Source organism: Microchirus variegatus (assembly GCF_963457635.1).
Source record: "Microchirus variegatus genome assembly, chromosome: 4".
Taxonomy (NCBI): Eukaryota; Metazoa; Chordata; class Actinopteri; order Pleuronectiformes; family Soleidae; genus Microchirus; species Microchirus variegatus.
The window spans coordinates 2,556,061-2,700,239 of record NC_139805.1 but is presented as its reverse complement, the minus strand read 5'-3'; the positions used below and the strand labels follow the sequence as shown (position 1 = coordinate 2,700,239).

The following is a 144,179-nucleotide window of genomic DNA, read 5'->3' as shown; positions in this document are numbered from 1 at the left end:
CACTATAAGACGTCTAGAGCACGGAGGAATTATTATCACTTTTTGGCTCCTAACAAAGCTCTCCACATAAAGAGCAAACACAGGGGAAGCAAATGAGACGACGGGGTAACAATTAAGGCCACATTATACTTCTCCGACTGCGTAATGCGTTATCCGTCTGCGTCACCACGTAGACCACTCGAGCCTTTATACTTCTGCGTCGTGGTGACGGATAGGCGCTGCAATTTATCCCGCCCGATCAGTAGGGGTCACTGCGCAAGGTTGTTGTGCTTTTGGCTACAGTGAGCAATGGCGTCCGAGGGAGAAAGACTGTTGTTGTTGAAACAGCGGCCGTTTGTCACTTTTCTGTGTCCCGGAACGCAGTTTTAAGATCATTTGAGGCGAGAAATTGGCCATTTAGAGTCTAAACATGTGCTGTGTGTGTTAAGATATGACGTATTTATAGTTCGGCAGCGACGTTATCGGCGGGGATCAGCTCCGCGTCTGTGGACGCTCGGTGCTCACTGTGAGCCGGCACAGAGCAGATTCGCTCGGCCTGTCCTGAGGACCAATCGCAGCTCTTGCCGTCTCCGTTGTCCCTTGACGGAGTGACGGACACTTAAAAAATATTCCGTGCAGCCGGAGACGACGCAGAGACTCTACAACAGGTTCTGCATCGACGCAGAGGACTATGCGTAACCTACGCAGAGCATTTTACGCAGGAGTATAAATTGGGCTTAACTATGATCCCACGCTGCTAATCAAAGGAATGGCGCTTTTCTATCATACGGTTCTAGCACTATTCGGCAACGACTTGACTTGATTGTATTTGTTTTTTTGTTTTTAGTACCTGGTACCTGGTGCCTTTCTTAAGTTCCTGCTCTGGTGAAGTTCCAAGCGAGCTGAGCTTATACTAAAAGGTAACGTCAACAGACTGCCAGCCACTGAGTGGCAGAGAGTGTAATATCTAAAAGAGTCTGGTGTATTTAGCGACAGCACCGCCGAAAAAAACCGCTGAGCCAAATCACAACCCATTCAGCCATATTTCAGTTCAGTGACTGTGTCAGACGGGGTCTTTGAACAAATCTTTTTTAATTTGATCGCAATCTTTGTCTGTTTGTGTAGCCGCGCTGTGACAATCTGCCCACGTTGAGGAGGTGCGAGTGGAAAAGGTGGGGTCAGAGGAAAGGGAGTATAGTTAATGATATCCGCCCTCCCTCCCCTGTCGAGACAGAAGTGGCGGCTGGTCTAAGTAGGCACTGCCACAATGTCCCAGACTCGTAAATGCTGGAAGAGCATAAATCTCTATCTTTATCAAAACCCCACAGAGACACCGGTGGCCACGCCCCCCCGTCACAGCTGCCTGTACACAGCAAATCTGCATCTGATAAACCCTCAGCTCTTGACGCCACTGCACCACATCAGATGCAGCTAACAATGCCACGCAAATACCTGGTTAGAGAGAGTAACACCGGCACCACAATCCAAATGTGGTGCAGTTTTTTACTGGTAATTAGTCTGGCTGCTTTTTACAGATACATGTACAGTATATGGAGAGAGAAAATTGTAAAAGTAAGACACTTTTCAATGCTCCAAGTCTGAAAAGTTGCATTTCATGGAACTGTGACAAAATGTAAAACAATCTTTTTCGTTGTTCTTTTGGCAATTCCCAAATTTTGGCATTGTTTCAGGAAATGTCTTCGTGAAACAACAAAGTGCTACCTAGTGCTAATACAAAATGTGAAAATTTGACACCACGATTCCTGCAAAATTCTTTTCACCCTCAAACTCACTCTTGCAAGACTAAGGGCCAATTCCAATTCCTATCTTAACCCTCAAGCTCAACCCTTATCTTAACTGGTCCTCAAAACCAAGTGTTGAGGGTTATTTTGTCACTTAGAAATGGGACACCCCTTAAATGCAGATACGTCTTCAGACTGTGGGGGGCAGAATAACGCGAAAGCTGCGTCCAGTCTGTCAACTCCAAAAAAGAAGAACGATTATTTATTACGATCCGTTTGTCAGTCAAGTTATTAGGTTGTCAGTTAGTTATAAGATGATACTCGTACAAATATTCAGCTGACAGTTACCACACACCACGACTTATTTAAAAGTAAACCATAGCAAACGATCGCTTGTCCGCACCGGCCGACTATTGACAAAAGATGGTAAAATAAAAATAAATGTTACGCAACAATGACGTCAGTAATCCATAATATGGGCCTAAACTAAGATAATACAATGGTTTTCATCATTTTTATATCTCTATTAACAAAGAAAATACTTCATTTGTATCGCACTCGCTTCGCTGCTTTCGACGCCATCTTTCTTATGTGAAAACACGCAATGCATTCTGGGTAGCCCTTGCTCCCAAGGGTGGTGTCGGAAAATCTCCATATTGAGGGCGATACAGCCCTTTAACACGCCCCTCAACTTAATTTTTCTGAGAATCGGGATTAAGATTGAGGATTAAGCAAGGAATTGGAATTCACCCTAAATCCATCCAGGATGACAACATGTGAACACACTTACTTGCACCACCTACTGACAACAGGAAGTGCGCCTTCAGTGACAGACATCGTTTTATTCACATAAAGCTATAACGGTATATGGTCTACATTTGGTAAACTCTAACAAAACAAATTCTAGGTGGCCTCTTGCTCCGCACCCCCCGACATGCGTGTGGTGTGGGGTCAACTAAGGGAATAAAATAATAGTTAATGAAAAGCAAATAGACGAAACGCACCAAAGTAACACTGAAAAAGGGGAAGCAGAGCATCCTGTTGCTCGAGGCTGCAGCGTATCTGTCTTTGTCTCTCCCTCGGGCTGAGACCACCCCCCCCAAAGGACACAGTAAATGGTCCATTTTATCTCTTTTCTGTCAACCATGACTGCAAGAGCACCAGATAGTAATCTGCAAGAGAAAGACTAAAAACAACTTAAGTGCCCTCACAATTTTTTTTTAGCTACAGTCATCCAAAAACCCTTTTCAAAGCAAACTATGATTGGGATGAAATTGTAGAGCCTCTTCCGCAGGAAGGAAAAGCTGACTAATGGCCTCGTCGTTAATGTTGAAGCTCGTCGGGGCTCCTTTCCGCCTGCTGGCATTGCCCACACGGCGACGACGCCGACGACTGCTGCCGCCGCTGCCGCTGCTGCTTGTGTCAGAGCGAGGCCAACGGATTATTTACTGCAAAGCAAACACGGCTCACACGGAGAATATTTGCTTTGTGCTGTTCAAATATTTGGAGCATCCTGACGCAGATGCTGCCATCCACTGCTGGCAAGGCAGAGACCGCCTGTAATTGATTTAATTACCAGTAATTACCCGACTGTGTGTGTGGGTGTGTATACCCTGTAGTCATGGGTCCAGGAAGAGAACAGTTGTAATGAGGTGTTTTCATCATAATTAATACTGTGGTCCAGTCTGGTAAAAAACACAGCCAAACAGACACAGATCGACACTGAGGGTGGCAGTCTGACATGAGCTGAAAGCAGAATTCATGTGCTGAGTTGTGTATTCTGTACGTGTGTGTGCGCGTGTGTGTGTGTGTGTTTGATGAAGTGACGGTGTAAAAATGACATGCTGTGGTTCTACGTATAGGGTTTCCTGCTGGATTATCTTTTGTCAACTCGTGAAGATCACGCTTGATTTGATTAAAAACAAATAATGGCAATAAATTCTGAGCTGTGTTCGTCTTCTTTCGTGTTATTAGTAATTAGTTGCATTGCTGCCTCTTCCAGTTTCCTCCCAATGAGAATTAAATCATAAATATATATTCAATAACATTAGGCAAAGATTTATGTGATCAGTTGTAATAGTAGATCATTTGGGATTATATATATATATATGTATATATAAATATTTATAAACATATAAATAAAAAACTATATGGAAAAGCATTTAAAAACAAATATGTAACTCTTAACAGAACATATTCTCCTGTAGAGACCCATCAACATTCGATTGTGTCTGGATATGATAGAGAAAAGACAGCATACTGTTGCTATAATCAGGGCCTTTTTCCAAGCTATTAAGTGGAACTAATTAATTATGGCATGCGTTAAAATGTCTCTCTCCCACTGGAGACAACATCCATTTTCAGAATGGAAAAGCCTGAAATGTAATTAGTAATCACGGCGAAAAAATAAGGTTGACTTGATTCAAACCACATTGTGCACACTGCGTGTTCCCAATTTCCCATTCCTCAAAGAAGCCGTAATACAGTATTTTGTTTTCAAAAGATATTTACCCTCCTCTCTGGCCATCTGATTTTTCAAATTCATGCACACAAAGCTCATGAACCTAAAACTGACAATGGGGAAAGTGTGCTTTCAGCATACATTTATTTTATTTATTTATTTATTTTTTTACCAGGAACTCAATCGACAACTGTCCGGGGACGGTAGAAATCCGTTTCAACTCTGTGTCCATGAAACCACGCGACTCCACTCTAATTGGACGACACAATGTCTGGGAGTTTGTGAGGCTGGACAGAACTCACGGCAAATTACCGCTCACTTCCTGTTCAATCTGAGTAGGCACTTGCGCCGTCGAGGGAGCTGTTGGACTTTGAAAAGTGTTTGCTTAGCTTGGCATCTCCGGTAACCCGGTGACCCGGTTGTAATGAAAAATAATTTAAGCCATTTTGGAAAGTTCATTTTCGTGCAACGCCTTATTTACAAACGGCAACATCCCAGCGGTGCATGGAACTGTGCTGTAAACGTGTAAATTGAAATGGCACATTAGAGATTTAGTGAAGGGAAATGATCTTTTTGATTTGGACAGGAGAGGAGAAAAATGTCTGAGAAAGTGAAATGGTTCTTGATTTACATAAAAGTAACTGCACTTTTATGCACAATGAAGAAGTAAATCTTATAAAACATATATTCACAGATTGTCTGTGAAGGTTCTCTGTCAACCAGGTCATTTTTTAGCCTCAAAAGTGTAGATAAAGGCTGCTGGACTTGCTTGATTTTTCTTAAATCTCAAAAGACTTTTCAACAGATACAAAAAAATAATAATGCAACACATATTAATTATGGTTACTGTTCATTTGCAGCCTCCATTTGGCTTTTAAACACGTTGAAAAAATACAAAAACAAACGAATAAAACAAATACAGGTTTGAAAAAACAAACCAAACAATGTGCACGTGCACGTCCTTGTGTTTACGTGTGTGTGCATCGTGCATGACTGTGTACGCTTAGACCAGGGGTCTGCAACCTGCGGCTCTAGAGCCTCATGTGGCTCTTCAGCCTCTCTGTAGCGCCTCCTTCTAGCGTTGAAGAAAAAAGTATTCATGTTTTTCACACTTTTTTTGTCAAGATAAAGGAGTAAATAGAAATGTTTTGATGTTTTATTTGTCACATCCAGTTGAAAAACCTCCCCCAAAAGCTAATAAAATACGATAAAAAAACTGTTTTATATGTCGTTTTTTCTATACTTTAAAGGTTGGGTATCAACTTGCGACAAACTGTGGTTCTTTAAATAGAGTATTTATATGTGTAAAAATAGGTTTTGCGGCTCCAGATTAACTTTATTTGGGTGAAAATGGGACAAAAATGGCTCTTAGACGAAGAGGCTGAAAAGTGTGTTTACCGGTGCGCACTGGGCTTAAGTATGGCTTTTTTTTTTATTGTGAAATAACATGCATTATATATTAGAAAAGTAACACACGTGTATAAAATGTGCAGGGTCGTTTAGCCACTGCAACCGTGTCACCAGGTTTGGCTCCAGCAGGCTTCGCGTCTCCGTGGCTGCTGCTGCTGCCTGGTGAAAGCAGCGTCCAGTGGAAGAGGATTGTTAGTGACATCTGGCAGTTTGATAAAGTGGATTTGGTTTCTAAGGGGCCATTCCTGGCTACTCTCCCCAGGCGCCAGGGCTACTCTGCTTAGTATATGACTTACATGTGTCGGATGCTGAGAAGGAGGAGCAGTATGTGTGTGTGTGTGTGTGTGTGAGTATGTACAGTGTAACAGTGTATTTAAGCAGGTAGTGTATGTGTGCATTGCGTTTGGTGCACCGAGTGGAGGGGAAGCGGTTAGTTCAAATGGAAAACAGCAGTCGCTCCACCGTGTACGTTAATGCAAGCCTTTCATCACTAGCTCCCCTAAAGCATGGCCTCTCTCCTTCTAATTTACTATAAACACACACATTAGTCTCATCAATAAACGCTAATGGCTCTTTATGAACCAGAGGCCCTATTTCCCATTTTTTTTTATAACGAAGGCCGTATTTCCCCGCAAGAGCCTCCGAGTCTGTTCTGATCCATCGCTGAGATCTGCCCTTCCATAACATTCTCTGCAACCACCACAAAATGAAGACAACAAACACACCACGCATGCAGGCCAGTTCTCCGCTTCACACCATGAGTTCAGCTATTCATTTGTCAACTTACATAAAATACAAACAACAAAAAAAAAAGCCTCTTTTCCCTCCCGGGGAAGTGACGTTTTTGCATTCCATATTTTCCATCGCAATAATCCTCCGGTTAAAATTTGACACGCGAACAAAACACCAAATGACCTCATATCTGCTGACATGTCACCGCTTTGTTGGTTTGTGTAACTGCATTTGTTTTAAGTGGATAAAAGGGCTTTTGTAACGATGCCAGCGGAGCACAATAGATAACTTGGAGAGGTGAACACACTCACGAAAATGATATTGAAATGCATAATTCAACAAAACAATATTTACAAAGAGGAACCTCTGGGCAGAGAGAAGACCAACTACTGGCACCAGAGTAACAGTTTATAGCACAAACTGATTTCATTTGCAAAATCAAATCTTTGCTTTTCCCATATTTTGTTATTTCTGCGGCTTAAACACTGAGTGGATATTGCCGTGTCTGTCCCGAGCCACTGATTTATGAGCATGTTGCGGGTTCTGAGGTTTGTGTTAGGATTGAGCCACATGAAAGCCGAGGTGAAGGCCAATAGCACAGGCCCAGTGAACAAGAGGCTGTTTTCTTGCCAGGGCTCACGAGAAAACACGTTCGGTTCAAGGACAGACCTTTGTTCTGCAGAGCTGCCGTCAAAAGCTCACTCAAAAATGGAAATAGGATTTTGTCAGCGAAGAATTTCACGTTAAAGCAGAAATACAACATATTTCTTACAAAAAAAAAATCAAGTTCATTGTTTTTATATGTTTATTGTAAATTATTGTAAATTACTGGAATAGTAACCCTGAAGGATTAATATTTATTCTTAGAACTTGTTCTAAAATGTACATACACACAGCAAATCATTTCCCATACCAAAAGTTGAAATCACTTGAAATATTTAAATACATAATACATTATGTTAAGATTGTACTGATAGAGTATTTTTTTTACTTACATTAATTTGCAGATCACATAAAAAACTAAATAATAAACACATTTTTAGTTTTGGGGAAAACAAATTGAAATCATATTCTTAGGCAGTGATTCCCACTTTAAATAATTTAAGTATTAACTAAATATTTAAGAAAGATGTTGCCTGATAATTGAGGGTTTTTTTTTTGCTTAACATACAATAAAATTAGGGCTGTCAAAATTATTTTAATCAGATTAATCACAGGGTAGCTGTGGATTAATCACGATTAATTACCATTCGTAAATATGCCAGAAAAATTCTAATGTTCTCTTTATATTGTTGTAGGAACGGAGAGATAAATAAAGTATGTGAAAATATAAATGTCAAGAACAATAAAATACTGTAAATAACTTTTAAAAAAACCTATAGAAAACTTAGTAAAAAATAAACATTACATTGTAAAGAACCCACATTATAAGACAATATAAATATATAGAAAAAATAAAATACTGTAAATAACTTAAAAAAATAAATTTTTTACAAAATTATACATTGCACTGTAAATAACTCACATTATGAACAAAATATAAAGTATAGAAGTTAAATTGTTTTCTTGGAGGAACTAAACCCACAGCAGGAAATTCCTCATCAGCACCTTTGAAACACTGCTTCTACTAGTTAGCGTTAGCGTCAGCTAGCATTCTGACGCTAATGTTAGCTGCTGTTCAAGTCTGTGTCCCCGTTAACAGTAACAGCAGTCATTTACTGTTAATGTTATGATTATATCATTATCTGCGACAACTGTGTGTCTTTCTTTCTATTCTTTTCTTCCTCTTCTAACTTCCTGATTGATAACTCCTCTTCATTTTCCTTCAGCTTCATTTACAACTTGCAGAGCGATAACTTCACACAGGTTAACGTGAGGAGACGTGGGGCCCCTTTAGGGAGGTTTCCTACTGAGATGTCAATGCAAATCAACCATTGTTGTTTAAAGGGGACGGGGATGCAGCCTGGTCACTGATGCATTTAGGCTCCGAGTGTCGGGGGCCCCCCTCTATCGACTCGGGGGCCCCATGCAGTTGCCTGTCTTGCCTGTTCATAAACTGCCCGTCTACCCGTAGCGCGATGAAAGTGAGAAAGTGCGTCAAAAAAAAATTAATGCGATAATAATTAATTTTGACAGCCCTAAATAAAATACATAGATTAAAGATAGAACGTAAATTATTATATTTTACACCATTCTTATTTAACCCTTAATTAAACATATTGTCTAACTTATTTGTCTCGTTTTGTTATCTACAAAACTGAGTTATTTTATGTGCACTCATCCTTTGCCAATAAAACAGATTCTGATTCACTCAAGATGACGGTGACTTTCTTCCTCTTTTGCAAAATCCAACATTAGATTTTATGTGTAAAACATTGCATTTCTCTCCACTTTAACTGCATCTACTTCACTTCCTCAGCCACCCTCTCCCTCTTACCTCTCCGTCTCTCTCTCGCTTCAGTGTAAAGGGCCTTTTTTCAGGCCCTCCAGTTGGGCCTTACCTCACCCGTGGCATTGGAGGGGGAATTACAGAGCTTAGTTCTCTCAACTTGACCCCGCTCCTAATTACTTGTCGGATAAGTCTTTTGGCTCCTAGCGGAGTGTTTTCCTAACCTCCACTTGTCTGCTCTGTGTCCAAACATGGAGAAAGGAAAACATGTTCCAGTGAAACTGAGGGTTTAGCCTCCACACAACGTTCTCACAGAGCCCGACGCTCCACCACAGGCTCCCAGAGACCGACACGGGGGTTTGACTGAGGACTATGGATGAGTGAGCTGTGGGAAAGTGACAGTAACAAACTGCACTGTTCTGAAGTGAGAGGGTGTGTTTTGTGACTCTTTTTTCTTCATAATGTATTTAACTAACCAGGGGATTGTTCTGTTGTTTCAGCAGTTTTGTCAATAAAGTACTGCATTTTTTTTTTGTACTGTTTGTTGACATTTATTTAAAGCAACAACAGCAAAAGTGGAACATAGGCAACATTAGACAAGACTAAATAAAGTCCTTGAATCTTTTGAGTACTTTTTGTTATTTTGAAGAGTGAACATTTAAAGTGCAGTGCATTCCACTAAGTTACTATGGCATGAAATAGGAACATCAAATTGTATTTAATAATGTGCTGCGAAACATCATCAAGCTTGTTTGAATTTGTTTGCAGCGAGTGAGTCTGTGAGTGAACGAATGCTGATTTGAGTGTGGAGACATTAAGGATTTACTGAAGTTGCCTTCTTCTTTTTGACCATCTTCCCGCTCTGCATCATCTCATGTCTTACCTTTGTGCCCCTCTTAGGATTAATGTCAAAGCAGGCTCTGCAAACCAATGTACAACAACAACAGGTATCGATTTCTGAATGAGATATATCAAGCAGATGCCTGTTCAGTACAAAGTAGTGTTTATGTATGTGACACGTCATATACCTTGTAATTCAAAAGTGCCTAAACTACTGACACAGGCACCTGTGATTAACACAAGATTATTATAATATTATGATTATTATTTTATTATATTATACACTTATAATTACTGTGATATCAAGGGTCGTTTTGAGGTGCAATATGTCCAAAAACTTTATAATGAATTCCAGTGAGCAAACAGCATCATGTTGATATTGATTCAAATTGTGAAAGGAGGACATCAGCACAGTTAGCCCAAACACAAAGGACGTTCCATTGGACCTAAAAAACATTACAGATGAGACATTTACCAATTTATTGAAATGTAATGTAAAACATTGTAAACATTCTAAAATGAATGAATGAATGAATCAATCAATCATATTGAAAAATGGTTGACAATGTCTATTATTTTCTTCCCTGCACTTTTCTTTCACCTTCCTACGCTGCTTAGCTTTTTACAGCAGCGTTTACAAGCACAACCCAATCCAACCGAGGACAGTTAGCATGTGTTTAGATGGTGTGTCGCTGAGCAACATTCCAACACTGCACACAGCAAGTGATACGTTTCATGTTAAGACAGAAGGAGACGACAACAATAACATGTTATTGAAGTGATACAGATTAAGACGGGTCGTATAGTTTGAGTGAAAACACAACAAAAAGCACGGCTGCTGTATACAGACAGTACTCGATACGCGTGGAGGCAAAATATTAAAAAATTGACCCCATTGGACCTTGGACCCCACTATCAAACACAAGTGCTCTCTGCATTCTAAAAAGTTGAGATATTTTCATTTCAATACGGCCCAGAAAAACAGAACCATTGTGTTTTTCTTACCCATGGCTCCACAGAAAGTAATGTGGCTTTGATAGTCCTCTGTTGACTCAACATATATTCATCGTGTTGGCACTTATTCAACTGATAAGTGACGCACAATTATCTAATTGCCCAGTAAGTTATAACCCTAACCCTATACAAAAGTATACCTGTCAAATACAACACAACCATCAATTAACTACTTCTCTATAGATTGTGTTTTAGTTGTGTATTAAAGAAGTGGCCTTTATTTCAGCTGGGATTGGCTCCAGTGTCACATGACCCTCATGTGGAGGTGACAAGGGAAGATTGTAGGGACGGGTAGATGAATAAAAGAGACAAATGCCCTCATATGGATAAAGGCCACATTATACTTCTCCGACTGCGTAATGCGTTATCCGTCTGCGTCACCACGTAGACCACTCGAGCCTTTATACTTCTGCGTCGTGGTGACGGACAGGCGCTGCAATTTCCCGCCCGATCAGTAGGGGTCGCTGCGCAAGGTTGTTGTGCTTTTGGCTACAGTGAGCAATGGCGTCCGAGGGAGAAAGACTGTTGTTGTTGAAACAGTGGCCGTTTCTCACTTTTCTGTGTCCCGGAACGCAGTTTTAAGATAATTTGAGGCGAGAAATTGGCCATTTAGAGTCTAAACATGTGCTGTGTGTGTTAAGATATGACGTATTTATAGTTCGGCAGCGACGAAGTCGGCGGTGATCAGCTCCTCCCTCTGTGGACGCTTGGTGCTCACTGTGAGCCGGCACAGAGCAGCTTAGCTCGGCCTGTCCTGAGGACCAATCGCAGCTCTTGCCGTCTCCGTTGTCCCTTGACGGAGTGACGGACACTTAAAAAATATTCCGTGCAGCTGGACCATACAACAGGCTCTGCGTCGACGCACTTTACGCAGGAGTATAAATTGGGCTTAAGCCGACAATCCAGTGTAAAGAATATAAAGTGTATGATTAATAGTGACTTCTGGCTGAATATCACCTGCCTCTTACAGAACAAGTAATTCAACTTAGGTGCAACATTTAGAGCTGTTCAGGGAAAGAAAGTTGTTTCCGCAGCATAATTAAAACAGATAATGCTTGTATTCACAAAGACCGCAAAGAAGGTAGAATAGTATCAACAACAACAGTTCGAAAAAAACATGCATGGAATGGATGTATGAATGATTGTGTCCGTCTGCTCCAGAGCAGAAAAAGCACTCTAGAAATGTAATGAATAATAATAATAATAATAATAATAATAACAACAAAATAAAAAAGCTTTCTCTGAATAAAATGAATAAGAGTTGTGACAGGTAAACTTGCAACAGATGCACTATGAAGCCCCATTCTACATTCTAAAAATCCAGTGACAGGCTCCATTGAGTGGACTCAACCTGTGGCGAATTTGTCTTCATCAGACCATATTGTCTCAGACGTTTCAAAACCTTTCCAGGCAACATCCCCTGTAATTATGGCTGCTTCAAAGACGATGATCTGTGCAACGACTTATAGTGTGTAATAGACCCTAATGACGGATAATAATGCCAGTTTTATGGCGAGCGGGAGACTCGTCATAATCATGTCTTTTAAGCATGTGTGATGTGACTTTACACTCAGCGGGGATGTGTGTGTGTTTTTTTTTTCTTTCCCATTTTTTCGTAATTTCTAACAGTCAGTGCTGACTTTAAATGTCCTTTAATGTCTTTTAAATCTCCACAGCATTATTATTAAAACACAAACTACAGTGAATATGGTTCCGTGAAAGCAAGAGACAGGTAAACATGCTCCCCAGAAGAAGAAAAAAATAAAAAGTTAATGTCCACCATCCTCATACTTTAGTCACTGATCATATCTTTTCAACTTATCCCTCACCCCCACTCTGCTCTAATGCTGGGAAAGTGGTCTCTGAGATTTGCCAAAAATTCAAATCATAACTCAAAACAGGGATTATAAAACTGTGAGATTACCTCTGGCTGAAAGCAAAGTGATAAGGAATTGCAGTGGAAATAAGACAGGTCCTCCAGGGACCTGTATGCAGAAAGTCAAAGGAGGGGAGTTTATTCCATTATTGTCTAATAGCTTCCATAACCATCACCCTTTACCCCCAATAAAGTCTCATTGGCCTGAGGATTGAGTCTGGATTACATGGTAGCTCTGCTAATAATGTCAAACACATGAAGAGACCTGACCCTGAAACTCACCCATCACCACAGCAGGTTACTTTTTTTACCTGAATGTATTATGTCTATGAGTGTCCACACAAAGTATGTAGTTCCAGCATTTGTGTGTGTGTGTGTGTGCGCGTGTGTGTGTGTGTGTATCTGTGTGTGTGTGTGTGCATACCTCTGTTTGCAGGCTGCAGCACTGTACTGCTCCCCCAGGGCTGCACTGAGATGCTGGTGCCAGAGAGTCTCACCTAGTCAGGTTAGCCTGGGAACGTGCTTCAACTACAGACTTTCCCTCCACTTCCACAAACACACACACACACACACACCCACACACACACACACACGCATACGCATACATATGCCGCTCACACACGCAGAAAAGAGGCACACACACAATGCAACCCCATATATTGAGCTAATGAGCCATTATATCGTCATTAGTGTTATAATTTGCTGAGCGTTCTGTCACAATGTTCACATGGTGATGACTCACAAACTCAGGTTCACACGCCCTGTTTGTGTGTGTGTGTGTATGTGTGTGTGTGTGTGTGTGTGTGTGTGTGTGTGTGTGTTTGTGATGTGTTTGAAGTTCTGTCTTTGTCCGTCTGCTTTTGAATTTTCTTAGACAAAAATCTGAACACAGTGTCCAGACCAGAGGTTATCGAGACCAAGACAAGACCCTTGATGTCTGGACCCATCACTGCACAGCGCTCGCCACACGTGTTCAGCGGTGGTGTCCCTAAATACACCAGACTCCTCTGTTAAATATTGAGATTTAAGACATTTCCCCTAGAAATTGTGTCGAACGTCTATTTCTGTGACGTGTATGCAAGACCACCTAAACCAAGACCAAGGGTGAATTCCAATTCCTTGCTTAATCCTCAATCTTAACCCTCAATCTGAAAAATGTGCGCTCCCTCTAGTGCAAGTGCTGTCCCGATTCTCAGAAAAATTAAGTTGAGGGCCAAGTTTAAGGGCTGTATCGCCCTCAATATTGAGATTTTCCGACACCACCCTTGGGAGCGAGGGCTACCCAGAATGCATTGCGTGTTTTCACATAAGAAAGATGGCGTCGAAAGCAGCGAAGCGAGTGCGATACAAATGAAGTATTTTCTTTGTTAATAGAGATATAAAAATGATGAAAACCATTGTATTATCTTAGTTTAGGCCCATATTATGGATTACTGACGTCATTGTTGCGTAATATTTATTTTTATTTTTTTACGATCTTTTGTCAATAGTCGGCCGGTTGCGGACAAGCGATCGTTTGCTATGGTTTACTTTTCAATAAGTCGTGGTGTGTGGTAACTGTCAGCTGAATATTTGTATGAGTATCATCTTATAACTAACTGACAACCTAATAACTTGACTGATATAAAATAATAAATAAATAATCGTGACGTAAATGTGTTCTTCTTCTTCTTCTTTTTTGGAGTTGACAGACTGGAACGCAGCTTTCGCGTTATTCTGCCCCCTACAGTCTGAAGACGTATCTGCACTTCAGGGGTGTCCCATTTCTAAGTGACAAAATAACCCTCAACACTTGGTTTTGAGGGACAGTTAAGATTAAGGGTTGAGCTTGAGGGTTAAGATTGAGGGTTAAAGACAATACTAAGACCAGAGGGTATCGAGACCAAGACCAGTCTCAAGACAACTCATGAGACAGCTCATGATTATGATGACGATGATGATGATGATGATGATGATGATGCCCGCAGGGTCTCACAAACCCTACATGATTTAAGCAGACTTGATGTTTTGTCTGGGGAGCATCTACTGTATAAAGCGTTTGTTTATGTACACGGCGCGTCATTATCTTTGCATCTTGATCACATTTTGCAGCCTCTCTCATGTTTGTTCACCTAAATAAGAGAGAGGATGATGCCAAGGACCACCCAAACAGAGCAATCACACGTGTAAAATAAGAAAAGGGGATGCTCGTTATGTGGCAGACAGTTTGATGCACTTTGTTTCAGACGATACTTCTAAAGAGTGATTGCATATAATATAGTAAAGGAGTAAAAGGTTAGAGCGAGGCATCAGATTTGTCTCGTGATGTGGGGAAAGTCGATTTTTTTTTTCTTCCTTTCAGTTACTAGAGTTCACATTCGATAAATGTTTTGAACATCTTTGTCACTGTGTTCATTTCTGACGACGGTATCTGATGGTGTTTCCAAAAACGATCCCACACTTTTAAGGTGTGCGTTTGTAAGTTAATACCTTTGTCAAAACAAACACAATTGAACCACAGTGTGGATCAGAGTAATTGCTGTTGTGCCTAAGAGGGAGAGTGCAGATAGGCCAGGTTCACAATGTGCAGAGGGGGGCTCTCCCCAATGTTCACTCGCAGAACTGCAGGCGACGCCGCAGACTCAGATGCACATTCAGCAGCGTTGAGCTTTTCCTCGGTCACAGCACACACTTTTAGCTGTTTAATGAGAGCAACCACGCCTGTAAATAATAGTTCACATGAATCATTTCAATAGCTGGCAAACATTGTCGCAACTAACGGAGAAGATGTGAAGCAACGCAGCTCGTAAAAACTACAATTAGTTTGATTTCTTTACACTGAGGTGTAAAAAAAAAAGAAGAAGAAGATGCAAGATAGGTAATAGTAATAGGATAACTTGTCAAGTCAAATTTGATTTATAGAAAATAACATAACATAAAACAACACAGTGTGTAATAGCAGCAAACAGTAGGGACACTATATGATATCGCACCACTTGCTTTACACAACAGGAGTCTATAGCTCAAGCTGAATTAAAGCCCAAGGAGACAAAGATGATTTTTAAAGAATCTCGAGAGTATAAGAAACATCCCATGTACCAGGGTTAGGCTTTTCTAAAGCCAAGTATTAACCCAAATAAATAAACATTTGCTTTTAACTACTGGCACGGTTTCAATCATGCAAAGATGTTGTTCATGCATTTAATTACACGACACAGTCAGGAAGTGACTCAGCATGAAAGAAATCAATCTTTCACCAGGTCACTTTCTCAGCTTGTTACATTAAAGCCTGATTTTCACCTTATTTAAAATACTTTGTGATAATGCTAAGGTAATAATTATAAGGAAAAACACAGTGGTTTTGGTGTGTGATGGTTGAGTTTAGTCTTTAATAACATTTGAGTAATTGGTCTCATTAAAAAAACATGATGATGCTGTTAAGAAGAAATAATTAAAAGGCATTTCTAATGACTACAAAGCTCAATATACCTAAGGACAATAGCTAGATTCTGGTTGTGCAGCATATTCCAGGAAGCATTTATTTAACAGCATATATTTAGCTCCATTCAGAAGTGGCCCAGCTCTCATAACCTGCACCCTTTGTGAGTCACAGTTTCAACATTACCTGCAGAAAACTTGGCACAGCTACTGAGCAGGCGATGGAAACTTTAAAAAAGCTCAGCTAGTGCCTATGGGTTAGAAACAATTATGGGTTTGTGTTCATTACAATGGTGTACAAAGGGAATGAAAATTCCTCAGCCAAGTGTTTTACCATCAAAATGCCAAGAGAAAATGAATGTAATTAAACCCACAAATACCTCCAGCGTTTGTAACAAAGCGCTTCTACTGCCTTAAACAGCATGTGAGCACTTACTTAGTTGTCAGAGTTGGAGCTTTGGCGGGGGAATGGCTCTGAACATTATTCATGTACAGTTCAACATGTCAATGTGTCATTTGTTGTGCAATATTGCTAATTTGGCGACCATAATGAATTGAAGTCTCTGTAACTGAACGATTTTGTGGTTGTGGAGTTTTTCTTATACACTGCAGACTGTTGTCGCCTTGTCTGTGAACACAATATTAGGGATTGTTTTAAATACCTCTCATAAACCTCTCATAAATAATAAAGGCACAGTGTGTAACATTTAGCAGCATTTATCGGTGGATTGGTTATTGGTGTGGCCTGTTGCAGATTGATGAATATCCCTCACCTCAGGTAACATAAACAACAACATAAACAACAACAAAAAAAAGGTTTTGTTTGTCCATTTTGGCCTATTGTAAATACATGGCAGCGTCCATAGACCTTTTTTTTATCACTCAATTAGGTGGTAATAAAAAATAAAAAATTTCACTCAATTACGTGGTAATGAAAAATAAAATATATTATTTTATTTTCAAGTCACTGGACTCTGTAAAGTCATTGCTAATAGTTTTATAATATCTGAAATTGTACATTTTGATTTGTGATCTTTTATTTGTTGCTGGGTATATATATATATATATATATATATGTGTGTGTGTGTGTGTGTGTGTGTTCTTGTACTTGCGACATACTGAGGACCAGTGAGGGTTTTTAACCAACAAAGTGAGGTCATTTTTACAGAGTGAGGACATTTTTGCCGGTCCTCACTTTGTTTTCACTGAAATCACTTCCTTAGGTTGTTATAACATGCTATACTCAATTTGTCAAAAAAAAAAAAAAATCGGACGACAGTATAATATGACGTTTTTGTCAAATTTTGAACCAAAAGTTTTGGGTCAAATTTTTTTTTTTATTATTTGGACGACATAGTATAATATGACGTATAATATGACGTACCAAAAAATGTTGGTCCAAAATTTGACCAAAATTTTTTGGTCAAAATGTATTTTTTTATTTCTGGACAACATAGTATAGTATGACTTTTTGTCAAATTTTGGGCCAAAAATTTTTTGTAAAAAATTTTTTTTGCAAATTTTGGACGACATAGTATAGTATGACGATTTGACAAATTTTGGACCAGAAATTTCACACACACAAAAAAAAAAAACATTGAAAAAGTTTTCAACCCCTTTTTGCTCTGGGTCTCCACCTGCAGACATTTTATGGTACTGCACCCAGTAGTTCTCTGTGGATGTCATTCATGAAGTAGATATTTGTAATTGTGTTGATTTATGAAGTGGAAATGCTGGTCCTCACTTTGTCAGCAACCCAGTCCTCAGTATGCAGCAAGTACAAGAATGTGTGTGTGTTATATATATAAATATATATATGTATGTACATATGTACATATGTATGTATGTAAATATACTTCACTGTTAATCAAGATGCTCTCAGGGAAAATACAGTTATAAAAATATGCTGGCAGGCGTAATGAAAATTTTACTGTAGTAAAGGAGACATATATATATATATGTATATATATATATATATACATATACATATATATACATATATATATATACACACACACACACACATATGAGACACAACATGGCAGCTATAAATGAATAAGCTGTTATCGGCGAATCGACAAACTTCCTGAACTTACAGTGCAGTTCAAACACAGTATGTTATGTTTGGCAGATATCAGGTGGTGAAAACAAGGTGCTACTGCACCTTTCACATCAGCCTCAGGACATTCAGACAGGGATTGAGCTGCTGTTTAGGTTTCGGCACCCGTGTGAAAACAGCAACGCAATTGAATTTTCAAATGTGTGTCTTTTGTTAGGCGTGTGCGTCCGTGTCTGTTGGTGAACATCACTGTTCATTCCGCATTTGTCTGACACGGAGTGTTAATAAGCAGTTGTCAGAGCCGTTTACAGTGAGTATAAACCACTTGTGAGTAAAGCTATAAGTCTATTAGACACAGCATGTTTCATGTGGACTTTGTTATCCTATCAAATCCACACTCGAGCATGCCCCTTATATCTGAGCTCTACATTTCTCTCAATTGAAAACATCTTCATCGGGAAGAAACATAAACAGATTTAAAAGTTCTATCTAGTTCTACATTCGGCTCCGGCCTAAGATCTGATTTTCCTCTCTTTGATCTTACGTTCATATTCCGCCTCCTCCCCCGGCAACATGTGTCCCTCGTTACGTCGCATCACATCATGCCAACGGACAATCAGATTGTCAAACAACACAACTCGGACCTGGGGAGAGTGTCTGATAAAGGCTTGTGAGGGTGAACACAGTGGAAGATTATTAAAACGGTAACACATCGCTGATAGCGCTTAGCATCGCATGGCCAGCAGCTCTCGAGCGCCTTCTCCTTGATGTTAGCACGGGGGCGCCCCCTGGGACCAGATTGGGGTGGCTGGCTGAGTGACAGATTCAATAAGGCTAATTACAGTGGGCTGCAGGGCCAAGTTATGCTGTCTGGCGACTCCACCCATTGTGGAGCCAGAGCGACTGTGCTAACTATGGTGTTAGACCAAAAGGTAAGAATCACAGCCACTGCTGGACCTCAGAGCTGTAAACACACATGCACAAATATCCAGTTTTGCAAAGCTATTCTTCATGGAACACTACATTAACTCCTACAATTCACCTGGACAGCCTAACCTTAACCATGTCCAGTTAATCCCAAAGATTAACCCAATCTCAATTCAAATCTTCGCCCCAAACGTAACTCAGAAATGTGATTTTGCCTCATTAGGTTTCCATAACTCCTGACAAGATCACTGTTTATGCAAAAAAATGTCCTAAAAAGGTGACAAATACAGGTTCAATCACACACACACATACACAGAGATCCTAACCCTAGCCCCACATGAACCCAAACATTACAATAAAATGGCTTATCCCAACTGTAACCCTGACATAAAATGCCTAAAATCCTAAAGCTAGGTCTTAAAGCGGAACTAGACCGGAAGTTCCTATTATTGCTGTTTTTTTTGGTGTGTATCTGCGTCATTACCTTGTTTATGAAGCCCTGACGGTTCGAAACAAACAGTTCAGCCATTGCTGAGAATGTTGTGTTTTATTGTAATCTCTGGGCTCAACGAGATCTCTGAAAATCCCGTAATAGTTACGTAAGCAGCGGTTCTCCTGAACAACCGATCGTCCTGCTCCGGGCACTAGTCCGTGCACATCCGGTTACGTATATTGAACCGCAGAAGAAGAATAACGTCCGTTGTGGAGGTGTTTCACGAGCAACAGTGTCTTCTGACTCTGGGTCTGACTCCGGGTCAAAGTCAGGGGAGTCGTGAAGAAGCTATTTTTAAACACTGTTAAAACAATGTTTTGATAATGAGGAGCAGTGCATCCACCGTTCCAGAGGGGGGCGCTGCGCTTCTGAGAACGGATGTGCTGGATAGTACTGGCCAATCACAAGACTCTGTCTTCTGGGGGTGAAAGTTCACTCTGAAACATCGCGGCTGAAAAACACTGTCAGAAAAGAGGATTTCTATCGGCTAGTTTAGAGCAACTAGGAGGTTTTTGAACATAAAAACAAGTTAATTTATGTAAGTAGACCTCCATAACTAACATTTATGTGCAACAGGACCACTCTATGTGCCCTTTAACCCATAACTGCCCTTTGAATGTGTGACCGTGTAATGAACCACTTACTGTTTTGTGTGATATCACTCGCTTTTCAACTCAATTTGGGACTTTGTTTGAAAGATGAAAAGACACATGTCAGAGGCTCAGGTCAGATGTTGTATGCCTTAAACAAGCATGACACAAAGACAAATATAACACACTATAAAAAAGTAAAACACAATATCCAGTCAATATACAATAAAAAAAAATAATAAGACACTGTATTAACAACAATCACAAAGAAAGAACGTGTATATTGTAAATAGTACACCCCTGCTATATCTGATGATCCAAACACCATACTTCACCATACACCAACATACTTTTCCGTCGTGGTGACGGAAACGCACACTGCAATTTCCCGCCCGATCGGTAGGGGTCGCTACTCAAGGTTGTTGTGCTTTTGGCTACAGTGACCAATGGTGTCTGAGAGAGAAAGACTTTCTGTGTCCCGGAACGCAGTTTTAAGATAATTAGAGGCGACAAATTAACCATTTAGAGTCTAAACATGTGCTGTGTGTGTTATGATATGACGTATTTATAGTTTGGCAGCGACGTTGTCGGCGGTGATCAGCTCCGCATCTGTGGACGTAGAGATACGTGTGGACCTGACCTGAATAAACAGTGTGTCATTTGTCAAATGACACAAAGTTTGAATGTAACACTATCTAAACTGTCCAGCATTGCTTTTTTAAACCACTATCTTCACAGTGTTTATTATTGTTACAGCACATGTGCTGGTACACCAGCTCCCTATGAGTTTAATCAAAGGTTGGGGTTAACGGTGTGTTCCATTTGAATTCGGACTTAGGTCATGGTGCATTCCTTGAGGATTCCAAGATGACTGCCACTGTACAAACACTGCTTCTTTTAATGGTAATAGGATTTATTTTGTATTAATTTCATATTAAAGTAGGTGTAAAAATAAAAACTCCACTTCTTTTTTCAATAGTTAGACATCCTGTTTTAGAAAAACAAAAGATGTAAGGAATTACGGACAAACCACGACCAATCACAAGAGCCACGACTGCTTCTTCTAAACAAATGCTTCAATAATAATAATACTGGATCTACAATGGATTGAATTGGTAAGTGAAGTACAAATAACACGACCATAATAAAACAGTATAATTAAAGGGCCATTTCCTGCATCATACTGTGGAAATTATAGATGTTTTTACTAATATTTACACTTGTTAGTCAGTGACATTTGAAAACACAGTATTGTTGACTAAACTGTCTTGTGTTTTGTTGCATGTGGTTATTAATGAATTCCTCAAAATTGATTTGCTGGTCTGAGTGTTAAAATATATCAAATGAAACCTTTGCAGGCCAGAAAAAGCTCCCACTGCGTTTCCAGGCTGCAGCCTGATTATAATCCTCTTAAATAACTGTCATTGAGGCCTGCAGCAATTACCATTATGGTTTAATTACTGGTTGCTCATCACAAGTCTGAGAAGTCACATACACAGCTTGTCCATATAGGACGTTACCGTTTGGTGTTTTTCTCTCCATCAGTCACATGACTGAATGCTGAAGATGCTGAAGATGCCGGGGCAGACAAACCTGGCAATATTTGACAAAGACGGTGATGTTTGGAAAGTGGGAATGTCCGTGTGGGAGGCTCATTCCACAGTGGAGCCAGGACTGTTTAAATGCCTGTTGTGTCTGGAGTCTCTCAGGTCACTTTAATATCAGCCCAAGGCCTTGAATCAGGCCCCATGCTGCTCCGGCAATTACAGGAGAATCCACCCGTTCCCTCTCCCTATACCCTCCCTCTGGTCCTCCACATGCTGCTGCCCATGCTGTCTGCGGCCTCTCGCATTCCTCTACTTTCATTTTCCCCGTCACATTTTGCTTCAAAATAAAGTGTAAGTGACACGAAACACAAAGAATGAGATAATATTCCTCGCCAAATCCTATTCACTATATTATATTCCAAACAGTGTGTCTTTGTAGCTCCACGGGAGATTTGAGCTAGAACCGTTAACCCCGAGTCCGTCGTCGGACTCTTAAGTCACTGTTTACTCCATCATTGATCTGCCAGTGAACCAAACGTATGTGTGTGTTTGTGTCTAAGCATACACAAGTCATTCCTGTGAGCTTGCGTGCATATAATAAGTCTTTTTAGGGGATCGTGCCCTAGCTGCGTTGGGCCTTTTAACTTCAGCGCCGCATCCTGATATCCTGGTGTGACTGGTTTGAGGGGGTAATTCACTCCACCAGAAACACAGGCTTTTAGAGGTTCCACATGTGCCTTGGCACCAGACAGAAGAGAGGCCGGTAGGTTTCATTAATTGTGGCAACATTCCTGCAGCATTGTCAAGCGGTTTTATTAGTATTAGCTTTGCCTTTAGGCTGTAATTATGCCTCATTTAGAGCCCGAACCCTCTCCCACGGCCGTCAGGTCAGAATTGTTTGAGAATATTATTGTTAACCACTAACAACCTAGTCATCAAGTCAATAAAGCCGGTTTAGAATAGAATCAACCGTACTTGTAACTAAACAATTAAAAAGACATATTAAACTCTCAGGTAATGGTTTTAAACTTCAGTGCACATGGGAAACAGAAGACCAGGGTTTAAAGTGTTCTTTTTCAACACTCAGCATTCAATGTTATATTTCTTTATTTTATTTTTATTTTTTTTAAATGATCGCTTGCTGTTGAGTTCGAAGCATTGTGTTGTTGTTGTTTTCTTCTCCCGCCCAACATTTAATAAACAAATATCAGGCATACCTGCTAATTTTGGTGTGACAGGGTCTCACATTCTGAACAATAACAAGGAAGGATTTATAACCCGTCTTATATTCTCTGAAGATCTTTTACAGATATTGAATCGCAAAAATCTTTTCATGTCAGGTTTTCATGTCAAACTTCCCAGAAAAAAAAAATATCAAATGGCTCTTTAATCCTATAGCAGCTCACTGGGCAGATTCATTGAGGCAATCATCCTAATAACAGTAAATCCATGATAATTGACATGTCAAAAAACTTTTTTTTCCCCCCCCTGCCTTTTAAACAGGCTCAGATGATCCAGCAGGTTGAAAATGAGAAGCAGATTGATTTGCTCCAGCAGGTATTAACCCCGTCCTCTGCTTAGACCTCCTCAGGTCAGGACCGGGCTACTGAAAACGGTTCACGCGCCTGACTTCAGTTTGATCCCAGACCTGTTGACAAGGTCAGCTGTAACCGGGGGGGGAGGTTACCATGACTGACTGCAAAGCACTCGTGACTCATCTCTGCAATCATTTGTCAGCATGTCATGTTCCTCAGAGTGAAAGAAAAAATCATTATCAGTTCACTGTAAATGTTTCAGAATGGCAAAGAGAGCATTTGCTTCTCCCTAACCCAGCAAATAGAAACACTGGCAGACATTCCATGTGTGCTATAATTATGAATAATAAAAACTAAAAACATGTTTTACTTTGACTGAAACAAACATTTCATATGGATCTGGCATTTGCATTTGTGTTTTTAACACTACGTGAGCTTATTGGGGCAGTCTGTGCATAATTTGTTTGCACTAATAAAAGTGTGCAGTAATTGTTTGTTTTAATGACCATGTTATACCCCTGTGGATGCATGAAATTTTATGTCTTTTTTCCATTGAGACATCCAAAATCACCTCAAGGTGAGATACTGAAAGTGAATTGCACTCTATTAGAAGTACATTTTGCTGTTTCACCGTTAAATCACAGGTAAATGTTTAACTTTGATCAACGCAGGAGCTATTTGTGTGTTTGTTTGTGTAGGATTTTCAGTCCTTATGAAAAGAAAAGCATGATATCATTAAGAGTTGGTCGAAAACTACAGCAAACAGCGTGTTCACAGTGGCTGCTCTTTGACATCCACCCTCTGTGTGTGTGTGTGTGTGTGTGTGTGTGTGTGTGTGTGTGTGTGTGTTCTTGTACTTGCGGCATACTGAGGACCAGTGAGGGTTTTTAACCAACAAAGTGAGGTCATTTTTACGGAGTGAGGACATTTTGGCCGGTCCTCACTTCAAATCACTTCCTTAGGTTGCTATAACATGCTATACTCAATTTTTAAAAAATTTGGACAAAATAGTATAGTATGACTTTTTTGTCAAAATTTGGACCAAAGATTTTGGGTAAAATTTTGTTTTCAAATTTTGGACGATATAGTATAGTATGATGTTTTTGTCAAATTTTGGACCCAAAATTTTGGGTAATTTTTTTTTTTCAAATTTTGGGTAACAAAAAATGTATTCAAATTTTGGACGATATAGTATAATGTGATGTTTTTGTCAAATTTTGGACCAAAAATTTTGGGTACATTTTTTTTCAAATTTTGGACGATATGATAAAGTATGACGTTTTTGTCAAACTTTGGGTAATTTTTTTTTCTTCAAATTTTGGACGATATAGTATAATGTGATGTTTTTGTCAAATTTTGGACCAAAAATTTTGGGTAAATTTTTTTTCTTCAAATTTTGGACGATATAGTATAGTGTGATGTTTTTGTCAAATTTTGGACCAAATATTTTGGGTACATTTTTTTTTCAAATTTTGGACGATATAATATAGTATGACTTTTTTGTCAAATTTTGGACCAAAGATTTGGGGTAAAATAAATTTTTTCAAATCTTGGACGATATAGTATAGTTTGATGTTTTTGTCAAACTTTGGACCAAAAATTTTGGGTAATTTTTTTTTTCAAATTTTGGACGACATAGTATAGTGTGATGTTTTTGTCAAATTTTGGACCAAAAATTTTGGGTACATTTTTTTTTCAAATTTTGGACGATATAATATAGTATGACGTTTTTGTCAAACTTTGGGTCAATATTTTTTTTCAAATTTTGGACGACATAGTATAGGGTGATGTTTTTGTCAAATTTTGGACCAAAAATCAAAAAAAAAATCAAAAAAGTTTTCCAGTCCTTTTTGCTCTGGGGCTCCACCTGCAGACATGTTATGGTACTGCAACCAGTAGTTCTTTGTAGATGTCATTCATTAAGTAGATATTTGTAATTGTGTTGATTTATAAAGTGGAAATGCTGGTCCTCAGTATGCAGCAAGTACACGAATGTGTGTGTGTGTGTGTGTGTGTGTGTGTGTGTGTGTGTGTGTGTGTGCTTCTCGAGTAATGTTCTGTCACTCTGCATGGAGCTGAGATGTGAGGAGTGAATGGGGATCCCTGCTGCCGTCCGACTGCACATAAAATGCATGTCAGGTGGCAGCGAGGACGACAAACAGTCAAAACAGAACCTGATCTCGGGGGCAATTACCAGTGTTTTTTGCTTAATCTGTGAAATGTGCTGTCGAAAATCAGGGTCAGTGACACTGCTCCCCTCTCCCTATGAAACTGGCGCGATAACAGAGATTATTCTTCATTATAGGAGGGTGGAGGAGTGGCTCAGTGGGGTTGTGTGTTAAATGTATATGTATGAAGGACACACACACAATATGGTACATAAGCTACAGTGTGTGTATTGGATTTAACTACATCTATTGTTGAACTTTAATGTTACAGCTGAATATCTCTCCCCTCTTCCTTCTTTTCCAACCATGTAGGAGAAGATATAGCTTCAGTTATTATTTAACTAAGGTTCTCAGTTTGTCCATTAAAGACACAGTTGGTTTATTCTGTGGTAATGAAAACAACAATTCATAGATTCAGGTTCATTTCTGCTGCATTCCATTTGTAGTCGGACCTCGGACTGAGTTAGGATGGCTGCCCCATACAAAACATTGCTTATTAACCATTAATAACACTCCAGTCACATTTCCTTGATACATCATACTCATAGTATTGTTTTTGTGTTGTTTTTTATCCGTGTGCAATACCATGTAGAGCTGGCATGGCCAAAGTCTTGCAAATCACGGCCCTTGTTCAGATTTTCTATGGCCCACAGCTTCGGTTTTTTAGTGTATTATTTATGGCCAAGGACAGAAAGTTATCCTCGGTTGTGTGTATTTATGAAGCACTTTTCTAGTGTTACGGCCACCAGCCGTTCGTTTTTGAGTTTTAGACCCGAGTGAGTGCTCCTGTTTGCCACTGCACCATCTTTGCGTATTTCACAGGTACCCGCCTCCCGCCGCCTGTCCATTGGTCCTCTGCAGCTGCAGCTGATGAGCCTGATGAGCTGTCAAGGAGCTCCAGTTCTTAAAAAGTTGTACTCTTCAGACAACAGTGGGAGGGCTGTCACTGTGCAGGGTGATGTGCCTCCTCGCTCGGTCGAAATGTTTGATCTGTGTATTGAGTGAACTCCGTCTTAACCAACTTAGAAATCGTGTTTCTCTCTGTTAGCCTGCGTAGTACTGTTCACTAGAAATAATTAATTGGGATAACACTGTTGTTTTGTGATATTTATTTTTGTTAGGAAGCAGTAAGGGTGTAACTGCCATTTGTTTTGATTCCCCTTTTTTTTCCTCCTGTTTCTGTTAGTTCACAAAGTTAGGTTTAGTTTCTGTAATTGTTTTTCTTCTTTATTTTCTCCCCCAGGGCAAGTGAGTTTTGTTTGAGAAGGTAGTTTCTTTTGTTTATTATTTTGGCCTTGGTTCAACCCGAAGAGATGCTTCACTTATTTTTCTGTTTTATTTGGTTGTGACTGTGCCTGTGCCTATCTGATGCATTGCACTCGGCACTGTGAACAATAAATATTATAATTTTATACTGCAAAAAGTCATTCTCTGCCTCGTTTATGTTGTGCCCCTGTTCCCCTAGACTGGGGCGTAACATCTAGTCTTGAGGACGACTCAAAGCTGCTTTTCACTACAGTTTTGCCATTCACCCATTCACTCACACTTTCATACAGTGCATCTAAGTGCAGCAGTTAGAGATTCTCTGCCCGACCCGATATTTCGTATCATGTGAAGGCTCTGAACGCATGATTTAAAAACCAGGAAGCGCATCGTCATTTGCAACATATGCGTTCATGGAAGGGGATCTCAGCAGCTCTGTTATTGTTGTGGATTAGACTGTGGCAGCAGGTGCAACGAGCTCCCGCCGTGGCGAGGACGTGGACGTACGTGTACATTCACGGCTCGCGTATTAGAAAAATTAATGTCGGGTTTAAATCGGGCTCGTAATTGCAGTTAATGTGTCTATCGCTTGTCTTTCATATCCATTCACAGACTGCTGGCCCAGCCTTCAGGAGCAATGTGGGGGTTAAAGGGACAATGTGTAGTATTTATGAGTTTATATAACCCAAAATCCACTTTTTTATACATATGATGTGCTCCTACCAGTGAGCTACCATTTGCTCAGCTGGTACAGAGTTGTGCTTTGAAACCTGCCCAACCCAGCCATGACAGACAGATACATGCATTTGCCTCATATCATGTTATCTGACTCAGCTATGAAAGGAAGACATACTTTTTTTCACTCTTGCATGGCTAGAGCCCAATTTACACTCCTGCGTAAAGTGCTCTGCGTAGGTTACGCAGAGTCCTCTGCGTCGACGCAGAACCTGTCGAAGAGCCTCTACGTCGTCTCCGGGTGCACGGAATATTTTTTAAGTGTCCGTCACTCCGTCAAGGGACAACGGAGACGGCAAGAGCTGCGATTGGTCCTCAGGACAGGCCGAGCTAAGCTGCTCTGTGCCGGCTCACAGTGAGCACCGAGCGTCCACAGAGGGCGGAGTTGAACACCGCCGACTTCGTCGCTGCCGAACTATAAATACGTCATATCTTAACACACACAGCACATGTTTAGACTCTAAATGGCCAATTTCTCGCCTCAAATTATCTTAAAACTGCGTTCCGGGACACAGAAAAGTGACAAACGGCCGCTGTTTCAACAACAACAGTCTTTCTTTCTCACACACCATTGCTCACTGTAGCCAAAAGCACAACAACCTTGCGCAGCGACCCCTACTGATCGGGCGGGAAATTGCAGCGCGTATCCGTCACCGCGACGCAGAAGTAAAAAGGCTCGAGTGGTCTACGTGGTGACGCAGACGGATAACGCATTACGCAGTCGGAGAAGTATAATGTGGCCTTTAGATTTGGTTACATTGCCATTTAAAAAATTATAATTGTGACAATGAAAATAAAATTATTACAAAACAGCGCATTTGTATGTAACTTTTACTGGTAAAGAAAAAAAAGGTCTGACGGGTCTTTTGGGACCCCGGGAATCTTCACATTATCAAATCTGGCCTTCATTAAAAAAAAAAACAGAGATTGTTATCACTCCGATTATTCTTATTCCATTTCTGCTACAAGACCTTTAAAATTAGTGATAACAGAAAAAAACACATTATACTTCTCCGACTGCCCCTGAGTATAAATTGGTGGTTTAATCTTGTTAAGTTGCTAAAGTTTACTTGCACTACGGTTGTCTGCATGTCTGTTGGTGTTGAACATATTTTGCTGTTTGCAGGACGAGTAATTACAGGACTGTAATACCCGTCTTGCTATTTATGCATGTTTATTGTTTTTTTTATTGATTTATATATATATATTAACTTATTAGGTGGTGTGGGAGGACCGGGCCGGACAGGGAGGTGGGGGTGAGGGTGGGTAGACAGACAAGGGAGGTGTAAGAGAGAGAGAGAGACACTGGATAGAAGTCAGTAGCATAACACAATAAGGCAATAATGATAACATTATAACATTAACATCACTGAGTCCCACACTGTGCATGGAAAGGTACTGACTCTTTCACCATTTGTCTCCGTTAACCCTCGGGCAGTGCACTATCCCAACGATTCTGTTACCTGTTTGTTACCTCAACATCAATTAAAAACGATTTGAAACCTAATCCAGCCACAGGCTAAAGGACACCAGGGTATTAAAGGTGGCGTGAGACCCTGTTCTGCGTCATACTAATTCCGAAACCACATAATATTGAGTGCCCTTGAGGTTTGTGTGAATGGCTTTATTGGATAGCTGAGGATTAATCATTACCTGAAAGAGTAATTGTCACTAATTCCACCACAGCCCACAGAATTCCTGAGTTACTTATTTAGTTGAAAGCAGAAGTGTCTCTCGGTGCCTGTAAAATGATAAACTACTGTAATAATGTCTTTTTGTTTGTTTGTTTGCTTTATCACACATTACACTCGTTTTCTCTTCTAAACTATTTTGACTAAAGGCCACATTATACTTCTCCGACTGCGTAATGCGTTATCCGTCTGCGTCACCACGGAGACGCCTCGAGCCTTTATACTTCTGCGTCGTGGTGACGGACACGCGCTGCAATTTCCCGCCCGATCAGTAGGGGTCGCTGCGCAAGGTTGTTGTGCTTCTGGCTACAGTGAGCAATGGCGTCCGAGAGAGAAAGAGGGAGAAAGACTGTTGTTGTTGAAACAGTGGCCGTTTCTCACTTTTCTGTGTGACGGAACGCAGTTTTAAGATCATTTGAGGCCAGAAATTGGCCATTTAGAGTCTAAACATGTGCTGTGTGTGTTAAGATATGACGTATTTATAGTTTGGCAGCGACTTTATCGGCGGGGATCAGCTCCGCGTCTGTGGACGCTCGGTGCTCACTGTGAGCCGGCACAGAGCAGCTTCGCTCGGCCTGTCCTGAGGACCAATCACAGCTCTTGCCGTCTCCGACACTTAAAAAATATTTTGTGCAGTTGGAGACGACGCAGAGGCTCTTCGACAGGCTCTGCGTCGACGCAGAGCACTTTACGCAGAAGTATAAATTGGGCTTAACCTGGGACTTTGTTTACAGGTTGTCTGATTGTTTGAGTGCTTGTGTTTCTGTCTCTGTATGTTATATTTCCAGACGTCAATAATTCAATCAATTTCCCCAATGGCATATCTTGACCAAAACATCCAAAATCCTTATATCACATCCCTGCCAGCTGCTCTAGTGCATTTTCCTGAAAGATCTCATGAAAAACAACTACAAATCTTCCTAATACAAGTTGAATTTATTTCCCTGTATCCATGATCTCAAATCTATTGTGTAAAGATGCTTTTGTTATAGTTAACCATCATTGTAATCATCATTGGTCTGGTTCTGGTGTATATTTTCCCCCTGTAGGTCTTCATTGTGCTGAATTTTTATTTTTACTCAGTAACGGATAGGATTTATAAAGTAACTAAGTACAATACTTGAGTCAATACGTACTCAAGTAAAATACAAAATCCTGATTTTAAATTGTCCTTAAAAAATACAAAATACACAAAAAGGTATTCAGTACAGTAACTTGAGTAAATGTATTTTGTTGCTTTCCACCTCTGGATGTGAGATTCTATGGTGTTGATCTGTTCGTTGTTAAGTGTTGGCAGATTTATAGAGTTTAAAAATGTGTTTACTAGATGAGGTATTATTGGATGAGTATAGGTTTTTGTCGAAGTCTCTAAAGATGTATTTATTTCCTCTGGTGTTTGGTTTAAATTCTCGTCAGGGTCTTTTATGGAATGGATAGTTGTTTTTTCTTTATTTAGTTTAAGTTGGTTAGCTAAACATCTACTGGATTTATTTCTATGTGTTTTCCTTTCAAATATTTTATTTAATTCAAGTTTTAATTGTCGTATATTGTTCAAAAGGTGTTCGTCTTGTGAGGCGGTGTAATCAGTTTCAATTCTATTTCAAATAAATTGTCTTTTTTCTTTTTAAATGAGGAGAAGGAGATTATTCTAGCCCTCATTACTGCTTTAGCCGTCTCTCCCAGAGTACACTTTGCTAAGTTCCTGGTAGGTTATTGAACCCCCAGAAGAGTTACCCACTCATCCTCGATGTATTTGATGAAGTTTGGGTCATTTAGCAATGATGTATTAAATCTCCAGTTTCTGGTTGGTGGGGTAACTGCCTTTATAGTTATGTTTAGTGAGACTGGTGCATGGTCACTGATAGTGATAGGGTGGATATAAGTGTCTGTGATATTTGCTAGAATTGAGATACTGGTCAGGAAGAAGTCAAGTCGTGAGTGGGAGTTGTGTACCAAGAATCTGAGAATATCAAGATTGTATTGTAACAGCAACTGAAACTGTGTGTGTGTGTGTGTGTGTGTGTGTGTGTGTGTGCGTGCGTGTGCGTGTTAAAGAGAGGGAGTGCACTTGCTTATTTCGTTTGAAGATGAAGTCCATGCGCCGTTCCGTCACAAAGTTGTCGATGACAGAGTTATAAAAGTCTCCTGACTTCAGTTTACAGAATCGACAGAGTTTCCGGTTGCTCTGTCCGTTTTCTTATACCACTCCTTTTGAAAAGTATTGCATCCTTTTCTGTCCCTTCCTTTGGAGAAGGTCCAGTAGATCAGTCGTGGGTCTCCCTCTGATAAAAGTTGCAGTTTTTCGTCAAATGCCAGCCGTAAGAAATGTTTAAGCCTCTCTTGTAGAGCCATCATTACACCTCCCTCCCGCTAAATTGCTGGACGTAAAACGGCAAGAGGGCGTGAAGGTGTATTGACAATTCACGAAAGCAATGTGAACGTAAATGCAGCACAAACATAGTACAGTAACGTCAATAGGCAGCGTAGCATTGTGCTTTTTTAACATGGAGGCTTTGGCCCCCATGGTGGTCAGAAGGGCAGGAGGCGCAATGAGGCTGATAGATGAGCCAGATCTGAGTGTCCGGGAAGGGGTGTTGATGTGAAGGAGGTCAGAGAGGTATGGGGGAGAGAGGTTATGGATGGCCTTGAAGGTGAGAAGTAAAAAAATAAAATAAAATTTGACGACATTTTTGGACCAAAAATTTTTTGTCAAAGATTTTTTTCAAACTTGGACCAAAAATTTTGGGTCAAATTTTTTTTTTTTTAATTTTGGACGACATAGTATCGTATGACGTTTTTGTCAAATTTTGGACCAAACATTTCGGGTCAAATTTTTTTTTTTAATTTTGGACCAAAAATTATTTGGTACATTTTTTTTTTTTCAAATTTTGGACGACATAGTATCGTATGACGTTTTTGTCAAATTTTGGACGCCTTAGTATCGTATGACGTTTTTGTCAAATTTTGGACCAAAAATTTTGGGTCAAATTTTTTTTTTTAATTTTGGACCAAAAATTCTTTGTCAAAATGTTTTTTCAAATTTTGGATCAAAAATTTTTGGGTACATTTTTTTTTTTCAAATTTTGGACGACATAGTATCGTATGACGTTTTTGTCAAATTTTGGACGACATAGTATCGTATGACGTTTTTGTCAAATTTTGGACGACATAGTATAGTATGACGTTTTCGTCAAATTTTGGACCAAAAATAATAATAAAAAAATAAAAAAAATAAAAGTTTTCCAGCCTGTTTTGCTCTGGGGCTCCACCTGCAGGTCATTCATGAAGTAGATATTTGTAATTGTGTTGGTCCTCACTCTGTCAGCAACCCAGTCCTCAGTATGCAGCAAGTGTATGTTTAGACTCTAAATGGCCAATTTCTCGCCTCAAATCATCTTAAAACTGCGTTCCGTGACACAGAAAAGTGAGAAACGGCCACTGTTTCAACAACAACAGTCTTTCTCTCTCGGACGCCATTGCTCACTGTAGCCAAAAGCGGAACAACCTTGCATAGCGACCTCTACTGATCGGGCGGGAAATTGCAGCGCGTGTCCGTCACCACGACGCAGAAGTATGAAAGCTCGAGGTGTCTCCGTGGTGACGCAGTCAGATAACGCAGTGGGAGAAGTATAATGTGGCCTTAACACGGGGAATAAGCAGAGGTCTCATGCTGACAGGATGTCAGTGCTCAGTGGGAGACAGCTCACTAGTGGGAGCATCAAAGATTTGGCTTCCACCACAGCATAGTCACCGCATTCCTCCAAGGTGCAGATATGAAAGGGGATATGATCTTTGTAAATCCTAATTGCAAAGAATTATATAAAAGGATTTCATATTCTGCATTATTCCAGTTTTATTCCCAAAATGTCCACCTCAAACTCTCTCATTGTCTTTACCCCTCGACAGATTTTCTAAAAGCATACATGTAGCTCCGTCTAACCACGATGTGTGTACGAGTACAGCTGTCTTCACTTTGTACTTTACTATTGGCTCTTTTCATGACTTTGGCAGCGGCAACACAGTTAACCGCCGTCCTCATATACCACTCAGCACACACACTAAGAGGCAATGTGTGCAAACTTCCAGTGGTGCGGTGGTAAAACTTGTTGCAGAGAGGAAAAGGAACATAATGAGACATTTATTTGGTGACAGCTTCACTCACGGTGCCTGTTTAACGCTCGTATGAAGAAATGCCATAAATGACAAAATGGAAGTTGTGAACACAGACAATACTTTAATTGTAGAGGCAATAATTCTGTAGGGCGGACATGCTTAAAGGCACAGTGTAAAATTTAGCAAAATGTACTAGTGAAGTTGCATGTTGCAGCTGAATATCCCTCACCTCGCCCCCTCCCTCATCTTGGATAACCCGTATAGATTTCAGTTAGCATCAGAGGTCAAAAGGTGTTTTCTTTGTCCTTTGTAACTGATCTGTGATTTATACAGTGCTTTGTATTGTCTTGATGACCATTCAAAGCTGTTTTACACTACAGTCTTGCCATTCACACCCATCACACTCTCTCAGTGCATCTGTGCAGCACTTTTTCTATCGCAAATCTTTTTAACTCTCTTGCCCAGGGACACATCGACGTGGAGGAATTGAACCCTCAACCTTCCAGTTGGAAGATTACACAGTCTACAACTCATCCACCATCACCCCCATTGTGGGCTTTTGATTTTTTTGGGGGGATTTTTTTTTTAAATCAGAAAAAAACAACAATTCATTCAAAAAGTGATTTCACACTTAAAGGTCAAGTAAGTAGTTTATAGTGCCATCTAGAGGAGAGGCTGAAATTTCCTCTGCTCACCCCCTCCCTTCCCTGAGCGCTACGGTATCCTCAGCCGGTCAAATGTCGTCCTCGTCGTCTTTCTCCGTGTCAGCAGATGAGGTTCGTGAGGCGAGGGAGAGGGCGGAGCTACCGCGGCCGTAGCAGACGAAGCGGAGAGAGTGGAGGCGGGACTTCAGCTACAAGTAAAGAGACGCTTGATTTGTTCTCTCGCGTTTGTCCTTACAGGCTCCGGTAGAAACATGGCGTCGTGGCAATGCAGTAGCGGCCCGCGACCGTGTTATTTTACATGACTTTTTGAAACACTACGAAAATGAAACAAAAACTATTATACAGCGACTAGACAATGCAGGAGCACATGATATGTATAAAAAAGTGGATTTGGGGTTATATAAACCCATAAATACTACATAGTGTCCCTTTAATAAACAATTAAATTCAATAATTTTATCTTCAATTCCTCTAAAATGCATACACCACACCTTTAAGGACACTATGTGGTAAGTTGTTTATCACAACACTCCCTTTCATCTTTGACAGAAACAAACAGTAGGTCAGTAAACACTGACTTTATTAAATCCAAAGTGTGTTTTTTCCCCTTTGCCTCTCTATTGTGTCCTCTCCATTCTCATTCATTCCAAACTCCCATCGCTACACAAACCTTGTCACTCCAAAGCACCTCCCTCCACCATGAGACTGCCACCTCAACCCAGGCTCTCCCCTGCCAAGCCCATCACACACCAAAACAGGACCTGCTTTGACTGCCACTTAATTACACATCGTTTTACTCCACAGTTTACCAGTCAAAAGGAGGGGGTGAGGGGCTGGGCTGGAGGTTCGGGGGGGCCCCCAGTATCCTCTCCATCAATGTCGGCAGCCCCAACAAAGGGCGGGCAGTTATAATGCCGCGGCCGTGCCTGCTGCTCAAAGTCACCCCATTCCTAATTGCCCTCAGACATGGCAGATAAGCCATGGAGGAGCTTTGAAGTGAAAATGGCCCCTAATGAGCGAGAGAGAGAGGGAAAGAGAAAGCCAAGGGAGAGTGGGGGTTATTTAGGATGTGTGTGTGTGTGTGTGGGGGGGTGTGTGTGTGTGTGTGTGTGTGTGTTCTTGTACTTGTGGCATACTGAGGACCAGTGAGGGTTTTTAACCAACAAAGTGAGGTCATTTTTACGGAGTGAGGACATTTTGGCCGGTCCTCACTTTGTTTTCATTGAAATCATTTTCTTAGGCTGATATAACATGCTATACTCAATTTGTCAAAAATTTGGACCAAAAACTTTGGGTCAAATTTTGGACCAAACAGTTTGGGTCAAATTTTTTTTTCAAATTTTGTACTTCAGTATAGCTTGACGTTTTTGTCAAATTTTGGGCCAACATTTTTGGGTAAATTTTTTTTTTCAAATTTTGGGTAAAAAAAATGTTTTACATTTTGGATGACGTAGTATAGTATGACGTTTTTGTCAAATTTTGGACCCAAAATGTTGGGTAAATTTTTTTTTGTCAAATTTTGGGTAAATTTTTTTCAAATTTTGGGTCAAATTTTTCTTTCAAATTTTGCGTCAAATTTTTTTTTCAAATTTTGGATGACGTAGTATAGTATGACGTTTTTGTCAAATTTTGGACCAAAAACTTTGGGTCAAATTTTGGACCAAAAACTTTGGGTCAAACTTCGGACCAAAAACTTTGGGTCAAATTTTGGTCCGAACATTTTGGGTCAAATTTTTTTTTCTAATTTTGGACGTCAGTATAGTTTGACATTTTTGTCAAATTTTTGGCCAACATTTTTGGGTAAATTATTTTTTTCAAATTTTGGGTAAAACAATTTTTTCAAATTTTGGGTAAAAAAAATTTTTTTAAATTTTGGGTAAAAAATTTTTTTTTTAATTTTGGGTAAAAATGTTTTTTTCAAATTTTGGGTAAAAAATTTTTTTTCAAATTTTGGGTAAAAAATTTGTTTTCACATTTTGGACTACATAGTATAAGTATGATGTTTTTGCAAAATTTTGGACCAAAAATAAAATTAAAAATTAAAAAGTTTTCCAGCCCTTTTTGCTCCGGGGCTCCACCTGCAGACATTTTATGGTACTGCAACCAGTAGTTCTATATAGATGAAAATGCTGTTTGCCGGTACACACATCCACACATTGACAAAACTACCCAGATGTAGCAGAGCTGGCTGGCGGCTGTTTGCCGGGTGCTTCGAGAACGTTTGTCCGTCATGCAGCTCTGCGTGGCGGGCGTGCTCTCTCGAGGCGCTCGGCGGGTAGCCGCTCGCTAGCTAGTTAGCTAGCTGCTTTCATAAATCGTCACTTATTTTCTGACATTAGTGTTCAAAGCTCAACGGTCCTTTGGATGTGTATCAAACCAATATATTCCAACACAACTGCGACATCGTAACGTGCTTATTTGAGAAAATATATTACAACGAAAATGTTCCTCGGTAGATGTGGCCGCCAACTTTGTTGAAAAATATCAGCCGGCTCGCTGAATTCGCAAAGCATCATGGGTAATTCCATCTTCCACTTCTTTTTAAGCCCGCGTCAGAGCTCACTACATTTTGAGGGTTGATTATAAGGGCAAAAAATCACATTTCCCCCTTGGTCCCAGCTACACGCGAATGCACAAAATGTAGGGTTAGGGCAAAAATGTAGGGTTAGGGGAGGTATTGGGACACGGCCGAAGTGTATTGTGGAGTTACTGTCATCTTCTTTCTCACACACTGTGCTCAGAGGAACAAAGATGAGTCCGAGACTGGAGCCTGAGACGGACACTCAGCAGGGGGTCTGCTTCATCCATCTTCTGTCCTCTCCCACTCTACCTCCAGCTTTAACCTACACACAGGCACATGTCTGTTGGCTACTCTCCCACAACAGTTGGCTACTCTCTCCGTCTTCCCTCACCTTATTCTCTTTCCTTTCGTTCCTTTTTCACAATCTACCCATTCTCCCTCCTTTTGTTCCCACCTGTCTCTGTAAGTTTGTATCTCTGATGGACACATGGTCAGCAGCACCACTGTCTGGTGTCAGGGGCCTTCACTATAATGAGCAACATGCCAGGGATTCTTTGCATTGTCGCATACTTTATCATGCCGCCATGGAGACTCAAATTATTTGCATACAAAGCTCTTTCCTTTTACTGCATGCTCCTTTTGTCATGAATGTTGGTACTTTCTCTTACCTTTTCTTTGTTATTGTAATGGCGAGCTTTCATCCTTTACCTATGACCTAATCAGCAGGCTATAAACTCTGGAGGCCCCATAGACCACCAGAATATGCCCAGACAAAGACAGTTGGGCAAATAATTACCACACGACCACCACGATCATTCATACATACATTCATCCGTTGCATTGTTTTTTCGAACTGTGGGAAGAAGCCAGAGAACCCGGAGAAAACCCACGCACACACGTGGAGAACATGCAAACTCCTTGCAGAAAGGCCCTTGTTCCAACCGGGGAATAAATTGTTCCAATATATCACCTACTGTTGGCCCTCAGTTCATCACATAATTGGATTTAACTTTAAATTACATTATGTGCACATTTAAAAAGAAAAAAAAACCGCAGACAGTGGTTAATGTGTGGTATTTTCAGATTAAAAAAATATCCTGTCTATTCTGAGAAAGAACAACATTGTTTTTTTAAATAATTTGATCACATTGCACTTCATCTTGATCCACAGAGTTAGTTTACATTATTGTTTTTATTAACAATAATAATAATCATCATAATATAACGTTTTGATGAAATAAAAAGACAGGTAATTCTCCAAGAAAACCACCACACTTGACAAACAAATTGATATTTAAAATGTTACAACTTTATTTTGACAAATAATTACATATTATTCATTTGTATGTTATAGTTTTTTTTATTGTAGTATTTAACATTGTTGGATTTAAGGTCACCAAATATACATTTGTAGAAAATGCAGAAAAATTAATCAGAAAATAGGCTCTGTGAAGCAAAACTATCAGACCTGGCCTGAGGGAGTGTTTGTATATATACAACAGCAGTCTCACCAAACTCCTGAACAAGCAACCGAATTGACTTCTGAAACATTTCCTGTGTGATTCTTTGTGTTGTTTTCAGTCAAACTTGTTTGCAGTCGTCTTGCAATGTTGTTGTTGTTATTGTTGACTCCATCTGTCTGACACAAAATGAATCACTTCCTACGGGAGGAAGTGACGCGCAGGAATTTTGCCAGGCAACACGAGATCTAATCACTATTATTGTGTGAAACACTACATGCAGGTCCTCAAAGAGAGTTGTATGTAGGATCTGTGATAGGCTTAGTTAGCATTGTGTGAACTAATTTGACAATCTATCTGATTGTCAATCTCAGGGACATTTATTCATATTTAAAATGCATGTGATACAGGTTTAAATACACCATCTCAAAGTCTTTGAGAAAGGTCAAAATCTTCTCTTTGAACTCATTGGCACCAGGGAGTTCCCGCAGTGTTTGATGTGACTCAAAACACAACCTGTCTGACTGAAGACGCTGCCAAATCACTGTAATCTGCCTTTATCAGGCTCCATCAGCCGTTGTGATGCTCCATTCGGCTTTTGTCTGCCTCTTCACCAAGTCGTGTTTGGATTGAGGCCTGCCATTTCAAAGGAAGCCGGCCCTTCTTCCCTTGACAAAGACCAGATCCAGCAGGGCCCTTCTGTCTGAATGACAATGCCTTGAGGAATCACTTGGTATTTACTGCCGAAGAGTTGGAGTGTATTAAACACGGAGACTGATTGTTGTTGTGTTTGCCTTTACTAATTGGCTAGAAGGCAGTAAGCTGCCCGTTACAATTCAGAGGGAAAACAGTGATCAGAGGGGGGAGTAGACGGGGGGGTTGTCAAATTTTGGGCCAACATTTTTGGGTAAATTTTTTTTTTCAAATTTTGGGTAAAAAAAATGTTTTACATTTTGGATGACGTAGTATAGTATGACGTTTTTGTCAAATTTTGGACCCAAAATGTTGGGTCAATTTTTTTTTTTCAAATTTTGGGTACATTTTTTTTCAAATTTTGGGTACATTTTTTTTTCAAATTTTGGGTCAAATTTTTCTTTCAAATTTTGAGTCGAATTTTTTTTTCAAATTTTGGATGACGTAGTATAGTATGACGTTTTTGTCAAATTTTGGACCAAAAACTTTGGGTCAAATTTTGGACCAAAAACTTTGGGTCAAATTTTGGACCAAAAACTTTGGGTCAAATTTTGGACCAAAAACTTTGGGTCAAATTTTGGACCAAAAACTTTGGGTCAAACTTCGGACCAAAAACTTTGGGTCAAATTTTGGACCGAACATTTTGGGTCAAATTTTTTTTTCTAATTTTGGACGTCAGTTTAGTTTGACATTTTTGTCAAATTTTGGGCGAACATTTTTGGGTAAATTATTTTTTTCAAATTTTGGGTAAAAAAATTTTTTTCAAATTTTGGGTAAAAAAATTTTTTTCAAATTTTGGGTAAAAAATTTTTTTTCAAATTTTGGGTAAAAAATTTTTTTTCAAATTTTGGGTAAAAATTTTTTTTTCAAATTTTGGGTAAAATTTTTTTTTTCAAATTTTGGGTAAAATTTTTTTTTTCAAATTTTGGGTAAACATTTTTTTTCACATTTTGGACTACATAGTATAAGTATGATGTTTTTGCAAAAAAAACAGTGATCAGAGGGGGGAGTAGACGGGGGTGGGGGTTGGGCTTTAGTGGAAACTGCAGATACAAAAGAAAAAAAGAAAAACACGGTTGGTTGAGGTTCTGAGGATGGATGAGAAAATTAAGATTACAAGGACATGCCAGACAGTGACATGTGGTTGAACTTGTTTATTCAAAACTAAATTGTACTGTGTTGTATTCCCATACACTCAAACGAGGTCATGACCCACTTTATCAATTGTGTACAATTACGATGGCTACACAACACAATACCGAGCACCACCGTGGTCACTGATTAAAAGCAATTTTATGTTTGGACCCTTCTGCAAAAATCCAACGGGGTCTCCTGTCGCTGTCCTTCACCGAAAACCTCAGAGACAGCCACTGTGAAATGGGAATGGAGAGGGAAACGAGGACCAGAGAGACCTGGTTCTGTCAAACCAACGGGTACTTGTCTACTTAGTAATCAGGACAAGCTGTGGGAAGACTTGGCCCAAACACCCGACCACAATTCCTTCCTCCAGATTCGGGAGACGACGAAGGAATAACAGAAGGGGGAAAACGGTGAGTGAACTATTTTTTGCTGGACGAGCAGAAAAGTAGCCATCCCTGTGATGTGTTGTGAAGAAGGGACACACTGTAAGTGTGTGTGTGTGTGTGTGTGTGTGTGTGTGTGTCACAAATGGACCAAAGGCATGCAACAACAGTTCATTTATTTTTTTGTTTTGCTGACAAGCGCTGCCTTTCAAAAACAGAGACGCTACTCATCAACTTTTAGGTCAGAGAGAGTCCAATTTGAGTGTGTGACATGCAGCCAAGGAGGGAGGTGGGTTTTGAAATCAGTGCAACGGCCAAAAAGGTGGGCTCGCAAACGGTCATGGTGGAAACCGGTATTCACAGTGAATTTCCGGCCACAGTGCCATGCCTAAGTCCTCTTGATTATTTTCTGTTTTAGGGGGTTTGCCGCATTTCAAAGCCTTCCGCTCTGCCCGTGCCTCGTAGAGGGGCCTTTATTTCGGACGCAGAAAACCCGGAGCCAAATTAAAAGTGACTGTCAATCACGCAAAGAGGACTCACTCTTTCATTTGGAGTACGGTGGCACCCCATCACACGAGATGCCTGTAAGTCTGAGCCTGCAAGCAACACCGAGTGAGCTGATATTTGAGTGTGTTTTTTTCGTAATAGAAGGGTCTTGGCACAAGATTAGTATTACATGGGGACCTCTGGTGACCCCGGGTAATTAATCCCATGCGAATAGGGCTTTTGACAACACTCGTGTGTGATAGGGCACATTCGAATAAAGGCAAGATTATTTTCAAGATAATTATTGGATCACAAATATGATACTGTAGAATATTTGCATTGTTGTAACTTTTACTGTTTTTCTATCTTTCCATCCATGCAATTGTCTGTTCATTTGTGTTGATTTTTTTGGCACATTTCTCTGATGCTGCAGATGCAGTAGATGTTTTCACCACGGCTGAGAAACCTGGTGTCTTTGAGTGAGCCGTAACTCTCCTGCCGATGTCCTTTGACTTCCACACTAACAGTACCGTATGTGTCTGTAATACTGTTAATATATGTAATATATATATGTTCGTAATACTGTTTTTAACATGCCATGTCATCTTTACGTTCAAATAAAAGTGCAATAAGAAGCTGCTTTTTCTCTTACATTTTATTCACAGGATTGAAAAATCAGTAGGTTAATTTTATTTTTGGTTTGCCTTCTGTGCTTGTGGCCAGGTTCAAACAGAGAGTTTGTGAAACCTAAAGTCAAAGACACAAACATGTTTTTCTTAAAGCGGACCTAGACTGGAAGTTCCAATTAACGCTCCGGTTGCGTACATTGAACCTCAGAAGAAGAATAACGTCCGTTGTGGAGGTGTTTCACGAGCAACAGTGTCTTCTGACTCTGTGTCTGACTCTGGGTCAAAGGTCGTCAAAGGGACTGTGGAGGGGAATCGTGAAGAAGCTATTTTAAAACACTGTTAAAACAATGTTTTGATAATGAGGCGCAGTGCATCCACCGTTCCAGAGGGGGGAGCTGTGCTTCTGAGAGCGGGTGTGCTGAATATTACTGGCCAATCACAAGACTCTGTCTGTTTCTCAATACCCAAGTATGCCAGTATGTACTTGCTTACTTGGAAAGTACATACTTGAGAAGTACGACTGAAGTACATACTTGCCAAGTACGGGAGTACACGAGCACGATTCTTCAATTGGGACAGCAGTGTACTTCCTTGTTCTACTGTTTGAATGGCGGGTGGCGCGAAGCACTTAAGCCTCATTACTGCCATAGTGTCAATGAATGAACATATAAAATACTTTTAATAAATACATATATTGTTGTTATTTTCACATTTTAAATATTTTATACACTATAAAATAGTGTCCATTATATATAAATATAGATACAATGACAGTGCGACTTAAATATAAATTAAACATTAATATTATACAAAAGTTCACACTGTCAGGTCAAAACGTTTGCATTAAAAACAAAACAACATGTCAACAACAAATCTATGGATCACACCAAGTATGTAATGACATCAGGACAGACCGAGGTAACACTGCTCTGTGCCGGGCACTGTGAGCACCGAGCGTCCACAGAGGCGGAGCTGATCACCTCCTACAGCACCGCTGTCATACTATAAATACGTCATATCTTATTACACAAACCACATGTTTGGATTCTAAATGACACATTTCTCGCGTCAAATGATTTCAAAACTGCGTTCCGGGACACAGAAAAATATTTATTTCAGGTTTATATTTGTATTTTATCCTGCTATGTTCCGCCCAAAATGCATTCTGGGATATATGGCTTTCCCAAGTACGCTCAAGTCACCACCCGATGCATACTTGGTAAAATGGGCGGAGCGAGAACACTTCCGGGTATGAGAACCGTACTCGCTGCTCGCGTTCTTGAGAAATGGAACAGAACTTAGACTGAGGCTGATGATGTTTTCACAAGTACGGGAGTACGCAAGTACGGACAAGTATGGATATTGAGAAACGGCCTCTGTCTTCTGAGTGTGAGAGTTGAGTATGAAATATCGCGGCTGGAGAATAGCGTCAGAAAAGAGGATTTCTATCGGCTCGTTTACAGCAACTAGGAGATTTTTGACCATAAAAACAAGTTCACAGTTTTTCATCAGTTTACACTATATTTTTCATTTACAAGACAAAACTGTAAATTGAGTAACAGTAAAAAAAAATATGTCAATTTTACAGTAACATTAACAGTTCTTTACTGTTTTTTTTTACAGGAACATTTCTAACAGTGTGGTTAACAGAGGGACACATTTACAGATAAACCAGCACAATGAAAAAATAACCTCCAAGGTGGAAGAAAACTATCTGTTTACATCTGAACGACATTTTTAAATTCATGTTTTTAGAGTTTAAGCGCTCAAATGTATGGACTGGTACCACTGCCCTCCTCCGCAGAGATTTGATCAGGTTGTTTAAATAATCAAGTAAGACAAATCTATGAGCAAAACTGACGCCCCTTTCCACAACATAAACAGTATTTGCAGGATGAATTTTAAAATCAACTGGCTGCACCGCTGTTGCCAATGAAGCCTGTATTTTGATTTGTTTTGATCACGTTATTAGTCATTTAATTAGCGTGTTTAACATATTTTCAAGTTGTGTATGACTGATTTGGTCCATAGAGTGCATGGGCACACATTATTTACAGTAGATCAGATGATCAGATCAAGAGAAGCAGACAGGATTCCTTTGTTCTCTTTGTTTCTTGCTGTGCTTTTGGACAATAAACCACAAAATAAAGCACAAAAAAACGACAATAACCTGCAGTGGCCATCACAGTGTTTCGTTAATTCATTGTAAACTTTCCATTAAGTTGAGTTTGGCTTAAATCCGGATTTGATTTTGTCTCTTATATTCTGGTCCCTTCAGTCACCTGACCTGAATAATACATTCATCCCACTCTATGCCCAGACCAATCATGTTAAATAACAACATCTTGAAAATATGCTTAACAAAACTAGCAATTTACAAAAATGTAAGTAAAAACAGAATGTAATTAAAATAAAAATTATCAATATTTAAATTATTAATAGCACTATAAAACCAATATCTAAATACCTAAGTACAATAAATTAGCTCCTATAGTTACCTTTAACCAGAGGTTTACTCGTGTTTCTGTAACTGAGTAGTTTTTTTGTGTACTTTTTTTAAAGTAATTTTGTAATTTTACTTAACTTAATGAACGATGAGGACATTATGTGTTACCATGTTTTATTTTGTCAGAACTTTCATTTGTAAAGGTTTGCCTTTAATTAAAAACAATTCAGATGTGAGATTTGTGTTCCCTTGTCCTTTTTGCACAACACGAGAAAGAACCTCGACTTTGTTTAAAAAGTGAGTGAATTTTAAATCAAAATAGTGGTACTTTTACTTGAGTAGAATTTTTCAGTACTTTCCACCTCTACCTAAAATTCTAATGGAATATCAAGGTCATTTAACGACTTAATGTAATACATTTCTTACATATAACTCCCTAAAAATAACAAAATAAAAGATACAAATGTAACTTTTGATTTATATTATACAGTGTGTAGTGATGTCATAAAGGTGTAACAGAAAGGATCCATTTAAATGCAAGTTGCCCATTAATTTCACTTGCTGAAAACAATTATTTCTAAGACTATTTTTGAACGTATTATACAACTATTGCCATAAAAAATATTGTCATATGTAAATATTCAAGTGAAATATTTAATTTCTGGATTTAATCTTTTATTATTATGGATTAATACATAATTAATTTGTTCAAGTATGTAATTGATTTAATGAACTTTAGCGCCGACATTCCTAACAGATGCCCTTCGTAAAAGTGCTCGACATTTAGCATGCGGGGGTAAGTGGCTGAGAAAAAAAGTTAAAAAATAAAAATGCATTCATATGATGGACAGAATATCTGTTTCAATTAGCCCCCCCTCCCCCCTTTTCCCCAGCACCCCACCCCCAACTCTGCTGAGAAATGGAAGAACAAACCTCATGATAAAATTGAATAAACCATCCTCCAAGGTTGAATTCTTGTAATTAAGTGTAATTTAATGTATGGCAGCAAAACCATTTTCTCCTCAGATCCTGCATATACTTTTGTTTTTTTGGAAAATCACGATCACTTTGTTCTTACCCTGGCCACCGATTGACCTTCTCCAATTGCAGCCTTTCCGTGAATAGCGGTGACATGAGACATGGGGTGGGGGGGGGGGGTGCTGCGTGCTATGTTGTCACAAGATGAGTTGCTCTCTACCACTTCCATATGGTTTTAGTCATCTGTTGGGCTTCTTTCCCTTCCCTTTCTCTATTTATAAATAATATAAAGTCATTTGCAACATTCTGTTCTTGACCAGAATCTGGGGATAAGAATGGAAGAAACCACCGATACACAAATGACTTCATTTAGTGACTTTGAAGAAGTTGGTGTGTTGCATCCCGAGAGCATCATACACTGCGCTCTGTCACGTCTCTTGGCGTCTCTTACGTTGGGAGAGCAGAAAATGTGTGTACATTTTTTTCCTTTGTGAACCTGTTGACATGAGCTAACGCTTATGAGTCATTTCAAACCACCCCCCAGCATGTCTTTATGAATGTGTTACTCTGTGTTACATGTCAAGTCATAATTGGATGACAACGTAGAAGCTGTGAGACGTGATTCGGTGACATGACGTACACAACACTTCAACGCTACAAAACACACAACGTTCGTACGTTCACAACGAGTAATTCTGACCTGGACGTGCTGTTAATTTAATATTACACCAAATCTGCTCCTGATTTCGTTAAAGGTTACACACCTTTTTTTTTTTTTAAATTACAGGATGTCACATTTTAGTTCTGCCAAAGCATTATTTTGCTCTGCAGATTATTGTTAAAGATTTTTAAATTATATACATTTATAATGCTGCTAATCTGACGACCTGTTAATGCCTCTCGGCCAGTGTCAAGGACTGTCTCCAGTTCCTACATGTGACAAAAAAGTAATGCTGCTTATGTTCATATTTCAGTGAAGTTATCCTTTATTTAAAGCTCCCATAGAACGGAAGTTCTAATTAAAGCGGAACTAGACCGGAAGTTCCTATTATCGCTGTTTTTTTTAGTGTGTATCTGCGTCATTACCTTGTTTATGAAGCCCTGAAGGTTCGAAACAAACAGTTCAGCCACTGCTGAGAACGTTGTGTTTTATTGTAATCTCGGGGCTCAACGAGATCACTGAAAATCCCGTAAACGTTACGTAAGTGGCGGTTCTCCTGAACAACCGATCGTCCTGCTCCGGGCGGTAGTCCGGGCACATCCGGTTACGTACATTGAACCGCAGAAGAAGAATAACGTCCGTTGTGGAGGTGTTTCACGAGCAACAGTGTCTTCTGACTCTGGGTCTGACTCCGGTTTAAATTCATAAAAGGGACTGCGGCGGGGAGTCGTGAAGAAGCTATTTTTAAACATTGTTAAAACAATGTTTTGATAATGAGTAGCAGTGCATCCACCGCTCCAGAGGGGGGAGCTGCGCTTCTGAGAGATGACGTGATAGATTACGTCACTTCCAGATACCTGGCCAATCACAACACAGGTGGGAAGGCTCTACGCTGGCTGGCCAATAACAACACACTCTGTCTTCTCGGGCGAGATTTATGGCTAAAAATAGCACGACTGACAAGCGCTTCGAAAAGGACAGATTTCAATCGGCTCGTTTACATCAACTAGGAGGATTTTGACCATAAAAACAACTTAATATATGTAAGTAGACCTCCATAACTCACATATATGTGCAACAGGACCACTCTATGTGACCTTTAACGCTGTTTTTTAGTGTGTATCTGCGTCATTACCTTGTTTAAGAAGCCCTGAAGGTTTCTAAACAAACAGTTCAGCCACTGCTGAGAACGCTGTGTTTTATTGTAATCTCAGGCTCAGTGAGATCTCTGAAAAAACCCTGTCCGGTTACGTAAACAGGAGTTCTCCTGAACAGCAGATCCTCCTGCTCCGGGCACTAGTCCGGGCACATCTGGTTGCGTACATTGAACCGCAGAAGAAGAATAACGTCTGTTGTGGAGGTGTTTCACGAGAGACAGTGTCTTCTGACTCTGGGTCTGACTCCGGAAAAAACTCTGTTTTGATAATGAGTAGCAGTACATCCACCGTTCCAGAGGGGGGAGCTGCGCTTCTGAGAGCGGATGTGCTGAATATGTCACTTCCGGGTATTGGCCAATCACAAGACAGTTGGGAAATCTCTAGCTGGCTGGCCAATCACAACACACTCTGTCTTCTGGGAGTGAGATTTCAGTCTGAAACAGCGCGGCTGAGGAGAGCGTCAGTAAGGAGAGATTTCTATCGGCTCATTTACAGCAACTAGGAGGTTTTTGACCATAAAAACAAGTTACTGTATGTAAGTAGACATAACTCCATAACTCACTTATATGTGTGACAGGACCGCTTCAATGGGAGCTTTAAAACAAGGGAAGTGCTCTTGGTAGCAACACTGCCATTCCCTTTCAATCTTTTGAAGAAGCGCTTTTATGGACAGCACGATGGAACAGTGGCAAGTGTTTCCTCACATTGGAATCCCATGTAAGCAAACATGAGTGGGACCATCCAATGAGATTGGAAGATTTGGTAGTTTGCATCATATACATCTTGACATTTGGTAAACAATAAATAACATTACTGAAAAGGTTTAACTGAAAACCTGAACCCAAGGACAAGTAAAAAATATACTTTTATATAGCGATGCTGATTTGTGGTATATCATGTAAAATGTCACTTTGACTTTTAAAAACAAAACAAAATCCCAATTGAGTTATGATGGGGAAATTGTAGTTCTAGTGTTCATTGTCAATTTGTAACTGGGTATGACTCCTCTTCGATTACATGGATTCAAGCTCAAAACCAAGGCACGAGTGGGAATGTCAGGTTGCCATTTTCAAATGATTGGCCGATGAAAGGTATAATTTGGAACTGCCAAGGCAGCAACTTCAAAAGCTCCCAGTGTCATATTAGTCTGGAATGTGTAAGCTGTCCAGGCAAAAAATTATCCAATTTTCAACTAGCTTTAATTACAAAGAGGATCCCCTTTCATTGGTGAGGCGGTTGGTCCATTTCTGAAGACCGTTACAGAGAATGATCAAGTCAAGCATATTAAGAACCATTAAAGTTGGACTGCATTCGAGTGTCAATGACATGATGATATCATATTTGATATAATATCCACAGATGCAGTTAAACAACCTTCAAAGTGTTGGCACTGTAAATGGTTGTATTTTTATATATTTATATTCATACAGCATATCTACAGTGCATGTGCAGTGCATTTTCTATCACTCATCTTTCATACCCATTCACACACAGGAGCAACGTGGGGTTAAGCGTCTTGCTCAAGGACACACCGGCATGTGGACTATCTGAGCCGGGGAATAGAACCCACAATCTTCGAGTTGAAAGACGACTCCCTCTACCACTGAGCCACCGTCCCTGTCAAATGTCAAACCAAGAGAGTTTGTTGTGCTAAACCCAAAGAATACTAGACACATGATAACAGCGATGGTCATTGTCCAGTCATACAATGTCCAAAACTTACTTTCTTTAAAGCTGAACTAGACCGGAAGTTCCTATTATCGCTGTTTTTTTTGGTGTGTATCTGCGTCATTACCTTGTTTATGAAGCCCTGATGGTTCGAAACGAACAGTTCAGCCATTGCTGAGAACGTTGTGCTTTATTGTAATCTCGGGGCTCAACGAGATCACTGAAAATCCCGTAATAGTTACGTAAGCAGCGGTTCTCCTGAACAACCGATCGTCCTGCTCCGGGCACTAGTCCGGGCACATCCGGTTGCGTACATTGAACCGCAGAAGAAGAATAACGTCTGTTGTGGAGGTGTTTCACGAGCAACAGTGTCTTCTGACTCTGGGTCTTACTCCGGTTTAAAGTCATAAAAGGGACTGTGGTGGGGAGTCGTGAAGAAGCTATTTTTAAACACTGTTAAAACAATGTTTTGATAATGAGGAGCAGTGCATCCGCCGTTCCAGAGGGGGGCGCTGCGCTTCTGAGAACGGATGTGCTGAATAGTACTGGCCAATCACAAGACTCTGTCTTCTGGGGGTGAAAGTTCACTCTGAAACATCGCAGCAGAAAAACACTGTCAGAAAAGAGGATTTCTATCGGCTAGTTTACAGCAACTAGGAGGTTTTTGACCATAAAAACAAGTTAATATATGTAAGTAGACCTCCATAACTAACATATATGTGCAACAGGACCACTCTATGTCACCTTTAATAACCGCTTTGTTTGGGTAAAGGGTCATTTGGATTCTAGCTGTGATTTTCCCTTTCTTGCCACCAAAATAAAAATTATAAATTGTGGTCAATGTGTCATTGTGTCTGAAACCTGTTGGTCATGGCCAATGCCATTTCTAATCCGAATAAAGTTAAAAGCTGTAACATCAACAACTGCATTATGGAAAATCCAATTTATGATTGCGTCATTTCTACTTTACATTTCTACTAGGTTTCCCGCACTTCGAGCTTGGGCGCTAATTATTTAAGTCCCTTGGCAAATACTTCTGCCTCTACTCTGCCCCAACAACTCCCAGATCATAACATTTGTGACGGACTCGCAGGTTTGGGACGTGTCCAGAGTCTTATTTGTAAGCCTGCAGCGTGTGGCAGGTACAGTAAAGCCTCCGCCTCAAAGGCAACAGCTCCCTCCCATGTAATTGCTCTTCATCAGATCAAGATGCATAACATTCCTTTAGACTGTTTCAAGTGACTACTGCCAAAAGACACAGGACCAACTGCCATCAAAGGGGACTATCTCCAGTCTAGATCGGCAGTGGCTGATGAGATGTCATTTTGTCATTAGCTCAGTTTTCAGACTACGCCCTGTTAATAAATGCACACGGACAAAAAGCACACAACCGATCGGAATATGCAAAGAATACTCGAGTCCAATAACCGCAGCAACCAAACCAAAAAGTCTTATTCACACTAATAAGTCATACTCCTTATCAGAGCCAGGACCAGTGAGTTCTAGTGAGTCAGGGCAAGGATGCATCCTCGAGCGAAGCAGAGATAAGGCCCTTTGATAGAATTAAGCCAACGTCAAACAGCCAGTAGATGAGTCCTATGGAGATAAAGCAGCCAAGACTGACAGGTCTGATAATAGTCCAAACAAAGAGAAAGTGGAGATTAAGGGGTTCCCTTTCAGAGAGTTAAGTGGACTGCCCAGAGGATACTCCAAAACATGGCTCATCTGTCACAGACGGGAGGAATGGATACCATCACTGGCGCTTTGTATAGATAAAGATAGCATCTACGTATGAGAATGTACGTCGACTATGGAAAAGCTAATCAAAGTGGCAAGGAAAGCATGAGAAAAAACACACACACACACAAAATGCATACAAATCAATAACACATTTTTATTTGGACGGCATGTTAGCTGGAAGTTCTCAAGAGACAACAGGACGGTAACTCTTCACATTAAAGTAATAGTTTGGTACTAATGATTTGTAATGCAAGGTAATATCCAGTTAATAGCCTAACAAGTATTACTACAGGCTATTACTGGTTTTATACCTTCAGATTGAAGTATTTGGGAATCATAAAAAACAACATTAGTCATTGTCAGCAACACCAGTTGATAACAACACTGCAACAAAGTATTCTGCACACAAAAACTCTGTAGCAACATGTTCATGGATAAAAGTGTCATTGTACTTTGTCTGCAACTGGCTTCATGTAAAACAACACCTTGAGAGAGTCTTTGAGTTGAAACGTCCAACTCGAAAAAACTTTCATCTAAAACTGGAACGTGCCATTATTACTAAGCTATGAAATAAGATGCTAATATCATAGTATTACTTCCTTATTACAACATACTGGATACTGTTACTGTACTGTACTGTATTGCAAAGCAGTGTTTCCTGACAAACATGTGCGACTCAATTACAATATAGATTTGTTCATTCTCTTCAATTTGTGCATAATGTAACTAAATATAGTCCTATCTATAACATCTAATACAAATTTGAACTGGTAAACAAATCATTTCCAAGAGAATTACAGCTTCATTTATACATGTTAAAAAATGACATGTAATGTTATTTAATATAGATATATATATATATATATAAATATACATATACACATAACATGTAACTTAAAGGTTGGAGATAAATTGTACACATTTCTCAGTGTGTCATGACCTCTGATCAAAGAGGTGCTTTTTACTGAAAATGTATTCAGTTTGGCCTTTTTGTTGTTCTGTTTTCTTTTCCTTTGAGCTTTAATTCTGTCGCTGGTTTCCTGTTTTATATTGTACTCTGTCACGTTTTGATTTCTGTCCTTTGTTCCCTGTTGATTGTCTGCACCACCCTATTGTGTTTGACCTGTGTCTGATTATTTACTGTCTCCCTAGTATAATTAGTGTCTGTGCTCCTCGGTGTCTTTGTTGTTTTCATTTTGTTTGTTTATTTCTTGTCACATTTCAGTCCTAACTGTCATTCTGGTATTTCATGCTCTGGTATTTCATGCGTACCTGGAGCCTGTTGCACGAAACAAGGATAAGGGATTAAGTCATGCTATGTTATACTTATCCTGGCTGAACTTACCCTCACATTGGTTTGCACGAAAGCACTGACGCTAAAAGTTACCATGGCGATGTATTCTTTGTGAACAGCAGGATATGTTAATCCTGCTGTTCAATCTGTCCAGTCAGCTGTCACTCTGATCAGAAATAAACATGTTTTACACATTATTCATGATCTTTTGGATTTCCTTTGTGACCTCTGTTTATTAACCTGCATTAAAGCGGAACTAGACCGGAAGTTCCAATTAACGCTGTTTTTTTAGTGTGTATCTGCATCATTACCTTGTTTATGAAGCCCTGACGGTTCGAAACAAACAGTTCAGCCATTGCTGAGAACGCTGTGTTTTATTGTAATCTCGGGGCTCAACGAGATCCCTGAAAATCCCGTAATAGTTACGTAAGCAGCGGTTCTCCTGAACAACCGATCGTCCTGCTCCGGGCACTAGTCCGGGCACATCCGGTTACGTACATTGAACCGCATAAGAAGAATAACGTCCGTTGTGGAGGTGTTTCACGAGCAACAGTGTCTTCTGACTCTGGGTCTGACTCCGGTTTAAAGTCATCAAAGGGACTGCGGCGGGGAGTCGTGAAGAAGCTATTTTTAAACACTGTTAAAACAATGTTTTGATAATGAGGAGCAGTGCATCCGCCGTTCCAGAGGGGGGCGCTGCGCTTCTGAGAACGGATGTGCTGGATAGTACTGGCCAATCACAAGACTCTGTCTTCTGGGGGTGAAAGTTCACTCTGAAATCTCGCAGCAGAGAATCACTGTCAGAAAAGAGGATTTCTATCGGCTCATTTACAGCAACTAGGAGGTTTTTGACCATAAAAACAAGTTAATATATGTAAGTAGACCTCTATAACTAACATTTATGTGCAACAGGACCACTGTATGTGACCTTTAAATATAACCATAACCCATCGTGACCAATGTTTGTATTTGATTAAAACGTTTTTATTGTGATATATTTTGTGCAACTGATGTTTTTGTTTACGGCCCTAGTCCTGCCGTGTTGGTTGTGATGTGTTTGTGTGTCTCTCTCTCCACTCTAGTGCTCCAGGTGATGACCCCTCCTCCGATTAGCGGCTGTTTCCACTCAGCTGTTAATCAGCCGATCTTAGTTAAAAGGTGGAGGAGAAGTGCGGCCCAGAGAGGAAGGGGAGAGTGTGGTCAGTGGTGCATGGGCCTGGTTCTTTGTTGGTGAGTGTAATAATATTTGTCGGCGATTGTGTACACTTTTCAGTGGAAAATAGGTTTTTATTAACGATTGTGGGTTTGTGAGCCAATCACACCTTCTCTACAATGATAACCTCATGTTTAAGCCCAATTTATACTCCTGCGTAAAGTGCTCTACGTAGGTTACACAGAGTCCTCTGCGTCGACGCAGAGCCTGTCAGAGAGAGCCTCTGCGTCGTGTCCGTCACTCCGTCAAGGGACAACGGAGACGGCAAGAGCTGCGATTGGTCCTCAGGACAGGCCGAGCGAAGCTGCTCTGTGCCGGCTCACAGTGAGCACCGAGCGTCCACAGAGGGCGGAGCTGATCCCCGCCGACAAAGTCCCTGCCAAACTATAAATACGTCATATCATAAAGGTGAAGTAAGTAGTTTATAGTGCCATCTAGAGGAGAGGCTGAAATTTACAACAAAGACCTGCTCCTCTGCTCACCCCCTCCCTTCCCTGAGCGCTACGGTATCCTCAGCAGGTCAAATGTCGTCCTCGTCGTCTTTCTCCGTGTCAGCAGATGAGGTTCGTGAGGTGAGGGAGAGGGCGGAGCTACCGCGGCCGTAGCAGACGAAGCGGAGAGAGAGGAGGCGGGACTTCAGCTACAAGTAAAGAGACGCTTGATTTGTTCTCTCGCGTTTGTCCTTACAGGCTCCGGTAGAAACATGGCGTCTCTCTGCTAACAGTGGCTATGCAACTGCGGCCCGCGACCATGTTATTTTACATGACTTTTTGAAACACTACGAAAATGAAACAAAAACTATTATACAGCGACTAGACAATGCAGGAGCACATAATATGTATAAAAAAGTGGATTTTGGGTTATATAAACCCATAAATACTACACAGTGTCCCTTTAACACACACAGCACATGTTTAGACTCTAAATGGCCAATTTCTCGCCTCAAATTATCTTAAAACTGCGTTCCACGACACAGAAAAGTGAGAATGTTTCAACAACAACAGTCTTTCTCTCTCGGACACCATTGCTCACTGTAGCCAGAAGCACAACAACCTTGCGCAGCGACCCCTACTGATCGGGCGGGTTATTGCAGCGCGGATCCGTCCACGACGCAGAAGTATGAAGGCTCGAGGCGTCTCCGTGGTTGCGCAGTCAGATAACGTATTATGCAGTCGGAGAAGTAAAATGTGGCCTTTACTCTTGACCTGCCAGTCCTGTCACTGGTTCTTCTACAAAAACCAGCACAAGATCCTACACCAATCAAAGCTCTGTTGTTGTAATAATAACTCTTTAGCCAGTTCTAGATCAGTACAAGTTGTTGTGATTCGTAAAATCTGGAGAACATTAAGAATCAAAACAGTAATCGTGGCTTAGTTTGTGCCCTGAAATCTTGAAAAGCTGCTCTCCTTCTGCAGTCAAAGATAAACGAGTGAAGGGGAAAAAAAAAAGAATGATGAGCAGTTAATGCTGAGGCGGCAGAGAAGACGAGACGCTCACAGCGCTCAGCTGTAACGCACTCTGGCACAACACTAACAAAGGAAATGAGCAAACCACACAGCAAATAACAGGCTTTTTATTCAACACCGTGGGCCCCACAGCTCACATCTGGGTGCCAACACCAGTCACTTACACATAAATGGATTTATGAGAAATATTACGCACACAAATAACTGCATTTTGTCTCAATGGGACATTATTTTTGGATTTACTTACACTGGCAAGTTCAATTTTAACAAATACTTTTATTGGTACATGTCAGACATTTACAGCTTGCAAATTGTCACCGAGGAGTCAATGGCAGCAGTCAGCAACCAAACAGAGCGACTCAGTGTAAAACTATAGAGATTGGTATTTCCTGCCAGGAAATCACAAATTATAGTTTCTTCAAAATATACATCAATGTCAAGAATTTAGTATTTTAAATTCCACAGTTACTGTATGTGGCCCAATGCAGTTTCAGGTAACAAATGATTTACACATGAACACAATTCCACTGGATATGGTCAAATTAATTTGGAAATAAATGCTTTAAAGTATTTTAATAGTACTTTTTCCCAGTATGTGAGCCAAAAGACAAATGATAACTTAAATTTAACCGTCCTCCACAACTAAACATGGCAGACAGATACAATATATTAACATGGTCCATATACAGTACTACTTCCACAAATTGTTATTACCTCCTCCAAGGAGATTATGTTTGTTTGCCTGACTCGAAAAGTCATATTTCAAGGGTACAACTGACAAATCATAACATTCTACGTCACATTCAGCGAGAGCTCCATTTTGTACAACTGTTTTTTTTTTTTTTAGTCCTTTTGAGGTGGCTCTTCCATTTGTTTTCGCATCAACTTGATTTTTAGCGTGTAATATTCCTCTTGCAGCTTGAGGACGGCCTCTTGTCTCCTCAACACAGACATTTCCAAATCCATTCGCTCTTGCAAAGTGTTGCAGTGGGTTGTGGTTGGAGAAGTAGAGCAGGGAGTATATGGGTGTTCTCCAGAGCCCATTAAGATGGCAGCATGGGCAGTACCAAACTGTACCACATGTGATCTAGGGAGATTGGTAAAAGCAGTCATTTTCTGTTCTACTGGAGAGGTGGGCGGCTGTGGGTACGTAGAAAACTCGTGTCCTGTCAGCTGACATTTGTCATCTGTGTGACTGTTTTCGTCTTTTTCACATCTGAAACTGGAAAATAAAAATAATCAATGAATGTGTTTTATAAGATATTTCACATACAGGGCCAGTTCATTCAAATAACAATAAACAACCTATTTATTTTTGCTTTATCTGCAAGGAAACATGACTCTTGACACTGTAGTACCAGGCCTGCCAGTATGTGGCACTGTAGCACTTCTGCAGAAATACAGCAAAAAGTTGAGCATGTGAATGCGACATGTATAATGTGTGTTTTTGTTTTTTTTAAAAAAAGCTTTATTCAACTCAGCAAAAATAACAATGTATACAAGTACAGAAAAAGATACCAAGTTAAAAAAATCCAGGGGGCGACTGAGGAAATAAAATAAAAGTTATGATAAAGTGAACAGACCAGACAATCTCCACACACTAGGAGAACAGGAGGTGGAACTGACATGATCGTTTTCCCCCAAAGTGTCATATTGGTTGTGTCCACCAATCTGACCACTGTGGGGTTTGTAAAAGATAGTTTCAGTGTCCCCAAATGCAGGTTTCAGTGTGGGTAGAAAAGCTTAAAAACCTCGCTGATTCACCCAAACTTATGGGTTTGTCTTTGTTTGGCACCATATTGAAGTTTTGCAAATAAAAATTCATGTCACCAGCAAGTATGCCCCTATTGTACGATAGCAGCTGTCACTCGCACTGTGCTGTGCTTTATCAGCTATTTTCCTCTCAACGGGATCATAATTTACACAATTGGCATCATGTGATTCTAAGCTTCAGACGTACAATATAGGGTCACGTTTATTTATCCCCATTCAGATCTGGTGTTAATGACGCATTCCATTTGTAGTCTTTACTCGGAATTTGGACTCAGACTTCCAACTCCTCACCAATAGGGATGCACCGAAATGGAAATAGTTGGCCGAAAACCAAAATACCAAAAGAATGCTAATTCTGTACCACTGTTTTTTTAAAATCTAATGTTGTTGTTGCCCCGTTTGGAACAACTTCAACTTTCTGCATGGAGTTTGCATGTTCTCCCCGTGTGTGCGTGGGTTTTCCCCGGGTTCTCCGGCTTTCTCCCACAGTCCAAAAACATGCGATATGGGGATTAGGTGAATTGGTCACTCTAAACTGACCGTAGGTGTGAGAGTGTGAGTGAACGGTTGTTTGTCTCTATATGTGGCTCTGTGATGGACTGGCGAACTGTCCAGGGTGTGACCACGCCTATCGCCCAATGTCAGCTGAGATAGGCACAGCACCCCCCGTGACCCTCCGGTGGAGGATAAAGTGGTAGATAATGGATGGATGGATGGATGTTGTTGTTGTTGTTGTTATGGCTGGGACTATGTGTACTTACCTCACTAACGTCAAGGCATTGCAATTGTATAGATTAATATTCATGCTTCAAATAATACACTTAAAGGTACAATATGTAGTATTTATGGGTTTATATAACCCAAAATCCACTTTTTTATACATATTATGTGCTCCTGCATTGTCTAGTCGCTGTATAATAGTTTTTGTTTCATTTTCGTAGTGTTTCAAAAAGTCATGAATAACATGACCGCGGACCGCGGTTGCATAGCCACTGTTAGCAGCGAGACGCCATGTTTCTACCGGAGCCTGTAAGGACAAACGCGAGAGAACAAATCAAGCGTCTCTTTACTTGTAGCTGAAGTCCCGCCTCCTCTCTCTCCGCTTCGTCTGCTACGGCCGCGGTAGCTCCGCCCTCTCCCTCACCTCACGAACCTCATCTGCTGACACGGAGAAAGACGATGAGGACGACGTTTGACCGGCTGAGGATACCGTAGCGCTCAGGGAAGGGAGGGGGTGAGCAGAGCAGCAGGTCTTTGTTGTAAATTTCAGCCTCTCCTCTAGATGGCACTATAAACTACTTATTTCCCCTTTAAGAAACTATGAAAATATTCAGGAGTATCTCATCGAGCATATCAGACAACGGGGGGCGCTGGCCGCAGTTTTTGCATATGTCATCACAACATCCCGTTTCAGTCGCGTTGTTTCGGTGTTAAAAGTCGAAATGTTTTCGGTGGCGGAATTTTCCGTGCATCTCTACTCACCGACCTCCGACATAGGATTCCAAGATGGCTGCCACCATACAAAACACCACTACTTTTAGCGTTAATTGAACTTCTGTCATATTTGTTTAAAAGTAAATCATCAAAAGTATTTAATGTTTAACTGTAGACATTGCTGCACTGTTTATATGCACACAATACCATGTAGACTGTAGAGCGTTGTTATCAAGTTCCGATGTAAAATTAAAAGCAGTATAACATCCGTCCACAGTAATCTGATCACATGCATATTTAAGACTGTTCACATCTGGAATTAAAATGTGCGCTGGGTGAGTTGTCTACTGTGCCCATGTGAGATCAAATATGGCTTTCCACATCCTTTACTCAAACACAAACTGACGTCATGTCACTTCACAACAATCAACAATTGTTATTATTAATGAGTTTTACTCTGTAGATGTGTCCACTGTCAGTATGTCTGTGTGAGTTGTGTGAGTTGTGCGTGAGAGAGAGAAAGAGACAAAAATCAGGAGAATGTGGAGAATGTTCAGTCAAAGCAAACACACTGCTGTAACATGAAATCTTATTTTAACCATTAGAAAAATGAAATCATGTGACAATCAGTGTTGATTAGTGTATTTTTTAAAAAAAAAGTCAGGCAGTCTCTAATGCGTCCTCCTGAGGACATGCAGCTCAGGGACAAATGTGTCCTCAAACAACCTCTACGTGTGGATTTGTGATCAGATCTGAGGATTCATTTGAGTCATTCATGAGAGCATTCACACCCGTACTTAACGTAAGTAAGCTGCACATGATGGGATCACTCAAGACGGACGTTAATACCACGTCTGAGCAGGGTCTCTGTGGCGCCCCCTTTACACCTGGCATTAAAATGCGTTTTCTGCGAGTAAGAGGTGTAAATACACCCGAGGACGTATTGTTATCTGATCTGAACAAAACCACTTTAGAAGGTGGTCAGAGAGACGCACCGTGACTACGTTGAACTGAAGTGAAAATGCAATGGGTCTCAGCTCCGCCCACAAAGAGGGAAATATGTTGGTGTGCGGCCCGAGCACATGCTAACGTGAAAGCGAAAAAACAAAACTGCGCAGTCTCTTGATGTGGACACTGGAGATGTATAGAGAGATTAAAACCAGGTGTAAATGAATGTTGTGAAGCGATACCCGATCACTATCTGATCACAGAAAATGCATTCTAATGCTAGGTGTAAAGGGGGCTGGTGACTGAAATTTATACATAAATAAATAAATAAATAAACTACCAGTTTTGTTGAGTTTCCACCAAGTCTGACAATGAACAGTCTTCTCCATCTTGGTGCAGCATATCTGAGAGGTTCATCACTGAAATCACTAACTGGGTCACAGTACTTAACTTGTCAAGGGACACACCTCCATCTGTGAATAAAAACATGGTGTCATGTATTTTTGCAAATATCCGGCCTTACTTTGCAGATTTAATGATACATATTATGAGCTTTTACACCTAAACGGAGGACAAATTATCCTCTCGTGTACCTGATTGCCTTTTCTGTCGTTTGATCTCCTCCCTCGACTTTGAAAGCAGATTTTCCCACTTTTTGTTGCAGTCAGAAACCGTACGCTGAATCTGTGGAAAGGAGGTATTTATGGCTTGGGTTATTTCCTCCCACGCCTGTCTTTTATCTTGTATCGATACTCCGGCGCTACATTTTCCTCTGATTACGTCTTTCCTCTCCTGCATTAGGTGGGCCAGGAGGAGACACTCTTGATCTGTCCAGTTAGGTCTTCGCTTCCTGCTGGACATCCCTTCGAGAAGCTGGAGAGGCATTTTTCTAGAAGACAGAAATACACATAGACAATCTGAAAACTTGACTATTATGTGATCTAATAATTGAACTAATTATTAGTCTTCTCAACCTGACAGTGCTCATATAAGCACATTGGGTGCTTTCCTATTATTTGGAGTGTGCTTTTTATATTGGAGTGACTGAATCATATTCTATTGCAAATTACTTTTTCATTTCTAAAGGCCCTGGTATAATTATGTGCTGTGTGTGCAGGCCAGATTTTGGAACCGCGTGCAAAGAGCATGTTGGGTGCACGTAGACAGCACATGCGCTAAATTGCTGCCTCACTGGGTAGGTGGAGTATTAAAGCGGTCCTAGACCGGAAGTTCCTATTAACACTGTTTTTTTGGTGTGTATCTGCGTCATTACCTTGTTTATGAAGCCCTGAAGGTTCTAAACAAACAGTTCAGCCACTGCTGAGAACGCTGTGTTTTATTGTAATCTCAGGGGCTCAGCGAGATCTCTGAAAATCCCGTAATAGTTACGTAAACAGCGGTTCTCCTGAACAGCAGATCCTCCTGCTCCGGGCACTAGTCCGGGCACATCCGGTTGCGTTCATTGAACCGCAGAAGAAGAATAACGTCCGTTGTGGAGGTGTTTCACGAGCGACAGTGTCTTCTGACTCTGGGTCTGACTCCGGTTTAAAGTCGTCAAAGGGACTGTGGTGGGGAGTCGTGAAGAAGCTATTTTTAAACACTGTTAAAACAATGTTTTGATAATGAGGAGCAGTGCATCCACCCTTCCAGAGGGGGGAGCTGCGCTTCTGAGAGCTGGTGTGCCGAATAGTACTGGCCAATCACAAGACTCTGTCTTCTGGGGGTTGAAGTTCACTCTGAAACATCGCAGCTGAAGAACACCGTCAGAAAAGAGGATTTCTATCAGCTCGTTTACAGCAACTAGGAGGTTTTTGACCATAAAAACAAGTTAATATATGTAAGTAGACCTCCATAACTAACATTTATGTGCAACAGGACCACTCTATGTGACCTTTAAGCCCCGTTCACCAAGCAGAAAACAGAAGAAGTAGTCGCCAAGGATAGTCATCCGAGCCTCGATCTGGCAACCCTGACTTCCCTGCCCAATGGACCTTTCCCCACACACACACACACACATCCACTCTCCATGCGCAATATACTGTTCATTTGTCATTGCTGTAATATACTGTATATATTTTTTCATAATGTAAATTTTTTAAGTGCAATATATTGTCATTTTTCATACTGTCAAATTTGTTATACTGTAGTTTTCTCATCAGTGCAATATCCATATCCTTATTTAATATCCTTATTTAATAGCTCAACCTTGTTTCCTTACACTGTAAATACCATGTGCATACTGTGTATATTCTGCAGACCGGTTATAATGTACGTTCTACATTCTATTTTTTAAACCTATTTTTATAGTCAGTGTTAATATCTTTATATATTGTACTTTATATATTCTATTTCTTTTTGGTAATGCATGTTTATTATTTATTATCCTTATCTTTATTGTCTTGCTGCTGTAACACTGGAAATGTCCCCACTGCGGGACAAATAAAGGACTATCTTATCTTATCTTATCTTATGTCAAAATGTCCAAATTTTCCTCCCATTGAAAATAAACGACAACATGAGGATATAGCTTTCCCAATTGCACTGACAGAGGAAACACACATGAGCTCTGATGACTCCATGGTTTCTCTCTGTGTTGCTTGTTTTTTTACCTCATTTTCTCCTCACTCTTTATCATGTGCTGGAACCTACATCATTTGGTTAAATGAGTCTGAAATACTTTGTCATAATTGAAACATTCAACATATGATCATGTGTTTGAAAGGTAAAAGCCTTCCACTTAAGTGTTTTTGCAATTAAGTTTTCCATATTTAAGAGATTTTTTGGTTATTTCATAATATACATACCTGTGAAATGAATGGAGGTCAAACAGTGGTTTGGCACCAGGTCGGACTCTTGTGGGATGAAAGTAATACGAGGCACAAAAGACCACAATAACAAATAACGTCCCAAATAAATAAACCCTTAAGGTGAAACGTTAAGGATTTCCTCTCTCTGCTCAGGGAAAAAACTCCGCTGCGTCGCAGGAAGATGACGTCATTACGTGTTGGTGACGTGTCAGTTTGTTTACAGAGGCTGCAGCAGCAGCAGCAGCAGCGGCGAACATGGCTGTGGATATAACTCTTCTCTTCAAAGCCAGCGTCAAGACAGTGAAAACCAGAAACAAGGCGATAGGAGTCGGCTTCGACTCCAGCAAAGATGACATTTTCAAGCGGAGCAGACCCAAGAGCGGCTTCTCTCCCAGGGCGAAGGAAGTGGTGAGTGTGCTTAACCACAGTTAGCTTAAGCTAGCTAACAGCATTTAGGATCCACTGTGACTGTTCACTTTTTGTAATGATGACAGCTGACTGCTGCAACGAATATACTGTGTTTTAATACCAGTTATGCAACGGAAGGAATTCGCTCACGTAGAGAGAATAAGCAAATGTCTGAGTTCTCAGTTTATTCATGGTAGAGCTGCTGCCCAGATAGTGAAATAAAGTCCATGTCAGACTTTCCTCAGTCAAATTAAGAGGAACAACTCCATTTTAAAGATCGCTCTGCAGCTATTTAGTTAGCTATTGACTCAAAAATATTATAAAATAAAATATGTTTAAAAAACATTATCAGCAAAGTCCACTCTTTAGACCTTAGGCATCTGTTCATTTTCCAAACATGATGGGCAACTGTGTAGCATCACACACTTAGCTGCATTAGCATTTTTGTGCTTTGGACATTTTCACTGTCTGCACATGCCTACCATGATTTCTTTTTACATTAAAGGGACACTGTGTAGTATTTATGGGTTTATATAACCCAAAATCCACTTTTTTAAACATATTATGTGCTCCTGCATTGTCTAGTCGCTGTATAATAGTTTGTGTTTCATTTTCGTAGTGTTTCAAAAAGTCATGTAAAATAACATGGTTGCGGGCCGTGGTTGCATAGCCACTGTTAGCAGCGAGACGCCATGTTTCTACGGGAGCCTGTAAGGACAAACGCGAGAGAACAAATCAAGCGTCTCTTTACTTGTAGCTGAAGTCCCGCCTCCTCTCTCTCCGCTACGTCTGCTACGGCCGCGGTAGCTCCGCCCTCTCCCTCGCCTCACGAACATCATCTGCTGACACTGAGAAAGACGACGAGGACGACATTTGACCTGCTGATGATACCGTAGCGCTCAGGGAAGGGAGGGGGTGAGCAGAGGAGCAGTTCCTTGTTGTAAATGTCAGCCTCTCCTCTAGATGGCACTATAAACTACTTATTTCCCCTTTAAGACATAGGTTAACATTTATTCATTCAAAACAAACACTTACTTACTGTACAATAAAATTACTTGCATAAATAAAAGCTTAGGCTAGCTGCCCTTTTCTCCCAGAAGTTACAAAAATAAACTGTACACAAATAACACAAACTGGTGTTTTGTTTGTGTGTTTTTTTCTTCAAAAATCGATTTTTGAAGTTTATGAATCGGTTCGGAATCATGGATGATTAGAATCACGATTCCTACGTGAATCCAATTTTCCCCGACCCCCATTCTATGTGTAGTTCTGTGTTTAAATAGAAAGATACATTTAAACAATAGTGTCTGAAATACACATTCTGATTACTCATTCATTTAGTCATTAGAAGAAATGCAATCTTTTAATCGTGATTAATCTAGATTAACAAATTGCAAAATGTGGGATTTATTAGTTTTAGTTTTTTTATCAATAGATAAAAAAAACAAAAACAAATTAATCCCCATTATATATTATTAATCCCTATTATATTATTATTATTGTTGATTCCACGTATTTGTATAATCCGTTATTATGAATAAATATTTAATTCATGATATTTAGTGTATTTCACATATTCAATATAATAAATATCGTGATAATCAGTGCAACAGCTTTTTAACCATGAAAAGATATCAAAGATGTAATATCATGATATGACAATATCCAAAATCATAACATAGTTATTGCCCACCCGTAATTGACACTATACCATATTTCAACAAACAAGTCCAGACTTCATCTGAAGTAAGCCAGATTAATAAGAAAAACAACACAGTAGCAGCAAGCTTCTCTGATAATAACTTGAACTAATTAAAACAGCAGTTCAATATTAGACAGCTGTTCAGCTACACAAATTATATTATTGCAGTACCTGTTTTAACTCCTCTTTAATTGTTGGAAATTGCATATAAGCATAAATCTATTTGTGAAAATAAATAATTCAGAAACTCCCGTCATATTGACCTTATAAACTTGGCAGGAAAGACAATGTTGGCATTTAATTAGGATCAGGCAACTATGACGCTGTAAAGCATCATCAGTAGTGGGCAGTAGGAGATGGATCATTGGCAGCAAAAGGCTTTCCTCTATATGTCATGAGTTTTGCTTGTACAGTCACAAGTCCTTGGCTTTAAACACGAATATCATGGAACACAAAACTCTTAAAAGGCACCTTGAAGAACCACTTTACGGGAGTAATTAGTAAAGTAGGCTACGCAGAGTCCTCTGCGTCGACGCAGAACCTGTTGTAGAGTCTCTGCGTCGTCTCCGGCTGCACGGAATATTTTTTAAGTGTCCGTCACTCCGTCAAGGGACAACGGAGATGGCAAGAGCTGCGATTGGTCCTCAGGACAGGCCGAGCTAAGCTGCTCTGTGCCGGCTCGCAGTGAGCACCGAGCGTCCACAGAGGGCGGAGCTGAACACCGCCGACTTCGTCGATGTCGAACTATAAATCCGTCATATCTTAACACACACAGCACATGTTTAGACTCTAAATGGCCATTTTCTCGCCTCAAATTATCTTAAAACTGCGTTCCGGGACACAGAAAAGTGACAAACGGCCACTGTTTCAACAACAACAGTCTTTCTCCCTCACTGTAGCCAAAAGCACAACAACCTTGCGCAGCGACCCCTACTGATCGGGCGGGAAATTGCAGCGCCTATCCGTCACCACGACGCAGAAGTATAAAGGCTCGAGTGGTCTACGTGGTGACGCAGACGGATAATGTATTACGCAGTCGGAGAAGTATAATGTGGCCTTGAGTTTTACCTGCCGTCTCCAACCTCCAGTCTGAGGCCAAGCTTTACACAAGCTCTGCAAAACCAACTTTTTGTTTTTTCATTCTGTTACATTGATATTAGAACTGGTAGTTTAATAAAAACTGTTGCTTATTCAAAAGAAACCAAAACCTATCATGTGGTGCCTGCCCCTCGACTTCTCCTCGTCCCCCACCGCTGTCTCCCCTCTCTCTGCAGATATCATCTCAAACCGTCCCGGTAAAGCGGCTTTTGCAATTTTGAAATTGAAAATGCAAGTATTGGAATGTCCTGGCTGCTTACAGTTATGTTGTGGTTTTCACCCACATCTCCCCCAGCTCAACTATCCTCTCTGAACAGCCTGACATCGGCAACATTCTTTTTTTTTTTGCCTCTTCACATGTATGATTCCATAAACATGCTGCAATAACATTTTCTTTTGGCTCTGGAGCAATTTCTAGGGGAAAGCCGATCTTCCCAAGAGCCAGTGATTAAAGGTGGAAGATCAAAACAAAGAAAATATTAAATTAGGTCCCCAGTAACAATGTTGACGGCCGTCAGCTAATGCGCAACAGATGCGAGTGCCCTTTTACATATATATAACTCTCCCAGTTCCCACTGAAGCTTCACAAATTTAGAAAGAAAACATCAAAGTTGACAAATACACAGTGGTCCTGTGAGGCTTTTTCCACTCAAAAGGCAGCTCCATGAGAAAGGAACCGTAGCTTCACTCAAGCCATTGCAAAAGAGAGGCTTGATTGACTAATAAGAGGGCCAGTGTTTGCAGGGTGGGGTCTGGTCTGGGGTCTGTTGGTGGAACTGTGATCTCCATTTCACCGCATCACCTCATCTCTCTCCGTAGCATGCTGCCCCTCTCAAGTTTAAATGAAGGTGGTTGCTCTAAAAATTGTTCAATTGTGGATCAAAAGTCGCATTTCCATCCCCGCCGTGCATACCTCTGCTATTGGTATTTCAAAACTGTCTCCTTGTTACAGTGTTTTTTATGTAACAAAAAGGGTCAGACAGACTCTTAAATGTTTTCTTGTGTTGCTCTCAAGTGTCCACGCTGAAATAATATGCCCTACCGACTCTAAACAACATCAAGATACGACATTTCTGCTTGTGATGATCACATTTTCAAACCCATAATGGATTTCAAACATTCTGAAATTGATCAGAATACCTCAGATACAATTGAATAGAACAGAGTGGAGTAGAACAGAATGTTATTGTCCAGCAGGGAAATTGTATTTATATATTATATATATATTTATATAGCAGCAGATAAACATGATTCAGAACAACACATATGACAAAGTAATAATAAAAAAAAAAAATAAGATGAAATAAAAAGTATCTCAATGTTGTGCCACCAGCTTATTTATACCTTAATATCCATAAAATCCATGGCTACACTCTCATATTTAAATTGACTGTAGTTAGTAGTTGGTGTACCAGTGTGTGAGTGTGTTTTTGTGAAGGAGTGATTGATGACAGTTCATGACAGCCAAGAAATGTCGTATTGTTAACAATTCTGAAAGTAAAGGATTTTATTCTATTCTATTCTATTCTATGATACTTTATGTTGAATCATTAGTAGCTAAATTTGAGGCCAAACGTAGGAATGATTTGTAGAATATAACATAGACTCTACTGGTTTTGTTAGATTTAACTGTGGGATATTTGAAGATCTTTTGCATTTAAGATACATTACATGTATACATTATATACATAAGTATAACATCAATGAGTGGTCATTAATTATGGAATGATGTGTTTGGAAATGCACTGCTCAAGAAAATGAAGGGCACACTTAAAGTTAGTCTTTTTGTCATGTGTGGGTTGGTCATCTTGCTTTGGTTTTTGCATATTATATTATTTAGTTGTCAAAGAATTACATGATTTAATCGGTAAAGATTCTGATGCGTTTTCTGTTCATTCCTTATGTTTCTTTGAGTCAGTATAAATTACTTTGCCTATTTTTGTTGTTAGGGGATGAAAAGCTACATTGTGATACATGCCATTATCTGTAAGTAATGTAGCTATACTTAAAGCTCACATAGAGTGGTCCTGTTGCACATATATGTTAGTAATGGAGGTCTACTTACATACATTAACTTGTTTTTATGGTCAAAAACCTCCTAGTTGCTGTAAACGAGCCGATAGAAATCCTCTTTTCTGAAGCTGTTCCTCAGCCGCGATGTTTCAGACTGAACTCTCACACCCAGAAAGAGAGTGTGTTATGATTGGCCAGCCAGCGTAGAGCCTTCCTAACTGTCTTGTGATTGGCCAATGCCCGGAAGTGACATATTCAGCTCACCCGCTCTCAGAAGCGCAGCTCCCCCCTCTGGAACGGTGGATGCACTGCTACTCATTATCAAAACATTGTTTTAACAGTGTTTAAAAATAGCTTCTTCACGACTCCCCACCGCATTCCCTTTGACGACCTTTGACCCGGAGTCAGACCCAGAGTCAGAAGACACTGTCGCTCGTGAAACACCTCCACAACGGACGTTATTCTTCTCATGCGGTACAATGTACGCAACCGGATGTGCCCGGACTAGTGCCCGGAGCAGGACGATCTGCCGTTCAGGAGAACCGCTGTTTACGTAACCGGACCGGGTTTTTTCAGAGATCACGCTGAGCCCGAGAATACACTTCAGGGCTTCGTAAACAAGGTAATGACGCAGATACACACTAAACAACAGCGTTAATTGCAACTTCCGGTCTAGGTCCGCTTTAATACTCGACCTACCCAGTGAGGCAGCAATTTAGCGCATGTGCCGTCTACGTGCACCCAACATGCTCTTTGCGCGCGGTTCCAAAATCTGGCCAGCACGCAGTATTGACAAGTATTGACAGAATAATTGTACACACGGGTCCAACAAATACTTTAAAATAGTCATTCCCAGAAACTGAGACAGAACCCACTGATGGGTCGTAGGAGAAGTTTTTCCCGCATTTTACTTAAGATTCAGTAAAAGACGGAGGCATACAATGACATTTTGATGAAGGTATCAAGCATAGATCTATTGAAAATGTCTGGTTTATCCATTCTAAATGTTGTATTATGCCCAAATGCCTCTTTTTTTTTCTTCTTGTTTATGTCAGGTATTCCCACTTTAAAAAACTGGAAACACTGTTTTAAAGAATAGAAAAACAATCATTAAAATAGTAATTTAATGACCTAAATCCTGACTATCATATGGCGTTGCCTCATAAGTCAGCATGTGCTATAAAGACTGTATAGAATTATATCATTTTTATGTTTATTATTTTTAATAACGGCTCTGAATGGGAACATTTTGATATAATCTTTGTAATGTATAAAGTTTCTTCTTTACTGTCTCAAGTCAAACTGCATTGGCACACAGGCAAAAAACATGCTCACACACAGCTCTCTAAACCGAGTCTTTATCGAGTCGACACTTTAGCCAAGGGGAGTGATCTGTGGGGATCACCCCAGAGATAAACGTGCTGCTAAATGCTCTCTTTACCAGTTGGCCTAATCTCTGCACTGTTTTCCCACGAAAGCCAGGCTAATTGAATTTTGAGACATCTGCTCTCGGGGCCCGAGCGCAGTCTTGATTTCGTCTCACTGCGTGCAACAGCGCTTTTTCTGTACAATTCATGAAATTGAAAAATAACGGATGAAAAAAAGGCAGCCGAAACGCAGATCTACAGATGTATGTCGAAGTCTGCGTGGCGAGATGGACGCCAGATACTTGGCAAATAAAATTCTTGCAGCAGAATAAAAAGTAATGCTGAACACAATAGATTAATTTAAACATTTAAATGTAGCAAGACTAAAGAAGCAGCTGTGGGGGCTTTTTTTTTTTTTTTTTAAAGAATGCTGAAAGACTCTGTTGTTAGACAAATCTTAGTTATTGTGATTTACAATGGCTGAAATACTACCAGTGCAGATGACAGCAGGCTGCATACTTGACCCTGACACTCCTAAACACGGAGAGGCTGAACCATGAAACTGCAACAGATGTGTTCTTATTCAAAACAGATGACATTTCTAAAAGACACTAGTGGGGCTTTCCTTAGAAAAACGTAATTGGAAGAAGACATTAGAAGAGTACGTTATACGTGTTGTCATTTTACATTGATATTGAATATGTCAAGTGATGCTGTTTTTTGAATAACTAACTAATAACAGCAAATGCACTGTATTGTATTTGCTTCTCACTTCGTCGGTCATCATTCATCTACAGTAGATCAAAAGCAGTGTTCCAGTCAAAGGGCGACAGAAAATGACTTTGATTGTTGCCTCGGAGGTGAAAACTGTCCAGAGATTAATTTGCTCGTTTTAAACAAGGACTGAAATATTGCACAGACTCTGTTGTTTCCATATGTACAAACTTTGATTATTGTTGCTTTGTTCATTTTTCAAATTCTCTACATGTGTTTTTTTTTCTTCATCTTAATCATGCTGTCGTCTATGCTGATGTGACTCCTTTTTGCATGTTCTGTGATTCTGGTTTTCAGTCCTCGCATAAATCAGTTTCCATGAGGATTTGCTGTCGTAACAATAAATTAGAAATTTGCTTTCAAGAGAAAGAATCGCTTTGCTTATAAAAATTTCCCCTTACAATTTCCAATCTGTGAAAAAGCAAAGTGTAGTTCTCATTTGCTCATTTGGTTTCAAAATAATCAAATCATAACAACATGTGTACACGCATGACGAACAAGTGCAATACACTGCAATAGTGAACAACTATTTTTGCAATTGCTTCATCTGTCAATTATTGTGTCCTCAAAATTTCTCAAATGTCTTATTTTGTCCAAATCAGGCTTTGTACTGAAAATAATAAGAAATTAGATGCCCTACTTTTAGGCAGGACGCCCAAAAGACGGCCTATTTTTTTCCTCCCGTTTCCCCCGGTAACCACCGAAGCGATGTTGCGATGACGCGCGGGGTATAGGCAGGCGCGTGCTAACAAGATGCGCGGACACGGTGGACCTCACCTATTAAATGCTGGAAAGTCTCTTTGCGCAAAAGGGAAACTTGTCTGCAGCACAGCACAGATTATGAACTCCCCGCGACAGAACTCTCTTCTCTCTCTCTTTGAGCAGTTAACAAGAGATATCCGCTCATCTGATGCATCTGTTATTCCCTTAATTACAGCGCTTCCACACAAAGATTGAGACCATGGAGTGAAAACAATCTCTTTCAAAAGTGCGCTCTTGAATATCTAAGTTTTACTAAGATCTACTCTGATCTCCTGTATTTCGTCGCAGCTGCACCCGATCCTCCTCATAAAGCTCATTATGTATGTGTCATATATGGATGTGTGGATAAAACTGCACATAGAGAAAGTATCCATTCTGCGTTGGATGCGCCCGCTTACAGCAGCGCACAATGCAGGAGAGGGAGAAGAACAGTCAGCAGGGGCGGTGCGTAGAAAAAAAAAGCCCCGCACCAGACGAGGGGCACCCTCTATAATTGCAATGCCTTGTCTTTAGTGAGACAAGTGACACAGACCCAGCCATAACAACAACATTAGATTAAAAACAATAATAATAATGATATAAAAGTTACAAAATCGGCATAATAATTTAGATTTTTCCGTTTTCTTTTTTTTTTTTTTCATTTTTCAGTTACCCTTACTTCATGAGTCCTTCGAAAAGCTCCTCATGCCCCGCAATTTAGTAAACAAGTAATAAGAGATAAGATTTGTCCCAAATAAAGGGAAAAATAAAGATGGATTAAGGGATTCATGTCACACCTCAAGTGCAATACAGTCATACAACAATTTAATGTATAGTAATTGTAATAAAATTTCTATTCTTTCTCATCTGTTCAATTTAGATTTCATCCAATTTAAGCACCTTATTTTTCAAGTTCTTTAATTGATCATTGCAGTTGATACTCACTAGTAAGGACATTAGGTATATCTTACAGTTATTGATTTGACTTTTGTGTTGCCATCACGATCCCATCTTTTTTAAAATCTTGACTATACTGAATAACATCTAATAGCAATACTGAGTATACACACAGTTCAAATGAGCAGGAAGAAAGCAAAACAGGTGTGTGATGTGATTACTCACTGGAAAAGCTTTTTTGGAAAAACCATCCCACATTAAGTCCAAGGTGTAAGTTTGGATTTTACACTTTAGAAAAAGGAAACTATACTTCATATGCATTGGAATGTAGGGTTAGGGTGCTGTGGTGGCCATCCAGCAGACATCCAGACACCTGAGTACTTTCCAAGACTAAGGGACTTAACGTTAACTAAAGCTTGACTGTAAAAAGTGTTCCAATAAGCTGTCTACTGTTTTATATATTTGCATAATTATTATGCGAATATATAAAACAGTAGACTGCAGTAGTAGAAGTATGTTCGTTTAAGAATAACACTACCACAATAGAATATATCACATGCAATGGAAGATACCTGTAGATTCTACTCTTTCTATTTAACAAAAGGAAACTATTACTGAAGTTGAATACAGATTCAGAAAACTATTTGTTATGAGCAGTTTACATGTGATGCAGGTTTTTGTTATCTTGTCTAAAACTGCAGTATCTGATCCTGTTGCTTCCCTGGACGTGGCCTGTTGCCCCTCACATAGGCCACCTTGCTTTTTTGACTATTCATTTAATCATTTCATTTCCATTCCACTGTGGTGTCCAGGCTATTTTTATCAAATGTGACAACCCCAACCAACATATGTTTCACATGGAAGTGAATACTGAAATGTGATGTGATTGCTTCAAAATGTAGCAACATGATTCCCAGTGAAATACTAGTCTAGGTGACGCCACTAAGGTTTATCAAATCTGAGTTTTATCCACAGGGCAACAGTGTTTTGGGAGCACTGACATGCATTTTTTTTCTTTTTAAAAACGGGTCTTTGCTAAAGCAGCGATGTCATAATCCCACCTCTGTCTTGAGGTTGCTCATCTTTTCTTCATTGTCGTCTTGTGATTGGAGATCGGTCGATCCTTTTCCATAGTCAGCCTGGCTTTCTTCACTCTGTCTCTGTTACTGCCATTGTGTACATTACTGGAATAAACCAGAGCGCACATGACATAAGGGCATGTGTATGGGCTGAAATATGTGCCACCAGAAACTGAATTTGAATTGTTTATATTTGAATTTGAATCGCTAAACTTGAATAATTGCATTAAAAAACTGAATTTGGATCATTTATATTTGAAATTGAATTGAAATTGAATTATTCAAATTCAACACTCCATATTCTCTTCGTATTCATATCCTGTATCTGCGCTCGATTGCTCTTCCTTCATCCTTGAACTAACCGGATGTATGTCGCAGTAATTTGAATCTGAATTTTGAGAACTGAATCTGAATTGTGAGAACTGAATTCAGATTCAGAGATATGGAGTGTTGAATTTGAATAATTCAATTTCAAATTATACTATTCAGATTCAGTTTTTTAATGCAATTATTCAAGTTTAGCAATTCAATTTCAAATATAAATGATTCAAATTCAGTTTTTTAATGCAATTATTCAAGTTTAGCGATTCAAATTCAAATATAAACAATTCAAATACAGTTTCTGGTGGCACATATTTCAGCCCATACATGTGCGACGTCTTCTCCAGTTTTGTACGGTGTCCTGTACGGGGCCACATACAGGCCTGGCATATGTACTGCAACGTGTGTAGTAGTTTTATGGGGTTTTCGTGTGGATGAAGACATTTCCTGAAATTCTGCTGTTTATGGAAAAGGAAAAAGATTGTTTACGCTTTGTTCCATTTCCGTGTGGATAGGGCCTCAGTGGTGATGTCACAACACAGTTCATCTCTCTGTAGCTCCAGCAGCAAGACATTTAAGACTGGCTCATGCTTGCCATGTTCTGCATCCACAGAGAGCCATTATGGATTTCTGCATGCGCGCACAAGGCTACATTTACATTCATACTTGAGGTCCAGTCAGTCCAATTGTGGCAATTTCTTCAGAAAATCGCCCTCATTTGTGTTTCCTTGTATTCTATGAGCAATGAGTTGTGAATGTGTGGGTACTGATGAACCTCCTCATATAATTTTAAGCAAGGCTATATGGTTACCATCTTCTTTACAAGATTGTGACACCAACTTGACTGGAAACTGTTGTGCGTCCATACCTTATCAAAACTGGAGGTGGACACTGATTGGTCCAGGTTGGTTCTGCACGGACGGATAATGAATTTTTACGCCATGCAGACCCTAGCAGTTTTTTTACACACATGCAGGACATGGAGAGTATGACCCAACACTTTAAACTCATTTTAATTGAGAGCGATGACTTATTTGATTTGAGATGGGTACGACACAAAAGTGTGATTGTTGTCTTCCCAGATTGTCAAAATATCTGTATCGCATTAATCAGAATTCCCATCATATATTGTATTTCTATGCTGTTTCTTTTTCTTTTACTGGAAGTTCATAGTAAAGTCTCAATTGAATCAAAATTGATATAAAATATCAATCTCTGTTATATGTTTACATTTTGCATCAATTAAAAGACTCCATACGAGAGATGATGGACACAGCTATAAATGTCAGTGGAAAATCAGAAATGCATAAATACAGCTAACAACATAGCTGAACATAATACTTTTTTAAAATATATTTAAAAAAAGTAAACGATTCTGTTCATAAATAAACTTAAAGGCTTTGTCTGATGTTGTTTTTTGTTTATAGATCTAAGTAAAGCATTCTCACTGCAAATAGACATAAGAAGACAAAACTGAGCCCATTAGAGAGTTAGACATACATGATAATAAACTCAACATGTGGCTCTGTCTTCTCCACTGAAACATCCTTTATGTATCAGGCCTACATACCTAAACACAACATAGCATGGCGTCAGTATGGATAGCCCTCGGTCAGGACACGCAGGGACTTAAAACTAAAGCAGCGCAGCCATCATTGAATTCCGTCAGTTACCTGGATTTAACAAAACAAAGAGTCATCCAAGCTTTAAAGAGATCTGCCAGCTAAGCCCTTTCTTTTCTTCCTCATAATAATCCCCCCTGATGGTTTGTTTGGGCTCAGTCGGGGCTGGAGGGAAGCAGGGGGAAGGAGAAAGTGAGGAGGTGAGGTAAAGTGGGGGGTATTTGATGATGACGAGATTAGATGTAGCCCGGCAGACTGTCTCCTCCTGCCTTCTGCTACGAGAGCCCTGCCTCTGTCTCTCTCACACACACACACACACACACACACCTATATACACCATACACTGGTAGGGTGAGCGGGCTGCACAAGGCCACCCTCTTCCTCATTGTTGAGGAATTACTTGCTCTTTAGGGTCTTAAGTTACAAGAGCAATTGATCCCCCTGACCCCCTGCAAACCCTTGAGGTTGGGCTGGGAATCTGAGTCCCAATGTATACACTCAGGAGACGGCTCAACCCTCAGAGCAGCAGTCCTGATGCTCTCCAGACCCTCCACCGCTAACTGAATCTCTAATTCTGTGTATTTAGCCCTACCTGCTGGTCAAAAAGGTGTAGTGGCACTGATATAGTCATTTAGGTAAATGCTGAATAGTATAGTTTGATTATTTTTTTATTATTATTAAAAAAAACATACTGCACTTTTTTACATTTTTGTTTTTTGGATGAATATATTATGTCAATATTATGTATTGTCTCTCTAAATATTTGTCATGCCTTGTAAAATGTTCGATTTTCCACTTCCACAAAAAAAACCTTGACATTTAAAACTGACAAAAAATTCCTCTCACATTTGTCCGGGTTTAAAAACGTACTGTTATAACCTGCATATGAGGAAAACATATTTATTTATATGTTGTATATGTTATATGATGCAAAGAAACATAAACAAAAATTGCATTTAGGAATGCTAAAAAAAAACTTGTTTTAATTGTTTAATAAAACAGTCAAACTGATAAATTGTTATTAAAATAGTTGGTGATTAATGTAGTAATCCATAATTGTTATTAATCACAAGTTTTAATAGACAAATGCTGTCTCTTTTTTTATATAGTACAAACAGTTACAGTTACAGTTAATTGTCATTAAAGAAATTAAGAAAATACAGATAATCTATTTTTATTTTAAATTATTTTTGCCTGAAAACACTCCAGGTATTATTCACTCATAAAATGATTTCGCATGAACTTTCTTTCAGCTATCTAACTGATAACCACATTGACTGTAATTTAATAAATAAAAAATGTAACTGTTTCAACAATAACTGCAATAATAAGTACTGTACAAGTACACGATTTCAGGCTGTTGAATAACCCATTCTGTCCAATCTAAGATAATCAAGCAAACAACAATAATAATAATAATAATAAAAAGATTTATTTATCAGCTTTAGTAGGTTTGGAGAGTCTCACCAGAGCTTGCGTCAAAGTTGTCTCATTCACTGCGACACAACATAAGGTGAATGTTTTGAAAAGACTTTGAACCATAAAGAAAGGTTCCCTTCTCCTCTGAACCCAACCAATCTCAACTGCTCTAAACAACAATTAACTCTTGACCTCTAATCATTATATTATTACAAGGGTCGGCTTGCCCAAGTTAGCATGTCACCCACAGCGATGTCTCGCGTCACCGAGCTACCGTCTAAACCAGAGAAGGGAGGGGAGCTTGGTTTCTAACACATTACTCGGCTCTTGTTTATCTTGACACCTTTGGTTCTGTGTTTGAAGAAATTGTAATTTTTCAAAACGTCAGCTTCGAACAGTGCACTGCTTCAGGTCACCGTGACGCTGAGGAGTGAATGTTTAGAGACGTTATTAGACGGCCGGTGCCGGGTTGCTGCTTACAGCCAAGGCAATTTGATAATTGAGGTTGTTAGAGTGAAAAGGGCTGAAGGCCGAAAGACAGCGTTATTATGCTATGAAAATAATCTCCCACGCTCTTGGGTTTGCTGTCACAATCAAACTCATTGTGTCACTTTTCAGTCCCGGGGTTGTCTCAGTTCTGTCTTCTTGTGCATCTCACAGAGTGTGTTGTGTGCATATTTGCACCCGGTGCACTGTCAGCAGAGCTCTGTGGACAGGGAAGCAATTTGTTCCTTTTTTTTAATATTTGACTGAATTACAGGAGCAAATATTGGATTAAACCAAATTTCCTCTGGTTTCCTGTGCACACACTCAGCGATAAATAGTAGCCGATCGTGATTTTAGAACTTATTAGAGATCGCTGTGTCACTTCTCTGTGTGCACTTTTGTTTGTGAGAGCTGTTTGCGGAGGAAATGGCAGGTTTAATTTTTGTATGTCACAGACTTGATGAACTGTCAAAAGTAAATATTGAGACTTCGCGGACTTTCAACAGTGGTCGTCTGTCACATCCAATAAATACAAAATGATGACGTTTACTCTGGCTCTGGCTAAATGTAGTTTAGAGAAAATGGTTTCCTGGTACATGTCTAAAAAACTCTCTTGAGCCGTGTTGACATGGTTTAGTGAGGCATTAACATGTAAAGAGACTCATTGACAAGACGCTAATGAAGTTAACTAATGCTTTTCCTCACTTTATCTTGGCAGATCTCGAATATTACAAAGCTCAAGGATTTTCTGCTACAACACAGGAAAGATTATGTGAGCGCCGGAAGGTAAGCTTCTCCGAAACCGCATCACACTCATTCACCACAATCAACAACAGCAGCAGCAGCAGGGGAAAACTGCCAAGGCTAAAGGAAGGGGACGGACATTTTGGCTCCGACTGTCAGATTAGCAGCCCCATTGTTCAACTCGGATTCAAATCTGACTCATTACAAATCAGATTAGACCGTTTATATTCTTAAACACACTTAAACATTGATGAATGTCTCTGCCGTCGCGTCTCTTCCCACGTGACCCTGATTCAGAATTGGGGAAAGCAGATTGGCATGTGTCAGTGTTTTGGTGTTTGAAGAGTTTAAAACTGAGTGTCGTTGATCTCATGTGCTTTTGCAGTCTAATTTCATCAGATCTCACTCGTATGACGGACAATGAGCGAGATCAAATCGACCAGGACGCTCAGATCTTCATGAGGACCTGTTCTGAAGCCATCAAGCAGCTACGCAACGAAGGTGTGAGATCGTACTGTTATTGTGGGCTTTTGTTGAATTAGTAACATCTAATGGTGCATATGGTAACAAACAGAAGACTCCTTTACTCACCATTCCCTACCTCAAGCACGTTATGAAACTATGGTGGCCTTTGTGCACCAATAAGGATGTTGTTTTTTGTTAGTCTGTTTATTAAGCTTCTGCTTGAAAATGCAAAACACACACGCACTGGCTGGTTTGTCTGTTGGGGCTGCTTAAGAAACATCAAAATGGCAGCCTCTGTAAAACAAGGCAAGGGTTGTAAGTTCATAAAAAGGTTTATTCTACAATAAACAACACATTTTATTGTAAAGTCTAACTAAACCACTTTTTTATCCTGGTGTAAACCAGTGTATGAATATCATAGTATTGTCATTTGCTCATCCAAGTGGAAATCTTCACACTTTTAGTACAAAGTATTGAAATTATACAGTATACACAAATTCTGCCTTTGGTTTTCTTTGTCCACACTAATGCCACTGTTGCATTCTTTTATCACTCTCTTTTCCAACCAGTGCAAGGCTTGTTGTCTTATTTTCTCTCACTCATTTAAACCTTACCCTGGATTTCCACTGGACGCGGAACAGCCGCGGAACAGCCGCGGAACGGCCGCGGAACGGCAGCAGCGCGGTCGCCGTTGCAAATCGCTTCCATTCTAATCAGTGTGAGCATTTCCACCAGACGCGCCGCGGAGCGTCTCAGCAGCGTCCCAGAAGCGGCTCGCCTCGCCGCGCCGCAGCGCTATCAAAAGGAATCAGTTCTATTTTTGTCCGTTGCCGCTGCTGAACCTCGTAAATTTCAACGAAGCAGATCGCACCAGACAGGAAAAGCGACTACGCAGGTCATATAGCCTGTCACAACTTCACATCAACATTACGTCGTGACCGGTGCTGCCAGGTCAACAGTTCATTAATCAGAGCGTCTCTGAGAGTCATGATGTACGACGAGAGACTGATTGTTGAAGTGGAGAAACATGAAATCATTTATGACACCAGATCAACAGTTCCTCCACGTCGGAGAATGAAAGAAGCTGTGTTGTTGTTGTTTACTTTATACACACAGTCTATCGCTGGATCTCGCGAACTCGCGTCCGTTCGAGATTATCACGCGATCTTCCGTGAATACCGCCTGGCTCCCAAGGCTCCGCACCGCTGCTGAAACGCGCCCGTTGGGGATTGACGCTGGGGAGAGGACGAAGCAGAACCGTGCCGCTGCCGTTCCACGGCCGTTCCGCGTCCAGTGGAAATCCAGGGTTACACAGCTGCAACAAAGCTCCCCACTCTCCCTCACACAGCTCTCCGCCCACTTATTGGCATTTTTCAAAATCTTAGCTAGTTTAGTTAAGGAATATTACACATATACACATTTATCTCAACTGTAAAATATTATCTGATTTTATATGAAGTGTTATTGTTGACGCAGCGGAGAAGAAGACGACATCGACGCAAATAAAGGAGCACAGAGGAGCAGTGCTGGACCTCATTGAAAAGTATCTGAGAGGTGAGTTTATGCAGCTTGTTTATGGAACTTGTCTCGTACCAAACAGTCCAAAGAGGCTTTGGTAGACAAGTTTATGACCATTAGCAGTTCAACTTTTCTTTCTTTAAAAAGACATCTACTATTGAAGCAATTAATGAATTATCTGTATGTGTTTATTCTGTCTTAAAGGAGTGTGCAAGCTGTATTCAGAACAGAGGGCAATTAGAGTCAAGAGAATGGTGGACAAGAAGAGACTGTGAGTGTTCAACTCAACGCAATTTACACAATTTCTGAAATTGATTGTAGGGATGAGCCAATACTGTACTCAAAATAACTGGATCAGATATCAGGAAGAAATCAGCAATGGTGGTTTAGCTGAATAATTTTTGGAACACAGCTTTATTGGAGTAGAGTCACTAGCTTTGTTCACATGGACACAAGTAATCGGAGTAAAAGCCTGATTGGAAAAAAAAATATATATCATGAAAACGAGTAAATCCAAAAACCCTGATTCAACAGCAACCATTCGGAAACACATTTAATGCACAATGAGAGGACTGGTATATGCCTTTGATTGTCATTCAGATCAGAGTTCATATAAACAGTTGATTTGATCATGACTTCCTGGTTTGGTGCTAACATGTTTCTTATCCATGTAAATGTGATATATTTCCATTTATTTACTGCTGTATTTCCATTCCAAAACAGAATTCAATTGACTTTTATTTATAGTGCCAAGTCACAAGATACATTATCTCAAGGCACTGTACATAGTAAGGCAATAACCTTTACAATATTTTAGAGAGAAGAGAAACCAAACTGTTCCCACAATGAGAGAGAAACAAACTCCCTTTTAACAGGAATCTCTGACAGAACCAGACTCAAAGATGTGCAGCATCTGTCTAGACCAGCTGGGGTGAAAGGAAAAATGGGGAAGAGAATGAGCTGAAACAAAAGTCACAGGCATGGAAGAGGAGGACATTTAGATGTACAGTGGATAACGAAGGGATGAGCAGGGCTTGTTTACTATGGACGCGGAACTGAAGCTTCCTTGGATTAATATATATTTTAAAGTTCTTGAAATGGCTACTACCAATGTGTTAACAGCTTCACAGTTTCAAATATGTAAAATGACTCGATATCGGACTGATACCATTAATTGACAAGGTTGTAGGATTGGACGTGGAAAAGTGATATCATGCCATCCCTGCTTGATTCACATGGTTTTAGATCCAGACTGGCACCAGAACACCACAGTCGGGCGGAGAAGACACGAGAGGTGGAGCCTGTGGAGGGGAGAACTGTCAAGGAGGAAGGTTCTGGTAAGGTTAGATGGAATGACCGACACATACTCGCACACTTGAAGCACCAGAGTTTAAATTTCCAGGTGGACAAACACAAAAAGGACATCTAAACTGAAAAATCACGGAATACAGATAAAGGTGTGATTTGCCAAGAAAAGTGCATTTAAAAGACAATAATAATAATAATGTTTTCACGCCTGATTTGACTGAGGAGACCTCAGGTGTTCAGGAAGTTTGTTTCACAGGTGAGGAGCAGAAGATTTGGTTCTTCATCTGGGAACACACACAGGAAACCTGTTCCTGATGATCTTAGAGCTCTGGATGCTTCATAGGGAACTGATAAGTCTGGGATGTATTTTGGTCTGAGACCATTCAGTGATTTGCAGACCAAGAGTAAGATTCAAGAGAATCTATCCTTTGACTCACAGGAAGCCAGTGCAGTGATCGGAGTACCGGTGTGATGTGGTCCAATTTCCTGGTATTAGTCAGGACTCTGGCAGCAGCAGCATTCTGGACCAGCTGCAGCTGCCTGATTGATTTGTGTTAGGACCTCTAAAGACACCATTACAATAATCTCCTCTGCTGAAAATGAAAGCACGAACAAGTTTTTCTGTGTCTTGTTTCGACAGAAAACCCTTGATCCTTGCAATGTTCTTCAGGTGGTAATAGCCAGACTTAATGATAGCTTTTAGGTGGTTGTTAAAATTCAGGCTTGAGTCAATAATTACACCAAGAATTCTTGCTTGATTTATAGCTTTCAATGACATGGAGTCCAGGAGAGCACTGACCTTTGACCCTTTCATTTTCAAGTCCAAAAACAATCCACTGATTTGATGAATACACTTACTGAGTGAAAGTAAGGAACTGTAGTCATGTGATGACACTGAAATATAAAGTTGTGTGTCATCTGCATAGGTGTGATACGAGATGTTGTAATGCAGGAGCAGCGTGTAGATGTTGAATAGAAGCGGTCCAAGAATGGACCCTTGAGGAACCGCTGCATATCATCTTTGTTCGCTCAGACTCATAATTACCAACTGAGACAAAGTATTCCCTATCTTGGACGTATCATTGGAACCAGTTTAGCACAGCACCAGTCAGTCCCACCCATTTTTTTCCCCAATCGATCAGTATATTGTGATCAACTGTGTCAAATGCGGCACTAAGTTCCAATAATACCAAGACAGTGGTTTTAGATGCATCATTATTCAGGTGTATGTCATTTAAAGAGGAACTAGACCGGAAGTTCCTATTAACGCTGTTTTTTTGGTGTGTATCTGCGTCATTACCTTGTTTATGAAGCCCTGAAGGTTCAAAACAAACAGTTCAGCCATTGCTGAGAACGTTGTGTTTTATTGTAATCTCGGGGCTCAACGAGATCACTGAAAATCCCGTAATAGTTACGTAAGCAGCGGTTCTCCTGAACAACCGATCGTCCTGCTCCGGGCACTAGTCCGGGCACATCCGGTTGCGTACATTGAACCGCAGAAGAAGAATAACGTCCGTTGTGGAGGTGTTTCACGAGCGACAGTGTCTTCTGACTCTGGGTCTGACTCCGGGTCAAAGGTCGTCAAAGGGACTGTGGCGGGGAGTCGTGAAGAAGCTATTTTTAAACACTGTTAAAACAATGTTTTGATAATGAGGAGCAGTGCATCTGCCGTTCCAGAGGGGGGCGCTGCGCTTCTGAGAACGGATGTGCTGGATAGTACTGGCCAATCACAAGACTCTGTCTTCTGGGGGTGAAAGTTCACTCTGAAATCTCGCAGCAGAAAAAAACTGTCAGAAAAGAGGATTTCTATCGGCTTGTTTACAGAAACTAGGAGGTTTTTGACCATAAAAACAAGTTAATATATGTAAGTAGACCTCCATAACTAACATTTATGTGCAACAGGACCACTCTATGTGACCTTTAAGACTTTGATAAGTGCAGTCTCACTGTTGTGGTGTGCACGGAATCCAGACTGAAATTCAGTGAAGAGATTGTTTTGCACAAAAAGACATGAATTTGTTGATCAACAACTCTTCAACAACAAATCTTTCCCAGAAATGGAAGGTTTGATATGGGCCTGTAGTTACTTTTTGCTGAAACATCCAGATCGGATGTTTTTGAAGTGGTTTAATTACTGCCGTTTTCAAGGCCTGGAGAAACTGCCCTGACTGAAGAGAATTGTTTACTCTCTGCAGTACATCTGGGGCCCGTTTCACAAAGCAGGTTCAACAAACTCTGAGTCTAACCCTGAACTCTGAGTTGATCTACTCTGAGATAAGAAACTCTGAGTTTTCGGTTTCAAAACAGCTGATTTGAGTTAGTTTGTTCAACTCGGAGTAGTTTCACCTTGAGTTAAGCGCGTGCACCACAAGTATAAAAAGACAGCATCAATGGAGCCCCGTTTCGACGAGTCACCATGACAACGAGGAAGCGGAGGGTGATGTTCTTCACTCCAGTGGAGTTGGAAAATATTAATGCGTGAGTTTGAGCATGTTTTTAGAAGGAAGTGTAACAGCAGCAAAAGAGAGGGAGACGGCGTCGGAGAGAACACTGCTGCTGATGAGGAAGTTTAAATGTCGTCCTTTGCACAATCACAATAATATTACAGCGGGAAACTGCTTGAGTTGTAGATTATTAATTTATTTAATTTAGGTGTAATCCCGCGGGGGAGAAGCGCAGTTAGCAGCAGTTTAAGATGAAACATAAAAACATTGTTCAAACAGGTAAAACCTCGATATAATCTCATGAGATTAACCTCATTTTGATCATGTTTTACATAAAGTAAATATGAAGTGGCTGTTTGACTGTACAGTTGTTTTATCCCCAACATAATGATGTTTTCACATATAAGTGACTTCACGTTCTTTATATCACGTTCAAGTGCTCTGCATCTCTGACGTTGTATAAAAGAAAAATGTGTACATTTGTAAATATAAAAAATAATTTTAAAAAACCGCAGCGCAACACACAATATCTGCTGGGATGTGAGAGCATGACTTTAGTTGGTTATGTTGAAAATGTAAGGACAGATTAGATTGTGTATGTAAATGATGGACCGTGACGTGAAACAGTGCCGCTCAAAAAGAAGAGAAGTGTCTGGAAATCTATGCGCGGTCTGATAATCATCTTCTGACGAATATGTCATTCTCTGCGCAGTAATGCTGCACCTTCATCTTCATCTTCATCTTCATCTTCATCTTCATCTGTGCAGTTAAAAATATTTTTAAAGAAATTTGTTAGCAGAATATCAAGGCAGCATGTTGTGGGTGTTCACTGTTACACTGTTTCTCTTAGTGTTATATAATCTAGGAGGTTAAATTCTGCCAGATTAGCTGGAGAACAAGAAGGTGAAAGTGACATCATCATGTTGCCTGAGCTGGAGCTGGAGATAGTTTGTCTTATCTTTAATATTGTATCTGTGAAAAAATCTGCAAATTCATTGCATGACTTTTTGGACAGCAGTTCAGCTGGGACTGAAGCTTCAGGGTTTGTTAGTCTGACTACCACAGAAAATTATGTTCGGGCATTATTACGGTTTCTATAAATAATCTCAGAGAAGAATGATTGCCTTGCATTTTTTTAATTCCTGTTTATAGATTTAGAGGCTCTCTTTATAGATGTTGTAGTAAACCTGGAGTTTGGTTTTTGGCCTCCTGCATTCTGCCTGTCTCCAGACTCTTTTTTTAAGCTTTATCAGTGTGGCATTTCCTTTCAAGGTGACTTTTTCCTTCCTGGTGAAACTTTGGTCATACATGGGGTGATGGAATCAATGACAGTCATAACCTTGGTAATGAAACTATTTATAAGGTCATCAACAGGATCTGAGTGCAGAGTTGGTTATGGTGCAAAAGTCTGGGTGAATAATGCACAGGTGTTATCATTAATATAAAGTTCTCTGATCACCTCTCCTTCACCTTTCTTAGGATTAGCAGCAGTGATCACAACCTCAGAGATATTAAGACCTTTGGAAATAATTAGCTCTGGTATATGTCCCGTGTTATGTGTTGAATCTGTTACATGCTGAGAAAGCCCAAAGTTATCCAGGATAAAACCATAGAGTCTGATCTTGGCTCACCTCAGCCTCTTTGCTCAGCTGTGCTTGATTCGTTTGAGCCCGTGTCTCTGATTGCCTTAGAAAAAGTGTTTGGTCCCCTAAAAAGTGGGAGGCACATATAGAAAGTGTTGTAATTCCTACACTGTTCACTTGATTTGGATGTAAATACCCTCAAATTAAAGCTGAAAGTGTGCAGTTAAAGCACTTCTTGTTCGTTTCATTTCAAATCCATTGTAGTGGTGTATAGAGCGGAAATAAAGAGAACTGTGTCGATGTCCAAATATTTATGGGCCTAACTGTACTTCAGACACTGGTATAGTGAAATTAGATTAAGATGGCGTGAGAGATAATGTGACTCTAATTATTATTATTATTTAATTTATTATTATTGTTTTGTTTGATCACATACCCTGGTAAATAAGTATAGTAGAAAAGTGTGGAACACGCACCACAGTTTGAGAACCAAGGCACGAGACGAGAAGTAAGATAACTACAAGGAAATACAGAGAGAATTAGCGACCGATCAATGCAGAGAATGGCCGAGGAAACGTTGGGAATTTCACTCTGTTTCTCGCCCTTTAGAGAAGAGTGTGTCTGAGGTCCTGGACAACACTGTGGAACACCTGTGGGAGGAGAACAGAGTGGAAGACGAGCTCTCTCCTGAGGAGATCCAGATGGTACTCATCATTTATGATTCATGTTATACAGTATATGGTGATGTGTATGATTCACGTGTTAAGGAATATCCACATATAGCTATTCTTAGATCCTCTTTGAATGCACAGTGGAGCATACATCCATTGCTTTAAAGGGACACTGTGTAGTATTTATGGGTTTATATAACCCAAAATCCACTTTTTTATACATATTATGTGCTCCTGCATTGTCTAGTCGATGTATAATAGTTTTTGTTTCATTTTCGTAGTGTTTCTAAAAGTCATGTAAAATAACACGGCCGCGGGCCGCGGTTGCATAGCCACTGTTAGCAGCGAGACGCCATGTTTCTACCGGAGCCTGTAAGGACAAACGCGAGAGAACAAATCAAGCGTCTCTTTACTTGTAGCTGAAGTCCCGCCTCCTCTCTCTCGGCTTCGTCTTCTACGGCCGCGGTAGCTCCGCCCTCTCCCTCACCTCACGAACCTCATCTGCTGACACGGAGAAAGACGACGAGGACGACATTTGACCGGCTGAGGATACCGTAGCGCTCAGGGAAGGGAGGGGGTGAGCAGAGGAGCAGTTCTTTGTTGTAAATTTCAGCCTCTCCTCTAGATGGCACTATAAACTACTTATTTCCCCTTTAAGGAGGAGTAGAATTATTTGAATGAATAGAGGTCCAAATATTCTTTTGATTTATTTGTCGTTACACAAATCTCACACAGTCTAGCAACTATTATTATCACACGAGAAACCGCTTGAAAATATTACGCTTGTTTGTTGGACGGATGTGACACGTGGAGAAGAGTCGGTGATGAAGTGTTTGTGTCTAGTTTGAGCAGGAAAACCAGAGGCTCGTGAGTGAGATGAACAACCTGGTGGATGAAGTGAGGTGAGTCTCCTTCATTAAAGGTCATCATAGTTTTCCTTTTTTTAATAAGTGAGACATATACGTTTTGAATATTTCCAGGAGAGGTCACTCTTGTCAGTATTCTGAAATCAGTGCATTTATGTGAAATTTGAAATGAAAGCTTATAAGATTATAGTGTTTAGTCCTGCAATTATTAATCGGTTACTAAATTAATTATATCTACTTTGCTAATCATGTTTGTTAAATCAGTTTAAGTTTAATAACTAAATCAAGTTATCATTTTCTCAGCTTCTGATGAAATTATCATCGCTGCTGCTAGAACAAAAATCACTGACATTTGTTCCAGATGAAATAAAATCCAACAACCATCCAAATATGACATTCACACTGATTTGGTTGGATGTTTTACTGCTTCCTCTTTGTGCCCATCAGGCAAATCGAGGGGAAGGTGGTGGAGATCTCTCGACTTCAGGAGATCTTTGCTGAGAAAGTCCTGCAACAAGTGAGCCAAGTTCCTTTTTCTTTCATTCGCTCGGTCACTTACAGTATATGCACAGAAATGTGATTTTTAAGTTTTGTCTTTCTCAATTTCCTCGACAGGAATCAGAGATAGACAATATTCATCAACTGGTCGTGGGGGCTACGGAGAACGTGAAAGAAGGCAACGAAGATATACGAGAGGTAACACTAGATCACTGTATCATCTGTAGCGGATCTAAAAGATTTAATCTCAGGGTGTCGCGGGGTCTTAAAAAAGTATTAAAAGTTGATGAATCAATTTTGGGTAAAGTAAGGCCTTAAAAAGTATGCGTGAATGTATTTATTTTCCTCCCCTGATGTGTTACATTCAGGAACCAAGAAAAGAGACGTAGAATCCTTTAAGATAGTTTACTTAAAACTGGAGCAGTCAGAATACATGGCAGTAGGGATGCGAATCTTTGAGTGGCTTACCCTGGATTTCCACTGGACGCAGAACGGCCGCAGAACGGCCGCGGCGCGGTCGCCGTTGCAAATCGCTTCCATTCTCAATGGATTATCAATGAGAGCATTCCCACCGGCCGCGCTGCGGTGCGTCTCAGCAGCGGCCCAGAAGCGGCTCGCCGCGCCGCAGCGCTGTCGATAGGAATCGGTTCTATTTTTTCCGTTGCCGCTGCTGAACCTCGTAAATTTCAACGAAGCAGATCGCACAAGACAGGAAGTCCGACACAGAATCAAAGTAAAACATTTCCGCCCCCCTTTCAAAATAAAACACAATACGCAGGTCATATAACCTGTCACAACTTCACATCAACATTACGTCGTCACCGGTGCTGCCAGGTAAACAGTCAATTAATCAGAGCGTCTCTCAGAGTCATAATGTACAACGAGAGACTGATTGTTGAAGTGGAGAAACATAAAATCATTTATGACACCAGATCAACAGTTCTTCCACGTTCGGAGAATGAAAAGAAGCTGTGTTGTTGTTGTTGTTGTTTACTTTATACACACAGTCTATCGCTGGATCTCGCGAACTCGCGTCCGTTCGAGATTATCACGCGATCTTCAGTGAATACCGCCGGCTCCCAAGGCTCCGCGCCGCTGCCGTAACGCGCCCGGTGGGGATTGACGCCGGGCAAGAGGATGAAGCAGAACCGCGCCGATGCCGTTCCGCGGCCGTTCCGCGTCCAGTGGAAATCCAGGGTTATGATTCGATTCAAAAATCGATTCTCGATGCATACGATTCTCGATTCAAAAATTGATAGAATGCATAGTGTGTTGAGGCAAATTATGGCATCAAAAAAATACAGTTTGTCTACGATAATGTGATAATGTGATCACACAAAGGCAAACTTAAGACAAAAGTAAACATTTATTCATTCAAAACAAATAAAAACTTACTTACTGTGCAAAAAATAACTTGCATAAATTAAAGCTTAGGCTAACTGCGTTTGTGTGGTTTTTCAAAATAGAAACTTAAAATCGATTTTTGAAGTTTATGAATCGATTCAAAATCATGGATGATAGAATCGCGATTTTTTTCCCCCCCACCCCTACAAGGCAGTAGTTCAAGATCCTTCATATGCAGTCGTTACTTTCTCTACTTCCGTGTTCAGTCTACGCAATCACACAGCGACACCTAGTGGTTGCAAACGAGGATGAATTGCAAACACGAGATCTCCCCTGCTGCTCATAGAAATGCTACTGGCCATAGGACTTAAAAACCTAACATATTTCAATTCAACCTTCTTATATCTAACTTCCACAGATACACTTACATCACGTAATGTCAATTCTTTGAGAACATTCAAAGGGGTGAATCACTTGACAGTAACCGCTACATAAAGGGTTCCAAACTCCCAGTGTGGCTAACGTTCTCAGAGCAGCTACTTTTACTGAGGAATCATTTCATCGCTTCGTTGCATGCGTAGTAGTACGTTCTTCGTTGCACGAACGTATGTCAACTCTCAACTACATTCACTTTTGGCACGAAGTGCTTCATCAAAGCGTCCATGGCATTGTCAAATGTTGTACCGGAAGTTCCTATTATCGCTGTTTTTTTTGGTGTGTATCTGCGTCATTACCTTGTTTATGAAGCCCTGAAGGTTCTAAACAAACAGTTCAGCCATTGCTGAGAACGTTGTGTTTATTGTAATCTCGGGGCTCAACGAGATCTCTGAAAATCCTGTAATAGTTACGTAAACAGCGGTTCTCCTGAACAACCGATCGTCCTGCTCCGGGCACTAGTCCGGGCACATCCGGTTACGTACATTGAACCGCAGAAGAAGAATAACGTCCGTTGTGGAGGTGTTTCACGAGCAACAGTGTCTTCTGACTCTGGGTCTGACTCCGGTTTAAAGTCATTAAAGGGACTGTGGCGGGGAGTCGTGAAGAAGCTATTTTTAAACACTGTTAAAACAATGTTTTGATAATGAGGAGCAGTGCATCCGCCGTTCCAGAGGGGGGCGCTGCGCTTCTGAGAACGGATGTGCTGGATAGTACCGGCCAATCACAAGACTCTGTCTTCTGGGGGTGAAAGTTCACTCTGAAATCTCGCAGCAGAAAAACACTGTCAGAAAAGAGGATTTCTATCGGCTAGTTTACAGCAACTAGGAGGTTTTTGACCATAAAAACAAGTTAATATATGTAAGTAGACCTCCATAACTAACATTTATGTGCAACAAGCCACTCTATGTGACCTTTAAAAAGGTATTGAACCTAACTTCCAGATTCCTGCACACTGTACCCTGAATCTGTTTTCTTTGTTGTTCCATCTGTTTCAAGGCAATAAAAAACAACGCTGGCTTCCGGGTGTGGATCCTCTTCTTCCTCGTCATGTGTTCTTTCTCGCTGCTCTTCCTCGACTGGTACGACAGCTAACTCGGCTGCCGGGCACCGACTCTGCGTACGTGACTGCAAACTGCCCGACTCTGCCACATAGTGGATAAAACAGTAACCAGCGATGACGGCGCTGAGACTGAATGTTCGGTTTGTATCGCGATGAACACAGTTGTTCTTCGTAGAAGTTCTGGATTCAAGTAGATATGGCTGTTTGTTTATTCCCCAAGCTGAAGTATCACTTTGTCTTTCTCCAGCGCTTTTAGTGAAGCCGCAGTGTGTTGAAAAGCATTTGTCTGAAGGGCGGAGCTATGTGGAGAGAGCACTATATCCACTTTTTTAAAATATGAGCGTAAAAACGGTCTGTCTTTTTCTCTGACTAAGAGGAATGATATTGGTTGATAATGGGTAATGACTGAAAAACACAGATTTTGGGTTTCTGTTGACCTCATTTGGAGCCAGATTTAATGCAGAATTGTCATCTACTGTTTGTAATCTTGTGTCTTTAAATACACATTTAACTTAAACCCACGCTGTCAAACCACTGAATAATGTTTTGTTATCCAGGCCCTAGGTCCTCTTCTTCTTCTTCTTCTTTTCTTTTTTTTTTTTAATCTGTCACGACACAACTGTACTGACACACCACTCACATTCTAGTAAAACAAGAAGCAATATCCTAAATTCAATTCTGTCTTTTTTTTACAGAGGGGATGTTATTTTATGAATAAATACGTCTCACGTTTATGTCAAGAGTTCAGATAACGGCAGGAAAATATAGCCTGTCTCTGTTTTAGTGATTCAAACGGCCATTGATGCTTCTGATAATCCATTTAAACTACACTACAAGTTTTTTTTTTTTGCTTTTCCATTAGTGATAGTACCCGATACTATTTCAGTACCTGCTCTGGTGAGGTTCCAAGCAAGAGTCATGAGCACGATGTTCAACACAGGAATTAGAGATGTTTATTTGACCGTATGAGCTCTCAACGGTATTTGTATTGTTATTTTCAGCACTGTGGGAAGTTTAATGCCAGTTTGAATCCCCTCCAGGTTGAGGCCCGTGGTTCCCAATCCCCATCGCTCATTGTTAATTGCACATTGTTAATTAACCACAACCACAGGGCGAACCTCATCCAGTGTACTCCCTAGTGCTGGTTCCAAGCCCTGAAAAATGGGAGGGGTGCAAAAGTGAGAGTAGTTGAAGAACATGCTTTTTTATTATACGTTCATGAATTCCAAATACAAATTGGTGTGAAATGTGGGCACTTTATTTCAGTTTTTCATGTCACATTTTTATGTAGCAAACGCACTTCAATGGTAATCATTACACTGTCTGCAGAGAAAAAACGGTACATAATATGTGACGGTGTAGGTCAAATGACAAATACAAGAAAAAAAGCAACAGGACAACAAGCAACTACTGTGAGTTTGTTCCACTACATCAACCTAAGTCTAGCATGTGCGAAGGTGGAGACATGAATCAGTGCACAATACAGTGTCTTCTCTAGCAAAAAACATTCAATAGAGTAGCATTGGATTTATGCTACGAAAAGCAACTGTTTTTATGTTTTGTTTTTTTTAATTGAAGCCGGCAAAGAAAATCACATGGTGTTTCACAAAGAGTTCCTATGAATGGAGACATTCATTAATGCTGGTTTTAAAGACTCAAATACTATAAACTCTTTATAACAGTAGCACTATATGCAGATAGCAACAAATTAACATGATTAAAATACTTTCTCTTTTTTTTGTGCTGGTTAAAATGTTCCAGTTCAACCCTCTTTTATTCACGATATCATGACAGAAAACGTGACCTCGGTAGCAAATATGCTGGACCTGAAGCAGTCTGACATGCGTGATCAGTACTTCATGTATTTGAAAGGCTCAAAGCAAACCGTTTGATCAACATCGTTATTATTATTATTATTATTATCATCATTATTAGTAAAGTTGTGCGTGCATGTGCGTGAAAACAAGCGACGCAGACACCAAATGGTTCACAGTCATTAAACAATCTTCAGTACTAAAGTGAGTTCTCTTACATATGTGTATGTACAAAGACAGCGAGTGTGTGTCAGTCGGTGTTTGTTGTTTGCTGTGGCTTTTTCTACACGCTTGCAACTCGTATTTTCAAGTGTAAATAAATAACAATGCTATTCAAACAAACCACGAATCCACCAGACTCAAAGCCTTTACTTTGCTGAAGAACAAGTTCAAAATTTTCCACACATTTCCCGCTACAGTTACACATCAGCGGACCAAACTACATCCGAGGCCACATGGCACCTCAGGAAATAGACGTTGATGTTTCAATTGGGACTCTGAGGTTTGCTTGAATGGCACGACCGTATTTATTTTTCTTTGCTCTGCAGCAGACGAGGCCACCTCCTGACCCTTGGGGGTTGATTAAGCCAGCTTCTGAGCAGTCTCCGTCTCCTGCTGGGTGACCTTCTCCTCAGACATGATGGTCATCCATGGAGATACCGAGCGAGTGATGGTCTGCTTGGCCATGTTGTAGTGGTTGATGAGGGTGAAGAGGCGCCCGCGGCCCCCGGGGCCTTGTGGCGGGTAGTTGCCGTACATCCCGGCAGGCATGCAGCGTCCTTGCTGCTCCAAAGTGAAATGGAACGAGATTAAAAATACCAAGAGGTGATTAATTGGTCTGCACCATGGACAAATTAATAGAACTGCTACTGTTAAAAGTTTAGCCCATGGGTGTCAAACTCTGGCCCGCAGGCCAAATTTGGCCCGCCGTGTAATGTCATTTGGCCCTTGAGGCAATATCAAATTAACATTAGAGCTGGCCCACCGGTATTATACAGCAGCACCGCTGCTGTAACACCGCATTCACCGCTAATACTAACAAATCCCATAATGCTCTGCTGTTGTTTTGTATTCATTATTTTATTTTCAAATTTATTAGCTTGTGGAAAAAGTTAATGTTGATATTTACCTCAGAAGGCTGCAAATAGAAAAGAGGCATTCAATTTTTAATTTAAATTTTATTTAATATGCCATCGATGTTTTTTCGTTAGTTTTTTGAAAGTTGATTTTGCACTTTTAAGTTATATCAGCGTTGCTTGTTCCATATTCAGTGTTAAAGCAAATCAGTGTAGCAAACTGAGCAATAATTAACGTTTTATTCATGCACTTTCTCTTGCTACTTCAAGGCTTGAATGTTTGATTCATTCATTATTGTTATTTTATTTTCAAATTTATTATTAGCTTGTGGAAAAAGTTTATTTTGATATTTACCTCAGAAGGCTGCAAATAGAAAAGAGGCATTAAACTTTTATCCATCCATTATCTACCACTTATCCTGTATTTAGGGTGCATTCAATTTTTATTTAAATTTTATTTGATATGCCATTGATATTTTTTAATTATTATTATTATTATTTGAAACTCGATTTTGCATGTCACTATAAAGTTATATAAGCCTTGCTTGTTCAATATTCAATGCAAAACTTGTTTGGGTCCCTATTAAAAGGTTAATTTGTTCAACCTTGGCCCGCGGCTTTGTTCAGTTTAAAATTTTGGCCCACTCTGTATTTGAGTTTGACACCCCTGGTTCAGCCTGTACATGAAGCTGTGAGAACAATATTTAATTCATTCATTTTCTACCACTTTATCCTCCACATGAGGGTCATGGGGAACTGGAGCCAGTCCCAGCTGACATAGGGCAAAAGGCAGAATACACAGGGACAGGTCACAGTCCATCACATGATCACACTAATGAAAAATCCAAAACTATTAGAACCTTGCTCGTGAAAAAGGTACATTAAATGCAGAGGTCAAATTCACGACCACTAATTGGTTTGCGTGCAAATTAAAGTAATTCTAACATCAGCTGATTTATTTGACATACTCGGGATAACAATAAACGGGGAAATGGGCTTAACGTCCGACATCACTAATGACAATGCCCTCGCACTCTTTACCGTGAAAACGAAGCTGTCGGGGCACGGCTGCTCGTACTGGTAGACCTTGTAGACCACCAGGAACACCACACACACCAAGAAGGCCAGGGCACAGATCACTAGCAAGGTCATCTGCAGATCACACAACAGCGTCACAATGGGCAGAGGAGAATGTCACTCATTCACTGGGAGCAAAAGCTGATTAAACACATTTCCAAAGGTGGGGGAAAAAAAACATGTTGCACTGCGTTGTGTTTTCATCTGAAGTCAGAAACGAAAACATATCTATGGAAGTAAATATGTGCCATCTGAGTTTGATTTTTTTTGCATCAAAAATTAGACTTTGAATTTTTAAAACCATCAAATTTCAAGCACTGTTTTTTTTTGCCATTGATTTTTTTTCAACGTTGAAATAAATTCAGTGTAAAAAAATTTGATGTCTCAAAAATTCAGTTGCAAAAAATTCGAAGTCTCAAAAAATTCAGTTTCAAAAAATTTGATGTCTCAAAAAATTCAGTTGCAAAAAATTTGATGTCTCAAAAAATTCAGTTGCAAAAAATTCGAAGTCTCAAAAAATTTAGTTGCAAAAAATTCGAAGTCTCAAAAAATTCAGTTTCAAAAAATTTGATGTCTCAAAAAATTCAGTTGCAAAAAATTTGATGTCTCAAAAAATTCAGTTGCACAAAATTCGATGTCTCAAAAAATTCAGTTGCAAAAAATTTGATGTCTCAAAAAATTCAGTTGCACAAAATTCGATGTCTCAAAAAATTCAGTTGCAAAAAATTTGATGTCTCAAAAAATTCAGTTGCACAAAATTCGATGTCTCAAAAAATTCAGTTGCAAAAAATTTGATGTCTCAAAAAATTCAGTTGCACAAAATTCGATGTCTCAAAAAATTCAGTTGCAAAAAATTCGATGTCTCAATTTTTTGAGACATCAAATTTTTTGCAACTGAATTTTTTGAGACATCACATTTCTTGCAACTGAATTTATTTCAACGTTGAAAAAAAAAATCAATGGCAAAAAAAAACAGTGCTTGAAATTTGATGGTTTTTAAAATTCAAAGTCTAATTTCGATGCAAAAAAATTCAGTGTAAGAAATTCGAATTCAAACTCAGATGGCACAGATTTACTTCCATACATATCTAAGGTTAGCTGTTGTTAGCCCGACCAGTCTATAATGACGGCTGGCATTTTGTACACCCAAACAGCTTAGCAATATGTCTATGGTTAAAAAGTAAACAGTTGGAACGCAGCATTAAACCCAGGATTTTTGGCCTGATCATGTTCCTATTGGGCCACATATATAAAATAAGAAAACATCCTAGGAGGCAGACCGTAGAAAAGACTGTACTGTAGTGGTTTTAGCAAAATAATGTTCTCCCTGTTCTCTCATAGATGGAGAATAACACTGGGATCATTTCAAGCAACATCAGTGATTCAACATATTCAAATGCAAAACTGTAGAAATCTAGCTGTAAACTTCCATTGAATGTCAGAAATTATGTTTTATTATTTCTTGCAGGGAGTGAGACTCTACACATCCAAGTACTTTTTGTAGTGTTCCTCAGCGTGACACTACAAAACTAATAAAGAGGCGCAAAGGGAGCTTATGAAAGAGATGTTCTGCTATGAAAGGGCTTCATGCAGCATTTCAAAGCTCCATTATGAGTAAACAAGCTGTGTTCTCTAAGACGGCAATGTGCTCCTTTAGCTATTTGGGAATTAAAGGTCCATTTCTAAGGGAAGCCTGACAGTTTCATCTGTTGATTCTGGAATTTTGTGGAAGGCAAGGTCGTGTTTTTATTACTTTTACATAATGACATGTTTTAACAATCAAATCAAATGAAGTAAAATTAAAACAAAATCCATGTTTTTAAGCAGAAGCAGGGCTACAACAGCAGCAGAGCACTGCACAATAAGATGAGGACAACAAAGGACACACATTCACAGAATTTAAATGACAGAAGAAGAACAAACATTGAGCACCTGCTCTAAAAACTCGTAAAAAATGTAAAGAATAATACAATGTAGGTGAGACCATAAGGCTGAGAGATAGTCGTACCACAATAAACTCTAATTTCATAACTACATCTGTGTGTATATTATATTAGATAGATAGATAGATAGATAGATAGATAGATAGATAGATAGATAGATAGATAGATAGATAGATAGATAGATAGATAGATAGATAGATAGATAGATAGATAGATAGACCGCTTTAAATCACACCACAAATGTTCAATAATATTCAGGTCTGGGGACTAAGATGGTCATTCCAGAACGTTGTATTTGTTCCTCTGCATGAATGCCTTAGTAGATTTTGAGCAGTGTTCACCTTTCACCTTTGTCACTGATTCCTGGACATTGTTCTCCAGAATCTGCTGATATTGAGTGGAATCCATTTGACCCTCAACTTTAACACGATTCCCAGTCCCTGCACTGGCCACACAGCCCCACAACATGATGGACCTACCACTAAATTTTACTGTAGGTAGCAAGTGTTTTTCTTGGAATGCTGTGTTCTTTTTCCACCAATGCATAACGCCCCTTGTTTTGCCCAAGGTCAAGGGTCACTGAGGTTGGGCTGTCGGGGTGGGAGGGAGAATAGCTCTCCGGGCCCAGACAGCAGCAGCAGCCGGGTCCTGAAACTCTGTGCTGAGCAGCTGGGGGGGGGAGTGTTCCAATACCTGTTTCAGAGATCCATGGACACCAGCACAGTCCCTCAGCTGTGGAAACACTCTCCATTTCTAAGAAGAGTAAAATAAACTCTCTAAACGACCTCAGGCCTGTAGCCCTTATACATTTAAGAATCAGCTCTCTATTTATTTATAAAAATACTTTATATATTACTCTGTATATTTGTACATAACTACGCCTTGTGTTTTATTTGTGAGTAACACTTGTCTTATGTTTATCTTGCACTTATGCTTGTCCTGTGTCGGCCTAATGCTGCTGCTCTACGTGTCTGTCTTCAATTGCCCTTTGGGGACATATAAAGTTTTTTTGAATTGAATTTTGAATTTGAATTGAATACATGCATACATGCATGGGGATACAAAGCTGCACCCAGGTTGTTCTGGGCTCATATCTCAAATATCCTAAAGGTTTACTTTGATATCTGCATTTCTCAAGGGAAAGTGACAATCATGGACAATCATAGATCATAGATCATATTATATTATATGCTTAAAATACTTATTATCACCCTTTTCCATTTCATATAACAACTGGTATATATCATTTCTGTGTGTTTAAACAATGAAATGGTCTATAAATATGATAACACTGTATTCAATATAATAAATGTGATGATCATCAGCCTTTAAGACCATGAAAAGTCATCACAGATACCTTATCTAAGACAATATCTTGTCCTGATATTGATATAATATCAATATATTGTCCTATAATATAAGACCATACACACACATAAAACACAGTGACAGTGTTTATCAGAGGGGGTGTTAAAGGAGGAGGAGACATGCTGCCATTTTGAGGCCATCACCCTGGCAACAGCTGAATTAATGAGAGTCTCAGGGTGGAGTTAAGTGAATCATTGAGACGCCGTCGCCCTGTGCACGACTGGACAATGAGATGTGAAGGTGAAAGGAAGCCGCACAAGACTTTAGCATTAGTATAGTGTGTGTGTGTGCAGGAGAGGCAACATGATGACAACAAGGTGTGAGATGTTGCCAAATGGGATGATGCAGGAGAACCACTGACACCACACTGCACTGACACATTTGAAAATATAGTAAAGTAAAATAATCCTCATTTTTGAAAAAAATAATCTAATTTTAAGAGAAAATATGTAACATTGTCTTCATAAGATGCTAAAAATCAAACGATTTGCGTAAATTCCCAAACTCTCCTGTTCCTAGTTTGTTCACTACTGGTGTGTATTATGATTCCGTGTTAAATACAAGTTAAAGGCCAGTTTTTCCTCATTTTATGGCACATTACAATCTGAAAGTGGCTAGATTTACATGCTAGTTTTAAAGGTCACATAGAGTGGTCCTGTTGCACATATATGTGAGTTATGGAGGTCTACTTACATATATTAAGTTGTTTTTATGGTCAAAATCCTCCTAGTTGATGTAAACGAGCCAAATGAAATCTGTCCTTTTCGAAGCGCTTGTCAGTCGCGCTATTTCAGCCATAAATCTCGCCCGAGAAGACAGAGTGTGTTGTGATTGGCCAGCCAGCGTAGAGCCTTCCCACCTGTGTGGTGATTGGCCAGGTATCTGGAAGTGACGTAATCTATCACGTCAGCTCTCAGAAGCGCAGCGCCCCCCTCTGGAACGGTGGATGCACTGCTCCTCATTATCAAAACATTGTTTTAACAGTGTTTAAAAATAGCTTCTTCACGACTCCCCGCCACAGTCCCTTTATGACTTTAAACCGGAGTCAGACCCAGAGTCAGAAGACACTGTTGCTCGTGAAACACCTCCACAACGGACGTTATTCTTCTTCTGCGGTTCAATGTACGTAACCGGATGTGCCCGGACTAGTGCCCGGAGCAGGACGATCTGTTGTTCAGGAGAACCGCTGCTTACGTAACTATTACGGGATTTTCAGTGATCTCGTTGAGCCCCGAGATTACAATAAAACACAACGTTCTCAGCAATGGCTGAACTGTTTGTTTAGAACCGTCAGGGCTTCATAAACAAGGTAATGACGCAGATACACACCAAAAAAAACAGCGATAATAGGAACTTCCGGTCTAGTTCCGCTTTAAGTAATAAAGCCATTTCTCCATTATTATTAAAGAAAGAATTTGTAAATCAATGTAATATTTCTAACAGGGCTGTTTTTTGCAGTACTTACTTTGAGTCGCTCAGATACGCCTTCGATGATGCTTATGGAGAACTCGGCGATTTTAGGAGAGCGTAGCTTCCCTTTCTTGGTCTCACCTTCATAGTCCGCCTTTGTTTTCACCACCACCTGAAACAAACGCGTCACGCACACACATGCGTTAGAGAAGATTCCGTTAGCTTGCCATAATAGTTTGCTTCCTTCATGGGGTTGGGAAAAAGTACAGTTATTTTTATTTCACCTTTCTATATAAAGAGCAAAATGACCAAATACCACATTTTTAAATGATTTATTCTCAGACAATTCTGACCTAAATCAAGAAAACTATTTGACCACAAAATTTGCTAGTAGCGATTGCATCCTCGCGCTAAGTACTGGGAGGATCCGAATACCAAAATAATGACCAAAAGAAATGGCTTGCATACATGGGAAAATATGAAAATTCCCAGTCATGGTTAAATAATTTTGATTCAAGTTAGTTAAAAATCTGTATAAATATATATTCTTAGATTGTTCCTTATTGTAAGCGCAGTGATTGGGTGTTTTTATATATATATGTTTTTTTTAATTATTATTTAAAACAGATTGGGTTTCTTTGTGATGTAATGCGCTTAATATATACATTTGCAAAACATACTTCATTTGCATACATTATACTCTATATACACTATACTGTCTTTTATTATAGACATGATCATGAGCCTTTTATATTATTTCAGCTCCTATGTGAAGGCCACCATTTTGGACCACCATGTTTGTACAGTAGCCCACAATGGACAAACCAAACATCTTTTGAGTGTTGATACATCTTTTTTTTACAAAGATCCTTAGTACTAATATTCCTTTCAGCCGTCTCTGCCAGCAAAACTAGTTATTATCATTGTCCAATCAGAATCGTAAGATACAAGTCATGTGTTATGGTTCCGCCTCTTTTGGGGCGATTTGATTGACGTGGAGAATCGCCCAAAAACGATCCCACTGACTCTCATGTTAAAAGTTGTTTTTTTTCCGAAAAACAAACCCTCCAATGCATTTTTAATTAGAATTTATGTGCATGCACTTGTTTGCCCCCCTGGTGGTGGCGCTCTCAGAGAAGCTCACTGTTTAAAAAATACACAGAGAATTGTGCTCTTTTAACTGGTCCCAGCACGAACTGATAAGTACTCGTATTTTACCAGTGCCACGCTTTCATACGTGTTAGCTGTTTACGGCTAACGTAGCAGCGGACAGCAGTCATTTGAAGCTACGTTCGTTAGCTTGTTTGCTAACATGTTTTTATCGCTCAGGGTTTAACTGCAGGTTAAACTTCACGCAAATCAAACAATCGGACTGAAAGTATTCTAAGATGCGTTTAGCAACACATTTAAATAATGATTGTGACTGATAATTTGACTGCACTATCTTGTCATATGTTTGTTTGTATCTGGTAAAGGTTGTGAAAGCTCTTGATCCTTGGTCAGTTAATAAATACTTGACTTAATAAGCTGCCCCTGTCTTTATGTGGTTGCTGGACACATCTTGTGTCTATTTTACATCATTCAACATTAGATTCATGTAAATAATGTTTGTTTATGAAGTTGCCATCTAGTGGACACAAAAAGGACTGTTCAATCATCTAATTGATACTGTCTTTCTTTATGCACCTATTGAATGGGTCACCTTAATTATTATCAGAAAAAAATTGCCCCCCCTCTGAGATTTTCTTTTTAAATTTGCATACATAATTAGACAGAAACCTTACAATATTATAGAGTGAGAATTTAAAGATGAAATGTGTAAAATAGTAGCATCAAGCTTGGATCAATTGGAACATCAGCAGCTAAAACCTTTGCCAAATCGTACTGGAATGACTCCTCCTTGTTGCTTAAAAAATAAATCACTAGGACTGTGTGTTGATGCATTTTAATGATTTTCCCTAATCCTAATATGGGAAAGTCACCTTGATGGTCTTATTGTAAGATTTGATTTGTTTGTTGTTGTTGTTGTTTTTTTACCATAATGCACATAAACCATTGTTCACTGTCCCATCTCTAACCCTAAATTAATGTGAAAATGCAAAACAAATCAGAAATCGTACCTTATCTGGTGGAGGAAACTGCAGCTGACTGGCGTCTAACGGTGTAATCAGAGGAATGGTGTCAAATCCGTCTTCAGAAACCACCTTCCCGTTGTTTTTCTCGCTGAATTTATTCCCCAGTTTAACCATTTTCACCCAAAACAAGATACCACAACCTGAGAGCAGGAGAGGGGAGGGGGGAAATGATATTGTCCTCCATCCTTCAAAGAAATCTGTTTCCCATTCTCTCATCACACGCACGTGAGCAAAATAGCAGAAAAGCACAAAGCAAGCGCAGATGGTGTGAGGCGCTTTGTGGGCCATGACAGAGCCTGGTCTCCACAGAAGCATAATGACACTGATGCATCACACACACGCGCGCGCGCGCGCGCGCACAAACACACACACAGACAGCAGGATTTACCGCATTACCCACCAGCTCAGCCGAGTCTCCTTTATTTATCTGTAGGTTTGAATTCTCCTGATGTGCTGCTGATATTGTCCCAGCGCTGCTGCTGCTGCTGCTGCTGCATGCGTGTCCGTGCGTGTCCGTGCGTGCGTGCGTTTTTTTCTAGGTGTGACGCAGCCGATTTGCGGAGGAGAGCTGATGCACAATATGGCCAGATGGGTTTTCCTCCTCTGAGCTGAAGCTGGATGATGCTGATGCTGCTGTTGGATGCACTGCAAGTGATGTAACAGCCCAATCTCTCTCTCTCTCTCTCTCTCTCTCTCTCTCTCTCTCTCTCTCTCTCTCTCTTTCTCTCTCTCTCTCACACACACACACACACACAAAGTCTTGTTGCCATCACTTCAGAAGACATTGCATTAACTTTAATTTAACAATAACAATTTCTAACAATTAACAGATTTAGGTCCCCAAAACATGAGTAATACCTAGCTCCGTGAAGTTGGCCCCCCACCCCCAATAAAACCATTTCAAAATACTTGTAATCGATTGTGCTTCGTTTGTGCAGGTTTGTGCAGCAAAGATTTTCGTTTGTGCTGCTTTAGTTTTTGAGTTATTAACATGTTTATATCCAGCCCCCCATATCGTCCAAATGAGCTGAAAATGGTCTCGTTTGTTTCGGCTTCGTTTGTGCTGCAAAAATTTTCGTTTGTGCTGCTTTAGTTTTTGAGATATTAAACATTATTTCAAAATGGGGCGCGCGCGCGCGTGCCCGCGCCGCACAGAGCGAGCCTCTTCAGCACTCGGTAGGTGAGGAAGAGGAGGATGAAGCAGAACCAGCCAGATTTGTCCAAATGAGCTGAAAATGGTCTCATTTGTTTGGGCTTCGTTTGTGCTGCTTTACTTCACAGTACTGGGGTTAATATTAACCGTTTTCCGGGGTTTTAATTTCTTTGGACCTCCAGGCTCCGCACTGGGACTCACTGAGACACACGCACGCTCGCAGACGCGCGCTCGCAGACGCGCGCACACACACACATACAGCTATATTTTTCAGGACTCTACATTGACATTGCATTCATTTGGACATGCAGCCTATAAATTTAGAAAGCACTGTCCTTAACCAGAACATAACCAGTTAATACCAAACCCCTAACCTTGACCTAACCACAATTCAATCTTTGCACTTAGCAGGTTTTGGGCTCCATGGGAACTACTTGTCCTGATAAGATCAATGCTTATGCAAAGAAAATTTCATAAAGAAGTAAAAAATACAAATACAAATACAAATACACACACACACACACACATTCACATACACACACACATTCTTGTGACGTGCTCTTTGAAGGACAACGTTCTGTCAAGGGTTACGCCAAGGTACACTGGGTAGGGGGTGTCTTCCAGTTCTTTCCCCTCCCACGTGATCCTGAGCTTTCTCGTTGCAGCGTGGTTGTTCAGGTGAAAAGCACAGACCTGGGTCTTCCCTGGGTTGGCATTGAGGAACCAGGATCTGTAGAACCCCTAGAGGATCTCTAAGGCATCTGGGAGGCGCTTCTCGATGGATTCAAAGCTTTTTGCCTGTGTGGCCAGACAGAGATCGTCTGCATAGATGAACCATCTGATGTTGTTGAAGGTGGGCTGATCGTTTGTGTAGATGTTGAGCAGCATCGGGGCTAGTACTGGTCCCTGGGGTAGGCCATTCTTCTGTGCCCTCCACCGACTGTGCTTTTCCGTCCATTTCAACGAAGAATAGTTGGTTTGTCAGGAGCGACTCTATGATGCGGACAACCCTGACATTCTTGGTCATACTGGCTACTTTGGTTAGCAGGGCTCTATGGTTCACAGTGTCGTATGCTGTGTCTGTGTCGTCCTCGATGAACTGTGTCAGGTTCATCAGCACTTGTCCACAACACGACCGCCTTTCTAGGAACCCACACTGGTCAGGGGTGAGGTGTTTCTCGACTGTAGGCTTAATGCGGGCCATGATCAGTCTTTCATATAGCTTGAACTGGATACAGAGCAGTGAAATTGGTAGATAGTTTTTTGGTAGGTTTGGGTCTTTGTTTGGTTTCAGCAGAGCTACGACCTTTGTGCGTCGCCAGATCTTTGGTAGCTGTGTGCCATGGGCACAGTTGTTGAGCAAAGCTAGGAGACATTCTAGGGTCTTGAGGACGAAATGCTTGATCATTTCGGAGCTGATTCCGTCAAGTCCTGGAGCTTTGCCAAGTTTCAGGTGCTTCAGTCTTTCAAGCAGCTCTTCGTGGGAGAAGGGTAAGAACATTTCATCACTCTCCTCAAGGACGCGACTCATTTCTTCCTTCATCTTTTTCACGTAGCCACGCTCCTTATTGAGAGGTTTACCATTGTCTAGCAGTTGTTTAGCTACTTGGTTTGGAGTCACTGCTGCGGTGCGTTGGTCTGGTTTCTTGTCAGAGTTGAGCTTTTTGATGGTCTTCCATGCCTTCTTACTGTTCAAGTAAGAGTCATGTCCAATTCACCGATGGTTTCTTGCCACCGTTTCTTTTCTTGTGTCACTAAGGGATGCAAGAAGGTTTTCTCCAAGTTCAATGGTTTCTTCAGCAAATGGGTCAACTTCATAAGAGTTGATATATCTTGTGTAGATCTCTTTGCTGGTTTCGGTCAGGCCAGGGATGTACTGCTTTCTGCAGCCACGTGGGATGTTTTTCTTGGAAGTTTTCCACACCAGTCGCTGGAAAGAGTCGTAGCTTTCAGGTGTTGGGACTCCATCCTCAATACCTGTTTCCAGGTCCGCTGTGAAAGTTTCCCATTTGGCTCTGCGGTAGTTGAATCTTGGTCGTGGCTTACTGTTGGTGGTGGGGCTGACGACAGGAGTAAGATGCACTGTGATGGGTCTGTGTTGGGACTTGGGTACGGGGTTGCTGACTGACCGTTGGAAGTTCTGACAGTGTGGAGAGGATACAAAGGCCAGGTCTGGGTTGTAGCCTCTACGCCAGCGAGCACTGTGGAACGATGGTTTATCCTTGGCTCTGTTAAGGAGTACCAGGTCCTTATCCAAAGCCCATTCTTCGACAAGTTCGCCATCCTTGTTGGTGTTGCCTTAACCCCAGCTGGTGCTGTGGCTGTTGAAGTCACCGATAACCAGATGTGCGCCATCGTTGGCAAGGAGGTCTTGGGGCCACTTGAATGGGACAGTGGGCGGCTTGTAGACGGAAGTAATGGTTAACTTGTCAGTCTTGACTCTGAGAATTTCCAGGCCATTGGCGGAGCGGTTCAGAGCTGCCCTTTACAGTGGTTTTATCTCGTACGTAGATGGCGCTTCCGTGGACATGGCTGCCATGGAATATCACAAGGTTGATGCCCGGGATCTTTAAGGGCGCAGTTGTTTTGTGTGTCTCTTGGAGGCACAAGACGTCGGTTTCCAGTTCAGCGAGCAGGTCTTTCTTCGCTGCTGATAGACCTTCAGCATTGAAGGTTGTCACGTCGAACTTCATCTTCGGGGCCGAGGGGCTATCCTTTTACCACCACCGAAGGATGTAGAGAGAGAGATAGAGATAAGCGAGGTGTAGCAATTGGTTTCCGCAAGCGGATTAACAGGAGCACCACGTGAAGGTTTGCTACTCGCCCCCATTTGCTACTCGAAGACTTCAGCTGATTCAGTTTAAAGTCGTCCATCGTCTTCAAAAACCAAACTGAATAGGACTTTTCCCTCTGTCTGCCACTTGTGACTTTTGGTTCGAGTCGGTGTGTGACAGAAAACATTTAAAATAAACGTATTCATTAAAAAAAAGAAGAAGAAGAAGAAGTAGAGAAAGTGAATGTGGATGAGTTGAAATACCTTGGGTCAACCATCCAAAGCAATGGTGAAGAAGAGGGTGGAGTGGGTGGAGACAAGAGTCAGGGCTGATGTGTGACAGAAGGATAGCAGGAAAAGTGAAAGGGTATAGTGAGATATGCTACGATAAAGCAAATAATTGAATACTCTTGCTTGGTTTCTATCAATTTGTTATTACCAAGCAGTTATTATATTTAAAATAAGACCCGTCATAATATCACCACCTTATTACAATATACTAATATTAGCATGTTTTTACTGACCTGTAACTACACAAAACTGATCAAATTTGCCTTCAGAATTTTCTCCACTTCCCTGAGCTGGTGGGCGAGCGGTGTACATTTCACGTTTCACACTAATCCTGCTGCGATAGTCGCTTTCGGTAGCTCAGCTTTTTATGCCTCATTGTCATGATGACATTAATGCTGCGTCTGTGCGTATCATCCAGTGGCCTGTTGCCAGGCTACGGTGCGAATGAAAGGGGAAACAGGAGAGGATGCATCAAGTTGAGCCTGTTCCACTCCTGTTTAATGACAAGACAGCAGCAGCAGCAGCAGCAGAGAGAATGACAGTGATCTCATCTCACACTGAGGCAGAAACCACAGCTCTTTCATGGATTGTTGACTTGGTCTGGAGGCTACGACAGCTGCAGAGCCTACAGGTGATGATGCTAACTGAAGAGTTTGTGATGAGTCTACAAAGTCATCAGTGATCATATTTCTCCTCCCTGTGGCTTATAAGAGGTGAAATCATGGATTTCCATGAAAGCAAATACAGTTTGTTGTGGAAATGACCGAGCACTTGATACCTCAAACCTTTATTCTCTGAGATGTGAAATAATACCTGAGCTGGATCAAATCATGTAGTTCATTCATACAGCACAAACCAGAACCCTGCTTTCAACTTCAACTTTATAATTATCTTGAAGGAAATTGAATCTGGGGCAGAAAAACAAGAAGATGACAAAGATATTCCTACTACACTGAACCAGAAACTGAAGCATTATAAAAATAAAATGTAAAAAAGAGTTACCTCATAAATATGATAATTTAGGTGTGTGTGGGGGGGTGTGTGTGTGTGTGTGTGTGTGTGTGTGTGTGTGTGTGTGTGTGTGTGTTCTTGTACTTGTGGCATACTGAGGACCAGTGAGTGTTTTAAACCAACAAAGTGAGGTCAGTTTTATGGAGTGAGGACATTTTGGCCGGTCCTCACTTTGTTTTCATTGAAATCACTTCCTTAGGTTGCTATAATATGCTATACTCAATTTGTCAAAAAATTTAATTTTGGACGACTTTTTCTCAAATTTTGGACCACATTTTTTTTTCAAATTTTGGACCAAATTTTTTTTTTCAATTTTGGTTTACATTTTTTTTTTCAAATTTTGGATCAAATTTGTTTTTCAAATTTTGGACCAAATTTCTTTTTTCAAATTTTGGACCAAATTTTGGACCAAATTTTTTGGGTAAAGTTTTTTTTTTCAAATTTTGGACGACATAGTATAGAATGACGTTTTTGTCAAATTTTGGACCAAACATTTTGGGTCAATTTTTTTTCAAATTTTGGATCAATTTTTTTCAAATTGTGGGTCAATTTTTTTCAAATTTTGGGTCAATTTTTTTTAAAATTGTGGGTCAATTTTTTTAAAAATTTTGGGTAAAATTTTTTTTTAAAATTTTGGGTCAATTTTTTTTTAAAATTTTGGAAGACAATATAGTATGACGTTTTTGTCAAATTTTGACCAAAATTTTTTTGTCAAATTTTTTTTTCAAATTTTGGTCTACATAGTATAGTATTACGTTTTTGTAAAATGTTGGACCAAAAATTAAAAAAATAAAATAAAATCGAAAAAGTTTTCCAGCCCTTTTTGCTCTGGGGCCCACCTGCAGACATTTTATGGTACTGCAACCAGTAGTCCTTTGTAGATGTCATTCATGAAGTGGATATTTGTAATTGTGTTGATTTATAAAGTGGAAATGCTGGTCCTCAGTATGCAGCAAGTACAAGAATGTGTGTGTGTGTGTGTGTGTGTGTGTGTGTGTGTGTGTGTGTGTGTGTGTGTGTGTGTGTGTGTGTGTGTGTTTGTTTTGGCTTTTGTTTGGTTTTACAGGACTGATTTTTGCAACACACTTTTGGTTCCCTTCCACTTACTGATACACACCACACTCCCATTACTTTATATTCTTCTCTATTGTCTATCATTTAATAAATACTATGTATTATTATTGATTCCACAATATTTTTTGGATCTGTCTATGTTTTTCTGTCCTTCATGTGTATACCACCAGAGTAGTCTAGTTACTCCTCTAAAGGGTGGGGATTTTAACATGCAGCATTTATTGATGTATATTTGTAAAGGGAAATCTTGCATCTATTTATTTGAAATTAAAAAAAACTTTTTTATTGCAAATAAATGTCACTTTTATAAAAAGAACATTACTAATATAATACAATAATTAGAATGATTATTTGTTTAAACTAAACAAGTAATACTTCAAATGATTTTAATAGAAACATTACTAATATAATAGAATAATTTGAATAATTACTTGTTTAAACTAAACAAGTGATAATTCAAATTATTGTATTATATTAGAAATATTCCTATGTAAAGTATACACATATCTCATGCCATTCTATATCCTGAGTTTTAGTAGACCATATGTAGGAGACAGGAATCTATTTATGGTGTTTTTTCTATTTGTAATAAGGTGAAGGTGTATTCTTTGGTGTTGTTTGTTTTGAATAGGATATTGTTTATTTTAAGTGGTCATACGTAGTAGGGGCTTAGTAGGTCACGTGCACCGGGGCGTATATTAACGTAATGTGTACACCTGTTCATGTCCTTTTGTTTGTGTGTGAGAGAGAGAGAGAGAGAGAGAGGGGGGGTGAGCTGGGTCAGTGTATTTTTTGTTGAAAAAGTGGATTTTGGGTCATATAAACCCATAAATACTACACATTGTCCCTTTAACTGATACCATTTCAATATGTTTTTTCCCTGTCATCCTCTCATCTAACCACATTCCTAGAAATGTAAAATACTTGACTTTTTTGAGCTTGTTATTGTACAGTTGTATTTGCTGTGCTGGCATACTTTTCTTATATCCAAACACCATATATTTAGTTTTATCTGAAGAGATTTTAAAACCCCAATCGTTAGCCCACTCAGTCACTTTCTCTAAAGAACCTTGAATTTGACTAAACAAGTAAGGGAGGTTCCTTCATCGTTTCCAGATAGCCCCATCATCTGCAAATAGTGAAACACCAAATCCTTTCCTCACTCTACTAAACATGCCATTGACTAGAATATTAAAAAGAATAAGACTTATCACACTTCCTTGTGGGGTTCCATCACCATCCAATCAAATCCATTGGTCAAGGCACTTTGATCACCCTGCCCAAACCCAAAAAACCACCTGGTCCACCTGCGAACCTTCGCCCCATTGTCCTCAGCATACAGAAAATCCTGTCTACTGTTGCTCTCCATCGCACCAGGAACAAAATAGACAATTTCACAGGACCCTATCAAAGTGGGTTCAAGAGGGGATGCAGCTGTGCAGATATTGTGTGGGCCCAACGTTTGCTTGTTTCTGTGGTCATGATCAAGCACTGGGACTTCTACAAGATGGGCATAGACATGTCCCGAGCCTTTGACACCATCAAAAGGTCCAAAATCCTGGAAGTGCTAGATCAGGCAGGGTGCAACGATGATGAACTCCGACTGGTTAGACTACTACTGGCAGGAACCCAGCTGAAAGTCAGAGTCAAAAGCACCTACTCGGCAGACTTTGAAACAACTATTGGCTCCCCACAAGGAGATAGTCTATCCCCGGTGTTGTTCACCTGCTACCTTGCATCTGCACTGTCATCTATACAGAGGAGTTCATCAAGACCAGACCCTCCAATTTCCGACCTAGGCATGCGACTAGAGATGGAATATGCGGATGACGTGGACTTTGTTGATGAAGAAAAGGACACATTACAAAGACTCCTTCCAATAACCTGAAAGAGTCAGACCTGTTTGTCAACGAGGGCAAGACAGAATTCACACACATCTACCTGGCTGACACTCAGGAAACAGGAAGGAATGACAAATCTCTCAGAGGAGTGGAGAGTTGGAGGAAGAGCAAGATCCTTGGGATTGCTTCTATGCAGCTCCTCAGAACATAGAGGCACGCTGCATCATGGATAACATCGCCTTCCAATCGTTCTGGAAACTGTGGATCCGTAGATCAAAGATTACTCTCGCAAAAAAGCTTCAAATATACAATGCAACTTGTTTCTCCATAATGATATACAACTGCAACAGCTGGGCACTGCCAAAGGCAGCATTGGACAAACTTGATGCATGTCATCGGAAACACCTACGCAAAATCACAGGGTACAAATGGCCCCACAAGATCTCTAACAAAGCACTGTATAAGATGTGCAACACCACCCAACTGTCAACAAAAGTTAACCACCTAAGGTGGTGCATGTTTGGGCACATCCTCCGTATGCCCCGAAGAGACACTCCAGCACAAAAGGCACTAGAATTTGCCACAGTGGGGTGCGACAAATACAAGGCCAGGAAAGGAAGACGTTGCACAAACCTACTGTGTTCTGAGAACAGACCTCAAAAACAAAGGAACGGGAAACCTTAAAAACTGCAAAGAAACAGAGAGCTACGGCAGCTTGCAGGAAAAAAAAGACACAGTGGAAAGAAATGAAAAAAGACTGAATGCAGCCAGAGGTTGTTTCTACAACTACCTGAGCTGCAGAATACAGTGGATCATCATTGTGGGGTTCCATTCTCCACCTCAAATTCATCCGATGATACATTTCCAATCCTCACTTGAATTAAACATTCTCCCTCTGATTCCAGCATCATACAGTGCAATCAATAGCCCTTTCCTCCAAAGCATGTCATATGCTTTTTCAATGTCCTGCTACAACTGCTTCCTTATGTGCGATAGCCTTCTTTATGTCCATGTCCAAACATAACACAGCATCTGATGTTGACCGTCCCTGCCTGAATTCACTCTGATGAGTCACAAAAAAGCCTCTTTTTTTCCAGTGTATCCACAAGTCTATCTGTTATCATACGTTCCATAATCTTGCATAAGACAGAGGTCAAAGATATTGGTCTATAGGAACTAGGGTCATCTGGTTGCTTTCCCGGTTTCACAATAGATATAATTACCGCATGTTTCCATTCTTTAGGGAGACTTCCACTCTCCCACACTTTATTAATTAGGGCTTTTAAAGGGGAAATAAGTAGTTTATAGTGCCATCTAGAGGAGAGGCTGAAATTTACAACAAAGAACTGCTCCTCTGCTCACCCCCTCCCTTCCCTGAGCGATACGGTATCCTCAGCCGGTCAAATGTCGTCCTCGTCGTCTTTCTCCGTGTCAGCAGATGAGGTTCGTGAGGCGAGGGAGAGGGCGGAGCTACCGCGGCCGTAGAAGACGAAGCCGAGAGAGAGGAGGCGGGACTTCAACTACAAGTAAAGAGACGCTTGATTTGTTCTCTCGCGTTTGTCCTTACAGGCTCCGGTAGAAACATGGCGTCTCTCTGCTAACAGTGGCTATGCAACCGCGGTCCGCAGTCATGTTATTTAACATGATTTTTTGAAACACTACGAAAATGAAACAAAAACTATTATATAGCGACTAGACAATGCAGGAGCACATAATATGTATAAAAAAGTGGATTTTGGGTTATATAAACCCATAAATACTACATATTGTACCTTTAAATTGTTTAAGATTGCTTAAATAGTTGGTTCCCCAATCCGTCACTACCTGGAGATGTATCTTTTCCCTGATTTATAGCTTTTTGTAACTCTGTTAATGAAAAAAACAGATTAGTATGGTCAGAGTTATCGCTATTTATTTGCAGTTTATCCAGTTGTTTTCCTAATATTTCACCTCGCCTCCTCCTATTGGCCTCACTTACATTATTAGAACTGTGTACTTTGTGGAAATGTTTACTTAACATATTTACTTTTCCTTTATTATTTACAGCTTCTTCTTCACCACAGCGGAGGACAGGGATTGCTGCCTGCTGAAGAACACCTGTCATTCTATGTACAAAACTCCACATCTTTGTTATGGGTGTATCTGGTCCTAGTTTACAGCAAAAATGTCTCCAACTTTGTTTCTTTGTCTCCTTGATGATATGTCTAGCCTTATAGCTCGAAGTCTCTTATATTCTACAGCATAGTTCTCTAATGGATGCTTTCTTCGTCTTTTATAGGCCCTGTTTCTAGTTCAGACTGCAGTGTTACACTCTACGATCCACCATGGAACCATTGAGCCTCTTACAGGAACTTTTTTCTGTGGAATACTCTTGACTGCAGCTGCCCACAATACCTTGGTTAGAGAACTATTCCGCTCATCTAGCCCTTTCTCACTATCAATTATTGACAACCCCATATTCACATATGTCCCTAAACCTGCTCCAATTTGCTTCCAATTTACTTCCTTAAAGCCGAGAAGACTTTCTGCAGCAGAAGCGATTTCTCGCGCCACATTTGATTTTCTGTTTGCCACCAACTTAACCCTCCACATTGTTTCAACCATAAATGCCCAGTAGCCCTTTCTTACTTATCAATACTGAATCATCATTTACTGCTATATCACCATTTGATATCTCTCTTGCAACTGCCGTGCTCTGACTTTGCCTGACCACACCCTCCACCCTTCTGACTGCCTCTGCATAAGATATTTGGTTTTCCTTCTTTGTTTTTTCAACACTTTCTGCTTTGATGTAGTTTTGGCGCCCCCTGTAGGAGGCTGGATGATCACCCCCACAGTTACAACATTTCACAGGTTCGATACACTCTTTTCCATCATGATCCTTGCTACATCGTCTACACCATGGGTGTCAAACTCTGGCCCGCCGTGTAATTTCATTTGGCCCTTGAGGCAATATCAAATAAACATTAGAGCTGGCCCGCCGGTATTATACAGCGGCACCGCCGCTGTAACACCGCATTCACCGCTAATACTACAAATCCCATAATGCTCTGCTGTTGTTTTGTATTCATTGTTATTTTATTTTCAAATTTATTAGCTTGTGGAAAAAGTTAATGTTGATATTTACCTCAGAAGGCTGCAAATAGAAAAGAGGCATTCAATTTTTTATTAAAATTTTATTTAATTTGCCATTGATGTTTTTTCGTTTGTTTTTTGAAAGTTGATTTTGCACTTTTATGTTATATAAGCGTTGCTTGTTCCATATTCAGTGTTAAAGCAAATCAGTGCAAACTGAGCAATAATTAACGTTTTATTCATGCACTTTCTCTTGCTACTTCAAGGCTTGAATGTTTGATTCATTCATTATTGTTATTTTATTTTCAAATGTATTATTAGCCTGTGGAAAAAGTTTATTTTGATATTTACCTCAGAAGGCTGCAAATAGAAAAGAGGCATTACATTTTTATCCATCCATTATCTACCGCTTATCCTGTATTTAGGGTGCATTCAATTTTTATTTAAATTTTATTAGATATGCCATTGATATTTTTTAATTATTATTATTATTTGAAACTCGATTTTACATGTCACTATAAAGTTATATAAGCCTTGCTTGTTCAATATTCAATGCAAAACTTGTTTGGGTCCCTATTAAAAGGTTAATTTGTTCAACCTTGGCCCGCGGCTTTGTTCAGTTTTAAATTTTGGCCCACTCTGTATTTGAGTTTGACACCCCTGGTCTACACCTTTGCTTTCCTCTACACACAGCTGCCACATGGCCATAACTCATGTATCCCAACATGACTCTCTTTGGAATCACATCATCTTTAAAGGTAAGGACAGGTGTGGTTCCCCTGCCATTCTCACCCCTTCCCATGCGCCTTGCAGCTATCACCTTGCTCCCCTTTAGACAAGATACCAACTCTTGCTCAGACACTTCCACAGACACATTATACACCACTTTAACCTTGAGCACCTTGTTTTGTTGCTTTGCATTCTTGCAAATTTTTTTATTTTATTTAACCTTTATTTAACCAGGAAGGTCCCATTGAGATTAAGAACCTCTTTTTCAAGGGAGTCCTGGACAAGAGGCAGCAAAAGTTACATAAAGTTACAGTAAAATTACATTAACAAAATGACATAAAATTACAGATTATAAAAAACAGTTACATGTCAAGGAGGATGTCTCAAATGCTCTCAATCTGGATTTAAACGCATGCAATGAAATAAGTTCAGGTAATTTCCAGTCTTTTTGCAGCAGGAGCAGAGTATACGAAAGCCTTTTTACTCAGCTCTGTGCGGGCAAATGGAACAGAGAGCAACAAATGGTCATTTGACCGCAAACAGTAAGAATCAACATTTCTCCTTGTGATTAAATTACAGATGTAAGAAGGCAGGAGACCAAGCATCGCCTTATAGATAAAAGTGTACCAATGTCCTAACCTCCTGGTGGACAAAGAAGGCCATCCCACTCGAGAGTACAACTCACTCAATGATGAGTCAAGGCTTTACAGTTCGTAATGAACCTCAGAGAAGCATGATACACAGTGTCAATCTTATGAAGGCATTGAGCTGAGGCATTCATATATACCAGGTCTCCATAATCTAAAATAGATAAAAAAAGTTGCAGTGACAAGCCGCTTTTTCACCTTAAAAAATTATAGAGATCGATAGAGATCGTCCCATTTTGCAGAATAGTGGCATGCATTATATCACCTATCTCTTTTTTTTATTTTCTTTGTTAATTTAAGGGAACTAACAGCTGAAAACCCAACACCTCCCTTCGCTTGGATTAGAACTTTAAACCCATCCATCCTTGTTCACTGTACTCCTCCCCTCACCCTCATCCTCCCGTGGGCATGGGCCGACTCTGACCGTCAGCAATCTCTGACTATAAATGATAAAAGTCTTTACAGCTGGCTCAGCACCCGATCCTCGGATCAACCAGCTGTGACTGCGCAGAGCTACGCAGGAATACCGTTCCCAGACCTATACTATATACTATACTATTTTTGTTGCAGTACCCACAGTGGCCACCATGTAAAACTTGTCTTCAAGGCAGAGGGGGCGGTGCTCTATCCAGTTCATATAATACATAATACATGTCTTTTGAATAATGTTTTTTCCCTAATATAAATAGTTTTAAATCTGTCCATGTGTCCCTTGTCCATGTGCTGATTGAAACTCAAGTCACACCGTCAAATATGTCATTATTACGGTTACATTGTTCTTGTCAATAAAGATGTTTTATTTAGGGATGCACTGATAATTTGGCGGCCGAAACACAGCGAGTTTACTGTGGAACAGCACCCATTAAATGCAGGAACGTCTCTTTGCGCGAAACTTGGTTGCATACAGAGCAGATTATGAACTCCCTGCGACATTCACTTCACACCAGAGAACATTCTCTCTCTCTTTGTGCAGTTAACTAAAGACATCAGCTCATCTGATGCATCTGTTATTCCCTTAATTGCAGCACTAAATTGTCTTCTACACAAAGATTGAGAACATGGAGTGAAAACAATGAAAAGTGAGCTATGCTCTTTAAGAGTCTGTCACCACATTTTATTAACATCTACTCAGATCCCCTGCACTTAATCGCGACTGTACTCGATCCTCATCGTAAGATGTAATGTTATGTGAAGTGTTTTTGATGGGTTAGGGTTAGGTTTAACTGATGTCTAAAACACATGTTACTATTTGAAATGAAAATGCATTTTTTTCAGCATATTTCATGTCATAACTAATGTGGTCAGGTGGTGCAACCAATATTCGTCAGGTGGTGCAACCAATTTAAACCAATAAATGATACGTCAAAGTGACCAAATGGTTTATAAATGTATGTATAATGTGTGTGTGAATGTGTGTATTTGTGTGATTATTTTCCTGTCTTTAAATGTAAAATTGGATGTTAAGGATGCTTAATACCTGACCTTCAGAGAGCAAAAATCTAAAATTATTGTAAAAAAAGACCACAATGATAAAAACAATAATGTTTATCTAGTGTAGACACCTTAAGGTATAGTTGCCAAATCATTATTTTTATAATAAATAATCATTTTAAAATAAATATTAGGAATGTATATATATATCTATATATATATTTTATAAAAAATATTCTATAAATTCTATATAAAATGGCCATAATCTGAGTTTAAATAAATAATGATGTAACCTGTCATTATTCACTTAAATATGATCATAAATCTGTCCGTTTCCCTTCACTTCATAGTGCGTCGTTATCCAATCCATTCCACGTGTTCATAATAGAGAACGCCCACATCACTGAAAATCCAGTCCACGTTTTCCCTGCGACCTTGCGTGCACTCCTGCAGCGCGTGTGTGCACCTTGAAGCACACAGAGCGATGACTAGCTTAAGCCGAATAACGCGAATGAAGAATGGACATCAGGAAGTTTTTCAGTAAGTATTCATCACTGCTGCTAGTAACAGTTAGTTAGCTCTAGCCCCAGCTAACAGCTAACAGCTAACATCAGAAAGTCCCAGAAAGTCATAAATGAACCAAGTGCTACCTGTTTGAAAAATAAAAACCTAGCTTGTTTTTTTGCGGTCAAAAGTTACATTCCAGCTCGAAAAGAACACTGCTACTTAGCTACTTAGCTAGCTAGGTAGTCTGACTGAGTTGTGAAGGCCCTGGTTGTTTATAGAGTTAAGTGTGCACTCTTTTTACCATAGACTAACTTTCTGAGCATCAGCTGTGTTTCTCAATTTACGCATGGATGCACACAGTGAGTCAGGAGCTGAGCTCATTCGTGTATGATTATCATCAGTGGATAATAATAATAATACACTATTAATAAACACTATTGACCTGTAGGGGTCAGGGCAGAGGAGCACAGGGAGTGAGAGGAGAGAGACCTCTACTGGAAAAGTGAGTTTAAAGGATTTCACAGGATGGAGTAATTTGTGATTTTTTTGAATTGAATTGAATGACTTTATTCCTCCCCCGGGGGGGAAACACACATTTACAACAGCTCAATTAAGGCGACAAGAGGTGCAGAAATGTGCAAGGGCATAATAAGTAAGAAGAAAGACAACGTAAAGATAAGAGTAAAAATAGGTTAAAAAATAAAATACAATATGGTAAACAAATCACACTCTAAATATAAGTAAGACTCTAATAAAATAAAATACAATAAGGTAAAAATACGCTCTAATTTAAGTAAAAAGAAGTCAAATGTAAGATAGAGTAAGAAATAGAATAAAATAAAATACAATATGCTCTAATATAAGTAAAAAGAAGTAAAATGTAAGATAAGAGTAAAAAATAGAATAAAAATAAAATACAATATGGTAAAAAAAAAAAAACTGTGATGCAGTCTTGGAATTTTATGGAAGTCAACATGAATATGAGATATGAAACATTTCAGTCAAGGTGTGCACCATGTCAAATTTATTTAACTTGAGCTTTCATTGAGGAGAGTAATAATTAGAAAGTGGAGAAAGCTAAGATATTTATATAAAGCACAAATTAGCCTGACCCAAATATAACAGTATCTTAATATTACTTTAATTTAAGTAATTAAGTTATATTTTTCAGGGCTTGAAATTGCAACCATTTTAGTTACATATGCGCCCAAAAATGTAATCTTTGCGAGCAAACAATGACTTTGTTGTGAGGGAAAGTCTTGGCATTAGCCTCTATGTTGATCAGTTTCTCAGTCTTTGTCAGCTGTTTGTGAATTGTTGTGCTTGTGCGCTATGTTCGCTCACATCCTGTTCTTCTCTTGGGGGCTAAGCCTCCCTTGTCCTTAAAACCTAGTGACGCCTCTGGTTCAAACACATTGTTCTGGACTCAAAAATATGCATTACATCTAATTTGAAAATACTTTAAAAAAATACCTTTTTAGAAGCTTTATTTGTCATTGACCCACTAATAAAATGGAGCTTCGGGAATCAGGAAGAATTGGTGATGGCTTGCCGATTAGCGACGGCACGCTAGCCGCCAAGCGCCGTCTACCGCCTGCCGTAAAGAAGAAGTAGAAGAAGAGGTTTGCCTTTGCTAGTCTGAGCAGTTTTATATTAAGATATCAAAACAATACCGTGGCCCCAAAACGTGATACATACTGAACCGTGGGAAAACTGTACCGTTGCATCCTTAATATATCTTAATATCGTTTTGATAATATAAAACTGCTCAGACTAGCAAAGGCAACATTACATTGTAAAAATAATTAAAAGCACAGATATAATCACACCACAAACGTTATTTAAACAATAGTGCAATCAGATCAAATGAAACAAACAAACATGAAACCACACAAATTAAAAATAAATAAAGTTTAGTGCTATCCAACAAAAATAAACACACCTTTAACCCACTCAGAAACTACAAATACACCGTGCTGCTGCAAGTGAAAGAGACGGGTGATGCCGCTTGCTCTGGGTGGCGCTGTAGAGCGAGTGTCTGTCCAATATCCAACTTCAAACCAAGTTCACTGCGCTGCATAACAGATGCTTGCACTCCGTGGTTTAAGATAAGATAAGATAAGACAAGATAGTCCTTTATTTGTCCCGCAGTGGGGAAATTTCCAGTGTTACAGCAGCAAGACAATAAAGATAAGGATAATAAATAATAAACATGCATTACCAAAAAGAAATACAATATATAAAGATATTAACACTGACTATAAAAATAGGTTTAAAAATAGAATGTAGAATGTATATTATAACCGGTCTGCAGAATATACACAGTATGCACATGGTATGGATATTGCACTGATGAGAACAACTACAGTATAAAAAATTTGACAGTATGAAAAATGACAATATATTGCACTTAAAAAATTTACATTACGAAATTATGTTTGTTGACATTCATTTTCTCATCCTCATCGTAGTCTACGCTGAATCCTAAATGATCTCACACATCGGACTAATACGAAGACGGTGCCGCTTCAAACTTCATTTTTTCAGAGTCTCGTACACTCGCGCTGATTGCAGCTGAAGGCGGCGTGACTCATGTCTCTGCTCCTGAGTGGATCTAATCACGCAGCATTGTGTATTTTGATAAATTTTGACAGACTTAAAAACGTACCAAAACACCGTTGTTTGCCGTTGCGTATTGAACCGAACAGGGAGTACCGGACGGTTCGGTAAAATACCGAATACCGTTGCATCCCTACTATATAGTATATATTTATACAATTAAAATACATCAAAACTTGAAGAAAAAAAATACACATAAAATATATTTAAATCTTTAATCCAAATGGCCCATTTTAGTGTCATGTACAGTATTATATATTCGGTGATAACTAGTGATAACATCACTTTAATATTACAGTGAATAAGAGATGAGTTAATATTTATGACTTGGGTACTGTGGGTAGTAAATGTTCAGTATATTTGATCAATAAAGTCTTGTCTCAAACTATAACACCTCATTGTTTGTTTATTGAAAACATTTGTATTATTATGATGAAGATGTTGAGTAACCAGTGGCAGAAGCCTTCTCTTAAATGTGATAGAGGTGGACTGGGAGTGTAAAATAGCAGACAATGCTGTAAAAGTGTACTTTTCAGCACCAGTGAAGAGACATTCTGTGGTGTGTGATGCAATGAAACCGTAAGAAACAGTGGAATCACTGACGTTAATAACCGTTTTCATTCACGAGTAAAAGCTCTATAAATAGAATACATCTGTAAAGAGTGACTGAAACTGCTGTGTCTTTAAAAACCTACTCTGCCTCTATCTTGGCTCTTTGCCCACAGGGTTCATTTCCCATTTCCCTCTCAGCCACATGGACTGAGCACCAACACACGGAGGCAACAAGCCTTTTCACACAAGGACTTTTCCATCCACAACAGCAGAGCAGCCACAGCTCATCACAATCAAGGTATGATTTGACATTCAACTTATGTGTAAGTACACTGTTATCTCTACTGAGTAAACCACACGTTATGCTTTAGCATTGATCTGCTGATTTTTTGGACAGTAGGTCAGCTGACTCACTGAAATGTGCTTTGTCTGATGTGCTTATGTTCTGCTGCCATGCTGGAGCTTTTGTCTTTTGCATAAACACAAAGCCTCTTTTCATGTATTCGTAAATTCTAGATGACCAAACATTTTGTGTCGGGGTTTTGCATCCAAAACTGTAAGAACAAAGAATTAACAGCGTTTTCAGGCAGGCTACTGTGGGAGAATTATATATATATGAGGGAGAATGAGTCACACAAACTGGAAAGTTGGCAACAATGAGGTTAAAATGACTTTTAATACATTTCAAATCTTGTTAAAACTACAGAATGAGCCAAGTATCAAAGTTGTCACAGCGGCCTGCAGTGATCGAGCTGCATAAACAGGATGCTGTCATCTGTAAACACACACACAACACACACACACACACACACACACACTGGTTGAATGAACAGGCCGGGGAACCGGCGCCATCTCTGGTGTTGATGTTCCATGTTTCTCCACAGTCTGAATGGTTTGTTATTGCACGATGTGGCTGACATTTCTGGAGGATTTTCTGGGAAGATGAGGTCAGAGGGAGACACGCCCAGAGGTTCAGGGGCCCAAGCAGGAAAGGACATTCAACAGCGGCTATGACTGAGTCACTCATCAAGAGGAAGCTGCGTTATTTCCATTCAGTTAGGGGAGGAATTTTAGTTTGGGTGTGATATTTTAAGATGAATGAATTACATGGGAAGGGTCACTCCAGTTTCAAATACACAAAAATAACCACAATAACAGCTTGCAAATATACATATTTCCCCCCAAAAAATAGAATACCTAAAGCAACTTTAAAAGAGTCAGCTTCAATACATATTTCTGTTGGAATGAGAATCATTTCCTCTCAGCCAAAAAGATCAAGTTGGATGACCTGTGAACTTTCTGGAAGCACTTAAACCCACACTTCCTGGTCCTTTTACACCTCACAGTAACACATACCATCACAACTGCTGAGCTCTTGTGGATCTATTTTGACTGGACGTCAGGTCTGAAAGCACTGTGTGTGTGTGTGTGTGTGTGTGTGTGTGGGGGGGGGGGATACTGAGAACCAGTGAGGGATTTTAACCAACAAAGTGAGGTCATTTTTGCGCAGTGAGGACATTTTGGCCGGTCCTCACTTTGTTTTCATTGAAATCACTTCCTTAGGTTGCTGTAACATGCTATACTCAATTTGTCAAAAAAAAAATATAATTCAAATTTTGGACGACATATTATAGTATGACGTTTTTTGTCAAATTTTGGTAAAAAATTGTTTTTCATTTTGGTCGACGTAGTATAATATGATGTTTTAGTCAAATTTTGGACCAAAAATTTTGGGTAAATTTTTTTTTTTAAATTTTGGTCGACATAGTATAATATGACGTTTTAGTAAAATTTTGGATCAAAAATTTTGGGTAAATTTTTTTTTTAATTTTGGACGACAGTATAATATGACGTTTAGTAAAATTTTGGATCAAAAATTTTGGGTACATTTTTTTTTAAATTTTGGTCGACGTAGTATAATATGATGTTTTAGTCAAATTTTGGACCAAAAATTTTGGGTACATTTTTTTTTTTAAATTTTGTCGACATAGTATAATATGACGTTTTAGTCAAATTTTGGACCAAAAATTTTGGGTAAATTTTTTTTTATTATTTTGGTCGACATAGTATAACATGATGTTTTAGTCAAATTTTGGACCAAAATTTTTGTGTACATTTTTTTTTTTTTTAATTTTGTCGACATAGTATAATATGACGTTTCAGTCAAATTTTGGACAAAAATTTTGGGTAAATTTTTTTTTTTAAATTTTGGTCGACATAGTATAATATGACGTTTTAGTCAAATTTTGGACCAAAAATTTTGGGTAAATTTTTTTTTCCAAATTTTGGACGACATGGTATAGTATGACGGTATTGTCAAATTTTGGACCAAAAAATAATAATAAAAAAAAAATAAATCAAAAAAGTTTTCTTTGTAGATGTCATTCATGAAGTAGATATTTGTAATTGTGTTTATTTATAAAGTGGAAATGCTGGTCCTCAGTATGCAGCAAGTACAAGAGTGTGTGGTCCCTGGTGCCTGCTCTCTCTCAGTTCCAGACGAGCTGAGCTGATTCTATGTGTGATGTCGTCAGACTGCTGTCCACTGATTGGTCAGAGTGTCATCACTGGAAGAGTCATGAGTGCGACGTCTGACACAAGAATCAAACTGAACAATGAAGAGCTGTAGATCAGTGTGACTTATTAGTCAGTATCAGTATCAGTAAGACTTATTGGTTGATAGATAATCTCCAACATTTAGCAAGGAAATGTCTAAAACCTCAATATTTAACAGAGGAGTCTGGTGTATTTAGGGAAGGGACAGCACTGCTGAAAGCCAGCAAGCCGCATCACGACCCCATGTCTGTGCTCTGGTCATGGAGGAAGTACTTAACAATTTTTTTTTTTTTTATTAATTGAGTCTAATGATTCAGTTAACCAAAAACAACTGCTTTACAAGTCACTGGTTACTAGTTTGTGTGTGTCGCATTTAAAATGAAGTCATGGCAGTTTCATGCAGCCGTGCAGTGATGACTCCGCCCACATTGAGGAGGTACTATCGTAATGGAAAACTAACCTAAACCATTAGGTACCTCTCAATGGAAGTCTCAGACTGACTAATGCTGCATTTTGTTTACATCAGTACTTGGAAATCACAACTGGGAGAAGTAACTAGCCCTGAGTTCACCGCATTCCTTTTGAGAAGTCACTAACGCAACCTTATCTTCGTTATCTTTAGCTAGCCATTGTTAGCAATACCAATCAATAACAATACTTTATGTGGTATTATCTGGTTAAATAAGGGTTAAATAGAAAATGGTATTGTGTGCACACAAACAGTGTAGCAACATATGTACAGATAAAAAGTAAAGATTAATAAGTGCACATGGTTCAGGGAAACGTTCCCCCATGACGTCTGAAAGTTCAGACGACAAAAGGAACGAATGTCTGTTTTTACCTGCACTGTTGTTTAAGCTTTAGATGCTAACTGCTGAGAAACAACCACAAAGATACTTTCAGTGTTTTTAATTCACTGCTCTGTTTCGTGCACTCTTTGATGGCGGCAAGTTGTGTTTTGTGATTTATCTATCACCTCTGTGAAGTCTTTCTCACCAGACTAGTTCTGAACTATATTTTCCAAAATGACAGACTCCACTGAGCGAGGCTTGCAGTCGCAGCCCAGCCCTCGACCACAAAGTCAGTGAAATGAATGATGTCCTGCTCTTTGTAGGGAAATTATAGATACTGATGATGAGGTTGCAGAGTTACCCTCACTGTGCTATTGCATGGTTACACACAGCAGGGAGAGCAGTAGACCACACAATAGGGAGAGCAGTAGACCACACAGCCCGTGGTGATGTCATACTGGACTCAGTGCCAGCCAACTGAACATTTCATTTTACTTTTCATATGGAGTGACTACTGTAAGATCCATAATTGAAACGGGAAATAAAGTTTATATGATTTACAGAAAGTGAGCAAGAATTATTTAAACAAAATTAGGCATGTGCATAAGTTTAGGCACCACAAAAGAAAACATTTGTGCATCCTCCTTTTGCAGAAATAACAGCCTCTAAACGCTTCCTACAGCTTCTAATTAGAGTCTGGATTCTGGTTGAAGGTATTTTGGACCATTCTTCTTTACAAAACATCTCCAGTTCAGTTTGATGGTTTGCCCCGACACACCTTCAACTTTGTCACTGATTCCTGGACATTATTCTCCAGAATCTGCTGATATTGCAGATGTTCTGTAAATCGCTAGCTTAAAATGCCAACAGTCCACTCACCAGCAGTCTCTGTGCTGTCAGGGCTTCATAAACAAGGTAATGGCGCAGATAAACACAAAAAAAAACAGTGTTAATTAGAACTTCCGTTATATGGCAGCTTTAATTTAAAAAATTGGAAGGATATTTTGGTTCCCTCGGTCTGTTTTTATTCCTCTGCTTATCATGTCAGCTTGATAAGCAGGGCATGTCTGCCCTGAGGAAGAACTGTCATGTATCACATGTTCCTACAACAGTTAATGCATCCATCAAAATAACAGACCACACTTTTAACCAATATTCTATGTATGTATCTGACAGTGCCAACTCACTAATAAAGGCCTTTTAAATTCTTTAAAAAATGAATTAAAAATGTTAATTGTAAGCCTTACATTATATTGTAAGACTTTATCTGTGGCACCTGAGGCACTTCATTGTAAAGACATGCCTCTGTTATGTGCAGATAAAAGATGCTTCTTTTGTCTGCTTTTGATTTAAACATGCGGCACACAACAGCGCTTTGTTCTTTGGCACGTGTGCGAGTGTGTGACTGGGTTTACGTATGTGTGGTATGAAAGAGGGCATGACCTTCTCCTGCTATTTGACCTTTTTGACCTCCGTGTTCAGCTCGTTCCTTCGTTCGTGTAGGGCTCCACAGGCAATTGGGCCAATCAGCCAAGAAGATAAGATAAGATAGCTTTATTTATCCCACAGTGGGGAGAGAACAGGGTTTCAGCAGCTCCGTATACAGATTAACAATTACACAATATTATAAAAACTGTACATAGAAAGAAATAAGATAAGAGTGAATGTAAATAAGGTGCGTATTAGGTTCAGGTAAAAATAAGACAAATCTAGGCAAACAGGACAACAACTGTAAACAATAACTAAACAGACCAGCCAAAGACAAGGAACAAAACTGTAAACAATAACTTAACAGACCAGTAAAAAAACAAAAACTGTAAACAATAACTTAACAGACCAGTTAAAAACAAGAAACTGAACTGTATCGTCATCCAGTTCAATGAGGCCGCTGACTCCATGTGGTGATTTGAAGATCGGGCATTCATCGATGATGTATTCAACAGTCTGTGGTTGTCTGTGGCAGACACTCCAATCATATGGAGATAGATTTGGGTCTTTGCTACTCCAGAGCGAAGTCTGTTGAGGTTGACCCAGGCATTCCGTGGCAGGTCACACCCAGGCGGGTTGGTTGAAGGAGGGTTGATGAACTTCTTCAACATGGGTTAAACATCTGGGTTAAACATCTGGTAAACATCTATCTTCATTGACATGAAGATAGATTCAAACCTTTCTTTCCTCTGGAAAAGGCGCTTTCAATGTCATGTACTAGCCGGGTCACTTGGTCAGTTTGCCATCCTGAAATTCCACCTTCTTCTGTTGAGACTAGAGATCGATAGCTCGATGTCACTGGAGATGACGATGGGCGAGGGACCAGATGCAGGGAACTTTTGTAGGACCATTCTGTTGCAGCGTCTGCTGATGTTGGAGACAAAGGACATATGGGGGCATGTCCAGGTGCCGTGTCTGCCAGAAGAAAAGGTTCTGGGGTCCTTGTAGTCAAAAAGCAGATGAAGGTTGTTGCTTTCTGCCCAGTCGCCAGCAACAGAGCCATTTCTGTCAGTGTTCGAGTACCCCCATTTGATGTTTCTGCAGTTAAAATCACTGCAGACTAATGCGTTCACAGGGATGGTAGGGAAGAAGGTTATATCCAACTCAGCAGGTGGTGGTTTATAGATGTTGCACAAGATGGTGCCCAGAGCTTCCATGGTGCACCTAGGCCTGTCACGATAACAAATTTTGCTGGACGATAAATTGTCTCAGAAATTATTGCGATAATCGATAATATTGTTGTTCTGAGATAATTTTCATCTAATACAATGATAATGGTATAATAATGCAGGCACACCTTTTCAAAGAGAAATAAACTTTTATTTTTAAAGAATATTTAACACTAGAACACAATAAATTAACAAACAAGCAAAAGCAATAAATAAAATGGGTTAGCTGCACTCTGCGTTGGTAGGCTACGCCAGGAGTCCCGCCTCCCCACACACCATGTGACTGACAAGTGACTGACATGAGGGTTCACTCATCGTTACTCTGGCTTTACACGGCAATGCTCCAGGGTGAAACCGACAAAATATTTTATCAGATGTGCCTTTCGTTTAGACGGCGACGGCGTTTTTGGGGCTTAAAAACGCAAAAAAATGAACCCACCCCCCAGAGTGGAAATCTTAAAAACGCTCGTCTAAAGGGTTGAAAACGCAAAAGTGTTTTCTGAGCTACTAATGCTGGCACGACGCTGAAGTTGGCACCACATTCGACGCTGAAGTTGGCACCACATTCGCCAATGTGGTGCCAACTTCAGCGTCGTCACGCTGGCTATCCACCTGTACGCTGACGTCAGATCCATGTGCAGTACAGACAAACAACAACAAACATGTGGATTAGAATCCATCAGTCGCACATTTAAGTCGCCTTAGCTGCTCTGATACTGATCCAGGAGTCATTTCAGCAATTACGCCGAGTCAATGTTTTGGTTTTCGACTGTGGGCGACTCAGCGCTACTAGAGAGAAGTAGAAGGAAGTTTCAGCGCATGCGCATGGTGTTGTTGTATGGCAGTGCTTCACAGCGCCACCTAGCCACCTGGCATGCATACTACATCAAATTTCACACACTTTAGGACCCGAGAGGGAGAGGGAGAGAGAGACGGGGAAAACAAAAAAGCATGCAAATGGCATTTATCGCGGCCATAAAAATGATCGCGATAATTTTAATTATCGTGCGATTAATTGATTTATTGAATATCGTGACAGGCCTAGGTGCACCATTCAATAGCAGAGTTGGCTGGAGATTGCTGAAGGGCTCTTGCGTTTATTCCCTGTTTGGCGTAGCAGGCAATGCCATGTTTGTTGTGATCTATGAAGCTGATGAGGTCGAAACCATTGATGAGCAGCTTGTCTTCGGTGACACAGTGGGTCTCTTGTAGCAGCAGTATGTTGGCTTGATGTTGGTTGGCAATGTGCTGGATGAAATCACACATTTCGACCGTGTCAGACCCTCGACGTTCAGCTGCAGTAAACACACTTTTAGCCATGAGGCTCGTCTTTACAGACGCGTGATGCCTTGTGGGTACTGCACTGTTGAGAACGGAGCGCTGCTGATGTAGATTCAGTGTAGCACTAGTATGACTGCTTCTGTTGGATTCTTTTGGTGCCTTCGGATCAGGATCGTAGCGATCTGTCGTAGAGCCAGTAAAGAGACACCAAGGCAAATACATAATAACAAATTAATATTTTTATCTAAATATGTACAGATATGATAAAATAAAACCCTTCTGCGCATTTGTATCTAAAATGCACACGTAGAGTTCTGTTGTGAATAAGCACAAGGAATGTGAGGACTGTTTCAGAGTTGAACCCAAGACCTAAGACGAGCTTGTTGCCACTTGTCAGGATGGTGTGAAAGTTCAACCTGAGGAAAAAATAGTCACCTCAGGAAAAGACACATTTACTTAGTGAGAATGGAGAAATCTCTGCTCTAACTAGTTTTTGCACCTCATCACAAACATTGGGGAATGAAAATATCAGCAGATTCTGTCACTTCCATGTTTTTATTTTACTTATGGAAAATAAAATACACTATGCACTTTAAAGAACAGACCAGTGTTCCTCTAACTGCTCCTGGGGGAAACTAGTCAATCCAGATCTTTTAAATCCTCAAAGCTCACAACGTCACACGTGAATGAATCCTCACTTTATCTTATGACTCAGATCTCTTTATGGTCGAGACTTTCTACCCGACATTACAGGGCGTACAGGGCACAAGCAGATCCCTCCCCATTTTATTACACTCAAAGATCAGCTGTTGAAAGTTTACTCTGAAGAGGGAGGGACCTTCACTACCTGTTGAGAGAGAGCGAGAGAGAGAGGAGGAAATCTGACAGCAGTCAAAGTGGAATATGCCGACAAGCTGAGGGGAAAATACACTGGTACATTTGGAGGCATTGATCCATCTGTAGGAGAGAGGGATTATCGAAATGGGTGCTACAAATAGCACCAGTCCAAAGAAGAGCAGGAGGCGAGGCAGCTCTAGGAGTCGCACCAGCAGCACCTTGTGAGTCATGTTGAGCAGTGAACTAAATCTACTCTCATTTAGTTTGAACCAGTAAGGACATTTCTGAACTTGTATAGTTCTATTATATTCATTCATGGAGCTGTAATGTGAAATAGAATAATGATCTCGGGGATGCAGTTGGTGTGAGACTGGCCTCTGTTTGTTACTGTACACCTGCACACATACAGCAAATATTCACACATGAATCCAGTTATGACAACATGACCATGGTGAGTTTGCTCAATGGCTTTTGACAAATATTTGGCTGAGAGTGAATTTTGGAGAAAACACAAAACAGTGAACCAAAGAAACTGGACTGTTGATCATGTTCAACATTTAATGTGTAACATCTTTAAAGATTGAATCAGGAGTTTGGACAGTGTTACACAGAGCAATCAAGACTGGTCCTACGTGATCAGTAACCAATTTTTGTCTGTTGACAACAGTATGATCTCATTGTGAGAAATATAGCTTCTCCGTGTCAATATTTGCTTGAGGCGATACGTGTCGTCTTTGCTCTGGGAGGCACGGAGGCAGACATGCCCTCTGTTGGTTTGACTACAAAAGCACTGGATTATGAAACACACGTTTTTTTAATCAGTCAGTCTTTGTCCAGGTCTGTAAACATCTGACATAACTCACTTATAGATTAGAGAAACATTCAATGACAGTAGCAACTGAGATTTACTGTTAATGCAGTTTTGGACAAGTCAACAGAAACATAATGGTGATGAGAAAAAAACTAAGATTTGTAGAAAAGAAATGATTTATGATGAAAATGAACAAACAAAAATGTGTATTTCCATTTTGCATCGACGAATAACTATGTGACAATACAAAGATCCATTTACATGTTTTGTCATAATGAATGAATACACAGTAGCTCTAAATAAACAGCTGCTTCCTTCACTGCCTAAAATATCACGACGACACTTGTTTTGCGTCTCTACTGGCAATGAAAAAATTAAGGCCACCTATAACCATGGTAACTGTACACACAAAAAAATATACCATCATGGTTACATGGCATACAGTCTAGAACTGATCATCAGACTAGCTCATAATCACATTCTATTCCCTTCAGAATGAAGTGATACCGAGAGAAAACCTGTTTAGATTGCACCTGCTGGAGAACAAATGTGTCCACACTTATTCCATCGGTGTGTTATTAGCGTCGGCCTCCTCGGCTCCTCTTACCCAGGCTTTGGGTGACTTGTTCTGTGCTTTGTTTGCAGGTGTGTCAGGCTGGCATGAATCAGCAAATCTCTCTCTGGCTTTCTCCCAGTTCTTCTGAGACTTTGATCTGGTCATAGAGACAGTGTCTATAGAGAGGGTGGCACCTGCCCCCAAACCTGACTGGGATTTTCTGATCTTCAGTTCAATCTATGGAAAAAACACATCGTTAAGTGTTTCGTTTCGTTCTTTTTGTTTTGGAGTTGATCTGTGTAAAAGCAGATGTGCCTGTTGTGACATCTCTAGATTATAAAATATTCTTACGGGGTTCGTCATTCCAGTTCCCTCTTTGCCGAGTCCCTCTCCTTTCTTCCAGCCCATCTTTTCCAACATCTTCCGTCCTTTATTCACTTCGCTGATCTCCCTTTGAAAGGAAATAACATAATATGTAGTTACCATTTTCTGTAAGGCTAGGTGATATGGATTATAAAGAATAATAATGTCAATATATTTACGCTATATTCCGATATACGAGATGGGGGAGATAAAGCTACACAGTGCACACTGGTTGTTTCTCTGGGCTCATTAAAAGTTTTACTTTGAATACAAACTAAAATATCTACTGATTATTATCTGTACTACATGCATGAAAACACTTATTACCTTTTATTTCAGGCTTTTTCTCTTTTTTTTTTTACAATGTAAATATTAACAGTGAAATTGTCTATAAATATGGTCAAATTCTATAAGTTACATACATTACATTATTATATTTAACTTATGACGTGTTGTGTATTTCTCACATTTATTTAATATAATAAATATGCTGATCTTTATGAGCCTACAAAACAGGAAATGTATCAAAGATACGATATGACGATATCTAAAATCTAAGACGAGATCTTGTCTCATGACAACACTGATTTATCGATATATTACAGTCCACACCGTCATCAGTGTCACAATGTCCGGGACTGAACACAGTGATAAAGTGCAGCATGTCAGTCTCCTCTCCTCAAGGAATTTTGAGATTTAGATTCCACATTTAGCATTCAGATTTAACATTTAGATTTAGATTTAACATTTAGCATTTAGATTTAACATTTAGCACTTAGATTGAGCCCAAACTTTTGAACAGTAGTGTACAACCAATGAATTCACAGCAGCAAAAGACAATCAACGTACGTGTGAACAGAAGCAGGCGCATCGTCTCGTTGGAAAACCCCCTCACTGCCCACAACCTGTCGACGAGACTCTGCTCGGTCCTTGTATTTGGGATTCCTCCGGGCTTTGGCCTCTTCATACTCATTGCTCTGTTTACGGAAAACATATATAAGTGGCTCCATAATGAAAAGAAGAGGGTGTTGAATAACTGCTGCTAATTCTAATAACACACACCTGCAGGCCATATTTGGCCTTCATCTGCTTCAGCTCCTTCTGTCTTAGCGCTTCTTTATCCTCTTTGGTTTGAGGAGGGCCTTTTGGGAATAAACAGATTCAGTCAACACTTAAGCCTCGTTTCCACCAAGTAGTACAGTGTAGTTCAGCTCAATATGGTACAGTTTGGAACGTCACACCCTGGCTTGTGTTTCCACTACAGGGATGTGTAGGTCGGACATCCACCATGCTCTGCTGGGTACCTCAACAGATAGGTTCCAAAATGTGGGACAGTACGAATCAGTTACTTTTGTAACCTTCACCATTTTTGATAATTGAAACACAAGTCATTTTGTACCAGACCAAACTATACCACTTGATGGAAACAGGGGTTTTGGTAACTGTAAAACAAAAATTAACAAGTCACGCAATGTCCTCCATTTTGCTCCTTCAGTTAACAGTTTCTTGGTTTTGTAAATGGATGGATTTGATGAATTTGTAGATATGCAGCACTGTGGCAAAGTCTTTGGCAACCATTAGATGTGTTGTTTTAGCAATGCTATAAAGTCCGTATGGTGAAATTATGTGTATATCACTGTATAGGAGCACATCCAGAAAATCATGCAAAACCACGTACACATGATGATGAACATGATTCAAAATGACACATTTTCAGGAAATAGCTTCTGCAGGTTGAAATTGTCAAATATTTAGTGTGACCTAGCATTACTCAATACACTCAAAACAATAGCTATGACCATGGCTCTTTGGAGTGGAAAAACCTGTGTTTGTGCAACTATTTCATGTTGACAAATATCTGCTGTGAACAATGTCTATTACACTAGATTATATTCAGACGATGGTCACAGGAGCACAAGAAGCTGAGGCAGTCGGTTGAAACAAAGGAGAGAGTGACAGGGAGAATATACTTTGGCACAACAGATGACAGTGACTTAAGTGAAGTGTTCCATGACTCTACATTGTCTATATGGGTTTCGTCTTGTAGTTGCTCACCTGTCGTCTGCTCCTCACGCTTGTGCTTGCTGAGGTGAGCCATCACCTGACCAGGCTCACATCCATCACAGGTGTCGGTGCCTGAGTGGATGTGAAAGGACAGCACTGTCTCTCCCATCTTCACCTCGTCACCGTGCATCAGTGCATGCGGCTCACATTTGACTTTGGGCTATACAAGAAAGAATAATGATTTTTTTTTATGTCAACGCCAACTTGCTTTCAACTCTAACTTTATTTCTAGAGCACATTTAAAACAAGCACGGTTTAAAAGCAATACAGATGATACAAGTGGCCCATACAAAAGCCACAGCTTTAGTAAGATGGCAGCAAACTGAGACAACAAGCTGACCTGTAAGATTCGGTTGCCATTGATAACGGTTCCGTTCTGGCTTCCCTGGTCCACCAGCACATAGCTCTGCTGCTCCTGATCAAAGTACACCTCTGCATGGAACTGAAAGCAGTTTACATAACACAAACCAGTGACAAAGGATATTAGAAACAGAAAAAACACAGGCTGTAAAGAGAAATGCACCACAAGTGTAATTTTGTTTGTGGAAAAAATGTAAATAAAAAGCAGGAGCAGTATTTAACTCATGTTGTGAGCGCCTTTTCCTTTCTTTATGGTAGCAGAATATTTGTTACTCAGTTGTGTTATTAACAGCTTAGTAAAAAGTAAAAGATGCAAAACTACTGAATCAAACTAAAGTGATATTGGTAGATACTTGAGGCTGTGTGTGGATTGTTACCTTGCTGACTCCCATCTCTGGTATTCGTATCGCATGATCCATATCTTTCTCTCTGCAACAGAATGATGACAAATTTTGACATCAATTACTCATATTTACTCTGAGTAAAACTACTTGGAGAGCTTGAAATAGATTTTTCAATTGCAAGCTGCAGTGATTTTTTCTCATTGTTGATTATTATTATTATTGTTCCATCTCCGTTTTATCTTTGTGAACAGGAATGATGTTACATTATTAGGGCTGTCAAAATTGCAGGATGATTAATTTGAGGAATTAACGCGTAAATTTTTTTTAACGCATTAACGCACTTTCTCATTTCCGTTGCGCTACGGGATAGACGTGCAGTTTATGAACAGGCAAGGCAGGCAACAGTACACCCTGTACTGAAAATAATGAGAAATTAGACGCCCTACTTTTAGGCAGGACGCCCTAAATACGCCCTATTTTCCCCCTCAGTAACCACCGAAACGATGTTGTGATGACGCGCGGGTATAGACCGGCGCGTGCTGGCCGTAGTTTTTGCCAGCACGCGCCTGTCTATACCCGCTTAGAGTCTGTCCAAGATTAGTTTGGAACATCAACAAAACCATTGCAGCAAGATGTGGGTACAAGGTGGAACAGCACCTATTAAATGCTGGAAAGTCTCTTTGCGCAAAAGTGAAACTAAAGAGATCAGCTCATCTGATGCATCTGTTATTCCCTTAATTACAGCGTTAAAGCGTCTTCTAAAGAAAGAACTAGACCACGGAGTGAAAACAATAAAAAGTGCACTCTTGAGAATGTCAACAGTTTGCTAAGACCTACTCGGATCTCCTGTATTTTTAAATATAACTTCCTTGGTCCATAACTACTAGACGAGAAAAATTCACACAAACCTGCCGATGGTGGCTGAAGTGTCAGCTGTGATGATGAACAGAGAGCCCACCTGCAGCACTGGAGACCTGACCACCGTCACTCTTACACAGGGCGGCCAAATGTCTTTCACTAAAAGATAAAAAAAAGACACCACAAATTTAAGAAGACCAAAGTATGATGACTTTAGAGAGCGATAGGTCTTAGTAAAATGATGTAGTTACTACCAGCTATATCAATCTGAAAAAAAACAAAGAGTGTGTCTATGTGTTAAGAACAGGTGGCAAATACAGCTAATTTTTTCCTCTCACCTTCCCGACTCTGAGTCTCCAGCTCTGATTCTGGACTGTCCCTGTAGGATGAGCCAGAGGACGATGAGAATGATGGAGTAGACTCCCACTTGTCTCTCTCAGACTCTGTGATCTCACCCTCCTCCGGTTCACTATTACCCTCAGAGTCATCACTGCAAGACAGGTTTCTTTTCTTTTTCCGCTTGACTGATTTTGATTTCTTTTTCTTCTTTGACTTTCTCCCATCATCGTGGCATGAGCCATTTTTGTGCTTCCTCTTTTTTGATGAAGATTTGTTGCTCCCCTCACCACGCGGAGCTGCGTCTGCACTACGAGATCTCCGCTTCGGTTTTCGTGAATCGGTGGTCTTCCTGGTCGTCTTCTGTTCGACCCAGTCAGCTTCTTCTTGTTCAGACTTGATATCTGTTTGCTCCTGGCATCAGATAATCAGAACAGTGTGGTTACCGCTTGGTGTGAGGTTCACAGATGACAGCAGGCCAGCTGGATTTGTGGTGTAGTTCTTCATGTTTTGCCATATTAACCAGTCAGTCTCAGTCTTCAATGACAGTTCACCATTTACCTCAACCAAATAACTTCAAGTCAGAACTTTAGTTTGAAAAGGAAGTGACCAAGTCATAAAAAAAGTGTATAACGTGCAAACAGCTGCTTAAACTATATAATGAGCTATAGTTTTCTAGTTTTGACATGCTTAATGGTAATAGTGAGGATTAATTAATTTGATATAAAGTCCCAACTCACAGCAACAACAAAACACCAACTCAAAAATTAAATATTTAATATGATTCAATGATAGTAGCATGTAAATTTGATTAAATGTGTAGCTTGTATTAATGGCATGAGCAGATTCAGTCAATCTGTAAAGGACAAGTGATGCAGTTTTATAACAAACTGTATAAAAAGGTTCTCCTCTGATAGTAGCAGATGTTGAAAATGTACCTTGGTGGGAAGCAGAATTCCAGTAAGAGGAAATCTTCATTTTAGTCAATGAGTAAGTCAGCTCTTGCACCTAGGTCAGAGGAATAGTATTTTAGTCAACTACCCTCAAATGTATACATGAAGCATATGTTTAATAACTGAGACCAACCAGGTTAAGTGGATTTTTATGAGGAACTACACAAAGTCAAAAGCCTGCTGTCAGCCACAGTCATGCATGGATGAAAGTTGATTTTTTTTTACATACCTTATCACACTGGCGTGATGTTTTCTTGACACCTTTCCTGGACTTCCTGACTTTGTTCTCAGCAGTGTCCTTGTCTGGACAAAGCTCAGCACCAGTCTGCACAGCAGGAACCTCGATCCTGGAATGAAAGTGGTATCGACCGCTCTCTGCGTCATGGTAGTAGTACATGCCGGTGTTGGCATCATAGTACAACTGACTGGCCTGAGGAAGAAAGACAACACTTTATACACAGCTAAAAAATATTACTGCTATATAAGCTGAAATGTACACAAAAGTATTTGACAAACCGAGTCATAGTAGAAGCCTGTGCTGTGATCATAGTACATTCCTGTGTTCTCGTCAAAGACGAACCCAGTCTGTGTCATTGCCTCTTCAGCGGTTACCCTCAGAATATCCGCTATGGATCCAGGATCACCCTGCTGCTGGAAGTTGTTGTCATTAATTTCATAATGTAAACTGAATTATACAAAGGTAATGTATAGTTAACTTCACCTTATTATAATACCTTGGAATGGTACTGATAAATCAAACAAATTCATTCTGAAACAAATTTTTTTTGCCAATACTACAAACTAGGGCTGTCACAATGATCTACAAGACAGTAGTGAGACATGCTGTGGTGTATGGCTTGGAGACAGTGGCACTGTCTAAAAGACAGAAGACAGAGCATATTCAAGGGAAAGCTCAGGATGAACACTTTGGAAAAAAGTAAGAGAGGCAAAGTTGAAGCTAACCTCGGTTGTGACCATGACACTTCCGTCAGGTTGGGCTAATTCATCTGCAGATGCTGCTTCATGAGGTGTTGAAACTTCTGTAGCATGGCTGCCATCAGCGCCATCAGCTCCATCCGCTGCTGCTGTTGCTGCTGCTGCGTCCAGGCCTTCCTGGCTTTCTGTTGCTTCAGGGTTCTGGTAGTAGCTTCCATAGTAGTAATTGTAATAATCTGGAAGGGGAAAAACAATTAACGTCAATTATCTAATTTTATCTAACATTTTCAACAGTTTCTTAAACCGCTTCGCTGAATTATCTTTGTGTCCCGATAACCACCAACCAGTGTGGTCCATTACGATAATGTTAAGTGTTTTTCACAGGTGATTCCGACATGATGTCGGTATCAAAAAAGTTGTCCTCACAGTACTCTCTCCACCATTATTCTTCAAACAATGTGTGTACTCTGTATTTTGAGGGCAGGAATTTGGTAATTTCCGAGTACAGACAGGGTGGGATGCATCAGTTACATCAGATGTGGGCTTATATTTTTATCCAGACAACTTTTTTTTATTGATGTATATCCAGACATGTAGGAGATTTCAGCAAAAAAATATGATGAAAACGAAACAAATAACAGACTTAAGCAGGGCAAAGTTACACACACCAGTTTCTGTCCACACGCAGTCATCTGTCTGAGTTTCACTGTTGACTCGGTCTTTGTCCTTCTTCTTCCTTTCATGAATCTCTGCACTCAGCTGATCCACCTGAAACCAGTTAAATCAGATTTAAATCAATCAATTTCAGCCGATTCTTTTCACAACAAGAAGTTTCAGAGTAAAATAACTCAAGGCAGGTCAAAAACCAAACAATAGATTTAGCAACTGTGAAAATAATTGTTGGCTTCAGTCCTCGTTCAAAGACGTAAAGAGATTAAAAACATAGTTTTCCTTATGTTAACACTGACCTGTTTCCTCAGGTCTTCGTTGTAGCTATCTGTGCTCCTCTCAAGTCTCTCAGACTGGTGCAGCTGCTTCTGTAGCTTGGACAGCTCAGCTCTACACTCTCTGAGCTCCTGTTTCAGCGAGTCCACTTTCAGACGCAGCTCTGCCACTTCACAGACTGCGTCCTTTTCTCCGTCCTCGGCCTCCATTAGTTCAGCTGAAAAAGTTTATATAAATAATTATCTTTCATGGACACCACCAACCATGCTCTCCACCACACACTGGACACCTTTTCTAAAACAGCTTAAGCCAGGGTACAAGAAATAATTACAGTCACATGCCAGATAACTCTATGACACATCTGCTCTGACAGACAGCAAAGCTGAAAGACTTGGTAAAATGTCTATAGTGATTTCTCTGACATATATAACAAGCAATTTCTTTTGCAGTGTAAACTATTTTTTATTAAGTTAAAGTTATTGCCACAAGTCATTTCCACATCCAACAAAATATTAACTACTATCTCTGATACAAGGATAACAGAAGATACAGAAGATCATTACCATATTGTATTTTACTTTATTCTATTTGTGCTCTTATCTTACGTTTTATTTCTTTTTTTACTTATATTAGAGTGTAATTTTTACCATATTGTATTTTACTTTATTCTATTTTTACTCTTATCTTTACGTTGTCTTTCGTTCCCCCCCCCCAGTGAGGAATAAAGTCATTCAATTCAATTCACTGTATTTTTGAAATTGATAAAAAATAAGAAAAGCATTAAAATGTGATAAAAAAAAAAGAAAAGAGGTGCGTCTCATACAGCAAGTATAGCTCTACTTTCATACACTGGAATAGGAAGGTCATGATGTAATATTGTCATTATAATGTATTAGAAATTAACAAATGAATAACCTCTAATAATTTATGTCATCATTACCTCATGAGCTTCTCATTGGCTAAAAATCAGTGTAGACTGCCTAATCAGGACACACCTCTTTTAATTCCATTTTAGTACTTCCCATATTTTGTTAGGTAAATATCAACATTTATTTTTAGCTCAATAGCTTACATATGTTATTTCAGCTGCTGACCTCAAATCAGTGAAGGATCACACTCGCTTAATGAGAAACGCCTCTTTATTATATATATATATTTTTTTATTATTATTATTTTTTTCATACATTCAATACCCGTTTTATTTTGAGAACCGGAAGTTTCTACACGTTGTATTATTTGAGAGAGTGAGGCAGACGGGAGCATGTGACACGCGCTAAACAGACTGAACCGATCAGTCAATATACATACGGTTCATATGTTTAACACATAAACAGCAGGAGAGTGAGTGTGAGTGTACACACCCTGGTGTGAGTCGATATATTAAATAAAATGTAAATGTGCTTTTAATCTCATAAATCTGCAACTTTATTGTATTTTGACCTGGTACAGATCACTTCCGGGTCACGTAACTTGCATTTATCAAAGTTGGATTAAACGGGAAACGCCCGTTATCAGTTTTTTTCATTTTGATTTTGAAAACAAATATTGAGAAAACAACTTTTTTGTATTATTATTATTTCTGGTTTTATTTTGAAAAACGAATGAACGGATGATACACGGATTCAATAACGTACGTCTGTCTTCCTGGAGTATCCGTCTATCTTTCTAAAGAAAACCTGCGTAAATCCCTTTTGAATGTCCGTTGAACATCAGTAATAAGACTGATTAAACTATTTAACGACATGAAATCAAACGTTTGCAAACGCGGACTGCCTGGTGTTAACATGTAACTGCTGCTGCTTACCGTTCGTTTCGTCGGCTTCTCCTCAGCAGTAACTCTCGTGTCAGCGCCGCACATGAAATAACCTGTAAGTTGAAAATAAACATCTTGTCACCAGGCTGTTTTTGCGACGAGGACATGCTGTAAAGAAAAGTAGACAGTTTAGAGTTATAACCGTGGAAATGTTTACAGTCCACCCTGTTCCTGACCGCCATTTACTAAAGCGTCAATTGCGTCACAGCGGAAGTACTTCTTCTTCGGGTTCGGCGGACTTATTCCCACATGCCAAGGGATACATTATGCTGCACCCTAGCGGCGAACATAATTTAATTATTAAAAAATAAAAAATAAAAACTTCTTCCATTAGTTTGCCTCGCATCTCTTTTCTAAATTAAATTGCCTATTTCAGATTAATTCATGTTTTTGTGGACATAATGATCCACTGTTTTGATAAAATTTTACTTAAATATTAGTAAAAGTACTGGTCCAGAAATCTATTCAAGTAAAAGTAAAAGGTACCTTGTTTAAAATGTACTTTTTTCAACAAGGTCGGGGTTCTTTCTTGTGTCATGAACAGAGGACAAGGGGACACACGTCTCACAGTACTGGTTTTTAATTAAAGGCAAACTTTACAAATTAAATTGCTGACAAAATAAAACATGTACACACATAATGTATCAGTCAAAAGGGGTCAAAGGTCACAAATGCTTTAACTTTCTCACTCACCAAGGAAACTTAATTAGTGCCAATTCATGGATAATGTAGCAACGTTCAGTACTTACAAATAAAAACATACTTAAGTAAAAATAAAATTACAAATATAGAAAAATTACACAAAAAACGTACTCAACTACAGTAACGAGTAAATGGAATTCATTACTTTCCACCTCTGTGTTTGAATGTTCTTAGTGTATGTGTATCTTACTATAGGCTGTGAATTTTCTGTTCTGTAGGTGTAACAAATGTATTTCTGATAGTGATACAGGTGTAATTGTGAGCTTGTTGAATATTAATACAGTTTGTACTGTGTGTGTATTACATATGCTTATTTTAGTTTTATGTGTACTGCACATGTTCATCGTGGCTTTGCAGCAGTTATCAGGGTGCAACTCTCATTGTGATTATGCTCTTTGGTCACTAGGTGTCAGTGCAAGACACCGGTTCAGTCATCTGACAGCTGTGGTCAAATTGAGACTGATTTAGTCCTTAACATTACCTTTGAGACTGCTTTGGGGGTTCAGAAAAAATTTGTAGCAGTGTGTTGTCATAACTTCAAGTCAACAATATCTATAAGCTCACACATAAATGTTCATCTCACATCATTTTATTTGTGTTATCCAGCTGTTCGTGTTGGCTGTTGGACTACATGCGTCATTACAGGCCTGTTGTCCTTCCCGTCCTTCTGCTGTTGCACACACACACACACACACACACACACTCACACACTCACAGCTCTTTTTGTCACATGTTTGACTCACTTCCTTCTTTCTCCTCTTCAGTCTTCACTTTTTTCAGTGAAACTAGTGGACACCTGATGTAGCTGCATAGATGCTTATACAGTAAACACACTCACGCTCCATGAGTCTGAACTTATGGGGCTGTTATGTAACACCGTGGCTCCTGTATTGTTGTCTAAAATTAAAACACCTTATTTATGACTCAAATGTATGACTCAAACATGCCATTAGTCACATTTGTAAGATATGACAGACAGACAGACACTGTGTGAACTGGGGGGAAAAACTCTACAGCAGACCAAGGACATTGGTGTGTTTTTCCTTCCACTTTTAAAATACTTTCTCAAAAATGTCTCTCAGGTTCCTCCCACTGTGTATGAAATCTGAGCTCTGCTGAGATGTGTTTGGGTTTTGGTGGAGCGAGAAACTTCTTGGCAGGAGCCACAGTAGCTGAGATAGTGATGGTGGTTAAAAGCAGCCCTTTTTTGGTCAGTCTTGGCCGGTCTTTTATCCGGCGACATGCACAGCTGCCTCGCGCTTCTGATGTTTAATGATGCCGTTTAGTTTTAGACGAGAAAAGCACTGAGCTCTGAGGCTCTCCTCTTTATTTGAGTGCATCTGGCACAGGAAAATAAAAAGCTGTGGTATTTAGTTCAGTGTTTTGATTTGGATTCTGAGCATTAACTTATGTATGGATGGTAGTAGGAATCCTGCTTATGCAACCGAGTTTTCGTTGGCTACTGACAGCAGAGGCACTCTGGATGAAATGTGAGTCCATGGAAACAAAGACCAATGTTTTTTCTACTTTCAGACAGTATTCTATTATTAATAAAACACAGATGTACAAAACACACCATCACACCTTCTCTTTTAAATTGTTGATATAATTGGCCACTATTGTTATCACTCAAAACACAAAAGAAGGCCGTAAGAGAAAGAGACACTAACTAACTCAGAATTAAGACAAGGACTGATCCTCATTCTCTGGTGTTGATCATTTAATCTCCTCTTACAGTTATACCTGCACCAAACTCCATGTGTTCCACAAGAGCCACAGACAGTAAATGAGCAGAGAACAAACTCAATGTTTTTGCCCAAAGTTGTGTTTGCTTTTTTTTGGTTAATCTTTGAAATTTGGAGATTGGAGACCAAGGTTTTATTTGACACAGTTACAGTATGAGTGTCTAGGAATGTGTGTGCAGAATACTGTACACATTGTTAATATTAAGTACGACTGTGTTTATATGCGAGCTAATATTCCACATTTCTCAGTTCTATTGCATTTGTTATGATCCAATATAGTGTGAACAGCGGTAGAAACTCTGAAATGCAATGAGACTTTGCATTCTCCTTGTTGGTCTTATTCTGTGATGAAGCAGTTTAATGGACTTGAGTGAAAAGCATGGATGGAAGTCATGGACAATAAAGATGCTCCAATTCAATCCAGTCTAAAAAGGGGATGTGACAACTGCTCCTCGTGTTTACCTACACATATAGGAGCGACCTAAAGCAGTGTTTACAATTGTAACATGATGCTATATTTTTCATAAGGGCTTATTTTTGGTATAAAAAGTTATTGTATTATCATTATCATTTGCATACAAGGGCATAAACATAATCAATTTTAAAAATGTGCCTCACTGTCTGTCCACTGTCTCAGTATTTTACTTGACAACATTTATTATACCCCTGTCAGATGCCACAATTGGGTTTTTACCAGACTCCACTGAGTGCATTGAAGGCCTAGTTAGTGTTGTGACCTCAGCCAAACTGAACCCGGCCACGCACAAAAGCTGAGGCCGTGCAACAGAACAGGTTCCTGTGGTCATATGTGTCACTGGATAGAAGAAACCATTAACTGTTTAAAACCCCTCGGGCTTGAAAACCCAGTCCCACATTCCTAACTTCTCTTAGGGCTGGCTGTAAAGTGTTGCAACCCAGACTCCACCTCCTCCTCTACCTCCTCCGGTGTTTGTTTTCTGACTCCCCCCCCCCCCCCCCTTCAGAGTGGAAGAAGAGCAGTCTGACAGGGAAATACCACTTTCCAACCACAGGGGAACTTGTGTAACCGAGTGCAGAGAAGCTGTGTGCATGATCTTTGCTTCCCCCCCTCATCTTTTTCTATCAGTGGACTGGCCTGATGTGGAGGGGGTTCAGAAGAGGAGAGGCAAAAAGAAACAGCAGCATATTGGAAACCAGCTGATCAGTGCTGTGGTATTCTGCCACGAAGGAGGACATTGACGGGGCTTACGGAAAAGAGAGAAGTGAGAGAAAGATTGATAAAATACGAAAAAAAAGAAGCGAGGAAAAGAAATGTCTTCCTTATTTCATGGACAACGAGGTACTCGTGTGACAAGAGAAGCTATGTGGGAAGATGTGAGAGCTGCTGGATGGGTGAACATCTGAGGAAGAAACAGTTAAAAAGAGGATCAGTGCTACACTGAAAACAACAACAGCAGCGGTCGTCTTTGGCCATCGCTGATTCAACAGAGGGTTGAGGAATCCGTAGGAAAAAAGGAGTGATGTCTTGGCTGTCACCGGTGTCATGGGCCAAATGGACGTGGACGACAGTGCGAGGGGGAGAGGGAGAAGTGGAGGATGAAGAGGGGCAGGAGGCCAGTGAGGAGAGGCAGCAACGTGCAGAGAGAGGACAGGAGGAGGAGGAGGAAGAAGAGGAGGAGGAGGAGGAGGAGGAGGACAGATCACAGGGCTGCAGGCAAGTGTTGTGCTGGAGCTCAGAGGAACACCACCACTGTCTGGACCAGAGCACATGCGTGTTAGTGCAGTGTTTCCGTCTGCTTAGGCGAAAAGAAAAGAGGAAGAGAGGAGGGGAAACACGTGTGTTGACCGCACAGTGTTGTTGACACATGGTGTGGCTCTGATTAACACCAACTTAGTATGTTGTGTCTCAGCCTCGCCTGGCTGTACATCCTCATTTCTGTGGTTTGAGAGAAACATACACTGGCCATTAATGATGTCATCATGACATCGTTAATGAAGCACACAAAGACAACACATGCTCTAAAACAAGTATTTGTGTCTGAGATTTAGCTGTGTGCAGCTTTGTGCTCACTAACTAATATATGTAGTATATCATATAATAGCCTCCTGAAATGATTAGATCACATTGTTATGCCATTACACACCAGACTAAAACCAAAAGTTGCTGTGGAAACAAACTGCATTCAAGTGAATTGCTCTCATCTTCTTTTAAAATGAATATATCATTTATATCTTGAGCATTACTGCCTCATAATTCATGGTTTTATGGTGCTCACGGCACAGGAAATAGTGAGCTGCGCTATTTTACCCTTCCACTATGTTGTACTTTCACTATGCTGCTGCTGCTGTGATTGACTGTTTACATTCAGTTTGTTTCATCCAAACTTGTTGTACAGTTTTGTGGCATCGCATCTTCGATCAGTGTTATCCAGTCTGCAGAGGGTGGCAAGATAATTCTGTCAGACGAGGTAGTTTTTATCATTTCAGATGAAATGAAATTGGATAGTTTTACCTCTTTCTGCATCTAAGTGAAACACTGTAAGAAGAGTATATCAGTGTTAAGCTGGACTCTAGTCTGTGACGATTGATGTGAAAATAGACACACACTGTGACACATATGGTGATGGAATAGAAATGAAGAGCTGCATCAATGCCGTTAGTACAGCTCTGTTTTGGTTTGTTGGGGTCTGTTTGTTGCCAATTCACCATTTTGCTTTTGGAGATCAGCAGTTGCTGATCCATGTTGTGGTTTGGAAAGTTAACGTCTCTCTCCATGTCTCGTTCTCTCTCTGACTACCACAGCTCTGACTCAGAGGGTAATTTTGGTACTCCTGAAGCAGCAACTCCTGTACGCACCCTTTCGACCATCCAGGGAGAGCTGGAGAACAACACTGATGCAGACAAAACAGGTGAGACTACAGGACAGACAGACAGACAGACAGACAGACAGGCTGATAAAGACAAGGACAGACAGCCAATGTGAGACTTTCAAGATGGAAACACACCACAGCAGCACCTCAGGGAAACTGAAGGTTCTCATTAGCATTACAAATATTTACTGTTGAAACATAGCAGTGCAAAATGGTGGGATCTGTAAAGCAAAGTACATTTTTCACATTGTGAGGCCTTTGCCTCAAGTACATATAACATTCTTATTTTAAGGCTGGAAAATCTAAATTGTTTTTGTTTTTAATGCAATTACACATTTATACAAAGACAAACAGCCCTCCTAATGTTACACATTGGACCTTTTAAATATTACATATATGTTATAATAATGACTTTAAGCAGCACATTTGTGCATATAGGAATTTTTACTGTCTGAACTGAGTACGTGGTGTATCACCCGTTCACCATGCTTTGAGTGATTGGATACACATGTATTCTGCCGCTTCAGGAATTTACCTGTCTACTGCCTTTCTTCTTTTAATAAGAATTTACCACATGTTCCAAACGCTCAGTGCATTGCTTCCTAAGGTTACTAAAGTGCTGCATGCTTGGTATTTAAATTGGTGTACGCTGTGTGTATGGGTGTGATGATGGCAGATGCATAAACTGACATTATCATTTAAACACTGAGGGGAGGAGCGTGTAGCAGAGTGTGAGAATGACCTTTGCTCTGGAATTCAACAAGTTCAACAAAAGCTTTGGTTCTGCCTGTCACTGGTCACTGGTTGAGGTCACACTAAGGGTAAAAAAGTGTTGTCAGACTGACACCATCAAGCAGCTCTGTTTTTTATGTAGTTTTATTCTGGCAGTCTTCGGTATTTGCAGTAGATGAAGCAGCTGCTGTTTCGGAAAGGATTACCGGTAGAACAGCTACAGCAACATTTTGCTGTCACAGGTTGAAGAAGAATGTCGAGAGCAGGGAGTTCACCTTTGTTTAAACCACAAACATGTTTCCCTGCAGCTGCTGGAGGAGGATGTTTGATCACTGGGAGAAGGGAGCTGTTTAAAGTTCCTTATAAAACTTCTCTCTGATGCACTCTGGTTTTCTGCGATTTTGTCTGTGCTCATTCAAAGTCTCCTCTACTACATCTGAATCAGTCTATACACACTGACACTCTACATATTTAACAAAGAGTCTTTTCTCTTTTTTTCACCAAAATTCCCTAGCAATTAATTTTGTGCATGGATGGCGTGTATGGATACGGAAGTGGATATGTTTGCATGAGCATGTTAGATGGCAGGAATACTTTGAAAATGACACTCAGACGTCATGCTAATGTGAACTGAGGTAGGTAGAAACACAGCAGACAGTGCCAGATTCCTAGCAACATTATAAATCCATGAATATGGCGAGGATGACAGGCTCACTGAAATATGTTGTGGATGTGTCAATAGGAGGTGGAGGTTATTATAATAATAAACTATGAGGCTTTGTATTTGTATTTTATAATGTGAGCCTACATTTCAGTTTAAATGTGATGGGCTTCATAGTAAGACATCACCATGGCAACTGCAGCCTGTGGAGCAGTTGGTTGGGTAGTAACCTGCTTTCAGAGAGCCAATCAGATATCACCTCCATCTGACTTTGATTTGATTGGAGAGATTGTGAATGCTTGTGCATGTGATGTTTTTTTTCTTTTGCTTGTTTATATATTTTTTTTTTTATATAGATGTTTAAAGTACATAATGATATTTCTTTTCCTCTCATTTCTTATCCAGGCTTGGATGAGGAAGAACACCTGATAGTGACTGCTCCTGTTGAGGATCAGGATAGTTTTCACAGTCACAGCATGGGTCAAGATGAGCCTGGAGTGCCCATGGGTGGCCCTTTGGAGATAAACATGCAGACGCTAGAAGCAGAACAAGCAGATGATCATCCAGAAGCATCAGGCTCTGTGCCTGTCTTTGATTCATCATTAATGAAGGCGGCGACTCAACTCTCTAAATGCACAGCACTATCCTCTGAGCTAACCCAGGCCCCAGCCCCTATCCTAGTTGCTGATCCTGCACTGGATCTGGCTGCTACAACAGCACCAGCTCAAGTACCTGCCCCTGCCCCTGCCCCTGCCCCTGCCCCTGCCCCTGCCCCTGCCCCTGCCCCTGCCCCTGCCCCTGCCCCTGCCCCTGCCCCTGCCCCTGCCCCTGCCCCTGCCCCTGCCCCTGCCCCTGCCCCTGCCCCTGCCCCTGCCCCTGCCCCTGCCCCATTCTTAGCTCCAACTCCAGCTTCAGCTGCTGCTCAAGCTTATGTTCCAGCACAAGCACCCGCTTCAGCTCCTGCTTTTGCTCAAACTTCTGCTGTAGTACCAGCTTCAACTCCAGATCCAACCCAAGTCCCACACTCGGTACTGAGCAGTGAACCTGCACTCTACCAATCTCTGGAGGAGTCCAGTGGCTTCCCCAAACAGTCAAAGCCTACTCAAAAGACTAAAACCAACAAAACAAAATGTCCATCTCTGAAAACAGATGCTACATTGAACGAAATCACTCAGCCAAATGAGGAACAAGAACATCCAGTGCCAAAGGCCACGTACAACTTTGACCCTGACCAGCTAGATAACATCTTTAACCCCTTTACCAGGGGTGGATCCAAAATCCCTAACTCTCCTACAGAGGAAAAACCTTATGCTGTTTCGGGACCAGAGTCCAGTGGCTCCCACAAACACACAGAGCCTACTGAAAAGACTAAAACCATAGAATCCAAGCCTGTGTCTCTGAAAATGGAGGATGCATTGAAAGAGATCACTCAGTCAAATGAGGAACAAGAACATCCAGTTCCAAAGGCCACATACAACTTTGACCCTGACCAGCTGGATAGCAGCTCTAACCCCTTGACCAAGGGTGGATCCAAAATCACTAACTCTCCTTCAGAGGAAAAGCCTTGTGCTACTTCAGAATCAGAGTCCATTGACTCCCCCAAACAGTCAAAGCCTACTCAAAAAACTAAAACCATTAAATCTAAGCCTCCATCATTGAAAATGGATGCTACATTGAATGAGATTGTTCAGGAAAATGAGGAACAAGAACAGCCAATTTCTAAGGCTACATACAACTTTGACCCTGAGCAGCTGGATGACAGTTTTAACCCCTTTACCAAGGGTGGATCTAAAATCCCTAACTCTCCTTCAGAGGAAAAATCTCATGAAATTTCAGAATCAGAGTCCAAAGAATACCCCAAAAAGTCAAAGCCTGCTCAGAAAACTAAAACAAGCAAATCTAAGCCTCCATCTTTGAAAATGGATGCTACATTGAATGAGATTGTTCAGGCAACTGATCAACAACAACATCCTGTTTCCAAGGATACATATAACTTTGAGCCTGACCAGCTGGATAACAGCTTCAACCCTTTTACCATGGGTGGATCCAAAATCCCTAACTCTCCTACAGAGGAAAAGCCTTGTGCTGTTTCGGAACTAGAGGCTAATGGCTTCCCCAAACAGTCACAGCCTACTCAAAAGTCTAAAACCAGCAAATCTAAGCCGCAATCCCTGAAAACTGATGCTACATTGAGTGAGATATCTCAGGTAAATGATGGAAAAGAAATGATTATTCCCAAGGCCACATACAACTTTGACCCTGACCAGCTGGATAGCAGCTCTAACCCCTTGACCAAGGGTGGATCCAAAATCACTAACTCTCCTTCAGAGGAAAAGCCTTGTGCTACTTCAGAATCAGAGTCCATTGACTCCCCCAAACAGTCAAAGCCTACTCAAAAAACTAAAACCATTAAATCTAAGCCTCCATCATTGAAAATGGATGCTACATTGAATGAGATTGTTCAGGAAAATGAGGAACAAGAAGAGCCAATTTCTAAGGCTACATACAACTTTGACCCTGAGCAGCTGGATGACAGTTTTAACCCCTTTACCAAGGGTGGATCTAAAATCCCTAACTCTCCTTCAGAGGAAAAATCTCATGAAATTTCAGAATCAGAGTCCAAAGAATACCCCAAAAAGTCAAAGCCTACTCAGAAAACTAAAACAAGCAAATCTAAGCCTCCATCTTTGAAAATGGATGCTACATTGAATGAGATTGTTCAGGCAACTGATCATCAACAACAACATCCTGTTTCCAAGGATACATATAACTTTGAGCCTGACCGGCTGGATAACAGCTTCAACCCTTTTACCATGGGTGGATCCAAAATCCCTAACTCTCCTACAGAGGAAGAGCCTTGTGCTGTTTCGGAACTAGAGGCTAATGGCTTCCCCAAACAGTCACAGCCTACTCAAAAGTCTAAAACCAGCAAATCTAAGCCTCAATCCCTGAAAACTGATGCTACATCGAGTGAGATATCTCAGGTAAATGATGGAAAAGAAATGATTATTCCCAAGGCCACATACAACTTTGACCCTGACCAGCTGGATAGCAGCTCTAACCCCTTGACCAAGGGTGGATCCAAAATCACTAA

General features: G+C 40.1%; 4 protein-coding genes and 1 pseudogene across 5 annotated transcripts in view; 2 read left to right on the top strand and 3 right to left on the bottom strand.

Annotated features, from left to right (window-relative positions):
- Positions 1 to 54,424: 54,424 nt before the first annotated feature.
- LOC310925886 lies at positions 54,425 to 60,597 on the bottom strand (annotated as a pseudogene). Its single transcript has 4 exons — positions 60,541 to 60,597; positions 58,330 to 58,625; positions 58,077 to 58,209; positions 54,425 to 54,797 (listed from the first exon to the last, which is right to left on the bottom strand). The product of its transcript is annotated as an uncharacterized misc_RNA (transcript).
- A 179-nt stretch (positions 60,598 to 60,776) lies between these two features.
- Positions 60,777 to 88,035, top strand: stx18 (syntaxin 18). Its single transcript, XM_083887481.1, has 11 exons — positions 60,777 to 60,951; positions 75,189 to 75,256; positions 75,600 to 75,715; positions 77,156 to 77,233; positions 77,402 to 77,468; positions 78,443 to 78,534; positions 83,142 to 83,236; positions 84,047 to 84,105; positions 84,517 to 84,586; positions 84,685 to 84,765; positions 87,346 to 88,035. Exons 1-11 carry the CDS (start codon positions 60,799 to 60,801, stop codon positions 87,439 to 87,441), a joined length of 975 nt encoding a protein of 324 aa, XP_083743607.1. The 5' UTR covers positions 60,777 to 60,798; the 3' UTR covers positions 87,442 to 88,035.
- Positions 88,036 to 89,805: 1,770 nt separating this feature from the next.
- On the bottom strand, positions 89,806 to 98,346 carry LOC310925951 (neuronal vesicle trafficking-associated protein 1-like; the record flags this gene model as incomplete). Its single annotated transcript, XM_083888030.1, has 4 exons — positions 89,806 to 90,006; positions 91,341 to 91,451; positions 96,153 to 96,269; positions 98,218 to 98,346. 4 exons carry the CDS (start codon positions 98,344 to 98,346, stop codon positions 89,806 to 89,808), a joined length of 558 nt encoding a protein of 185 aa, XP_083744156.1.
- Positions 98,347 to 125,326: 26,980 nt separating this feature from the next.
- aggf1 (angiogenic factor with G patch and FHA domains 1) lies at positions 125,327 to 134,529 on the bottom strand (the record flags this gene model as incomplete). Its single annotated transcript, XM_083887729.1, has 16 exons — positions 134,388 to 134,529; positions 132,607 to 132,800; positions 132,307 to 132,406; positions 131,666 to 131,874; positions 131,219 to 131,350; positions 130,932 to 131,132; positions 129,752 to 130,163; positions 129,464 to 129,572; positions 128,589 to 128,640; positions 128,192 to 128,293; positions 127,843 to 128,011; positions 126,850 to 126,929; positions 126,637 to 126,764; positions 125,776 to 125,875; positions 125,476 to 125,661; positions 125,327 to 125,401 (listed from the first exon to the last, which is right to left on the bottom strand). The coding sequence occupies exons 2-16, from the start codon at positions 132,790 to 132,792 to the stop codon at positions 125,327 to 125,329; spliced, it is 2,241 nt and encodes a 746-aa protein (XP_083743855.1). The 5' UTR covers positions 132,793 to 132,800; positions 134,388 to 134,529.
- Positions 134,530 to 138,105: 3,576 nt separating this feature from the next.
- Positions 138,106 to 144,179, top strand: part of LOC310925714 (uncharacterized protein) — a 22,672-nt gene continuing 16,598 nt past the window's right edge. The window contains exons 1-4 of the mRNA XM_083887728.1: positions 138,106 to 138,457; positions 139,422 to 139,497; positions 139,625 to 139,731; positions 141,491 to 144,179. The exon at positions 141,491 to 144,179 is cut by the window's right edge and continues 1,497 nt beyond it. Of these exons, the coding sequence (XP_083743854.1) occupies positions 138,343 to 138,457; positions 139,422 to 139,497; positions 139,625 to 139,731; positions 141,491 to 144,179 (2,987 nt within the window). The 5' untranslated portion in view covers positions 138,106 to 138,342. The remainder of the gene's footprint in view (positions 138,458 to 139,421; positions 139,498 to 139,624; positions 139,732 to 141,490) is intronic.

Coding starts and splice junctions, on each gene's coding strand:
- stx18 (XM_083887481.1), top strand. CDS start 60,799: ATGGCTGTGGATATAACTCTTCTCTTCAAAGCCAGCGTCAAGACAGTG. Junction 77,234..77,401: donor CATTGAAAAGTATCTGAGAG/GTGAGTTTATGC, acceptor TCTGTCTTAAAG/GAGTGTGCAAGCTGTATTCA. Junction 77,469..78,442: donor ATGGTGGACAAGAAGAGACT/GTGAGTGTTCAA, acceptor ACATGGTTTTAG/ATCCAGACTGGCACCAGAAC.